This window comes from Sciurus carolinensis, chromosome 15 (assembly GCF_902686445.1).
Source record: "Sciurus carolinensis chromosome 15, mSciCar1.2, whole genome shotgun sequence".
NCBI lineage: Eukaryota > Metazoa > Chordata > Mammalia > Rodentia > Sciuridae > Sciurus > Sciurus carolinensis.
The window spans coordinates 82,553,760-82,694,758 of record NC_062227.1 but is presented as its reverse complement, the minus strand read 5'-3'; the positions used below and the strand labels follow the sequence as shown (position 1 = coordinate 82,694,758).

General features: G+C 55.2%; 3 protein-coding genes and 1 non-coding gene across 13 annotated transcripts in view; 1 reads left to right on the top strand and 3 right to left on the bottom strand.

The window, feature by feature from the left end:
- The window catches only part of Kcng2 (potassium voltage-gated channel modifier subfamily G member 2), a 46,249-nt gene extending 13,147 nt beyond the window's left edge, over positions 1–33,102 (bottom strand). The window contains exons 1-3 of one of the 7 annotated variants that reach the window (XM_047526293.1): positions 33,071–33,100; positions 9,933–10,021; positions 2,191–2,904 (exon numbers count right to left, since the gene is read on the bottom strand). In XM_047526293.1, the coding sequence (XP_047382249.1) occupies positions 2,191–2,829 (639 nt within the window). In that variant the 5' untranslated portion in view covers positions 2,830–2,904; positions 9,933–10,021; positions 33,071–33,100. Of the gene's footprint in view, positions 1–2,190; positions 2,905–3,403; positions 4,488–9,932; positions 10,022–32,646; positions 33,047–33,070 lie in introns of those variants that run through there. The other 6 variants (XM_047526288.1, XM_047526290.1, XM_047526295.1 and 3 more) reach the window with 6 other exon arrangements.
- Positions 6,394–6,466, top strand: Trnav-cac (transfer RNA valine (anticodon CAC)). Its single transcript has one exon. It is a non-coding gene; the product is annotated as a tRNA-Val (tRNA).
- On the bottom strand, positions 21,514–22,037 carry LOC124965427 (60S ribosomal protein L23a-like). Its single transcript, XM_047526299.1, has one exon. The coding sequence runs from the start codon at positions 22,027–22,029 to the stop codon at positions 21,559–21,561; it is 471 nt and encodes a 156-aa protein (XP_047382255.1). The 5' UTR covers positions 22,030–22,037; the 3' UTR covers positions 21,514–21,558.
- A 30,214-nt stretch (positions 33,103–63,316) lies between the features above and the next one.
- On the bottom strand, positions 63,317–115,569 carry Ctdp1 (CTD phosphatase subunit 1). 4 transcript variants are annotated; one of them, XM_047526117.1, is made up of 13 exons: positions 114,931–115,569; positions 102,946–103,029; positions 102,154–102,247; positions 99,783–99,911; positions 98,102–98,252; positions 93,185–93,275; positions 92,325–92,491; positions 90,529–91,560; positions 88,775–88,916; positions 87,745–87,954; positions 80,240–80,402; positions 73,658–73,836; positions 63,317–64,070 (listed from the first exon to the last, which is right to left on the bottom strand). In XM_047526117.1, the coding sequence occupies exons 1-13, from the start codon at positions 115,242–115,244 to the stop codon at positions 63,929–63,931; spliced, it is 2,898 nt and encodes a 965-aa protein (XP_047382073.1). In that variant the 5' UTR covers positions 115,245–115,569; the 3' UTR covers positions 63,317–63,928. The 4 variants fall into 4 exon arrangements, with proteins under 4 accessions (XP_047382073.1, XP_047382072.1, XP_047382074.1 ...); XM_047526116.1 differs by having other exon boundaries at positions 87,745–87,957; positions 114,931–115,565; XM_047526118.1 differs by having other exon boundaries at positions 87,745–87,957; positions 115,182–115,334.
- Between the last annotated feature and the right edge of the window lie 25,430 nt (positions 115,570–140,999).

The following is a 140,999-nucleotide window of genomic DNA, read 5'->3' as shown; positions in this document are numbered from 1 at the left end:
AGGCTGCTTAGTCCAGATGACAAGCACAGAGCATGAACGAGAGCAGCGCCCCAGGAATGCTGCACAGTTGCTGAGCTCAACAGCGGAGCTCGCAGGCAATGGTGCAATCCCAAATCCCAGGTCTTCCTCCAGTCCCCCCCCAGGCCCCGTCACAGGGCAGTGGCACACGTCCCTCCTGCTCCGGGTGCCTGGACCAGGTGCCAGGTGGCAGACGCATTCCAAGCTTCTCTGGAGCAGGCAGGCAAGTGGCTCCCGACAGCCCCCAGAAGCCTCTGCATCCTCACTATGGAACCCAGGGGGATGCCACCTCACAAGGCAGAAGGGACTTGTGGGTATAACCAAGTTAAGGGATCCAGGATGGAAGACTGCCCTGATCACCAGGGGGCTCAGTGTGGCAGCTGGGACCCGTGAGCGCAGGAGACGGTGGAAGAGGAGGCGGGGATGCATGCGTGCGATGGAGGCTGGGAGGACGTGCCTCTCCCCGGCCTGCAGGAGGAACTGCCCTGCTGCACCATCTTCTAGCCCACGCAGACCCATTTCAAACTTTCGCCCACAAGGACTGTACCCAAACCAATCTGCCTTCTTTTAAGTCAAACAGGCTGTGGCATCTGCTCTGGGGTGACAGAAGGAAGGCAGTGATCCCGGATGGGCTCCTGTCAACAGTGCACATCTGTCACTGTCCCCACTCGCCAGGTCCGACTGACTAACATCACCCTCATTCTAGGAGGGTGTGGGACCTGCAGCGCCTCCCACAGCGCCTGCAGCTTCCCATGTCTTTAAGACAGACGTGTCGCAGCTCTTGACCACTGGCAAACAGCTTCCCAGAGAGCCCGCAGCATGGACACCCCTCCCCATGTCCTCCACACTGAAGGCTTCACTCTCGACTCTGATAACTGAGAAAGGAAGACTGTCTGGGGTGTGAAGAGTGTGACAGGGACCAGAGAAGCCCTGCAGAGGATCTGCAGAGGGGCTGCCCACATCCTTTGTTGGCCCGGGCAGCCCTGACTGCTCCCGCTCCCTGGTCTTATGTAAGTGATTTTCCCCTTCTGAATACTGTACTGAGTAATTGCTACTTAGAAATATGAACACATCAGTATCTTTTAGAAGCAGAATTAGCAACTCAGGCCTGGTTGAGATGACTGGAAATGACAGCTCAGTTGTGGGACCCTCATCAACCAAACAGGCCAACCAATGTCCAAAATTTAATGCAAACTTAGTCTGCAGTCAGGGTTGCCATGTTCCCACTCAGAAAGAGCTGAGGGCTCCAGGAGGGCTCCAGGCAGTCCCTCTGGATACCTGAAGGGCTCTGAGCAGCTGACCAGAGGGTGGAAGGTCAGGAGCCTCTGCAGGGTGCAGGCATGGAGCACCGTGTTGGGGGCTGGCCGTCCCCTCTCCACTAACCCTGACACCTCAGACAACACAAAGCCCTGCCCTGGTACACACCGTCCTTACACAATGTTTCCAGGACCTTCCATGACGCACAGTGTGTACAAATGCAGGTTAGCTGTCTGTCATCTCCCCTTGTCTTGCCATGGGAACTATGTTTAGCCCACAAACGACGCTTCTTTCTACCTCTCATGTGTTGGAATTCTCTCACTGGTAAGCAAGCCAGAGAGAAGCGGCAGGAAGCTACTGTGATGAGACGGAGTCCCAGCTCTAAAAGCTGACCTGGCCCTGGCCCTGGCCCTTCTGCCCTAGGAGAATGTAGGTCTCTTCCCTTTGCCCTGGGATGACCAAATCTGGGGCCAAACCACACAGTTCTGCAGACCCTTAAGATACTGAATATTTCTAGCTTTAGGTTGACCGCACTGACTGAGCTGTTGGAAAGATTCCTCAGAGAAGATGGAGCAGACCTGGGTACAGATGCTGGAATGGACTCTAACCTAGAGCCCAGGTTCGGCTCACTGGACCCTCACTCACAGTCACAACCCAGTGGGCCAGGAGGGTCTGATGCCTGTGGCTCCAACCGCTGCTGCGGGAGGGGTGTGCACAACCAAGACCAGGACTCTGTTCGGGCTCTCTGCCCCTCCGTGTCCTGTCCCATCCCTGACCCCAACGTGTGCCCCAGCCACGTTGTCCCGAGATTGCCAGGGCTGCCAGCGCCACCTCCCACTCCTAGGCTTGCCCCCAGCCAGCACTTCCGTCACCCAGCCCTGCCCTGTCAAGGGTTGGCCCACCGCCCGAGCTCACCCGCTCCTCTTCCGCACGGATGTCCGGCATGGTACTCAGGCAGAGGCCAACCGCCGTGACGGCCACGAATGCCACCGAGACAAAAGCGAAGAGCTTGCCTGCCATCCCCGAGTGCGGGTTGTCCACCACGTCGCGCAGCCGCCGCCTGCCGCGCTCCAGCCGCCCCTGCCCGAGGGCGCGCGCAGGGCTTCCCGGCGCCCCGCGCCCGACGGGCCCCGCGCGCGCCTCGGCGGCCTCCTCCTCGCGGCGGCGCAGGCGGCGCAGGCAGCAGCGCTCCAGGTGCGCCTCGTCGATGCCCCAGTAGGCCAGCTCGTCGCGGAAGGCCAGCGCGCACGGTCCGCGCAGCAGCCGCAGCTTGCCGGCGCGCAGCAGCGCCACGATGGCGCGGAAGGCGCACGGGCTGCGGTCGAAGAAGAACTCGTCACGGCTCACGTCGTAGTCGTCGCACACGCGCAGCAGCTCGTCGTGGCCCCGGCAGGCCCGCAGGCGCTCGAGGCGTGCCAGGGGACAGCGCGCCAGCGCAGCCCAGGCCAGGCGCACCCTGCAGCCACCCACGTTGATGATGACGTGCCGGGCGCGGGCTGCGCCACCACCAGGCTGCCAAGTGGGGGGCTCTGTGCGCCCCGGGAGTAGGGCCATGGCCCCATGCGCCTGCCGCACGCTCTGAGGTCTTGCCGGAAGAGGTCACAGAGCCCGCAGCTCAGGAGGCTGGGTCTGCAAGAACAAAGAGGCATGTCAGGAGCCAGCAGGTAACCAACAACACAAAATCCAAACAACAGAACCTTCGAGCTTTCCAGCAGAGCTGGTTAAGTGCAGACCTGACCTTAACTTGTGGCCTCCAGAACAGCACACATGCTAAGACTTGTGCTTTGGAACAGGTGGTGGACAGAGGCTTGCACAAATTCATATTTGGGTCCACCTTGGAGACACAGCCACAGATCTATGCTGGGCTGGGCATTGCCCAAAACAATGAAAAAAACAAAACAAAACTGGTAAAATACCTCCAGAGTCAACTTTATTTGAACTCTGGGAACTAACCAAAAGTCTGCAGCAACCACTGGAACACTCAGGACAGCACAGCCCAGTCTTGGGGACAGGAGCTTTGCAGTTTTGCCCTGGCCTTTTTCTGCCCTGCTACCAGTTCAGCAGCAGCCCTGAAGACACAGTCTGCACCCCTGGCGCTTGGACCTCCCGCACTAGGAACTGTCATTACCTGGACCTGTCTGGTGGCTTCCAGAAGGCCAGCTCGAAGGTCTTGGCTTTATCTCCCGGAACTGGCAACTCTCCCAGCACCCAGGCAGCCAGTGCAGAGTGAGAACATTCACTGGCGAATGCCTTCGTTGCTGCTGAGGCCGTGGTTTACAGCTGTGATGAACCACAGGCTAGGCAGAGTTCATAGGAGGATAGGCTGGCGAGTGAGGCAGTTTAGGGAATAAGGACTGTGAAAGTTCCGGCTAACTCCTGAGACTCCAGAATGCCATGCTCAAGCCTGGGCAATGCACAAGCTCAGGAAAGACCAAAGAAGTTCTTTGCATCTCTCCTTGGGCTGATCTCCAGAGTGCAAGCAAGTGAGGGAAGGGTGAGGTGAGGGCAAGACTGCTGTGTGAACTGCCTGGCAAGGGTTGGAGTGAGATGGACACACAGAGTCCCTGTGCCAAGCTGGGTTTGCTTGCCATTCTGGGCATGTAAGAATCTGTGTCCACCCACTCACTGGCCACAGAGCTGACAGAACAGAGATGTTAGCAGTCACATTTTGTAACAGAATACAGACTGTTCAAAATTATTCTAGTAAAGCTATCAAACAAACATTAGTAGCTACAACAAATCCAGAGGGTCTGGTTTCCAGACTTGCCTCTTAAAATGTTCAACCAAAAAATTACGAGGTGTACAAGAAATACAGAAGTATAGCCCCCACACAGGAAAACTGCGACAGACTGCCTGGGCCAACCCAGATGCAGCACCTGCCAGACAAGAGCCATGGGAGCAACTCTAGACATGCTCATGTGGGAGAAGAGACTGCAAGAAGGACCAGTGTACACAGACGTTACAGAAGGAAGTGACGGAAACTCGGGGGCTGAAACACGCAGTAAGGAAGTAAGTCCTCTAGAGGCCCCAGGCAGTTCCAGCAGGCTGCAGGAAGCATCCAGACTTGAAGACAGGCCACGGACTGCATCCTATCTGAGGAGCCCAGAGAAACTGAAGTCAGGCGCAGAGGCACACCTGTGGTCCCAGCAACTCAGGAGGCTGAGACAGGAGGGTGGCAGGGTCCAGGCCAGCCTGGGTAACTTGGTGAGGCCCTGTCTCAAAATAAAAATAAAAAGGGTTGGGTTCAATTCTCAGGGTGTCGGGAGTGGGGAGGAAGAAACTGAAGGAAATGCATGGACCCCGAGACATCGTGGGTACAATATCTCACGAGGAGAGAGAAAGGGGCAAAAGAACATTTGAAGAAACGATGGCTAAAAGTCCCCCAATTTGTTGGAAACATAAATCCACTTCTGCTGTGGAGGACTTTCTTCCTCCAGAACACACATTGTACAACATGCACATAGCTTGTGTTATCTTGGAAGCACTTCTAAGTCAACTTTCATTTGACTTAACACTGGGAGGTCACTTGTGGACACTCAAGCTCCTTCCTATCCTTGGTGTGGAGTGACACGGAGGCTCCAGATCATAAAGAAGATCTGGCGGTGCCACAGGGGAGATGAGCAGACTGACCCAACGATGATCGACAGTAGAGGAAAAGAAGCTCTTAAATATGCGAGAAGACACTCAATTCATAAAGCAAAAACAGACACCTTAGGTTACCAGGAGCCAAGAGTCAGACGCTGCCCCTGGGGGACTGTCCGGGAGACAGTGCCGGGACCAGGAAGTGAGCCACATCACACCTCGAAGAGCAGTAAGACCTGCCTGGCACAAGCTGAGTCCCTGAACCAGCAGAACCACAGAAGCTCCACGGGGCTGAGCCTGGAGGCCACACCACAGCTCCCGGCTGTGCAGCCCTGGGCCTGTCCCGACTTCCCTGTCGAAGGCTGAGCGCCCACTCTGGCTTTCTGTAGCACTGCCCTTGGCTCGGGGACACCAGAGGGTGAAATGCCACGCATGGATGTCGGCCTCTGGGAGGAGTGGGGCTACCATCAGCATGCAAGACCCCAGGTGGCAGCAGGGACAGTTGGGGACACCAAGGCCCAAAGGGATCCTGGTGCCCTGAAAAGCATGTGGGAGTTGGACCCAGGCCCCGGCCGAGTGCAGCCCAGTGTTGGTGATCTCCCTGCACGGTGCAGCTAGGCACCTCCCGACACGACGCTGGGTACTCACGGATTTGGTATCACAGACTGAGAGCAGACAGGAAGCTGGACACAAGATGTTCCTCGGGGTGCTGAGCTCTCCAGAGATGAAAGGCATGTTATTGGAAGTAACCATGCCAACATCATCCTCTCCCTGGGACCCCACACTTAGGAAAAGCATAGAGAGGTTTCTTGAAGGGAGGCCATGGTGGGGGGACACGGCTCGTTGGTGGTCCTTAAATGCTACTTGTGCACGCTGCAGTGGCTCGGGATCCCCACTCCAGCCCGGGCCTTCGGAGGACATCTGGGAGTGTTTGCCTTTGACTACAATGCTCCGCTTGCTTCTCTCCCCCCACACGACCTTGGAAATGAGAGCTAGCTCTGCGAGCCTGACACTGAGCCTGAGGCTGATCCTGACCAGCCTCCGCAGGCCTTGCCTAGGTGCACGTCAGCATGCTGGCCACGGACAGCGGCCTTCTCACCACTGTGATGCTGGCCAGCGAGAGCTGGGGGCCTGTGCGCCAGGGCAGAGGAGCAAGTGCTCAGAGGTCCTCAGACCGCTGCACACAGGTGTGCACACACACTCCGACGTGCCGGCCTGTGTCCGGCCTCCTGGCCAGGGCCAAGCGTGCCCCTGTTCTCAGCTCCCCTTGACACAGCCCTCATCTTGGGGCGACCCACTCTGGACGGTGCAGCAGGTGCTGGAGCAGGCGCTGCCTGCCCAGTCCATGGATGGAGCCGGCACGGCCCCCCTGGGCTGTACCACCCAAAGCCCCCCGAGTCCCTTCTGGGTCACTGTCTCTCCTCGCTTCATACACACATACAATTCAGAGGGAAAACAACAAAGGTTCATATTATGAAGTTTTAAAGTTTAACAACTTTAGAAAGAAAACTAATCAAAAAGTATCTCGGGTGGGCTGGGGATGTAGCTCAGTTGGTAGAGTGCCTGCCTCACATGCACAAGGCCCTGGGTTCAATCCCCAGCATTCCCCCCCCCCCAAAAAAAAAGTATCTTGGTATCCAGAACACAAACAATAATAAATGCTGGTGAGGATGTGGGGGAAAAAGGTAGACTCACATTCTTGTGGGACTGCAAATTAGCACAACCCCTCTGGGAAGCAGTGGGGGACTCCTCAGAAAACCAGGGATGGAGCCACCCTATGACCAGCTGTCCTACTCTTGGTATTTATCCCAAATATCCAAAATCAGCATGCTAGAGCAACACAGCACCTCAGTGTTTACAGCAGCAAAATGCACAGAAGCAAAGTTATGGAACCTGCCCAGGTGCCAGTCCACAGACACACACACACACACACAATGGAGTTCTACTCAGCCATAAAGAAGAAAGAAATTATGGCATTTGCTGGTAAATGGATGAAAATGAAGAACATCATGGTATTTTTTCAGTTTTTTTTCACTGCCGTGACTGAAAGAACCAATGAGAACAACTGTAGAGGAGGAAAGTTTATTTGGGGGCTCACAGTTTCAGAGGTCTCCATCCATAGGCAGCAGCCTCCATTCCTTGGGTCTCAAGGTGGGGCAGGACATAAAGGAAGAAGAGTGTCAGAGGGAAGCAGCTTGCATGATGATCAGGAAGCAGAGAGAGACTCCACTTGCCACAAACAAATATACATCCCGTAGCCACGTCCCCAGTACCCAGCTCCTCCAGCCACACCCCACCTGCCTCCAGTTACCACTCAATCTCATCAGGTGATTAATTCACTGATTGGGTAAAGGCTCTTGTAGCCCCATCGTATCCCCTCTGAACCGTCTTGCATTGTCTCACGTGAGCTTTTGGGGACACCTCACATTCAAACCATAACATCATGCTAAGTGGAAAAACCAGACTCAGAAAATCAAGAGCTGAATGTTTTCTCATGTGGAAGCTACAGCAAAACAAGGGAAAGAAGGCAGGGGAGGAGACAGCTATGAAGAGTCTCAGGCAAAAAGACCAAGTGAGCAGGGAAGAGGAAAGGCCCGTGGAGTAGACAGGATGGAAAGTGAAGCTGGCCCAGCAGGGCTGGCTGCAGCGGGAGACCAGGCACCCCAAGGTCCCAGGGGAGAGAGCAAGTGCTAGAAAATAAAAACACACCCCACTAAAATTCACGGAGGAAACAACCCCCAGCCCACAAGGGGTGAACCTGTGGTCCCAGCTACTCGGGGGGCGAGGTGGCAGGATGGGTTGAGCCCAGGAGCAACACGGCAAGACCCTGACTCAAAAAGAATGAAAAGAAGAAACCCCAAGTACATCTAGACTCATAAAGAAACTGACGCAGTAATAAAAATCTACATTCTTCCAGAACCATCAAATGATTTTGTGAGTTCTCCCAGATCCTCAGGGAATAAAATCATCCCAGTTTTGCACAACTGGATCTGCTCTGTGCGAGCCCTGTTCACCGGGGTGTGGGAGGCCAGGGGGCCAGGAACCTTGGCCAATTCTGCTGCGTGCTGCGCCTGGGGCTCGGCTCTGCCACTGCCTGCCTGGGAGGGAGGGTCTCTGTCCCCTTGTGCCATTCCCAGCTGAGGCTGCCCGACCAGCGAGGCTGCTGAAGGAAGGGCTGGGAGCGAGGCCAGTCAGAGGAGGCAGGTGAAGGACAGGGGAGTCGGGAGGACCTGGTCCTTGGAATTCCCGAGGGCGGGTGCTCACAGCCCATGCTGCCCGCTTTGCCCAGCCTGTGGCCACTGGGTCAGAGGGATCCAGAGCCGAGCCACCCAGTGCCTGGCACTGGCAGTGCTGGATGCTGCTGGCCTCCACGTGGGCTCCAGTGAGCTCTGGCTGGGCAGCTCTCCTCTTCGTCTGCCCACTCCGTCTGCCATGGAGCCCATCGCTGAGCGCTACACTCAGCTGACCACATTCCTCAGCTTCCCTATTTCCCTCTGGTTCTTTACAGCCACCATTTCTGTGCCGAGCTGCTCCTGCGGGGTCTGTGTGGCACCCTGGAGTGTTTCAGAGCGGCTGCTCTGATTTCTGCCCAGCAACTCTCGCTTCCCTGCCATCTTGCTTGGTGTCCCTGGGTCCTTCCTCAATCAGTTTGAGCTCTCCCTGGAGTGTGGCGTGAGTGCTTCCTCAGGAAACCCGGACCCCTGGGCCGGAGGCCGACGGCTCCCACAGACGCTCTGCCGGGCTGGTGTCTCCCATGCTGCTCTGCAGGGCACTTGCTGGGTGAGGTGGAAGCCGGTTCTGCATGTGGCCTCCTCTGACTCCAAGGGGATCCTCACTGCAGGAGGGGTCTTGTCACTGCTCCTGATGTGTGGCCTCAGCACCGCAGGATAGGGTGACATCCCAATGTCCCTGGCCTCCTGGGCTCCACCCTGGGGTGTAGGGGCAGGGTGTGTGGGCCCTGGATTGCCTGGTGCGTACCTGCTTGATGACCCCACGCACACCCTCCCCAGCTGGCTTAAGTCTGTCACTTCTAGACGACTATGGCCCGTGTAGCTCAGTTTCTGATTTCTCACTTCCCAAACACAGCACCAACAGTGTGGGTGTTCAAAGAAAAACAACAATTAGGACTGCAACAAAGAGTCTCCAGCAAATCACGCTGCAACAAGAGGGGCTCGGGTCAGACAGGAAGAAGGCCTGACAGCCAGGCTTGAGGGCACCAGCGTGCCGGGGCAGAGAAGCGATGGAACTTGCTGCCTGCACTGCGATCCAAGGGAACCAACCCTCCCCCTGGATGGGGCAGTCCTGCCCGGGCAGGGAGTCGGAAAAGTGGGAAGTCCCTGCTTGTTCCAGAGCACAGCACACGTGCCTGAAGGCGTCGGGCTGCCCAGCAGCAGGCCACAGGGTGCCGGTCGCCTGCCTTGGAAAACAGCTGTGTGAGCTGCTGAAGGCCCAGTTGTGCTGAAAGGATTGGAGTCACTGAGGAGCGACCTGGACGGAGCCAGAGGACGGGACCCATCAGTCACAGCACCTGTGCCTGGCCTGAGTGCGAATCTCTGGGGCCCATGCGGGTCAACCAAGGCACGTGGTTGTTAGGACCTTTCTGGAGGTGGGACCCTACAGATATCAGTGAGAGGCGAAGGGTGGGGTGAAGGGTTCTGGAAAGCAGCAAAGGAGAAAGGAAGAAAAATGGAGGAAAGGAAGAAGATCCAAGAGTGAGAGTCCTGGGCTGGGGCTCTGAGGCGCGTCCTCGGCATGATTCCACCAGCCCCCATGCAAGCTCTGCGTGTGCCAAGTCCTCGAAGTTTGAGTCCCTCGGAGTATGTCTCCCTCATTCTGGTCTCTCTGGCCGACAGAGGATCTGGGACTTGTTCTGGAGAGACTGGGTTGGAAGCCCATCCTTAGCTTCCTCCCCAGCAACCATGTCCGGGGTCTATTTTAACCTGACCTGTTAAGTACCCCACCTGGGAAGCAGACGCTTCTGCAGGTGCCTGTGACCTGCAGCACTCCAAGTGAGAAGGTCTGACGAAAGGCACCTCCCAGTTCCCTGGGGCAGGTGCCCTCCTCGGACTCCTTACCCTCCACGGGGCTTCCCGCTTGGGGCTCATCCCTGGTGGTCCTCTTCAGAAGCTGCCTTCTCAGATCTCTGTCAACACCTCTCAAAGCCCTGAAGTGACAGAGAAAGGTCTGTACTTAGGCCAGGGTTCCTTGACCCCTGGGGTATACCCCGGGGGTCTCCTCACAGCATGCACGTGGCCACTGGCCGCCTGGGCTCCACGGGCCTTGGGCCTCTGATAGCTCGTGGTCACCTGGCTCCACAGGCCCCAGGCTAAGGACTCCTAACTCACGGGGGCGTTCCACATTTGATCTAATCACAACTACCTGCACCACGTGGCGCGGGCTGCAGTAGACACTTGCCAGGAACCCTTCAGACGGTGTGGCCTGCCGAGCGAGTGCTGCAGCAGCTGCACCCTCCCAGCCTCACAGGTGAGGGGACCCCAGCCTCCCACTGCTGGAGGTAAGCAGGGCTGCGCCCTGAACCTTCAGCTGGCCCGAGTCAGGCTGGCCGGCTCCCTGCCTTGGGAAGGTGCTCTGCTCCCCACAGCGGTAGCAGGCAGGCCACCACACCAGGATCAAAAGGAAGCTGGCCTCGCTTCTTCTCTACAGTCTCCAAGACCCTTACTTTCACGGGAGAACCTTTTCTTTCTCAATACAATCTCGTTTTCTTGCAAGCTCAAAATCACGAGTGTTGACTGCAGTGACTCTCTGCTGTGAGTCTGGGGCTGTGGAGGCCATCGGGAGCACCACACGCTCTCCTCACCTCCCAGGAGGCAGCCACCACGACCCAGCGCCTGGGCAGAGGCGGTGGGCAGGCCACAGGTTAGGGGGTCACAAACGCAGGTCCAAGGCTCAGGTCTCTGGGTTCATGGTTCCAGCTCAGAAATATAAAGTTCTGTCACCATCACATATAGGAACAAGGACCACAGAGAAAGCATGAACCTCAGGGGTGCTCCACAGAGACACACTGGTCTTCAGGTCGCTGCCAGTCCACTGCAGGTAGCCAATCGCTTGAGAAATGCGGCTGCGTGTGATACAGGTGAAGCAATGGGTATCACACTTGACAGCAGGAGTGACATGTGCAGACACACACAGCACACAGACACATGCACACACAGACATACATGCATGCACAGGGACAGAGGGACATGGACACACATGCATGTACACGGACAGACAAGTATGCATGCACAGACACATGCATGCACAGACATACATGCATGCACAGGGACAGAGGGACACGAACACACATATGCATGCAGTGGACAGACAAGTATGCATGCACAGACACATGCATGCACAGACATACATGCATGCACAGGGACAGAGGGACACGGACACACATATGCATGCAGTGGACAGACAAGTATGCATGCACAGACACATGCATGCACAGACATACATGCATGCACAGGGACAGAGGGACACGGACACACATATGCATGCAATGGACAGACAAGTATGCATGCACAGACACATGCATGCACAGACATACATGCATGCACAGGGACAGAGGGACACGGACACACATATGCATGCAGTGGACAGACAAGTATGCATGCACAGACACATGCATGCACAGACATACATGCATGCACAGGGACAGAGGGACACGGACACACATATGCATGCAATGGACAGACAAGTATGCATGCACAGACACATGCATGCACAGACATACATGCATGCACAGGGACAGAGGGACACGGACACACATATGCATGCAATGGACAGACAAGTATGCATGCACAGACACATGCATGCACAGACATACATGCATGCACAGGGACAGAGGGACACGGACACACATATGCATGCAATGGACAGATATGTATGCATGCGCAGGAATGGAGGGACATGGACACACGTATGCATGCACACACACACAGACACATGCACACAGACACGTGTATGAGTGCACACGGACACAGACATGTGCACATGCACATAAACATGTGCATAGACACATGTGCACATGGATACAGGCACGTGAATACAAGGAAACACATGCGTGCACATGGACACAGACACGCACAACGATGAGGGATGTGCACACATGCATCCCTTGTGTGTAAGTACCTCTGCAGGCCTGTATGCCTGAGGGTTTTAAGAGGACCATGTTCTAGTATGAGTTAGCTGCTAATTCTGTTCTGCTACATAAGAAGAGACTGTAATTAGCACATTTGTATGCAAATATACTGTCAAGACCATTTTTTCTCTGAAGTAGTCATTTACACCAGCATTTCACTCCAGAGCTCGGAGGAGGGAGGCTCAGGTCCAGCCCACAGCCCGCTATTTGAAGAACTGATGGTAGTGGGGGCGGCAAGGCCCTGCAGTCCAGGAACACAGCCCAGGAGGGGGTGGACCAGCCCCTCTTCTCCCCACGGGTCCCAGACCCCCAAGCTTCCCTCCTCTCTGGACTGGGGGGCCACCCTGTTGATAGAAGCTCCCGAGAGGTTCTGAACAGCCCTCAGACCTGGCACCTGAAAGTTGCAGTGCCAAGCTACCATCCAGGTCCTGCCAACTGGGGGAAAGAGCCCCTGTTGGGCTGGACACTGTTCACCCTAGATGCTGGCGAGTGAGCAGATGGCTTAGAGGCAGAGATGCTGACAGAGGCTGGGAAAGCAAAGGAGATTTGGTTTGAAATTCTCATGGCTCTCTTAGGGGTCCAGTCTACCTGTGCCCATCAGCAGTAGTAGGGAGTGTGTCCCTCAGGAACCAGTGGCCCTGTGCCAGAAGGGCACGCAGGGGAAGAGAAGGGCAGAGGCAACACCTTGTGCCCAGGGGACACCCAGGGGTGCCCAGTGTCACCGGGCTTGCCAACAGCACCATGCCCTCCCTGTGGGTCCTGACCAGCAGCTCTGCTCCCGGTCAGGCTGGGGCAGCAAGGCCCAGCCAGGACAAGTAACTGGCAACGTGGGGGCTGCCTCGGGGCTGCGCCTGGTTGCCTGGCAGCTTCCATGTATTCCAACCAGGAGGGGTGACCTCACACGGCATTTGGAAGAGTGGCCGGCCCAGGGTAGTGCTGACGGCCAGGCCATGTCTCTCCACCAGCAGGTGCACAAAGAGACATTCCCAGAGGTGCGCACCAGAGTGGGTGGGGAAGTTCTGGTGATTTCTACTTTCTTCGTGTTTTTCTGTCCTGCACTTTTCCTTTTTTCCCCCCTTTACAAAAGATACAGGTAATTTTAGTACCTATTCTAATTTTAGGGGAGGGCCCTCCTTGAGGTGCACGTCCTCCAGGAGGTGGGCTGCTTTCCAGGGGGAATCCGACCCACAGGACGGCACAGAGGGGGCTCCAGCCAAGGAGCACGTCTCGCAGGCATGGAAGATTTTCACTAGAACATTGACAAGGCTCTGGAGTGCGGGTGTGGACTTGAACAGGTGGACGGACGCAGTCCTGTTCTTGGACAGGACAGCGTTAGGGAGATGTTTCCCCTCAGTTGATGTGTAAATTTAATTCAGTTCCCGTTCAATGGAATCGAGAACTACCTATTTTGTGGAGTCAGACACGTTTTTGTAAAATTCAAATGTGGAAGGGCAGCAGGGGCACAGAGACGCCACGTGGAGAAAAGCTAACGTGGACGGGGTTCCCAAACACCAAGCCGAGAGTCTCAGGGAAATGTAAATGGGCACGTGACAGGGAAGCGGCTCTCACAGGGGCAGAGCCCAGACACCACCCATCAGAGGTGGACGCCTGTCCGTGCCTTGGGACCCAGAACTCGAGAGAGCCACACCCCTCGTGCGGCTGGGAGGAGGCCACTTGCTGTGCTGGGAGGGCAGCCCTCGCAGGGGTCCAGCAGCACCGGCCGGTTACCTTCAGGTACTGCTGCTCTGGATGTGGACGCGCCTATGCAGGGCATCTGCCTGCAGACGGATGGAACCACACAGCGTGGAAACACACAGATATGGGCGTCCACAGGTATGCTGCCGTGTGAAGAGGGTCAGGGCCTGCAGCTGGCGTGGTGACCTCCAGGACACAGCGCAGCAGGAGAGCCTACGTGCTCCAGAGTGCACAGCCTGCGGCACTGAGTGTAAGACAGGTGTTCCAACGGCAGCCGGGCACTCCTCCCCTGGACAGAGGGGCAGAGGGGCAGCTGGGCACTGCAGGACAGCCTCTCAGAGGCAGGTGGGAGGGGACTCAGACTGCAGGGTGTGTCACACCCTCTCCATCCCAGGACTGAACCCAAACCCAGGAGGGGCTCATTGACCAAATGTCCCCAGGCAAGTCCCAAGACCACCCTGGGGCACAGAGCAGGCGGTCAAGGCTGAAGAACTGTGCACAAGAGTCTGCCCAGGCCAGGAGGCCTCTGGGGGCAAGAGCAACCCCTCGGAGTGTCCCAACCGGGAGGCCCGCGAGGCAAGATCCTGGACTGGGCACTGTGCCCACCGTCAGAGGAGCCGTGGCTCCGAGGAGCAGAGGCACGGCTGGCCCTGCCACGTCGGGGCAGTTGGGCACACATGCTGCAACCCCGCAGCTTTTCTGAGAGTCTAAGTAGTTCAAACGGGAGCTTTAGAAATTCTGACTTTTCCAGGTTAAGCCCTGAGACACTGGAATGAGAAGTCTTGAGCCTGGATCTGAAAAGTTTTGCTGAAATCATCTCGCTCTGAGTATCGTTGGGCTGCTCACATTCTGGAATGGCCCATCGAAATCTCAACCATGCTTTGTGCATAAATGGGATTGCGGGGCCCCTGAGGAACCAATGCAGCTGAAATGGGAGCCATGAGCAGGCCTCCGGCTTCAAGGGTAACCCAGGAAGTGGCACCAGAAACATCAGGCAGAGGCTCCTCAGAGAGTCCAGAACTAACCCTGCCCTCTGTGGCCACCACTTCAGAAAAGGGTGCCACGGTGGTTCAGTGTGGAAGGACAGGAGACCCACATGCAGGACAGGGGAGGCTTCCTCGCACCAGAGGCCCAAGTTCAGGAAAAACAGATCGACTGGACTTCATTAAAGTTTTAAAAACTTTCATGTGTCAAAGGCCACTATGGACAGACTGGGAGAAAGTACCTGCAAACCCTCACTGAGAAAGGTCAGTGTCAAGGACACAAAGATGGAAGATGACCCAATTCAAACGCTGGGCAAAAGACCAGGTGCAGTGGCCACACCTCTAATCCCAGCTACCCAAGAGGCTGAGGCAGGTGGTTTGCAAGTTCCAGGCTGGTGTGGGCAACTTAAGGAGACCCTGTATCAAAACCAAAAATAAAATGGGGGCTGGGGATGTGACTACTGGCTTCAATGCACAGGACCAAAAAAAAAAAAAAACAAAAAAACAAAAAAAAACGCAGTTTCGAGTGTGATGCACTCCTGTGATCCCCAGAGGCTGAGGCAGGAGGATGGCAAGATCAAGGCCAGTCTCCATAACTTAGCAACGTAGCAACTTAGAAAGGCCTAACCAATAATTTTTAAAAAGGGCTGGGGTTGCCGAGTTCTACAAGACCTTCAAGAACTCATTCCAATACTTCTCAAAGTATTCCAGGAAATAGAAAAGGAGAGTACCCTACCGAACTCATTCTATGAAGCTAATATCACCCTCATACCCAAACCAGGCAAAGACACATCAAGGAAAGAAAATCTTAGACCAATATCCTTGATGAATATAGATGCAAAGATCCTTAACAAAATATTGGCAAACTGTATCCAAAAGCATATTAAGAAAATCGTGCACCACGATCAAGTGGGGTTCATCCCTGGAATGCAAGGATGGTTCAACATCCGTAAATCAATAAACGTAATCCATCATGTCAATAGACTTAAGGATAAGAATCATGTGGTTATTTCAATTGATGCAGAAAAAGTGTTCAACAAAATACAACACCTCTTCATGCTCAAAACACTAGAAAAAATAGGGATAGTAGGAACATACCTGAACATTGTAAAGGCTATTTATGCTAAGCCCATGGCCAACATCATTCTTAATGGAGAAAAACTGAAACCATTCCCTTTAAAACGGGAACAAGACAGGGATGTCTTCTTTCACCACTTCTATTCAACATCGTTCTCAAAATACTAGCCAGAGCAATTAGACAGACTAAAGAAATTAAAGGGATATGAATAGGAAAAGAGGAACTTAAGCTCTCACTATATGCTGATGACATGATTCTATATTTAGAGGATCCAAAAAACTCCTCCAGAAAACTTCTAGATCTCATCAATGAATTCAGCAAAACAGCAGGCTATAAAATCAACACACATAAATCTAAAGCATTTTTATACGCAAGCGATGAAACATCTGAAAGGGAAACGAGGAAAACAACTCCATTTGCAATAGTCTCAAAAAAAAAATACTTGGGCATAAATCTAACCAAAGAGGTAAAAGATCTCTATAATGAAAACTACAAAACATTGAAGAAAGAAATTGAGGAAGACCTTAGAAGATGGAAAGATCTCCCATGTTCTTGGATAGGCAGAATTAATATTGTCAAAATGGCCATACTACCAAAAGTGCTATACAGATTCAATGCAATTCCAATTAAAATCCCAATGATGTACCTTACAGAAATAGAGCAAGCAATCATGAAATTCATCTGGAAGAATAAGAAACCCAGAATAGCTAAAGCAATCCTTAGCAGGAAAAGTGAAGCAGGGGGTATTGCAATACCAGAACTTCAACTATACTACAAAGCAATAGTAACAAAAACAGCATGGTATTGGCACCAAAATAGACAGGTAGATCAATGGTACAGAATAGAGGACATGGACACAAACCCAAATAAATACAATTTTCTCATATTAGACAAAGGTGCCAAAAATATGCAATGGAGAAAAGACAGTCTCTTCAACAAATGGTGCTGGGAAAACTGGAAATACATATACAACAGAATGAAACTAAACCCCTATCTCTCACCCTGCACAAAAATCAACTCACAATGGATCAAGGACCTCGAAATCAGACCAGAGACCTTGCATCTTACAGAAGAAAAAGTAGGTCCAAATCTTCACCTTGTTGGCTTAGGATCAGATTTCCTTAACAGGACTCCCATAGCACAAGAAATAAAAGCAAGAATCAACAACTGGGATAGATTCAAACTAAATAGCTTTCTCTCAGCAAAGGAAACTAGCAGCAATGCGAAGAGAGAGCCTACAGAGTGGGAGAATATCTTTGCCACTCATACTTCAGATAGAGCACTAATTTCCAGAATATATAAAGAACTCAAAAAACTCTACACCAAGAATACAAATAACCCAATCAACAAATGGGCTAAGGATATGAACAGACGCTTCACAGAAGATCTACAAGCAATCAACAAACATATGAAAAAATGTTCACCATCTTTAGTAATAAGAGAAATGCAAATCAAAACTACACTAAGATTCCATCTCACCCCAATTAGAATGGCGATTATCAAGAATACAAGCAACAATAGGTGTTGGAGAGGATGTGGGGGAAAAGGTACACTCATACATTGCTGGTGGGGCTGCAAATTAGTGCAGCCACTCTGGAAAGCAGTGTGGAGATTCCTTAGAAAACTTGGAATGGACCCACCATTTGACCCAGCTATCCCACTCCTCGGCCTATACCCAAAGGACTTAAAATCAGCATACTACAGAGATACAGCCACATCAATGTTCATAGCTGCTCAATTCACAATAGCCAGACTGTGGAACCAACCTAGATGTCCTTCAATTGATGAATGGATAAAGAAACTGTGGCATATATATACAATGGAATATTACTCAGCTATAAAGAATAATAAAATTATGGCATTTGCAGGCAAATGGATGAAATTGGAGAATATCATGCTAAGTGAGATAAGCCAATCTCAAAAATCCAAAAGGCGAATGATCTCACTGATAAGTGGATGATGACACATGATGGGGGGTGGGAGGGGGGTAAGAATGGAGGAAGGAGGGACTGTATAGAGGGAAAAGAGGGGTGGGAGGGGTGGGGCGGGAAGGAAAAAATAACAGAATGAATCAAACATCATTACCCTGTGTGAATGTATGAATTTGCAAATGGTATGCTGTTACTCCATGTACAAACAGAAACAACGTATCCATTTGTTTACAATAAAAATAAATTAAAAAAAAAAAAAAGGGCTGGGGTTGTGATTCAGTGGTAGAGCACCCCCGGGTTCAATCCCTGGTACTAAAAAAAAAGGCAAAGGAGTTAAATAGGCATTTCTCCAAAGAGGCAGGATGCCAGAGAGACAGTGAACAGAGGCTCACCACTCACGTCACTGGGCCAGTGAGAGGGGCCCTAGCACAATGCGCTGCCCAGGCAAAAGGGTGCGGCCGCTAAGCCGAGCACAGATCCCAGCAATGCCAGTCTAGTGCACACCCAGCGCACCTGAATGGGGTGAGCTGATGAAAGGGACGTGCTCGGCGGCACATCGCCCTCGGCTCGCGGGCACCCACCTGCCCATGAACATACAAGCAATGGACAAGCAAGTGGACCAGCAACGTGGCCGGTGCACAAGGGGCGTGGGACCTAACCTTGAGCAGCCCACGTGCTTGGCCAGATGCAGGCAGACAGGCTGCAGGGCCCTGCCTGGGCAACACCTGGGGCAGGCGAGGTGCGGTGGAGGGGTTACTGCCAATGCTAGGTTCTTCTGGGGTAATGACTTTCCAGAAAGTGTGGCGGAGCTGTGTTATAAAGGCTGAAGTGTGAAGTGTTTTGAGTTCTTTAAGTCCTGGAGATCAGTGCTCTATCCGAGGTGCACGTGGTAAAGGTTTTCTCTCATCTGTAGGCTCTCTCTTCACGTAGGCAATTGTTTCCTTTGCTGAGAAGCTTTTGAGTTTGACTCCATCCCATTTACTGATTCTTGGTTTTACTTCTTGCCCTTTAGGAGTCTTGTTAAGGAGGTCAGGTCCTACGCCCCCATGGTGAAGATTTGGGCCTACTTTTTCTTCTATTAGGTGCAGGGTTTCTGGTCTAGTGCCTAAGTCTTTGATCCTCTTTGAGTTGAGTTTCATGCATGGTGAGAGATAGGGGTTTAATTTCACTTTGTTACATGTGAATTTCCAATTTTCCCAGCACCGTTTATTTAATAGGCTATCTTTTCTCCAGTGAATGTTTTTGGCGCCTTTGTCTAGCGGTAAATGGATGGAGCTGGAGAATATCATGCTAAGCAAAATAAGCCAATCCCAAAAAACCAAAGGCCAAATGTTTTCTGCGTAAATGTTTTATGCAGATGCTAATTCACAATGGTTGGCAGGGGGCAGGGAAGAATAGTTACTTTAGATCAGGTCGAGGGTGGGGAAGGGAGCTGGGTGTGAGGGAGTGGGAAGGAGAGTAGAATGAACCAGACATTATCACCCCACGTACGTGTCACTATGCAATCAGTGGTACTGCATACCATGTGTACAGAAAATGAGAAATCATACTCCACTGTACACGATGTATCAAAGTGCACGCTACTGTCATGTATAGCTAATCAAAACAAGTGAAAAATTCTTTTGAACAATGGCCAAAGTGGTATATCTTATGTGTATTTTGCCTCAATTAAAACAAGGATCAGAGGCAGCAGGCTCCAGTTCTGCTGCACTGGAACTTTGAGGACCTGCTCTGGCTGCTTTTAGGAGGGTCACCACAGCTGACGGGATACCTGGCCTGCTGGGCCCACAACCTCGCTGCCCCAGATCTCCACGTCCTGCTCCTCTAAAGGAGCAGCCAGGACGACTGGCATTTCTGAGAGCCCCGCAGTCAGTCTCTGTGAGCAAAGGCACATGGCCACTGTCTTCCCTCAAAGTCACCCCAGGAAGCTCCTTGGGGAGGGGTGTGTCCACAATGCTCACTAAACGCGTGTGACACTCTCAGCGAGTCAGCTTTCTGGGTCTGTGACAGAATACCTGAGGAAATCAACTTGAAGGAGGAAAGACTGACCTTGGCTCAAAGGGTCAGAGGTTCCTTGTCATGGTCACTTGGCCTCATCATTTTGGGTCTGAGGCCAAACAGTTTGGAGGGGATCAGGTGGCAGAGTGAAGCTGCTCACTGCAGAGTGGCCAAGAAGCAGGGCTGCGGACAGGTCCCGGGTCAAGAGATCTTCTTCAAGGGCATGCCCCAGCCACCCACCCGTCACTAGGCCCTCCTTCAACGTCTCTGCCATCTCCCAGCAGCGACATCGGCTGGGCACCCAGCCTTCGATGTAAAGGCTCATGCCAAGTGCAGACCACAACATGCATGCATGTCACTTTTAAGTTAACCTCTCTTTTGAGACAAGTGCAGATTCAGTCATCAGGAGCCACAAAGAGAGATCCCTGGTGTCCCTCACCCAGTGTCCTGCAAAACTGAAGAGCCAGGCCAGCAGGACACAGATGCAGACACAGTTCCCCCAAGCACCCCACCAGGACCTGCTGCTCCCCTGAAGAGCACACCTCTGGACGCTGCCCCTGGCACCCCGGCTTCCTCCAGCCCCGTGGTTCAGCACCTCTGGACGCTGCCCCTGGCACCCCGGCTTCCTCCAGATCCTTTTTGAGCATGTGGTGTGCAAATATTTCCCTCCACTTCATGGCTTTTCCATTCATGCTCTTGAGGGGGTCTTTACAGAGTAGTTCTTAATTTCCATGAAGTTGAATTGATCATTGTTTTTATGGATCCTGCCCTTGGGATATCAGGTCTAAGAATTCTTTGCCTCAGGCTGGATCCCAATGATTTCCACTAAATTTTTTCTAAAAGTCATATTTTTACACTTACTTTTAAGTTCATTCCATTTGAGTAATTTTTCTTCAAGGGCTGAGATTTAGGATGTGGTTCCCCACCTGGACCCTTTGTGTGACTCTTGGTAGGTTCCATGCTCTGTCCTACTGGTCCATGTGTCTGACCTCTGTCAATACCACACTGTCTTGATTACTACAGCTTGAAGTAAGCATTAATATTGGCTAGAGTGATTTCTCCCACTGTGCTCTCCTTTTTCAAAATTGTTTTGACTGTTTTAGAGCCTGTGCTTTTCCATATGAATTTTAGAATAAGTTTTTCTATATTCTACAGAAAAAGTTGTTGGGATTTTGATACAAGCTGCATTAAACATACAGATCAGTTTGAGAACAAACACTTGTACTACAGTCTTCTAATCCATGACTATGGTATGTCCTTCAATTTATTTAGGTTTTCTTTGTTATCTTTTATCAACATTTTATAATTTGTAGCATATGAACTCCCAAAATTTTGTGTATTTATACCTGAGTATTTTATTTTTGGGGGGGTGATTGTAAATGGTCTTGTTTTTGTTTCTTTGTGGTGCTGGAGATTGAACCCAGGGCCTTGAGCATGCTAAGCAAGTGTTCTAGCATTAAGCCACATCCTCAGTGTGGCCTTGTGGTTTTCCTTTGGGTTCTACATGCTAATTGTTGGCACACAGAACTGTGACTCATTTGGTTTTGATCATTCACACTGCCATACTGCCAAACTCACTTATTTGTTCTAGGAGCTTTTGGGGGATACATTTCTTGGAATTTTTTACATAGATCATTGTATCATTTGCAAATAGAGTTATATTTGCTCTTTTACAGTTTGTATGTCCTTTATTTCATTTTCTTCACTTTTAAAACTTTCAGTATTATGCTGAACAGCAGTGGTGAGAGTGAGCAGCCCTTTCTTGTTCCTGATCCTAGAAGAAAAACTTTCAGTCTTTTCGCATGTAGGTTTTTTTTTTTTTAGGTTGAAAAAAAAAGGGGGTATATTTAGAATTAGACAGCTGGACTCTGTTTAGATGATCCCAATTTTGTTGGCAACATCCAAAGCATCATAATCAGGAGCCAGTCGAACGTACGCCTTCTTCTCTCCATCAGGCCTAATCAGGGTGTTAACCTTGGCCACATCAATGTCATAGAGCTTCTTTACAGCTTGTTTGATCTGGTGTTTGTTGGCCTTGACATCCACAATGAACACAAGTGTGTTGTTGTCTTCAATCTTCTTCATGGCTGACTCAGTGGTCAGGGGGAACTTAATGATGGCATAGTGGTCAAGCTTGTTTCTCCTGGGGGCACTCTTCCGAGGATATTTGGGCTGCCTCCAGAGCCACAACGTCTTGGGTTGCTGGGAGGTAGGTGATGTGCGGATCTTCTTCTTTTTATGGCTGTGGACACCCTTCAGCACTGCCTTCTTGGCCTTCAAAGCTTTTGCTTTTGCTTCAGCTTTGGGAGGGGCAGGAGCTTCCTTCTTAGCTTTCGGCGCCATCTTGGTGAAAAAGCGCCTGTAGGTTTTTGTAGATGCTCTTTATCAAGTTGAAGATTTATTTCTAGATTTCTGGGAGTTTTTATCATGTGCAGGGGTTGGATCTTGTTAAATGATTTTCTGCATCAGTTGATGTGATCATGTATCTTATGGTGATATGGTGGAACATACTTGTTGATTTTTGAACATTGAACTAGGTTTTCATGCCTGGATTAAATTTTACTTGGTTCAGTAGCTTATATATTGCTGAATTCAATTTTCTGATATCTTGTAGAAGATTCAGAATCTGCCTGTATGAAAGATCTGACCTCTTGTTTTCTTTTTGGTACTGTCTTTGTCTACTATGATCATCAGGTAATGCTGACCCCTCTCTTCTTTGAATGTTGGATAGACTTTTCCAGTGAAATTTTCCTTGGGAGTTCTTTTTCAGGAGTTTTTAAAGAATTCAATGTTGTTACTTACTTTACTCATGTTAGACCTTTCCTCTTTCTAATGTAAGCATTGGGTGCTAGCAACTTCCCACTCAGAACCAATCGGGCATATTTTGATCAATTGTATTTTCATTTTTATTAGGTCCTAGGCCTTTAAAATTTTCTTTTGAGGCTTCCATTTTGGCCCGTAGATTAACTAAAAGTGTATTACTTAACTCCCTAGATTTGGAAGCTTTCCTGTTGTCTTTCTGCTGTGATTCTTTACTCTGTTTGTTTGTGTCTTTTGCCTTTTGGGGAGGTTTTCAGGTATTCTGTCTTCAAACACTTTTCCAGCCCCACTCCTTTCTCCTGTTTCTAGGACCAGAGGATATAAATGTTGATAGGTTTGTTACTGTCACACAGATCCCTGTGACTCTGTGCATTTTTTCCAGTCTTTTTTTTTTCTCTGTTGTTGATATTGTGTAATTTCTATTGATCCGTCCTCCAGTTCATGGATTCTATCTTCTGTCATCTTCTACTATTTGCCCTCATGCAGCAAGGCTTTTTAAAATTGTCATTGTATTTTCGAGTTCTATAATTTCATGTTTTCCCTTTTTATATCTTCTATTTCTTTGCCAAGATTTTCTATTCTTTTATTTGTTCAGGAAAACTTGTAACTGATTGGTGAAGCCTACTTTAAAATACTGGGCATAAAATCCCTACATCAGATTCATCTCAGTGTTGGGGTCTGTTGTCTTTTTTTTCATTCATATTTTGTTTTTTCTGGTTCTTGGTATGAGGAGTGAATTTTTATTGAATCATGGATATTTTGGGTGCTAATTCTTTTGCATGTGAATATCCAGTTGTTCCAGCACCATTAGTGAAGAGACAATTGATACCGTGGTCAAAACTCAGCCTACCTTGGTTCAGTCCACAACACCACACAACAACCTAACAGTGAAAATCAGCTGGTCACTGATATATGTGTTAATTTTGGACTTGCAATTCAGCTGGTCACTGATATATGTGTTAATTTTGGACTTGCAGTTCTATACCATTGCTCATGATGTCTCTCCTTGTGTCAATACCACACAATTTTGATTACTGTAACTTTGTAATAAGTTTTAGCAAGTAGAGTGATTATTGCAACTTTCCTCTTTTTCAGGATACTTTTTGATGTATATTGTTGATGTATGTTGGTCCTTTGTGATTATACATGAATTTTAGAATTGGCCTATCCATTTCTGCAATAAGGCAGCCGGGATTCTCACAGTGACTGTGTTGAACCTGTACATCAGTTTGGGGAGTATTCCCACCTTAAAAATGTTAAGCGCTCCAATCCATGAACACAAGATATGTTCTCATTTATTTAGATCTCCTTTAGTTTCTTTCAACAATGTCTTATAGTTTTTGAATGCACAAGTCTTGCATCTCTTTGGCCAAATTTCTTCCTACATCTTTCATTATTATTATTGATTCTATTATTTTTGATATTAGTATAAGTAGAATTCCTTACTCAATGTCCTTCCCAGATTGTTCACTAGTAGTATATAGAAATGCAAGTGATGTCTGAGTACTGATTCTAAGTTCTGGTTTGTTCTGTTATAGAGCCACGGTTGAGTGGAACCGGACTGAACTGTGTCTATGGTTCGAGAGTCTTTTTCATTCAGGGACTGGGAAGTGTGTACTTGCAGAGTTTTAAGTTTGCTTATTGATTTTGCTTTCTACCTTTGCTGCTTCTCCTTGCTAGGTTTGCTCTGGTATCTGACAGCAGTGGGTCAAAACTATCCCTCAGCTGTGATCTGCCAGGCCACAGCACTGCCCTGTGTGATGACACATTCCCCACACTCCCTCCTGAGCAGGACTCCGCTGGCCTCCACTCTCTTTTCCAAGTCTTCCTTTTATTTTATTTTATTTTTGGTACCAGGGATTGAACCCAGGGGTGCTCAATCACTGGGCCACATCCCCAAGTCTTTTTATTTAATTATTTTTTAAGTTTTGAGACAGGGTCTTGTTACGTTGCTGAGGCTGGCCTCAAACTTGTGATTCTCCTGCTTCAGCCTCCCCAGGTGCTGGTATTACAGGCATGAGCCATCTACCCACTCAAGTGTTCCTTTCAAAGTTTCTCTTTCTATAACTTTCCCCTCAGTCTTTTTCTCTCAGACTATTTCTAAGTTCCTCCTGTTTTTAAAACTCATCCTGCATAAGAGAGAGCAGGCTTTCCACATGAGAAGCACCATGCAGGGAGCTCACAAAGGCTGCTAGGACTCTCCTCCCCAAACTCTGACGCAGACAGTGGCGGCTCCTGTCATCTGTCTGGCTCTCCAGACCCCTGGAGAGACTAAAGGTCTGGGCTCAGCAAGAGCCATGTGCACAACAAGAGCCACTGCAGGGCCAGGAGCCCACTGACCCCATTAGCCAGAGGCTAGGGCCTCTGGGGACAGGAGGAGTCACTGAGGGGCTTCTGTAAACCTGTGGCCACTGCTCTGTTGGACTGGGTGAGCCACTTCCTCTCCCCAGAGGGACACTGTCCAAAGAGGATGTCAAGACAGACCTGAGTGGGCTGGGATCAAAAGTGTGGGGTGTCATGATTGCCAAGAGGGACACTAAGTGCTGCCAGGGGCGGGAGGACGCAGGGCACACAGGACAGGGCTGGCCATTCAGGAAAGTGAACTTAGTGAGTCTTTGCCACTCACTCCCACTTGGTAACAGGGAGTGAACACTTGGAGGACAGAGGACGTGCAGAGACCACTGACCAAAATCCTGAGCCTGCAAAGGGCCCCACGCAGCGTAAGGGCAGCGAGCAGCCCTGCCTGGGTCCGCCCTGCACCCCAGGTTCCTAGCTCCAAGGCCTGTGCCATCCAGGGAGCCAGGGTCTGGCTCAGTTCTTACCTCCACACATCAAAGAAGAGGAAGTGTTCCCAAAGCTTGCACAAATCGAAGTCTGGTTCCAAGAGGAGGGTGAGGGACGTGGCCAGAGTCTGGTGCCAAGAGGAGGGTGAGGGACGTGGCCAGAGTCTGGTGCCAAGAGGAGGGTGAGGGACGTGGCCAGAGTCTGGTGCCAAGAGGAGGGTGAGGGACGTGGCCAGAGTCTGGTTCCAAGAGGAGGGTGAGGGACGTGGCCAGAGTCTGGTGCCAAGAGGAGGGTGAGGGACGTGGCCAGAGTCTGGTTCCAAGAGGAGGGTGAGGGGCAGTGGCCAGAGTCTGGTTCCAAGAGGAGGGTGAGGGACGTGGCCAGAGTCTGGTGCCAAGAGGAGGGTGAGGGACGTGGCCAGAGTCTGGTGCCAAGAGGAGGGTGAGGGGCAGTGGCCAGAGTCTGGTTCCAAGAGGAGGGTGAGGGACGTGGCCAGAGTCTGGTGCCAAGAGGAGGGTGAGGGACGTGGCCAGAGTCTGGTTCCAAGAGGAGGGTGAGGGGCAGTGGCCAGAGTCTGGTTCCAAGAGGAGGGTGAGGGACGTGGCCAGAGTCTGGTGCCAAGAGGAGGGTGAGGGGCAGTGGCCAGAGTCTGGTTCCAAGAGGAGGGTGAGGGACGTGGCCAGAGTCTGGTTCCAAGAGGAGGGTGAGGGACGTGGCCAGAGTCTGGTTCCAAGAGGAGGGTGAGGGGCAGTGGCCAGAGTCTGGTTCCAAGAGGAGGGGAGGGGCAGTGGCCAGAGTCTGGTTCCAAGAGGAGGGTGAGGGACGTGGCCAGAGTCTGGTTCCAAGAGGAGGGTGAGGGACGTGGCCAGAGTCTGGTGCCAAGAGGAGGGTGAGGGACGTGGCCAGAGTCTGGTGCCAAGAGGAGGGTGAGGGACGTGGCCAGAGTCTGGTTCCAAGAGGAGGGTGAGGGACGTGGCCAGAGTCTGGTGCCAAGAGGAGGGTGAGGGGCAGTGGCCAGAGTCTGGTTCCAAGAGGAGGGTGAGGGACGTGGCCAGAGTCTGGTTCCAAGAGGAGGGTGAGGGACGTGGCCAGAGTCTGGTTCCAAGAGGAGGGTGAGGGGCAGTGGCCAGAGTCTGGTTCCAAGAGGAGGGGAGGGGCAGTGGCCAGAGTCTGGTTCCAAGAGGAGGGTGAGGGACGTGGCCAGAGTCTGGTTCCAAGAGGAGGGTGAGGGACGTGGCCAGAGTCTGGTTCCAAGAGGAGGGTGAGGGGCAGTGGCCAGAGTCTGGTTCCAAGAGGAGGGGAGGGGCAGTGGCCAGAGTCTGGTTCCAAGAGGAGGGTGAGGGACGTGGCCAGAGTCTGGTTCCAAGAGGAGGGTGAGGGACGTGGCCAGAGTCTGGTGCCAAGAGGAGGGTGAGGGACGTGGCCAGAGTCTGGTGCCAAGAGGAGGGTGAGGGACGTGGCCAGAGTCTGGTTCCAAGAGGAGGGTGAGGGACGTGGCCAGAGTCTGGTTCCAAGAGGAGGGTGAGGGGCAGTGGCCAGAGTCTGGTTCCAAGAGGAGGGTGAGGGATGTGGCCAGAGTCTGGTTCCAAGAGGAGGGTGAGGGACGTGGCCAGAGTCTGGTGCCAAGAGGAGGGTGAGGGACGTGGCCAGAGTCTGGTGCCAAGAGGAGGGTGAGGGACGTGGCCAGAGTCTGGTTCCAAGAGGAGGATGAGGGGCAGTGGCCAGAGTCTGGTTCCAAGAGGAGGGTGAGGGGCAGTGGCCAGAGTCTGGTGCCAAGAGGAGGGTGAGGGACGTGGCCAGAGTCTGGTTCCAAGAGGAGGGTGAGGGACGTGGCCAGAGTCTGGTTCCAAGAGGAGGGTGAGGGACGTGGCCAGAGTCTGGTTCCAAGAGGAGGGTGAGGGACGTGGCCCTTCTTCCCGCCACGACTTCCGATTCCAGCTTTGGACGACGTGGGGCTTTGGGGACAGCCCCGGGACTGCCTAGAAAGGCCCAGTGCCCCCTTATTGATTCTTCCAGGGGAGGCATTCACGCGGCTCCTGGCTTTGGGCTGCGAGGGGCTGATGCATGTCTGTGAGCGATGCTCAAAGACAACAGAGAGCCAGATGCACTTCCCACACAGCCGGCTGTGCTGTGCCAGGACACGGAGGACCAAGCTGCCTCCAGTCAAGTGCCGGCTCCACCCACCTTGCTCTAAAAGTCGCCATGCGCGGCAGGATCTCGAGTCCCATCCAGAGTGCGCTCCTGCCGAGGCCTGACAGGAATGGGAAGGGCCCAGAACATCCCTTGCTTGGAAGCCCAGCCAGGAACCAGGTGGCCATGCCCAGGGAACATCCTGCTCAGGTGCTGTTCAGTGAGCACTGCTGATCTACCCACCCTGCGAACTGCGACAGGCCCAGAGCTGCAGAAGCCTCCTGGGACCACACAGCGGTCCCCGAGAGCCTCCTGGCCAACACAAGCAGCCAGCAGCCACTTGACGTGAGATGAGGCCCAAGATGGCAGAAACTGCCCAGGGACGCAGCTCTCCACCCAGGTGGCTCACTCCAGGGGCCTCTGCCAAGGTCTGTGCAGCTGCAGCAGATCAATCCCCAAGGTCGTGTGTGCCTGTGACTCTGGTGCTTGGGTGGGTCCCCAGGAAGTGACAAGATCAGACGAAGTCCCCTTTAACTCACTCAGAGGTGAACACCGGTGCTTAGGGCTGGGGCCCCTGGGAGTGATCAGGAGGCCGTGACTGTGGTGGGCACCTGACTGACAGGGACACACACGGGCTCCTGCCAGGGATGTAGCCCAGGAGGCCCTCGCCCTGCAACCTGCTGCTTGGACTCCCAGACTCCAACCATGAGCCCAAATAACTTTCTCTTTAAAAATCACCCTGTCCCAGGTATTTTCTTGACATATATATTTAGATGGACACAATACCTTTATTTTTTTATTTTTATGTGGTGCTCAGGATCAAACCTAGGGCCTCATGCGTGGTGAGCACTCTACCACCCAGCCACACCCCAGGCCCGGTACTTTCTTATAGTAAGGAGAGGCTGCTACACCTACGTTCCACTGTCACACTGAGACTGGGGTCATGAAGAAACCCCAACACCACCTGCCCAGCTCAGACGCAGCTGACCTCCTGGGTCTCCACTCTGGTCTCTCCACCACCTGCTGGCTGATGGAAAGGTGCCTGCCTGGCACACGGAGTGTGTGTGCTTGCTTGTATTTTCCACAATCCCACAGTGCTGGGGACTTGAACCTGGGCCCCCAGCATGAGAGGCAGGCACTCTATATGGCCAGCCCTGTGTGTGCTTGCATTAGCCCTCAAAGACTCTGGATTTTAGAAGTTGAGGTATTTTTCTGATTCTTTTTTTTTGTGTGTAGGGGGTGCCAGGGATTGAACTCAGGGACACTCAATCCTATTTTGTATTTTATTTAGAGACAGGGTCTCACTGAGTTCCTTAGTGCCTCCCCGTTGCTGAGGCTGGCTTTGAACTCTCAATCCTCCTGCCTCAGCCTCCCCAGCCACTGGAATTACAGGTCTGCGCCACTTTGCTTGGCTGAGTTTTTCTAATTCTAATGAATCACTCCCAGAAGAGAATCCCGCCCATGTTAAATAACTGGGAATGTCTGCAAACTTGACTTCCTCTTGCCGGGCTGCCACATACATGTGGCCCGATGACATCAGCGGCTGACATCAGGCTTGCAGCAGGCTGCATGGCAGAAGGCAAGCACACAGTCACCGTGACACCCACGCAAGCCATGTGACAAACACAGGCAACAGCCCCAGCCCCAAGGTCACCACAGGAAGACAGGCCTGTGACAGGCATGCTGAGGGACCAGGCAGTAACACTGAAGTGGGCACGGGAAGTGGGCACGGGAAGTGGGCACGGGCCTGGCCCAGGGCAGAGCAAGGGTCCTGGAGGAGCCTGCTGGGCCCGCACACACGCACACCTCCTGGCCAGGACAGGCCTGGAAGGCTGGGGCAGCAACGCGGGGTGCACAAGGTGGTGAGGAGCTCAGGGCACTAGCATCCTACTAGGGAGCCGGCATCCCCAAGTTCCTCATCAAACCGAGCACCTCAGGTTTGTCTGTAAAGATGTCCACGTTAGTGGTGCTCAAGGTCTGACCGGCCTCAGCGCGGCTGTGTCCAGAGCTGCCTGCAGGCCCCGTGCTCAGCCTCACAGGTGGAGCCAGGGCAGGACCTGCGTTCACTGGCTCAGTTCCCACCACGCACGGTCACGGGACCCTGAGGGCTGTCTGGAGCCTGCGCTCAGCGCTGCTCGTGGGTTTGCCACACCTGGCGGCCCTGATTGGCTCAGAGCCCCTTGAGGTCCACAGGCGGGGGGCAGTGCCAGCCTGGAGCCCACGCGGTGCCTGGAGCTGAGGGTCAGGCACACAAGAGAGTACCTGCCACCACACTAATCCTCTACAGAACCATATTTGTCTGCCAGGCTGGAATTCAGTAAAAATTCTGCCATATTCAGATCGGAGCAGTTTCTGATGCTCCACCTGGCCCCTGAATTCTAGCCTTTGCGCTCACATGCCCAGCACCGCCAAGACTAACTCACATTTAAACTCCGTCATCTAAATATCTGAGAAGGTTAAAAATAACCAGGAGGGTCATTAAGTTCTGGAAAGTGCCGCCCAGGCTCCTGGTCCCAGCAGTGTCCTGGTCCCTCCTCACTGGAGCAGCAGTTCCCAGCAGGTGCAGCTCACAGGGGCCGTGGAGGAAGAGGGCACTAAATTAAGAGCTGGATCCCAACAGGCAGGAGGGGAGAGCCTGCTGTGTCTGTGCCTCGCCCAGGGCCTCGGCCTGCACAGCAGGTGGGCTCTCCCTGGTGGAATGAAGCAACATGGGGCCTTCCGTTACTATCTTACATTTCCATTGGCCTTTTTCTAAACTCACCATCAAATTTAAATACTGGATGCTTTCTTTTTAGTAAATGTATTACTGATTTTACTTGTTCTGATAAAAAGTCTCTCCTCTGGAACTGAGAGCACCAAGACATCTCGCAGTACGCATTTCTCATCTGACACGGGTCAGAATGCACACACAGCTGACGATCTGCTCACGTGGGGGCCACCAAGGCCCACGACCTATGCTGCCCCCAGGCAGTTTACACTGCTTCTCAAGTGGCATCCCGGGAGTGCTCAGACCCATCTGGTAGACAGACCACAGGTGCCTGCAGTGAGATGCCCAGCAGGAAAAGGGCCAGCTTACCTCCCGGGTCTATCTTAGCTTCACTGTGAAAGGGAACTGCTGGATTCTTCCATGGAGATAACCAGACTGTGAGAGAGATTGGAGTTTCTTGGCTGCCAGAAGGGACCCTGAGTACTCCCACGCATGAGGCACGTGTACAGGGTCCAGCCCCAGGGGTGGACTCTGGCCCTTGGTACTTTGGGTGCCGGTCTGAGCACTCCTCACAGTGGACTAGCAGGACCCCTGAGGACAGACACTTGACCTCCAGCAAATGGGAGCCCCTCCATTACCAAAGAACACTCCTAGACAGATCAGACCCCTAAATGTCTCCACTTCCCATGAAATCACCATCAGATACTCAGATATTCAGACCTGTGTGGCCCTCTGGAGCCCCTGGGCCATCCTTGTTCATCCTGTCCTGCACCACACACATCCCTGTGCCGCCCATCTGCTCCCCCTCAAGCTGCCCCCACACATCCGCACAGGGCTGCCAGAGTCACCAGCACCTCCCACTCCAAACAGTCCTCTGGCTCTCCTGCCCTCCTGGTGCCTGGGAGACACCCTTCTCCTGGAACCCCAGTCGGGACCAGGAGACAGGAAGACTGACTGCCAGATATGCTCATCCTCTACAGAGGCTGAGGACCCCAGGATGGTACTCTCCAGGGCAAACCCCACATTTTATCATTTCCCACCAACCTGTGCTCCACAAGACCTATTAACCATGCACATATACCTGTAATCATGATAATGCGCTCCCAGCCATTTCCTGGGCAGAAATTCTTAATTATAATTCAAACAATCAGCCCGCACACACTTTCTGAGCATCTGCAGGACTCTATCAGGCACTGAAAAGGGAAAACCACAGAGCCCACTCTGGCAGCCAGGAGCAGGGACCCTTCTTCCTTCCTGTGTCTCCACAAATATACACAAATTATTTCTTAAATCATGGAAATCTCAAGGTATCAAAAGTTTGCAAAGTGGAATGTATATATTGGCACCAGCCTTAGAAAGACCTGAAAGCTGTTTCCCCTCCCCAGCAAGACAGCAACAACGTCACCTCTGGGCAGCACAACACACCCACATCTCTGAGGCTGGCACCCAACCAGGACCGACAGTCAAGTGGATTTTGACCCGTCACGTGATACAAATTCATAGTTCAAGGGAATGAGCAATTCCACCCCACCCAGAAGGAGGCCCCGAGCTCAGCCCTGCAGCCTGAGGGGAGGTAGGGGCAGGGAGGAGAGTCCTCTCTGCCTTCATACACAGGAGCTGGTGGACTCTGCCAGATTTCTCAGTAGAGAAGAAAACTGCTCAAGGTGATTCCCAGCGCCCCCACCAGCACTGATCCGGGGTTTGCCCTCTGACCCAAGGGTTGGGCTGAGGAGTGACCCGCTTGGAACTGCTGCAAGACTTCCCAACTGCATCCAGATCCATTATTTACAACCTGACAAGGGCAGCCAAAGGTAAATGCAGAGGACTGAGGAGGCTCAGGCCAGGGCAGAAGGACTTCCTGGAAGGCTGGGGGCCCAGAAGAGCCAGGGAAAGCCAAGTTGGACAAAGGGTCAAGGGGGTCCCGAGGACAAGCCGCCACCGCCACGCTGCCTATGGGGGCAAAGTTGCGAGGGTCGGAAACCTGCATGGCAGGAGCCAGGTGGGCTGGGAAGGGACCACACTGGAGCACAAACACGCGCAGGTGCGAGGACGCCTCCTACCCCGCGACCCCGGGCACTTGAGGGCCTTGGGGGAGCGGTAGAGACCCAGAGGAGACCAATTCAACTCCCGCACTGCCCGCCGAGGTCTGGACCTCCTCAACGCCCAACACTCCTGGCCCCCTGGGGCCACTGTAGGAACCGCAGGCGCTGCCAGCGCCCCAGCTGCAGCGCCCCATCTGGTCCCGGCTCAACCGGGAAGGCGCAGCGCACGCTTAGGCTGCGAGTTTGCAGAAGTCACTGCTGCTGAAGCGGGGACCCTCCCCAAACCCAGACCGCGCGGCCGGTCGGAGAAGGCAGGGTGGGAGGGCGTCCGCGTGCGCGCGTGAGACGCGTGCACGCGCCTGTGCGGGCAAGCTGGCCGTGGGGGCGATCGCCTCACCACCTTTCTGGCCAGGAAGGCGCGTGAGCGTCACACACTCGCCCACGTCCCCAATCTTCGCGGGAGCCAGGTGCGCTCACCTTCCAAGACTGGCAGGGCAGGGAAGAGCCCTGGTCTCACCCAGGGGACCCCTGTCCCAGTCGCCGGCCCTCTGTCAGTCCCCTCTTTCTCTCACCCAGGATCCGGCAGGACGGTTGCTGGCAGACCGGGCAGGTGCAGGATCCAGGCTCCTGCGGTTGCCCGGACCTCCATGAAAGCGCACGACGCGGCCGGGCCCGCGCGTCTCCGGGGCTGGGGCGCGTGGGGCGGGGGCGGCGCCCGTGCAGCCCGCCCCGCCCCCTCAAGCGTCTTCCCCGGCTCCGCGCCCCTCGGCGTCGCGCCACCCAAGCCGAAGTGCTCACACCCGGCAGCGGCAGCCCGCGGACAGGCGCCGGCGCCCCCGTCCCCGCCCTGGCTCCCGGACCCGCGGGGTAGACCGCGGCTCCACGGAGCGCGCAACTTTACCTCGGGGCTGGCTGCCGGCTGCGCGCGCCGGCCCGCGATTCCTCTGGGCGGAGCGCGGCGTCGGCGAGCCGGCAGCCCGAGTCTGGCACCGCCCTGCCCCTCGGCCCGCGGGTCCCGCCCGCGGTGGCGCGGCGCCCTCTCGCGCCCAGCGGGGTCCTGGGGAGACCCAGAGGCGCCCAGAGCCACCCAGAGCCACCCAGAGCCACCCGGAGCAGCGCGGAGCCCCGGGGCTCTGGGAGCTTGAGGCCAGCCGCTGGGCACAGCGCTTGCAGGACCATTCCGGGACGTGGGCATGTGCACGTACACGAACACAGGCTCTTGTGCACCCAGAGCGTCGCGCATGGGCACACACACATTCACACCAGCTCTCACACCCACACATGTAGGCTCACACTCAGTGCTCACGCTCACACTCATAACCACAATATCACACACGTGCTCAGACACACCCAGGCATATACACACCCCAGGCTCTCACACTCACTTGCATAGGCGTAAGCCCGGGCACACAGGTAGTCACACACACGCACGCGCGCATATAACCCAGCACATGCACATGCATACTCAGCCCAGGCACACTCACACTCAGGCATGCACACGGACGTGCTGCTCACAAGGACACACATCCAGGCACAGTCGTACACTCAGGCACTCACACACCCAGGTGCTCACACTTGCAACTCACCCAGGGGCCTTTCCAGAGGCACTAGCAGTGCCCCTGAAGTACGCCAGGGCAGTGGACAGTGCCAGAGGCCCAGGGGAGGACGTGGCTGTGAGTGGGGTCTGGAGAGGCTGGCTGTGTAGGACATGCCTGCTGTCCAGCCCCAGGCGACCTGTGGAGGGACCCTGGGCACACAGAAGCCCTGGTGGCACCTGCGTCACTGTTGCATCCAGAGATGGAGACTTTCTGCCCAGCCCCAGGCTGGGGAAGGAGACTTCATCTCTGGAATCATTCACTGAACGTAGCAATCGAGAGGCCAGGCCACTGTCCCTGAAAGGTCACTGTCTCCCAGGGGACGTGACCGTTTCTGGGCAGGGGATGTGCTGTTGGGTCAGCAGGTCTGCCTCACAGGGCTGTGCTCCTGGACCCTGTGGACAGCCTGGCTGCAGAGGTAGAGTGGGCTGGGACACTCTGACCAGAAAGTACGCAGAGGAACAAGGGCACCCGTGGGGAGCTCTGAGCGTGCCAGGTATCAGGGACTGTGTGTGGTCCCCGAGCTCTGAGACCACAGGTCCCCAGGCCTGTCTTCTTCCTGTTCAGACCGCACCTGTGCCAGGCACCCGGTCCCGTGGCCCTGCGCCATTCGCCCCACCCCCTGCAGGCTCCTCGACCTGTTTATCCAGCCCAAGGTTTGGTTGTCCTTCTCTGTTCTCGGGCACATTTGTGAGTGACCTGGCTTTGGTAGATTGATCTCCAGATCTGTCTGTGTTTGTGCAGCTCTTAGGATTTTTTTTTTTCTCTGACCCACAAATTTTGTTATTTGTTTCTTTAAAATCTACATGCAGGGCTGTGGTTGTGGCTCAGTGGTAGAGGGCTTGCCTAACATGTGTGAAGCACTGGGTTCAATCCTCAGCACCACAAAAAAATAAATAAATAAAGGTATTATGTCTATTCACCACCAAAAAAAAAAAAATTCAAGAAAATCTACATGCGGTATGTTACAGTTAGTTCCTGTTAACTTCATTTTGTCAGTTTTTACTAACCACTTTAGTGATCCCTTCTGGTGTTCCAGAATCCCAACTATGCTCCTCTTTCACTTCTCCACCGCTGGAACATGGGGCGCTGGGCTGACCATCCAGCACCAACGTGGGCTGCATTTTGCAAGAAGTGCCCGCACTCCAGTCAGGCACCACAAGGCTGCTGTGGTCTCAGAACCAACAGTTGTGGGCCCGGGTGTGACGCCAGGCTCGGCTCTGCCTCCCATCTGTGTGTTCTGCTCACTTGACATTTCCCATCGTGTTTGGGAGGCTGTCAGTGTTAAGTATTTCTGAAATTGAATAAAATCGATGTGAACTGGTAGGTCTAGCAATATTGCACACCCACACAAGGACAGCAACTGCGATCTAACGTGCTCCAATCAACTGGCTTCTTCAGCCTGGTCTAATGTCCACCGCTTTCTTCTTGGGATCAGTGCAGGGCGAGTTCTTGGCAGAGATGGGCAGAGTCTGTGACCAAGTTCCTCACTCCCTGCTTCGGGGTCCCTGTGTGTAGGCTGGGAACAGTGGCAAGGCCAGCCTGCTGTTGGATTGATCGCTGAATGAGTTAGTTCAAGGGCTTGGCTGACCCGTGGTAAATGACCCAGTTACTGTCACCATGTTAGGGACTTAGGGAGCACAGAGCCATCAGGATGTTTCAGGGATGTTGAAGCTGCCTGCCACGGATCTTGGAGCACAGGGTCTAGGACATGTCTGGGGAGGTCATCTGTCCCGCCCGAGGACACCTGGGTGGCATTGGAGGGCACTGTGACACTCCGATGGCACTCTTGGAACCGTGTCCTCTCCCCTGACCCGGCCGTCTGTGCCTGATTCTCCATGGCGGCCAGCGTGAGCCCCAGCTGTGCTCCTTCACTCTCTGTATCTCTCCTTTCCAAGCCCCTTCTCTTCCTCATGGATCTTGTTCCCTGTTGTTTTTGCTCCTTTGTTTCTGGACTTGAGATGTCTTGCACTTCGTATTTCCGATGCCACAGGAATTGAAGTCCGGCAGCAGGTACAGGAGGAGGCCAGAGAGCAGGGGCTGTCAGACTCGGGAACCAGGCCCAGGTGGGGCCGAAGGGGCGCCTCACGACTTTCCTGGGTATCAGTCCTTGTCTGGGCCATGCCTTCCCTTTTGTGCTGGTTCTGTCTCAGGAGGCTGCGCTGCTCAAAAGGCTTTTGCGGGTACACAAGCCCTTGGCAGAAAGTTTGTGAACTCGTGGAACAGAGGGGAGGTAACAGGCCGTCTGCGTCCGCATGTCCCACAGGAGCTGTCTGGGTGCACTCTGTTTGCATGCAAGGCAGCATCAGGAGACCATTGATCTCTGCCCTTCACCAAAAGTTTTCAGTCTTTCCTGGGCTCCAGGGTCCCTGGGAGAGGTGTTTAGACAGAATCCCGCCCAGCACCTAGTGCCCTGCTTTAGAGACACTGCCGTTGAAGGGATGGATGTTTGCTCCAACTCTTGGGTCGTGAACGCCTTTGCAGCCGTTGGACCTCTCTTCACTGTAAGTAGGTAGCGTATTGCTGAAACAGGTCTGGCATGCTACCCGTGGAAAGCCCTGAAGGAGATGTAGCCTGTGACGCTCACCACGTGGAAAGCCCTGAAGGAGATGTAGCCTGTGACGCTCACCACGTGGAAAGCCCTGAAGGAGATGTAGCCTGTGACGCTCACCACGTGATGATGTGCCTCAGAAGGGGCACTGGTGCTTCCTGGACCAACACTTCAGACTGACAGGAGCCACGACAGAGGTCACCTGACCCATCCACTAGGACACTTTCAAAGTTTGCAGACTGGACTGAAACCACACAGGGATGCTTGCCCACCCGGGTGACCGCAGAACACGTCTCCTCTCCCCATGCCCCTGGGCAGGAAAACCACTGCCAACAGCTGAGTGCACAGCTGGCCTGTCAGCCTGGGTCTGCAGAGCACCTTCACCAGAAAGCCCAGCAGGAGGTTGCACGCTGCCTGGATCCCTCCTCAGAACCAGCCTGCGGGAGTTTCAGCAGCATACCTGCTGCATGCACGGAGTGCTGGCCGCATCTCCGCTCCACGTGTCGGTGTAAGGAGGTCGGCCCAGCCTCCACCGTGCCAAGACTGTGTTCAGCCGGGCAAGACGCTGGGCATGCAGGTGTCCCTGTGTTGATGAACTGCTTCCCTTAGGGCTCAGCTTGGCGGAGACGCAACGAGGTAGACAAGCAGTTGGGGGCTTCAGAAAGAGGATTGAGAGTGGTGAGCCAAGGCGGAGGCTTGAGAAGTCTCAGAGAGCCCACTCCCTGCGATGGGAGTGCCGCAGAGTGCAGAGCAGATCAGGAGGCAGGGTGGCCCAAGCGCAGTAGCCCGAAGGCAAATGATGGAAAATGCCTCAAACTGGAGAAAGAAACCCGGAAGGAGCCTGAAGGAGCCAGGCGAGGCTGGCTGTGGGGAGGCGGAGACCTGTGAGAGCGGCGCCTTTGCCTCAGCATCAGGCAGAGGTGGGCCTCTACCTTCCACAAACCACACCAGAAAAGAAGCCAGCAAGGGGGCCACAGCCAGGTGGACATGCTGAAGAGTGCAGTGACCAAGCAGACCAGGCCCAGCCCACACCCTCAGAGGGGATGCGCGGCCTCCCACTAGGCAGAAAGCCAGGTCTGAGCTACTGGGAGCGGCTTCCTGCAGGTGGCAGACTTCCTGAGTGGCAGTGACCCTGCAAACTGGCAAGAGCCACTGAACTGTCCACTGTAGATGGCAATGCACACAGCGTCCAGCTGTGTCACAAGAGAGCTGATGCCAACAACAAGGTGGGACATATTCTCTTGTTCTGAGAAGTGGCCCAGAAATGGCAATCATGGTTTAAGATCTGGAAGAGGATTGCGAATTGAAAGGAAACCAGAGAGGAAGCACCTGGACGTCTGTGAATAGGCACTAAACAGAGACTGGCCTTCAGCTGCCTGCAGCCCACCAGCCAGGCCTCCCAGGTGGCCACCTGGCTCCGTGTGCAGACTTGAGCACACCTCACTGCAAGCACAGCCCCGGAAGCAGCTGCAGGCTCAGGCGCTGTGTCCAGTGCTCTGCACAGGACCCGTCAATGGAGCCGCCATACAGCTGGCCAGGTGAATGCTGGCTTTCCTTTGCCTGTGTGTGTCCTGTGACAGCCTCGCCCATGTCCCTCAGGGCTCTGGAGCCCCTCCTGGCTGGGAGCTTCCTGACCCATCAATCCCTGTTTGCTTAAATGAACTCTTCACAATTCAATTGCACCTGGTTCACCTTTCAACACATTTAAGTCTACGACAGTGATGACCGAGGGGGGCCAGTAGAACAGTGCGTAGACTGGGCCGGAGGGGGAAGGATGGGTAGGGCATGGGGAAGGAACTGTGAACACGGCATCTGGAATTCCACCACCCCGTGTGCTTACGACGCACCAAAGGAGAGGGCAGAACACGTGGGTCCAGCCTAAGGACAGGGTCTTGAGCTTGCTGCAGGCAGCTCCTTTTAAGAATCTGTTACTTTTCTGCATTTCCACATTTTCTACCAAGAATTGTGGGACATTGATAACCACAAAAGGCTGAATGTACCACACACAAAGGGTGCTGTGTGGCTTCTCTGTACCACACAAGAGCAGCTCAGGAGGAAAGTCCACTTGGGGGTCAGGGTCTCAATCCACAGACCTCTGATCCCATAGTTCTGGGCCCAGGGTGAGGCAGCACGTAATGGTGGAAGGGCCCAGTCAGGAAGAGCTCTCTGCTCATGGTGGAGTCAGAATGGAGGTGGGGCGGACAGAGAGAAAGGAACTCAGGAAAGAGGCAGCCCCCAGTGACCCACCTCCTCCAGCCACAGCCCATCTGCCCACAGTCACCACCCAGCTTGTCCAATCAGACTAGGATGGACTGATCAGGTTACAGCTCTCACAGTCCAATCACTTCCCCTCTGAACATTCCTGCATCAACACAAGAGACTTGTGAGGGACACCTTGTATCCAAACCATAGCATTCCACCCCTGGTCCCCAAAAGATCATGTCCATCTCGCAGTGCACAATGCATTTAGTTCATCTCCAAGAGTCTACACAGTCTTAACAGTTTCAGCTTTTCCCCAAATGTTCAAGTTCAAAGTCTCTCTGAGACTAAGGCAAACTCTTAGCTGTGAATCCCTATAAAAATAAAAAGTAAATTACATATATCCAATACACAGTGGCAGAGAGTAAACATTCCCATTCCAAAAGGGAGGAATAGGGGCATATAAAGAGGAATGGGGCCAAAGCAAGACTGAAACCCTACTGGCAAACAGCTCCCTTAACTCCCTTAACTCTACCTGTGACTCTGCATACAGCATGGACACTGGCTGCAAGGCGTTAGTCTCAAAGGGCTTGGGCAGCCTCACCCCATCGGTATTGCCAGTTGCAGTGCACATGGACTCTTTTAACCTGGCTGTCTTCACAGCCAGCAGCTTTTCTCAGAAGACAGCGTCACTATCGTCTCTTAATTCCTGGAGTCTCTATTCCAGTCTCATTTCACCTTCACAGTTTCATGCATTGCTCTCTCCGGGGAAACCTGCAGGACTCCAACCCTGGTACACGTTGCCTGATCTTCCAGGCCTTCCTTTGAAATCTTGGTGGAAGCCTCCATGACCCCTGAACTCGAGCAATCCTGCATTCCTGTAGAACCATGTGGATGATGCCAAGGTCTGCTGCCCCTGGAATCAAAGCTGCAGTGGCCTCTGGTGCCCATATGACTCTATGATGAATCGACTTCCTGGGCACCCCTGAGTAGCAGGGCACCCCTATGATCTCTTGTCAATTAAATTTTATTTTCTGTATCCGGGAGCCAGTAGTAGATGTGGTCTTCCAAATTCCTGAGATCCCTCAAGCCAACTTTCCTATTGTCTCTGTGCAAAGTAGTTAGCATCTTTTTAGAGGCTATAATCTCTTCAACAAGCTCACTTTCCTTGGCCTCAACTTTACGTGCATTTTTCTGACCAAACTGCAATTTAAAAAAAGTCCTTTAGCTCTGCTCTCTATCCCAATTCTCACAGTAAACCTGTCTAAAAGGTGTCAGCAATATCCATGCCATTAACTGAGTGCTTTGCTGCCTTGACATTTCCTTGACTAGAGTAATTAGTTCATCACCTTTAAATTCAGCCTCACACAACTTCTCAGAGCATAGGAGAAATGGAGTCAAGTTCTTTGCCAGAAGAAAACATGAGTGATCACTAGTTCAGTTCCCAATAGAGTCCATTCCAAACAAAGTACTCATTTCTCTCTGAAACCTCATGAGCCTCCCCCACCCTTTTTGGTTTTCTGAACCAAGGATTGAACCCAAGGACCCTTTACCACTGAGCCACATTCCTAGCCTGTTTTTTACTTTTTGTTTTGAGACAGGGTCTCACTAAGTTGCTTAGGGTTGCTGAGGCTGGCTTGGGATTTGCAATCCTCCTGCCTTAGCCTCCTGAGCCACTAGGATTATAGGCATGTGTACTGCACCTGGCATGAGTATTTAGTGTCCACAATCCTATTGGCATTCTGGTCTCAGTTCCCACCAGAATTACCCATTAAACTCTGCTTACAAATTCTAAAACTTTTCCTGCTTGCATCTCTAAACTTTTCAAAATGCCTCCCTCCAATCAGCTCCAAATGTTTCTGAAGTACATGGTCAGGTTGGTTACAACAAGGACTCCACATCTCAGTACCAATTTCTGTTTTAGTTAGCTTTTCCACTGCTGTGACCAAAATACTCAGCAAGAACAACTTGGAAGAGGGAAAGTTTATTGATTCATGGTTTCAGAGGTCTCTGTCCAAGATGGCTGGCTCCATTGCTTTGGGTCCAAGCTGAGGCAGCACATCATGCGGGAAGGATCAGCCGAGGAAAGCTGTTCACTGAAGGACGGCAGGAAGCAGAGAGGAGAGAAAGGAAGGACCCCAGGGGTCTTCCAGACTGGACAGCAGAGGCTCTGTCGTGGTTCCATGTGCCGCGGGTCCTGGGAGGGACCAGGGGCTCGGGCTGTCCTGGAGTCCACGTCCTTGGTCCAGGACTGCATGGCACATGTGACGGTTCAGTGTCCTGTGCCGCTCTCAGCCTCACTCCGGACAGTAGGGATGGGTCATTCTCCAACCTGCCGTGTGCTGTGGGGTTGGGGCCACACTGGTGCCCTGGGAGCGAGGGCACTACAGTGTGCAGGGTCCGTACCCCGAGGTCTCTACTAGAGAAATGGAAATTGGTTCTGGAGCTGAAATGAAACTCGCACTGGGTCCCTCTGGTCCTGCCCTCCTTCACCGGTGAGAAAGCGTGGCAGCGTCCCTCAGAGCTCTGAGAGAAGGCGGCGTCCTGGAGCGGGCTTGGGGTTTGAGGTCTGTTTGCTGTGATGAAGGACACGTGGTCCCGACAGGGGCAGGAGGCCGGAGTACACCTGCCCAGGAGCTGCATGGCCCCACCAGGCTGCTCTGATCGTCCGCCAAATCCTGAGCCTCGGGAGCCGATCAGCGCCAAGAAGGGAGACGTGAAGCGCCCGGCAGCCCGAGTCTCCTTCCCGCCTAGCAGTTCAGCAGTTCTTCTGACCTGTCTGCCAACACTGATCACCGCGTGACTGGGGATCGAATCCACATGAGTTCTTCCTCACGCCCGTGAGCTGTGAGGCCCGGAGCTAGACTCAGCGCTGTGTGAGCCCCCATCTGGAAGGACGTGGCCAGTAGGTTGCCAGCCTCACTCCTTGGAGAACCTGCCATCGGGTCAGGGAGGCTGGGTGCAGCCCCAGCAGCCTGGCCTGCTGGCTTCTCTTCCTGCTGCCCTTCGCCTGGTCACAGCTCCACAGAGCATCGGCCAGCTCGCCTGGGACGCCTACACCTCACACCAAGTGGACACGGCAAGTCGTAGCAGTGGAAGCACGGTCTGTATGCCGGGCCCCTGGGCGCCATTGGCCAATCTCCTCCTGGTAAGATAACTTCTCCCACAGTGCTGCTGCTGTCATGGAGACACATTCCGGGCAGGGGTGTGACCATGCAGGTGGACATGTCTGTCGCGATGGACCCCTTAGGCCATGCTCAGGGGTCCAGTGTCCCCCTCCTCCAGGGTGGGGCTGCGTCTGTTGCACGCAGGGAGCCAGAAAAGGAGGCCCCAGCAGTCTGTGGACATGGGGCAGGCGCTGATCCAGGAGCAGCAGCTTCTCTGGACTGTCCTTTGGGTGGAGCAGTGGAAGGGAGGGAGGACGTGGGGCTGTCTGCCCACCATCATCACAGAGCCCTGCCCACTCCTCTCCTGCTGCTGGGCTCCCCAGGTCTCTCCACGGGCCTTCCCCTGCTCCTGCTGGGTTTATGGAGCTTCTGGCCTGTGTCTGAGGACTGCCAATGTGCCCAACTTTGCAGGGACTCCGTGACCCCTTTGCTTGCTATCTCAGTGAGTGCTGGGGACACCGCTTGTAGCCAGTGCTCTTCTCCTGCCGGTGCCCATCTATGAAGCAACCACGCATGAGGAATCTGAACTCAAGCTCCTTCTCCAGCTTCCTGCCCACTGAGACAGGAGGCCAGGGCCAGCAGTGTCCACACCTGGTCCAGCCTGACTGCTCTCTGGCCGACTGTGGAGCTGGGTGACCCACTGTTGGGTCAGTCTACATCCAAGCCTTGATGAACCTGAACACTGACAGGGAGGTGGGGGTCTGAGATCCTGAGCACCAGCTACTGAATAAAGGTGCTGATTCAGCCATGTGCTGACCTGGGAGTAGGGATGGGTGCTCCTGGGGCAAAGTGCACGACCTGCCCTTCCCGTGGAGGTCAGTGGTCAGCCCTGGTGCAGCCATTTCTGCTTCGCAGAGCAGACCCCAGGGGCGTCCTCCCTGCTCCGACTCCCTGCTGGCCCACACTGCAAACTTGGCTCCTGAAGATCCCCAGCCCAGCACATCTCAGAGGCAGCAGGCAGGCCTGGCTCAGGCCTTGTGTGCGCACACACACATGAATGTGCACGCGTGCACAGCATGTGACCCGAGAGCGCAGTCTGTATTACAATAGGCTCTTATATTTGGGGAGAAACCATGGCAACAACATCTGCTTCCAACACGCCAGCCCGGCCCAGCCCAAGAGCTGCACGTGCTCCTCGCCGGCAGACAGCTGACTCCACCTGGTCCCCTTCCACCTGTGGCTGCAAACCAGACCTGCTGGACCCCAGGCAGGCAGGTCTCTGAGCTCGGCATCCTGTGTGGGGCATCCCTCCCCGAGAGCTCTGGCCACCAGGAAGCTCTTGCCTGTGGCATGTGCCTGTTCTCGGCTCCTGGGGACATTCTGTCTAGTCTGTTTGCCTTCACAAGCCAGGAAGCCTCAGTGTGGTTTAAGGAGGCCTAGAGGCCAAGGCCAGCACCAAGGCAGTCTGCCAAGCAGCACACATCCATGGCTGAGCCCAGTAAGGTGACAGGCATGGCCACAGGCCTCCTGGGGCACTGTCACCATGGAGGTCCTCACTGGGGTGATGCCTTCTGTCCCTGTGAGGAGTTACAGCTGGCGGGTGGGTCTTGGGCCCCAGGACTCGCAGTGCTGTGGGAGAGTGGTGGTCTTGCTCCGACACTGCCCGAGGGGCCTAGCTCTCCGTGAGCAAGAGGCCCACCCCCTGCCTGTGGACACGTGGGCACGGGATGCAGAACAAAGCCTTTGGCCTGCACCAGGCATGTGACTCGCTCACACTGTCCCAGGAGTGAGGTGCCGTGGGGCAGGACCGGGCAGGCCTGGCGGTCCTCTGCTGTGTGGGTGGTCTTGTGGCACACCTCCCCTGTGGCCCGTCTGGACCGCCCCTCCACGCCCCTCCGTGTGCCTCACTGCAGTTGCAGCAGGACAAGGCTCTGCCAAGCTCCCCTGCTGGCCAGGGCCCAGCACTTTCCGTCTTGTTTCTCTCTGTCCCTTCCCAGGGTACCTGAGAGCAAACCCAGGTGTGGTCTCTACACTTAGGTCACCGTAGGAGGTAACAGGGCAGCGTGGACGGCCCCTGGTGCACCTGCTGTGTGGGCAACTGGGAGCCACTCCCAGGACTGAACAGCCAGCATCTGGCTGGCCAAGGTTCCTCTGGGAGCCTCCTGGGCAGGGTGGACAGAGGATGGCTCTCAGGTGCCCGAGTCGCGTCTCTCCTGGCACTTCTCTGACAGATTGCGGGACCTGCGAGTAGAGCAGCCGGCAACGGATTTGGGTTCCTGCCATGTTGTCGGATGCCATCTTGTGACCACACCATGAGTGACAGTGTCCTGGGTGACCTCACTCAGCGTGGGTCACCTGAGTGATGTCAATGTGGGGCGATGGCGGGGCGCTTCCCTTGCCAGGGGGTTCTCGGGGACATGCTGGGACCATGCCTCTCCAGCAGGCAGCGCCTTGCCCAGGGGGCTCCGTCTTGCTGGCCTGGGTTCTCCTAAACCAGTGTGGCCAGGCAGGACCACTCAGCCGGCGTGTCATGAAGGGGCAGCGGTGGTCATCGCTGCCTGTGGAGCCGCTGCAGGGACCTGATGCCAAGGGGGCACCCTCCATGGTGACCTCTGGGGCAGGAACCCAGGCTCTGGGGAGCAAAAGGGCTGCCCGGGCTGGCAAGGCGGGAGGGGACGAGCCCACCTCCCTGAGGAGGCGTGTGCGTCCAACTGTGCTTGTCTGCTGCCCATTGAGTCCCTCGGCAAGTAGTCACGAAGGGCCCAACGCAGGCAGCTCTGTGCTGCTGTGGGACAGACTGGGGCCAAAGGGCAGGCCGTGGGCCCTTAGGGTGTCCTGCACCTAGGATGGCGCACAAGCCTCGGTCAGCACGGGCAGCACAGGTCCTGGAGCAGCACCCAGGAGCAGCCTGAGGGAAGAGTGCGCAGTGGGAAGGCAGAGGCTGGAGACGAACTGTTCCCTGGTCCTGCCTCTGGCGTGGAGTGACTGGAAGATCCCTCTCCCCTCTACACCTACGAGTCAGAAATGATCAGGACCAAAAATAAGAGAGGCCCTGCAGCTTTGCACACAGGCACAGCGCTGACTGAAGGCCCCCGAGACTCCTCCCAGTGCGCAGGAACACCAAGGCAGCAAAGCAATTAGAGAAACATTTGATAGTGAGAGAAAAAATATCAAATCTGCTAGCTTTGAAATGTTTTTGTCAAACTGAACTCTGGCCACTTTATAAAAGTGTAAAAAAATTTTATTCCCACAATGTCTGGAGGGCAAAAGCTTGAGATGAGGGTCTGTGAGGGCTTTCTTCCAGGCTTGCACATGGCTGCTGTACTCGTTGCTCTCACACAGGGAAGAAAGACACATGAGACACACACAGCAAGAGAGAAAGAGAATGTCTTCCTTTTCTTGTAAAGAAACTAGTAACCTGACCATAAGTGTTTATAGCAGCACAACTCACAACAGCCAAACAATGGAATCAACCTATGTGTTCTTAAACAGATGAATGGATAAAGAAAATGTGGAATATTATGATGGAATATTACTCAGCTTTAAAGAAGAATGAAATTATGGCATTTGCTGGTAAGTAGATATAGTAGAATATCATGCTAAATAAAATAATCCAATCCCCTAAAAACAAAGGCCAAATGTTGTCTCTGATATGCACATGCTGATTCACAATAAGGGGGGTTGCTAGGGAAGAATAGAGGTACTTTTGGTAGAGGGGAGTGACGGGAGAGGAAGGGGTAAGGGGGTAGGAAGGATAGTAGAGTGAAACAGACATTATTACCTCATGTACACACATGACTGCATGACCGAAGTGATCTTACAACATGTACTATCAGAAGAATGAGAAATTATATTCTACATGAGTTATCAAAATGCGTAAATGCACTCTACTGTCATTTATAACTAATTAGAACAAATAAAAAAATTAAGACACTGTAGGAGCAAATGAGACTCAACCCTTTTACCTCGTAAAAATCTGACCTTCCCCTTACAGCTTTCCTTACAGTCACAGGGTGACTTCAACACAGGAGTTTGGTGGGGATGAGGAATGCAATGTAGTCTCCAGCAGTAAACTTTTAGTGCCTCCTTAAATTTTGTCCTTCCCCTTTATTGCTCTGCCCTTGAACACCTGCTGCTGACTATCAATGGCTAATGTTCCATTTACACATTCTTTTCTATTTGTTCTAATATGTATTATTTGAATAAATGACAATTATATCAAATTAGTGGATATTTTATTCAAATTTTCTATAAGCTTGCTGACTTTTATGTATTTTACTGATTAGAAACAAATATTTGTCAATAATATATTCATGTCTCCTGGTATAATTGTGAATTTATCTAATTTTTTTGAATTCTAATGGTTTCGACACATATTTTGGTGCACTACTTTTAGTTGTGTACAGGTTTAGGATTGTATTTTCTTAGTGAATTTACCCTTTATTACTATATAATATTCCTATTTATCCCTATTAATTTTCCTTGTTCTGAACAACAGTTTTGACATGAATATTGTCACTCTCTTTCTTTGATTTGTATCACATGGTATAACTTTCTGCACCTCTTTATTCATAATTAACCTTTATAATGCTTAAAATGGGTTTTTATAGTCAGAATAGAGATGGTTCTAATTGTTGATCCAATCCGATACCATCTGAGTTCAAAGAGGAATGCTGAGACAACTTATATTCGATGTAATAATTTTATAAATATAATTCATTTAGTAACTTTAAAAAAAAAGTGTGAATTTTGATTTTAGAAGGAAGAGCAACACCCATGGGTGCAAGGGTAACACAGGTCTCGCAGGAGGAAGCTGCTGCCGAAGCAGAGGGGAGAAGTCCTCGTTAGGAGCTGGCACTCGGCGTTCTTGCCGTACGTAGCAGGCTCAGAACTTTACCACGCCATGCACACTGCCACGGAAGGTGCGCCCGGGAGCCCGTCCCCAGGAGGCAGGCCTGCTGGCACCCACACTGCTGCTTCCCCGAGGATGGACCCAGAGGCAGAGGTGCAGGTGGCCCACCAGCCAGCCCGCAGCCTTGCTCCTCCCACTGGAGCGCAGCCGGGGCAGCTGCCCGACAGGGACCTTTGGCAGAATGAAGAACTTGGAGATGAGGTCTGAGTGCTCAGGAAGCCACCCACCGGAATGTCAGCAGCGGAGCCACCGCATGTGCCAGGCGTGGCCTGGAAGCAGGGCAAGCTGAGCTCGTGGGCAGTTTGTCCTGCTCTTCACCCCAGGCTGCTGGCCCATTGGCAGGGTGGTGAGAGGGGTGTGGGAAGGTGGAGAGCCCCAGTGGCTCCCCAGGCACACCTGTGGCGTGCCTCAGTGCCTGACGGGCAGGTGGGCCGCCACGTGGCGCGGGCCCTGAGGAACCTGGAGTCTTGGCGGTGTGAAGGATTGCTGTCTTGGCTGCTTTGCCACTTCCTATTAGGTCATTAGCAACGTTCTGGGGATTCTTTTCGCATAATGATCTCCTTGGAATTTTTTGGTTTGATGAGGTGTGTGCATGCAAGAGTGTCCAGGAAGCACCCCCAGTATTTATTTTAATATTCCCACAAGAAGAAAGGCAGAGGGCAGCTTGGTGCAGGGATGAGAACCGTAGGGCAGCGAGGTGAGTGCCCCACAGACCAGTGTGGGCTGGGAAGCCGGGAGCTGCCCGAGACTCACCTGGGGTCCTTCTTTTCTGTTGAGGGTACTCTGTTGCCTGCAGAGAGTCTGAGGACCACAGCGCTGGCTCCTGAGGACCACTGGGAACACAGAACTGGAGCCCACAGTGACCACAGACTGGACTCTCCATTTTAACAAGACTTGGAGGACCTGGGATTGAGGACCTGCAGTGCCCCCAGCTGCACCTTTGTTTGATTCTGAAAGGAGGACACGGCTCTGTGGTCATAAAGGGACCCGAGCAGTGAGCCAGGCTCCTGTAGCAAGGCCGAGCACGGCACAGGTCAGGAGTCACTGGCCTGCCTGGGCAGGAGGGCATGTGGGCTGGCCCTGCTGGCTGCGAGAGCTATCGTTAAAATGTCGGGGCTTCTGCCAATGAGAGCAATCGTTATTAGAATCAACATTCACCACAGTCAACGGAAGACATCGTACTTAAAAACAAAACTCATCAGCTCCTAATTACTTCTCTGCACTCTCTTGTCACCGTGGTGTGGAGGGGTCCACCAGGGATCAGCAGGGCCACCAATCAGCCGCCAGCAATATTTAACAAAGAGGGGCTGGGGAGATAGCTCAGTTGGTAGAGTGCTTGCCTTGCAAGCACAAGGCCCTGGGTTCGACCCCCAACAACGCAAAAAAAAAAAAAAAAAAAAAAAGAAATTTAACAAAGATTTCTCACGCAAGTCTCACCTGCAAATACCCAGCCCACCCTTCCAGCATGAGGAGGCACGGCAGGCTGTGCTGGGGAGAGGGTGCACAGGCCAGGCTGGCTGGCACCCAGGCCCCTTCCTCTTCCAGCTCGGGTGTCCACAGCGAGCCGCCCAGGCAGCAGCAGGCAGGGTTCTGGGAAGATGTGTGGTTCACAGGTGTGGACGCAGTAGGCAAGACGCAGCCATGGCAAGACCACCCAGTTCAAGAGGCTGAGAGGAGCAGCAGCAGGCGCAGCTGAGCTCAGACCAGGGAGGCAGCACCAGACCACTGCCTGGAGACCAGAGCCTCGTCCCCACCTCTGCACGTCAGGCCACAGCCTGGCCTTGGCGGACAGTGTCACAGGGCCTGCCTCTGGTGACCCATGCCGGACGAGCCTGCTCCCCATGAATGACACCAGTGACTCCCCAGATCTGGAACGTGAACCAGCCCCCCAGATGGTGCAGGATGTGCTGGTCCTGAAATGCTGGCAGAGGGAGCCATACCTCATGCGGGACAGGAGCGGACCCCAGCAGAAGGCGGGCCTCTGCACCGAGGAGTCTGAGCTCAGCAGGTCTCCTCTGCATGAGCACTGCCCTGAGGCCTCCTCCTGTGCCCCTCGAGCTGCGCACCGGGTGCCTCTGGGCCTCTGGATGCCTGGTGGAGGCCTGCCCTCTCTGGGCTGTGGGCCCTCTGAGCTGCTCCTGGGGGATGTCTGGGTGCCCTGCACTTCCACCAGCCTCCAGGTCACCTGTGCCGGTGCCCATGCGCATCCCCTCGATCCTGAGCAGGAAGTGCCCTGGTCCAGCAGGTGGCCAGAGGTGCTTACCAGAATGTCACACCCAGAGCTCTGCTGTGTGCCTGGGCAGGATGAGGGCAACGAACTGCCACCAGAACCAAAAGAGGATCAGCCTGTCCCGCACCAGGCAGGACGGAGGCCAGACTGGCCCGAAGGCACCCCGCTGCTGTGGTCACTGCTGGGAGAGGGTCAAGTTCGTTTGTCCCAGTGGGGTGACCAAGGACTGGTCTTCCTTGCCCTGCACCAAGTTCATGACCAGCTCCGCCTGGTGGTCAGTAAAATGAGTGCAGAGCCTGGGACCATGTGAAGACAGGGTCCTGGCACAGGAAGCCACTGCTGGTCTTCAACAGTGCTGCCCGTCGGGCAGGCTGCACTGCTCTGGGGCGTGATGTTCCAAATCAGGGGAAGGGCAGGGAGCGTGGCGGGACTGCAGGGAGCCCGCCAGGTGTGGTGTTGCTGGGCAGTGGGTAGGAGCTCCAGGTGGGGGGGGGCTCGGTAGCATATGGCCGCGCCACTCGGGGCCCTGGTACAACGGCTGCGCAGGGGGAAGCAGGGCCCGTGCTGTGCGCCGGGCCGCGCTGCCTTCCTGGCCAGCACCCTGGTGGGAGGCCGTGCCATGTTTGACGGCCTGCCGTCGTGGGAACGTGGACATGCCAGGGCCCGTGGCAGAGTGGGCTCTCTGCAGCACGGGGAGATGGGAGCCTGGGTCACGGCCTCGCTGCTGGCTCCTGCGGCCAGCAGCTTCCCGTTGCACGTGGCCCCACTGCATCTCCCCGTCCCCTCCCCATGGGCCTGCAGCTTCGCTTCCGTGCTGGCCATTCCCAGGGCCTCTTGCTGCAGACTACGCCTGGTCAGGACCCAGGCTTCTGCCCCAGCAGGCCCTCTGGGGCAGACCCCCTTGGTCACCTCTCCCTTGGACTCCTCGGACCTTGGCTGCTCCTTGTGCCTTAGGTCAGCTTCCTGTAGAACCGGCATCCCTGAGGGAATGGCTTCTGCAGCAGACCACATGTTTTCAGAGGCAGAAGGGCTCTGCTTACAGGTAGATGGGCCGAGCCCACGGGCTCTGAAAACCTCGGAGGCCGAGGCAGGAGCGTGCGTGTTCAAGGCGAGCTTCAGCAACTTGAGACTCTATCTCAACATAAAAAATAAAAAGGACTGGGGCTGTAACAAAGTGGTAAAGCACCTGTGGGTTCAAAGCCCCGTACCAAAACCCAAACCAAACAAAAAGTTCCACAGCTGAGAAAGCAAATTGGTTTCCCCAGTGGGTGGGGATGTGGCATGTGGGTGTGGAGAGCTGCACAATCTTGAAGAAAAGGGATGGAGAAGAGTGACAGAGACAGAACACACAGCGCTTCGGCTCCTGGATGCAGCCACTCCTGACCTCACCCTGACAGCTGCACCCATTCCACTTCTGTAGTGTGGTTTTTCAGCCCTAAGTGGATACTAAGAGCTACAAACCCTTCTTCCACACTATGGTTGGTGTCCCTCCTCTGGGTCTGCCGGCACCCACTCTTGCAGCGTAGCACGTGGTGTGTTGGAACAAACCACCTCTGTATCGAGCTGCACTGGCAGACGTGCTTTAGAGCTACTGGCTCATCTGTCCTTGGTTCCTAGTGTAGCTTGATGAGGCTGAATTCAACAAGAGTGTGTGGGGGGAGCTCCTGCTGGGGTGCCTCCCCTGGGGTGCAGACACAGCTCCCTCTGTAACTCGAGGATCCTGTGGGGGTTGGCTCACAGTGGGACAGGGCATGCCAGGGGACAGCACCAGCTGTCCATCAGCAAGTCTGTCACCATGGGCGAAAGGTGGTGGGAGCCAGACCCTGAGGCATCAGAAGCACATGTGGGTGCTGAAGAGCAGTGGAGGGGCCTGTGACGACGGCCACACGGAGGTTGGTGGGCCACGGGTGTGGGAGTCACGTGTGGCAACGGAGGACCCCCTTCCAGCACCATTGTGCCCTGTGGATACTCAGATCCACACAGGAGCGGGGCCAGAGGCAGCTTTGCTTACGGGGTTTCAATCAGGACTTACAGAAAGATGCTGGGAAGAGAAAAGTGCTACTCGGCACAAACACAGCGCTAACCGTTGCAGGCGAGAGCTGTCAGTGCTGGCCAGAGTGCGACTACTGGCCAGAGTGCGACAGGGCCGGGATCACACCCCAAACAGCCCCGGAGCCATTAGTGACACGCGGAGACAGCCACCACGCCGGGACACTGCTTCCTCTAGGTGCGACCTCAGAAGCACCTGCAGGCAGGCAGGACAGGGGCCCGCTGGGGACGAGCTCGAGGAGGGACACTAGTGGGGTCCCTCCAGCCCTGACTCCCTCCTGGCCTCCTGCAGCCCCAGGGTCCCTGCAGAGGGCTCTTCCTGAGCACTCGGGCAGCAGAGAGGCGCCGTCAGGGTCTGCTCAGTCCCAAGGCCTGGCAGAAGTCAGGAGGGCTGGGGAGGAATGGAGAGGTGAGCCGGGGAGCCGCGGGAGGGACAGTCAGATCGCTTCAGGGTGATTTTGCTTCTGTAAGCCTGATGGACTTGGAGCAGGGGTGGGAGCCAGGACCCTCGCCTGGACAGCTGGGGCCACACCTGCTGTCAGCCCCACCAGAGAGGCAGCCCCCTGGGGTCACAGAGGCCTCCTGGGGGTGCCCAGGTCCTGGGGCCACTCCGGGACAGCGACCCAGCAGGTCTCCTTGCCCCCGTGCTGCTGGGCACCATCAGGAATGCTGGCCTGCGCTGCTGACTGGCAGGGCATCCCCTGGTGGGGCTGGGTCTGCCCCCTCCCCAGGTTCAGAAACAGCCCACACCACAGGCTGGGGAACGAGCCCAGCCCCAGAAATTCACACTGCCACAGCTTTGGGTTCTCCCAGCATTTGAGGCCACCAGGCAGTGGGAGGCCAACTTCAGGACAGGCAGCCTGGCCACTCTTCACTGTCAAGTGAGGCTCTGCACCGGGTTTTGGGAGCTGAGGCAGAGCAGCCAGTGCCCAGCTGGGGTCCAGGGAGGGTCTGTCTGCACGGCTGGCATCATGGAGATGGGTAGGGTGGAAATGACAGCTTGGGGCTGGAGACTTCGGCTGGCATCCATAACTGCTTGTAGTTGGAGCAGGGCAGCTCCTAGCTGTCCACCTCCTTGGAGCCTGGACAGGGCCCCTTCAAAGTTGCCCGACACACATGAGCACGTCTCCACAAGGGCCTGCACGCGAAAGCCACATGCAGCTGCCTTTTTCCCGAGGTCCCACTCGATCCTCAGACTTGAGTTTTGCCACGTGTGAACAGCACCTCTGTTGTTAAGGATGGATGGTCAACAAAGACGGCTTGCACTTGGGCTCTCCCTTGGTTTTGCATCTGTGGAGGGGGAGCAAATTCACATCATGTCCTCAGACAAAAACTGGCACATGGTAGAATCTGGCAGTCGCTGAGGCCAGCGCCAGGCAAAACGATCCTCCTGCGCTCACTCACGGGGCCCAGCCCGCGCCAGACTGCCTCCAAGGCCGCCCCTCTTCCTGCCCCTGGGGGCGGAGTGACCTGCACCCCTCTGCAGGTCAGTGGTGTCTGGGCTGCGGGGTTGGCTTGGTTTTCCTTTGCGCTGTGCAGGCAGAGTCCAGTATTGCTCCAGGGCTGCCGCGTCGGGCCGTAGTTCCTTTTGCACTCTGAGGTCTAGATGGCCTCCTCCTGGCAAAAGTTGCATAGGAACATTCCTGACAACCCAGTGACCTTGCCACAGAGATGGGGCTCAGGGACAGCAGGTCATTTCTGTCCCCAGCCAGTGACCACAGCAGGGTCACTACTGCAGGGCCTGAGGCTCCCCTGGGGCTGTTCTCCATGCGTGTGAGGCGCTAGGCCGGGGCTCACTCGCCGACTGTCTGCCCAGGAGGCTGCGTGGCCGAGGAGCTGCTGGCTCCTCCAGGTGTGAGCGGGAGTGGGGAGGCCTGCTGAGCACGGCTGGCTCCTCAGCCTCGGCACCTCAGGGTGGAGGGACAGGGTTCAGGCGGCTCCCTTCTCAGAGGAAACCCAACCGGATGTGTAGGTGGCAGAGACTCCAGGGTGACGAGGGCCCCTGCAGGTCACCATGCTGCACAGGCACCCTCAGGTCTGTGGCTTCTGACTGGCTGCCCGAAGGGTGTGGACTGCCCCCGGTCTGGTGTCACCTCTTCCTCCTGGTCACTGTTAACGCTCCTTCAAGATCTTTCCAAGCTACAAACCTTCTCGGGTCACAGACTCGGAGTGAGGATGACCTTCATGGGGACAGACAATGAAGCACAGCTGGTACGTGAGCCTGTGCCCCTGCAAGGTGTCTGTGCCGTGGACATGGGAGGGACATGGCTGCCCAGCACTCCTGGAAGAGGGTTGCTGGCTGGAAGGTCAACTCAGGGGAAATGAGCACCAACGCAGAGGGGTCTCCTGCCCACCACACAATCCCATGGAGACCCCAGAACCAAAGCGAATGTGCAACTCCAATGGAGTGAGGGGAGAGGGCGGGCGCTCCTGCTGGAGAGACCGGCGTGCAGAGGTGCAGGCTGGCCGGGCAGACCCTCCCTGCAGGACGACTTTCCAGGTGGGCAGGGCCTTGGCTGGTGGGTGCCAGCTGGGCACGGGCAGGAGAGCTCTGTGGAGAGCCGATCCTGGGTTCTCTGGGTCAGGGTGCTTTCTCTTGGTGGGCTGGCAGCTGCTGCAGGCCCCTGAGCTACTTCCCAGATGAGCCACCAGCCAGAACTTGAGTCCTGAGCGACCCGGGTGTGCCTGAGCAGATATGCACCTCGCTCCCCAGTTCCCAGCCCCTGCAGGTGGGGGTGTCTCCAGAGGGAGGCTTGGCCTCCCTGAATCTGAGCCCACTGATGAAGGCAGAGACCAGGTCGGGCCTGGGAAGGCGAGGCTCCCCCTGCCTACTGGCCCGAGCAGAGACCCCCGAGCAGGCCGTGAGCCTCACCCCTCCAGCAGCCTCTGGAAGCAGCCACCTGCTCAAAGTCTCCTGTTCTGAGCAGATCTGAGTTAGGGGCTGCCACAGGCTTCAGGCTGATCCCCGAGAATACAGGTGGGCAGATGCCACAACCAGCACTACTAAACTCTCAGGTCCAGCGAGGGGCAAGGGGGTTGGAAAATAAAGACTCCTGACACAGATCTTGGAGATTAAGCTGGGATCAGGTGGAGCTCTGCTCTCTGATGGAGAAGCAGATCTAAAAAGTTACGCCAGCAATCTTTATTTCTCTAGGTCTCATTATCAGGTTAAAGACTGCAAGCTTTATTTTTTGTATTCAGAAGGTTACAGAAACTAGGACATCTGTGTAGCTTTCCACAGTTGCAAAGTGCAATGTTAGCTAGGAGCTCTGGGTAGCTCTCAAGAAAGTCCGGTGTTTAAAGTTACCCTCAAGCGGGCAGGAACCTGGGAAGTGGAGCTGGTGAAACATTGTGGTTGTCCAGCTTGAGTTCCTTCCTTCCCAGGAGCTGTGTGCCTGAGATCAAGGTCAGAGCTGCAGGACTCTTGCACAGAGCCTCTCATGCAGGGCATTGCCACAGCAGCTGAGCATCCTGTGCCCTTGCATAGGAACATTCCAAGGCACCAGGCATGCCGCAGCCATGAGGGCATCAGAGACCCCCCCATCCTGTGTCACTGCTCTCCACAGGCAGGGGCTTCCCTAAGGCCCCTTGTCTGGCCAGCAAAAGGCAGTGCCTGGGCCCTTGGTCAGCCTTGACCTTGAGCCCCAGGCAGCCTGAGAGGCAAGAAGCAAGAAACCTCATGTTTCCTCATGCCCCAGTCTCAAATCTGAACTGACTTTTCTGGAGCATGTCCTTGTCTCCTGGGGACGGGAGAGTCAGGAAGCTGCTGTCCTGGGAAGTGTCTGGCACGCGCTCCAGTCCTCTGCAGTGACACTCCTGATGGGGGACGTCCCTGGTCAGCTCACACTGCAGGTACTCACAGCCCAGGACTGCCCTGGGAGAGTGTGCACCGCCCACAAATATCCCACTCTGTGTGGGGCCAGAGCAGCTCCCAGCTCCGCGCAGGTGTTGGAGGCTACTGACTGCAGGGCCTGTGTGTGCCTCGGAGGGTTGTCCAGTATTGGCTGTAGAGCTAAAAGGCAGTAGAGTTCGTAGCCTCCGACCTCAGGATCCCAGGGCAAGTTGTTGACATTGGCCAAGGTGCTGTGCTTTAGACCATCTGCTCCTGGGAAGGGTGGACGGGCAGAGAGCTCCCTGGAAAGCTCTGCTCAGGTGCAGAGGAGCAGGGCCGCCCAGGAGCAGGGTAAGTCCGGGGTGCTGCTGTCCCCAGATCGCCCCTGCTGGAGCCTCTCCACAGCGAGGAGCTGACCCCTCCCTCCTGCAGTCAGCAGCAGCCAGCTGGGGACGGTCTGCAGGTGGGAGTGACCAGCAGGCACCGTGGACTGTTCCTGGGGCCGGGAACTTCCTAGGCACCTCCTGTGTCAAGTCTTGGTCTGGCGGAAGCCTGGAGGGTGCGCGCCTGTGCCCAGCAGCCCTGACTGCCTGGCATCCTCTACAGAAGCCCCAGGGAGCACCAGCACCAGCTGGGTGAGCACCAGGTGGCAGCAGAGCCACGCTCCCCTGGGCATCGGGGCTCCTCCAGGGCGTGTTCCAGGGTGAGTCCAGGACGGGGCTCGTCCCTGTCCGCTGGCCCTGGGAGCAGAGCAGTGGGACTCAGCATCGCCCAGTCTTGAGCTGCGACCGTGGACTGGGTGCTGAACCTGACTCGGTTTGGACAAAGGAGTCCAGGCCTCTCCTTAAGGATGCTCTGCTGCTCTTTGTGCCCCCCGAGCATTTGGAGCAGGTCTCACCCACTGCCTGACCGTGACCCCGAGACTGACTTGCACACAGGTCTGAGGAGCAGCACTCCAGAGTTTAGCCCACATGTGGCCGAGACTGTGGAGTCTAAGGGAACATCTGTGGGGTCTGGTGCCCATTCAGAGGCTCCTGGTCACAGACACCAAGCTCCCATGGGCTGGCCAGTGGTGATCCTGAGACGCAGCCAGCCCTGCAGCCCATCCCAGCCTCTGGTGAAGGCTCTGGGCTCTGCATCCTGGTTTCTCAGCAGTGCACACTGCTGCGAGTTGATCGTGCTGTGTGGTGGCCGCTGCTCCCCCTGGCCTGGGCTTCAGGTTGCTGAACATGACAAGCTGCCAGGACAGCCTGCAGCAACTCCTGCTGGCCTCCCCAGGGTCACTGTCCATGTCAATTGCTTCAGGCCTCCTCCAGCTACCAGACGGTCAGCATTGATTCCGTATGTCCACTGTGCTCTCTGAATCAAAGTGCTGCCCAGTTGGTGGAGAGCAGGGACTGTCCAAGGTGCACACCAGTCAGGGGACGCATGCTGAGATTGGTCCCAGCCGGTCTGTGGTCTGCCTGCCAGCAGGAAGTGCTCCTGCAGAGGTGAGAGTCAGCCATGGGCCCCGGAAGGCGCCACACTGACTGCCCAGGGACTCCTATGTTTACAGGCCGGGGGTCAGGGAGGGCCTCTGCTGTCACCGAGGAATTGTGCAGCGTGGAGTGGAGACCAGGCTGGGGCCAACACAGGGCACTGTCCTGGGCAGGGGCAGCTGCTCCACTGGTGCTTTGCCCACCATGCTCAGAAGAGCTCAGTTCCCAGCAGGTGCCGGTCGCCCTTCGGTCCTGGCGAGTGAGGGAACCATGGAGGCCTCAGCCATTTGCCCGGCCCCTGGGAATCCGAGGCCTGTGCTAACCACCATGATCCAGGAAGAAGGCGCATGCTTCAAAGAGTGGAGCCCAGGCCCAAGGTGTGAGGCCCCAGAGAGAAGCTGGAAGTCCAGGCCCAAGAGGAGCCCAGGCCCAAGGTGTGAGGCCCCAGAGAGAAGCTGGAAGTCCAGGCCAAGAGGAGCCCAGGCCCAAGGTGTGAGGCCCCAGAGAGAAGCTGGAAGTCCAGGCCCAAGAGGAGCCCCGGGCTTTCCAGCCAGAGGAGGGCAGAGCACTCCAGACCAGGGGCAGTGCCGTGTCCAGGGAACAGGAGGCCCGCTGACTGCGCTGGACTTCTGATGCAGCCTGTGCCTTGGGCATGAGGAGAGGCTGGGGGCTGACGTGATGTCAGCGGTTCTGGACCCGCACGGGGAGCCACTTGCACGCCAAGCACTGCCTCTGGGTCCGACTCCAGGCCTGCAGATCCGGCTGCTGTGACTCCTGAGCTCACCCTTGTCTCTTCCAGACTTGGCCTCACGTCGACTTCAGTTAATCGTCCAGGCGGCCATCCGAGCTCCCATCCCTCCCAGGCTGAGCGTGGGCAAGTGGCCCTGCACTGTGCTCCCGAGTGGCCCTGGCTCAGCCACACCTGGAGCGCCTCTGGCCGCGGCAAGGCAGTCGACTGATGAGTCCACCCCACAGCATTTGTCAAAGAGAGAAATGACAGGACAGTCCAGAGTGCTGCCCACTGCCCTTGGCAGGAACACGGTATGGCTTGTGACCACACACCAGGTGGTTCCCTGGGACAGAGATCTGTCATCACCTGGCTGCTGACCTGGGCCCAACTTCCTGAAGACAAGGAGAAAACAAAGCAAACTGAACGGTTGTGAGAAGCAAAGTCGCTCCAAGCAGAAACAAGCAGGGACGGGTTAGCTCTGGACAGTGTGAACTGAGCTCTAGGCAGAACCCAGTCTGCGACGGGCTAGCCTCTGCACAGTGTGGACTCATCTCCAGGGAAAACCCAGTCTGCAACGGGCTAGCCTCTACACGGTGTGGACTCACCTCCAGGGAGAACCCAGTCTGCGACGGGCTAGCCTCTACACAGTGTGGACTCACCTCCAGGCAGAACCCAGTCTGCGATGGGCTAGCCTCTGCACAATGTGGACTCACCTCCAGGGATAACCCAGTCTGCAACGGGCTAGCCTCTGCTCAGTGTGGACTCAGCTCCAGGCAGAAATGAGCCTGGATGGGCTAGCCTCTGCATGGCGGGGACTCAGCATGTGGCCCCAGGCCCACACCTGTGCATGTTCCCTGTTACTGGGAGTGGGATTTTAACCCAACAGGACATCGTTGTTGCTGTTGTTCTTTTTAGTTACACAAGACAGCAGGCCGTGTTTTGACACAGCATACACACGTGGAGTGTAACTCCCGTTCTTGTGGTTGAATATGACGTGCAGTCACACTGGTCATGTACTCAGTTATGTCTGATTCATTCCACAGTCTTTCCTCTTCCTACCCCTCTTCCCTTCATTCCCTTTGTGTAATCCAGTGAATTTGCATCCCTTCGGCACTTACTGTGAGTTAGCATCTGCCCATCAGGGAGAACATTAGGCCTTTGGTTTTTTGGGATGGGCTTATTTCACTTAGCATGACAGTCTCCATTCCTCAAAGCATCTTAAAATGATAGAGCTGCTCTGACCCAAAGACCACCTCTGGTTGTCTTCCTGTGCTACTTAAGAAGGGGCCAGGGCAAGGTGACCGAGCAGGGCTGGGTGCTGTGAGGCGTCCCGACGGCCACTCACCAGGTCCTGCGAATGAAAAGCGAGTGGAAGCCAGCACAGGTGTCAGGTACTGAACAGCCCCAAGCATGCAGAAAGGGGCTGGACGCCCACAGCAGGGGAATGTCCACCACTCTACCCAAGTCCTTAGGAAGGAAAGGACTGCTGATGCCTCTGTCGGAAGAGCCAGCGTCCTGAGCATGGCTTTGGAGCCACCGAGGGGAAGACTCCCTACTTCGAAAGGCACCACTATGATTCTCTGCCTGCTCCAACCACACACACACCCACACACCCACCACTGTGTGATTCTCTGCCTGTCTCTGTGCTCCCTGGGTATGGAATTCTCAGGAGGATCTCTGTGCTCCCTGGGTATGGAGTTCCCAGGAGGGTCTCTGTGGCTCCCTGGGTATGTTGTTCTCAGGAAGGTCTCTGTGCTCTCTGGGTATGGAGTTCTCAGGAGGGTCTCTGTGCTCCCTGGGTATGGAGTTCTCAGGAGGGTCTCTGTGCTCCCTGGGTATGGAGTTCTCAGGAGGGTCTCTGTGCTCCCTGGGTATGGAGTTCTCAGGAGGGTCTCTGTGCTCCCTGGGTATGGAGTTCTCAGGAGGGTCTCTGTGCTCTCTGGGTATGGAGTTCTCAGGAAGGTCTCTGTGCTCCCTGGGTATGGAGTTCTCAGGAAGGTCTCTGTGCTCTCTGGGTATGGAGTTCTCAGGAAGGTCTCTGTGCTCCCTGGGTATGGAGTTCTCAGGAGGGTCTCTGTGCTCCCTGGGTATGGAGTTCTCAGGAAGGTCTCTGTGCTCTCTGGGTATGGAGTTCTCAGGAAGGTCTCTGTGCTCCCTGGGTATGGAGTTCTCAGGAGGGTCTCTGTGCTCCCTGGGTATGGAGTTCTCAGGAAGGTCTCTTTGTGCTCTCTGGGTATGGAGCTCTCAGGAAGGTCTCTGTGGCTCCCTGGGTATGGAGTTCTCAGGAGGGTCTCTGTGGCTCTCTGGGTATGGAGCTCTCAGGAGGGTCTCTGTGGCTCCCTGGGTATGGAGTTCTCAGGAGGGTCTCTGTGCTCCCTGGGTATGGAGTTCTCAGGAGGGTCTCTGTGCTCTCTGGGTATGGAGCTCTCAGGAGGGTCTCTGTGGCTCCCTGGGTATGGAGTTCTCAGGAGGGTCTCTGTGCTCTCTGGGTATGGAGTTCTCAGGAGGGTCTCTGTGCTCTCTGGGTATGGAGTTCTCAGGAAGGTCTCTGTGCTCTCTGGGTATGTTGTTCTCAGGAGGGTCTCTGTGGTCCCCTGGGTACGGAGCTCTCAGGAAGGTCTCTGTGGCTCCCTGGGTATGGAGTTCTCAGGAGGGACTGTGGCTCCCTGGGTATGGAGTCTCAGGAGGGCCTATTTTTCATTCTCCAGGTTAGAGTTCCTAGGAGCGCCTCTCCTTTGTTCACCTGAGTGCATACCTAGGATTATGAACATTGGTATTTTTTGACTTTCTGAGAAAGTGCCATCCTCTCTTCACAGGGGTTGTGCTAACATTTTCACCAGTGATGTGTCCTCATCCACATTCATTATCATCTCTTTTTTTTTTTTTTGCGGTGCTGGGGATCGAACTCAGGGCCTTGTGCTTGTGAGGTAAGCACTCTACCAGCTGAACTATCTCCCCAACCCCTCATTATTATCTTAATCATATTAATAATTATACCATTTATTAAAAATATAACTAAATGCTTTAAATACTGCATGATACACAGAAAATAATAAAATGATTACATTACAAATAGTATTTTGTAACTGTAATACTGAATATAAAGTGGTGACATCACCTATTTTGTCAGTGATTTTGTCTGCATTTCCGTGACTAAGGAAGTGTGACGTTTCATGTGCTCCTCAGCACTTGTCCAGTCCCCTGATATGTCTGCTTCAGACACTCTTGTTCTTGAGTGTGGGAAACCTTTCTATATTGAAGCCACTGGGCTCTCACCAGAGGTACCACTTGCAGATGATTCTGCCTTCTGCAGTTGTATTCCCGGGTCCTTGCTGGCACCCTGTGGAGCAGAGTTCATGGTCCTGATGATCCACTCGACCACTGCTGCTTTGGCCTTAGTTGTCACACCTAAGAAGTCTGACTGATCAGGGCACAGACTTGCGTTCCCACAAGGCTCTATTGATTAGTCCGACATTTTGAGAGATGGTGTGAGGAAGAGTCTGGCTAGTTTTGCATGTGGAATCCAGTAGTTCCAGCACCATTTGTTGAAGACAGTTCGATTTCATTTGGGTCGGCACCCTTCACAACACTGTTTTCTACGATGCAGGTTTATTCCTGGGCTCTCGGTTCTCCTGTGTGGCTATCCTTATGCCAGCACCCTCTGTCATGATGGCAGTAGTAAATTCTGAACTCAGAACTGTGAGTCCAAGCTTGTTCCTACTTTTCAAGGCAGTTTTGGATAAACTGGGCCCTTCCCATTTCCATATGTATTTTAGAATTAATCTGTCAATTTCTGCAGGCGTGATTGACAGGGTGTGCCGAGTCTGTAGGCCAGCTGGGAATACCTGAACTGCAGACCCACACTGAGTGTCCCTCCATGCTGCCCCGCCTCCCAGGTTTCTTGACTCCTCCAGTGATGCGGTTTCACGGCACACCTTTTGCACTCATTTTCCTAGATTCCTTCCTTCCCATTTTACTTTTCTGATGCAAATTTTTTTATTAATTTCATTTTTGGGTTTATTGCTAGTAGATAGAAATGCAATTGCTTTTTGTAGAATGATTCCACACCCTGCACCCTTGCTGAACTTAGCACATCTAATTAGAAGTTTTTTGGTGCATTCCTTAGGACTTTCTGTATATAAGACACTGTCATCTATGGAGAGTTTCATTTCTTCCCTTGCAATCTGCTTGCCTTTTGTTTTTACTCTTTAAAGAGCATATTTCATAAATCAGTTCTTTTATGAAGACTCAGGAAGGAAGTGGGGGCAACACTGGGAGCCGTGTCTTCCCATGCAGGGTAGGAATGACGTTAGCTTCTCATCAGAAATGCGGGAGATGGAAGGAAGTGGAATAAAATGTGGTGTTGAGGAACCCAACCCACCTGGAGCTCCGTGTCCAAGAAACACTCTTCAGAAGTGAGTCTGAAGCTGATCTCCCCAGGCAAACAGTTGTTGAGGAAACGTGTGGTCAGTAGACTGCCTTGCAAGAAATGTCAAACAAAGTCTTCAGAGAGAAAGACAATGACATAGTTCAGAAACTCGGATCTGCAAGAAGAAAGGAGGCGTGCTGGAGAGGAACCCTGTCAAGTCAGGTCAACACCCCGCTTCCCGTGTCCTCACCACCAATCACCTGCTAATGAGGAAGGTGTCGCTCAATCTTCAACGTGCCTGGAGACAGCATCACACCAGGAGGCAAAGTCAAGAACTGCAAGGATGGAGAGATGGCTCCGGGCACAGCTGGAGACCACCACGCCCTCAGAGCTGCAGACAGGCACGGCGCTGGCGGCACACAGCTAACCACTGCGGCAGGACAGCCACAGACGCCTCAGTCCACAGGGAGCACGCCGAAATCGGCAACAGAAAGATAACAGAAGTTCCGGAGCACACGGGCTCGACGACACATTTCCAAATAACACGGCTCTCAGGAGAACTCTCAAAAAACTAAAGAATATTTGAACTAAATGAAAAAGAAAGACAACGTATTAAAACTTGTAACGTGTCAAAAACAGTGTGGAGCGGGCGATTTAAAGCATTAAATGCACATGTTAGAGAATAAAAATAAAAATCCAATGATCTGACCCTCCACCTTAGGAAATCAGAACAAATTAATTTCAAAGTAAACAGAAAAAATAATAAATATCAGAGCAGAAGTCAATGAAGTTAAAATAGGAAATGAGAAGAGAGAAATCAATGAAACCAAAAGCTGATTCTCTCAAAAGGCAAATGAAATTGAGATGCCTCCAACTGGGCAAGCCACCACAAACGAAGGGCATCACTAGAGCCTGTGGCCATCAAAGGACCAGGAGGGACACTGAGTGGCCATGAGCCCAGATGCAAAGGTCTCAATGGCATGCACGGATTCTCCAAGAGACAGCAGGTCATCTGAGCACGTCCATCAGAGAAATCCTTGCAAAGCAGAAGGCACCTGATCCAGACATGGAGAGGAAAGGAGACCAAGGCCGTACAGTCTGCAGAGGCCAGCGCTGATGACCACCTCCTGACACGCTCCACGAGGCCAGCACCGTCCCAGCACCAAAACCACAGACCAACATCCCTCACGAGCACAGGTGCAAAACCTCAACAACATGTGATGGGATCACATCCAGCAGTGTATAAAAAGAATCGTAAACCATGACTACAACTGGGAACACTCAGATCTCGCTATACCTGAAGTGCTCGTCTCTCAGAAACGCGAGTCAGTACGTGAAGATCAGCCCACGGCATTTACCCACAGCTAAGGGCGACAGCTTAGCCTGACACTTCACTTTTAATTTGGCAATTAGCTCAGAAAGGGGGCGCCTGGATCAGGGGTGCTGCTGACCTGAAGCTGGCTGACGAGCACTACAATGACCGCCCTCAGGGAAGGCCCAAAGCCCGCGTCCAGGCCCAGACGCCGGCTGAGGCACCGTGCTACCCACGTGCACTCTGGATTTCTTCCTGCTCTGTCAAAAGCTGAGCAGGACTGGGCTCCTAAGGGTGGAGGCACCATGGTGGAGGCCGCACTGTCCCAAGCTCTCAGGACGCCAGCTGAGGAGAGCCAGAACCTGTCTGACTCCACGTCCACCATGCTGCCCGGGGCCCAGAAGACAAGCACGGGCCTGGAGCACCAGGTTGGGGCCAGTCTCCTCGGGCCGCCCAGAACTCATTTCTGTCAATCTACTAATCACACCACAAGGATCCTTTGGTTGTTAATGTGGTGAAATTGTTTCAAAAATTTCCACACATAATGGAAAGAACAAGAGCCACAGAATGGCCTGAGAAACATCCATCGACCGGGTTAAATTTAAAGGGCCCTGGTACCCCCTGGAACCAACCTCCAGGGGTGTTTCCTGCTGTGCAAGTTCCCACAAGAAGCCGGTTCAGAGGTGCCACCCACCCTAGCAGAGTGCCCAGCTTGAGTCGGACCCTGGTCAAGAAGGGAGCCAGAGAAGGGGGCTGCTCTCTGCCAAAATGTATCAGAGAAGAGAACGTACAAAAAGGATTTTTATTAAATGACAGAATCTGGTGGGTCAAATATGAAATCGATATACAAAAACTTGACATCAGATCTCTCAAGAAGCACAGGCCACCCAAGAAAAGGGAGGTCCTCTCGTCACGATGCCTGAGGTTGGAGCCTGGCAGCCCAGGCTCCGGGCCTCCATGGCTGGCTGGGGCTCGGGCCTGTGACCTCGGTGTTCTGCACGCAGCTCGCCGCTCCGACCCCTTGAGAACCTTCGGCGACCTGACAGCTGGGCTGCAAAGCAGCAGACGCCAGGCTCTTGTCGTGATCGCCTGGTCTCCTCGGGGCCCCAGGCTTCGCCCCAAGTAACTTGCCGGAGCACACAGAGGGACCCCCAAACCCACCCTAGAGTGTGACGAGAAGCCACCGACTCCAGTCTCAGGAAGGCGGCTCTGCCGAGCCTTTGGCATAGCTCACCAGCTCCCCGCAGCACTCCCTCACGTACAAAAGTAGACTTTCCTATAGTAAAACTTCTTAAAAACACCTATTTCTGCAAAATAATGTGTTTCTGTATGCAGAGCTCTGCAAGACAAGCGTCTGGGGCACGGGCCGCGCCGCGGCTGAGGGCCTGCTGCGCCTCACATCAGGCCGTCCAGCTCCGCCTCCAGTGCTGCCGCCATCTCGTCCGCCTCCGAGCTGCTGCCCTCCTCGTCCTCGTTGCTGGACTCCTTGCTGGACTCGCTGGCAGCGTCCTCCTCGCTCAGCTTTCTCTTGTGGCCTCTGAGGAGGAGACAGAAGCAAAGCCATGGTCAAACAGGGCGACGGGCAGGGGCAGCCACTGCTGCCACCGTGCAGTCTGCACCAGCACACACAAGGGACGGTGACACACTGCCGCGGTCAGGGACGTGCGGGGCCACCCCTGCAGGTCCAGGCGCCTGTGCTGGGAGGTGTGGCGTGAGCAGAGGACTTGAGCCTCGGACACCCGTCAGGACAGCACGAGTCCTGGGCAGGAGCCCCGTGAGCCGCTGAGCGTGGCTGTGCAGCTGCAAGTCCCCGACGGGGCTGGGGACAGCTCCCGGGCTGCAGGGGAGGACGTGTCTGAGCAGGGCACTGGTCCACGGCGCCGTGCCAGCCTGGGGCAGCGTGAGCACTGAGGCGCCACCAGTGGACAGGCCCCACCAACAGGGCGGCATGGCTGCGGCTGCTGGGCCGTGCAGGTGTCGCCTCCTGGGCGGCAGACGCAACACGCCGACAAGCGCCCGAGCCAACAGCAGCACCCGCGGGACAGCAGGGCCACGCTGCAGATCAACCTCGCTCCAGTGGACCTGCAGCCGAGGGCCAGAAGACTTCCGGACATTGCCCACGTGCAGCCCTGCAGACGCGGGGTCCCCACTGGCTGCACATGCCCCACGACAAGGGGGTGTGTCCCCCAGGGCCTCCTGCAGCACTGCGCTGACGTTCCCTGAAGGCGCCTGCAGCTGAGGAACACACCACACAGCACAAACTGCAGCACAGGGACGCAAACCACCAACGCAGAGGACATGACGGCCTTGCTGAGTGGGCTCCAGGGAGAGGCCGTGCCTGCCCAGGCCACAGGGAAAGCAGCCTGGACCAACACCGCAGCTGCCGGGGCCATGGCCCTTGGAGGCTGCGGGGGCCGGTTTTCTTCTAGTCAGCCTCCCTGTGCCCCACATCTCCCTTGGAGGCTGCGGGGGCCGGTTTTCTTCTAGTCAGCCTCCCTGTGCCTCACATCTCCCTTGGAGGCTGCGGGGCCGGTTTTCTTCTAGCCAGCCTCCCTGTGCCCCACATCTCCCTTGGAGGCTGCGGGTGCTGGTTTTCTTCTAGCCAGCCTCCCTGTGCCCCACATCTGGGGGAGGTCTGGCCTCTGCCTGCATGCTGGGACTTGGAACCCATGAGAGCACCCCGTAAGAAGTCCAGTTTCCCACCTGCCCAAATTCTAGATGAACACATCATTTTCATGTTGACTGCAATGACCGATCTTTCTTCCTAAGGAAAAGGCCTAGTTTTATATAGAAATGGGGGGTTGAATTCCTTGCTTCAAGAGTCTGAAAATCTGGACCACAAGGAACACGAGCAGAGACGGTGACACGAAACCTCATCTCCCCAGGGCTCCTGAGTAGGAGTTCTCGATGATCCACCACCACCACAGCCCCAGCCCAGGGCTCCTGTGGACCAGTCCCTGGCCCCGTGCAGGGTGGGTCCTCCGGGGGCGCCCATCCTGGAGAGAGCACAGCACCTCGCTGCGGCTCCCCTGCTCGCTCCTGCTCGCTGTGCATGTCCCCCTTGGGGGCTGTCTTTTCATTTTTTTTCTAGTTTCTTTCGCAAAGCAAAAGTGATCTTTGTTTATGGCCAGCACTTTCAGTACCACAGGTGAACTCACTGCGGGACCCGTGATCACGGAGGCCTGTGTTTTCCCTCAAGCTTCGGCTGTGTATTCAGGTCCACCGTCTACTCTGAGTCACTTCCCATGTCTGGTTATGAAAGGTATGGGTTGAGATTCATTTTTTACATCTGGACATCTCCCTGTTATATCACCATGTACAGGAAAGGAAATTTAAAAACTGTAGGTAGGAATATACATAAAATAACTATGATTCAGAAAAACCTTTTGAATTCTGAAGCAAGAGAAAAAAATCTCAAAAGACCTATTCGGCTGCACTAAGACAAGTCTGTATGTATGATTTGCCAAAATACGTTCTACTGTCATGTATGGCTGAAAATAATAATGATAATAAAAAAGACCACGAAAGCCACGAATCTGCAAGATCTGCGTGACATAAGACACACACGATGTGGCCTATTAATGTAAGAAACCTACGGTGAGGCCCAGATAATCTACCTGGGGAAAAGCCCCAGACAGAACACAGCAGCTGATTCCAAAATGCAGAAGGAACACAAGACCAGCACTGCTCACACCCAGCTGGCACTGGTGGCAGAGCCCCAGGTTCTGGAGCTGTGTTGGGGCGCCCCTGGGGAACAGGTCAAGCAGTGCCCCCACACCACAGACACTCGCCTGCGTGAGCCCCGCCCACCTGCAGGGTCCACGTGCGGTGCTCATCACGCTCCAGGAAGCTGGACAGAGGGGCAGGAGTGTGGAGGTCCAGGGGTGAGGTGGGCAGGACTGGCAGAGGGGGAGACGGCCTGGCACGCGGCAGCGGTCCCAAAACACATTTTCCCCAAGGGTTTGGTGCCTACACCTCTAGAGCTACTGAAGAAACCTCGTCCATCTTCCAAACTCCCTCCACGCACGCGCACTTCCCCAAGAGCACCCTCCAGCCACACTGGGGAGAAGAGCGCAGACGTGGAGAGGCTGCAGAGCGCGGAGCCTCGGAGGTGCCCTGCGTCCGTCTGGAGGACCGCGAGCGTCCTTGCTCTTGCTGGGGAGTCTGTGTGTGGGGCTGTAGTTCACTTTGTTTCTGTTGGTGGTGGGGTGGGACGAGGGTACTTGGGGTGGCTGGGTGGGCAGGGGACAGGCCAGGCGAGCCGAGGCTTGCATCTTTGTTTGAGGAGACCCCGCATCTTATCATGATACTGATGCCCAAAGCCACAAGTTCCACAGAGGAGACGGGTGCAGACGCCCACCCTGGTCTGCCTGGGAGGAGTGTGCAGGACACCACTTCTCATTCTAAAGTCAGGCTCCATCCAAAGAGCAGAAGACACTGGCTGGACCCCACAAAGTCGCAGGGCACTGGCTTGTGGTGCCAGTCCACTCCGGGAGGACAGACGGGGGACGCTCAGGTCATTCCCCTGACGGAGCTGTAGGGTTTGTGCACGTGGGGCGGGGTGAGTGAACCTGGGAGCCCTGACCTGGGTCGTCTGCTTTCTCGCCTCTGCCCAGTGCCTCATACAAGCCCTGCAGGATCAGGCCAGGGCACTGCCGCCTACCATGCTGGGGACAGTAGCCATCTGAGAAGGTCTCAGCAGGGAGTGAGTGGAGAGAGGGGCAACTGGTGGGAGTTCAGAGGAGGCCGGGAAGCTTGCCCCATGGCTGCACAGGCAGTCGCACATGAGAAACGTGCTGAGTGCCAACCACCAAGCAAACCATGGCCGGCGCTGGGTCAGAGACCGGGAGCCCAGGTGCCCTCCGCCACACCTCTTTCTACACCGTAAGTGGGAGTCCTGTTCAGGGCAGACCAGGCCAGGCACATGGCCTGAGGACCCAGCTAGTAACGTGCACTGCACAATCCAAACAAAACAGTAGAAGAGACACTGCTGGGCAAAACTGATGGGAAGTGACTTACATGGTTCCCCTTGCTTGGGGACAAAACTGCAGATGTATTCAGAAGCGATGCACACGAGCACTTAGGAAAGCTAACCCAACAAAGTGCTCTGTGGAAACGTCAGATGCCTGTCCAACTTCTGGAAAGGGTTCTTGAGTTGTTCACACTACTGAAAATAACCAAGACAAAAACCACACTCCACTGAGCACTGTGCAGGAAGAGCTGGCCCCGAGCTGGCCCCAGGTGGGCAGTCCTGGAGAATCCCCCTCTTTCTCCTTTCTCTCTCTCACACACATGCAGGAAGGGGCAGCCCTGGAGAATCTCTCTCTCTCTCTCTCTCACACACACACACACACACACCAGGAAGTCGGCCCCAGGCCTGAGTTGCTCATCCTTGGCCACCTCCTGGGCTGCCCGCAGGAACACGCTCACTGACCAGCATCACACCCTTCACCTCGCCAGTCTGCTCACAGCAAGATTGAAGGTGACCCCCACTTTCCTCTGGAGCTTGGGAGCCTCCTGTGTGCTTGCGGGACTCAGGCTCAGCAGCCACCCCTGCTGACCATGCTTTGCTGGGCCACAGCATCCACGTGACTCCCTGGAGGCTGCGCACCCGGCCTCCTCCAGAGCCCACCGGCGTCTCCCCTGGAGGACACTGTCTGCAGCTGGATGGATGTCCCGGGAAGAACGGCAGAACTGCTTTCTCACGCAACTCAGAAGATCACTGCCCTGAGGATTTCTCATCTGTTTCCTCTGGAAACCACCCAGCTGCACGTGGGGACGCCGGGAAGGCACCAGCCCCACGGCACTCGAGAGTCGCCTGGCGCCCTCTGCCACCTGTCCCACGAGAAGCCTGGGGGTGGGTGGTGTCCAGGACCAGCACAGCAGAGGTGTGCAGGCCGTGGTGTCCACGCTCTTCAGAGGCCAGAGCCTTCTGCTGAACCTGCGCTCAAGGCTCTGCGGGAGGATGGGCACTGGGTGAGTTCAGTGGCACCAGCTCAGGGACACAGGCAGATCTGAGCCTCTCCAGGGATGGCAGGTCCACAGACAGAGGGAAGAGGACCATGAGGGGATGGAAGGGGACGGCAGGACCAAGAGAAGGGACGGGAGGGGACAGTAGGGGGTACAGGTGGGGACGGTAGGATCATGGAGAAGGAACAGGAGGGGATAGTAGAGGGGACAGGTGGGGATGGTAGGATCATGGAGAAGGAACAGGAGGGGATAGTAGAGGGGACAGGTGGGGATGGTAGGATCATAGAGAAGGGACAGGAGGGGACAGTGGGACCCAAGAAAGGACAGGTGGGGAAGCAGGACCATGAAGGGACGGGAGGGGACAGCAGGACACGGAGAAGGGACAGGGGACAGCAGGTCCAGTCCCTGGTGCGCATCCTGGTGTGGAGAGCTGCCTGCCTGCTCCTGGGGGTGAGCTGGACCGAGGACACAGGTCCTTCCTGGCTAAATGACGTTGGGGTGTACCAAATCAGAGCGACTGTGTCTCAGCAAAGTCGCCTCCACCATCAGCAGCAGCTGTGGCCAGGGCCCTGCCTCTGATGGACATGGCCTCGCCTCCTCCAGCACCGCGCTGCAGCCTAGCCCGGGTCCCCACAGAAGGCACGGCACTGCTCCCAGGGGCACAGAGCCCTGGCTCCAGGCTGCCCACCTCAGCCTCTGGCTTCAACCAGCAGATGGGGACAGAGCCCGTCACGGACGGGCCGGCCCAGCCTCCCTCTGACGACTCCCGCCATGCGCCCATGTGGGGCCCGTGTGAACCCAGCAGGGCACAGGGAGGGCAGCGCCACCAGCACGCTGGGGGCACCAGGCCCGGGGTTGCTCTCCAGGTGGCTCTGGGGGTCCGGCAGCTCCGCCGGGGCATTCCACACCCTGGAGGGGCCCGAGGACCTGGGACGACACAGCTGGCTGCACACGCCACCCCAGACGCCTCCACAGCAGCGGCCTCCGTGGGGCCGGTTCGCAGGCTTCTACCACCGAGGGCAACCACAGCTGCTCGGGTGAGGAGAGAGCTGTCACAGGAACTGGCAACTAAAACCCCTCACGTGGCCGGCTTTGGGGCAGGTCACGGCACACGCAGCCACTCGGTGCGGAGGTCCCAACCTGCCCAGGGTGGAGGGCAAAACGCACCCTGGTGTTCTGGACGTTCACGCTCACGGCCGTGGAGACAGGAAGAGCTGGAAAGGGATGGTACACACGCACAAGGTGGACTGCTGAGGGAGGGACGGACCACCCTGCTCTCTGGATTCGCCCTCGGGCAAGACCCCAAAGGCCAGTGTGCACCCTGGGGCACACCACTCCTCACATCAGCCACGCACATTCTCAGGATGCCCTGAGAGCTTGGCTGCCTGCACGCTAGCCCCTGCGCAGTCCCGCCTCTGGTCCAGCGGCACCTGCCCACACACGCTGGCTCACTCCCCAGGGCCAGCCCAGGTCACGGTGAAGCTCAGGACCAGCCTGCTTGTTGCCCAGGATGCACGCGGGTCGCGGGCTGGTGGGCACAGGGAGCTGCTCCGTCCCCCGGGTCCTGCTTGGTGTTCCTGGAGGCAGCGCTGCAGCTCCAGCTGGCACGTCTGCTGCCCGCCTCTCCTGCGTCCCCTGGCTCTGGGGCTCCTGCTTCCGTGCCCTTCCTGATGGCCACTGTGTTGCTGTGAAGGTCCTTCACCTCTGGGCAGCTGCACTGTGCCCCTGGTGCCCTGCTCCCTCGCCCAGGCGCGCTCCCTGCAGGTGGCACGCTGGTCCTGCCAGCGTCTGCCTGGAGCACTGACGCCTGGGCCCACCCGTCAGCTCAGGGGCCTCCTTTGTTCCCGACCCCTTTCCTGCTTTTCTGGGTACCAAGTGAGTATGTCCGAAGGTGCCGCGCAGTGCGGTTCCGAGCAGCTTCCTCAGGGGTGCCTGAGGCCCGAGGTACACGTCTCCCTCAGCTCTGCACTAGCCCGAGCCCAGCACGGCTCCCCTCCCACCCGCTGCAGCGGCAAACCTGCTCTTCTGCAGTCTGTGTTCTCAAGTGGAGGAGGGAGGGAGGACCTGCTAGGCCCTGTGCCCGTGAGGCTGACTGCTCACTGCTGCTTCTGGGGTCCCGCCACCGCCTGCTCTTCCTGCCTTCTTCCCACAAGGCGGGTTCCCACAGTTGGCTTCCACATGCTGCAGGCCCAGCAACGACCACGTGTGGATGTGTCTGTGACATGGTCAGGAGAGGCGCGTGGCCCCACGGCCTCTGCACACCTGCTCAGGGTCACCAGGCTCTGCCCTGCCTGTGGCGGCATGGTGCTGGGGTGCAGGTTTCAGGTGGCTGCTGAGCCCGGGGCCTGTGCCCTGCCTCTCTTGCTCCCCACTCTGTCTCTGCCACTGTCTGGGCGTGGAGTTCCTGCTCACCCTGCCTGGCACGTGCAACTTCTGGGACACAAAAGTCAATGCTTCCCAACAAATTTGCGAAGTTTTCAGCTACCATTTCTTGGAATATTTTTTTTTCTGCTTTAGCTCCCAAAAAATATCTTGCCTAAGTTAATTATTCATGGTTACAGACTACATTTTGGTGAATATCTTGGGCATTACTAGCGGGGTCCGTCTACACATGAGAGGGACTCTTAACTTCGACTGGCAGGCTGGCACAGAACTGGGTAGAGCTAGCTGTCCCAGCGGCTGGCCCTCACCGTCCTATGAGGATGACAATACCAGGTGAAACTGAGCTCCAGAAGCTGCACCAGGATGTTACGCCTTAAGCCAGCAGCAGCGTGCTGGGCAGTGGCACAGCTACATTCCCAGCAACCTGGGAGACTGACGCAGGAGGATGACAAGTTTGAGGTCAGTCTCAACATAGTGAGGCCCTGTCTCAAAAAAAAAAGGGCTGGGGTGGGGTGGGGAGGAACTGTGTTGTCTCCTTGCTGGGCATTGCTGCACCAATGGGCAGAGAGCACTGCCCGGCCCAGCAACAGGCTCTGGGACAGTGCATCACCCAGGAAGGCTGCTTGTCCCAAGCCAGTGACCACACTCCTTCCCAGTCTGAGGACCTCTGCGACTGGAATTTCTCGTCTGCACTTTCCTGTTGGGAGGCCACACAGCACGTCCACCCTGCTGTCCTCAGCCTAGAAGTAGAGAAGCTGGCCACCTGGCTACTCAACCCCAGATCAAGCCCACCAGGCCAGCTTCAGCAGCCAGGACGGATGCTGACCTGCACTCACCATTAGGTTCATATCCTGTCACTGCACTGCAGTTCCCTGGTGAGGACCCGCTCTCTCACACCAGGACAGCTGGCCATCCAGTGACAAGGGCCCGGAAGACCATAAAGGAGCAGAAAGAGGTGGCACCTGCGGGCCTGTAAAACCTGTGCCCACTCCTGGGAGCGGTGACACTCCTCTCCGCCCTCGCCTGTCCCCGCCCCTCACCTTGCTCAGCTGCGCCAACCCCGCTCTGCGTCTCCACAGGCCCAGGGCTGACTGTGAGCTTCGTCTCCCGTCTCCTATTCTTTGGCCAAGAGTAAACTTCCCTCACTGCTTGACCAGAGCTTGGTTTCTATTACTGGCCCTGCGATTCTGAGGGAGAAAGGACCCGTCTGGGTGGAAGCAGGTAAGGGTGCCATCCAACCTTCCTCCCCTGTCGTCACCAGGGACAGGGACACCAGGCTGTGTTAACGCTGCCACTCCCACCTCTGCACTAAGGCTCGGGCCTGCCACCGGGCTGCCTGTCCCGCTGGCTCTGCTGGAGCACTCCCGCGTGGCACAGCTGTTCAACGCGCACCTGAACTTCTCTCTCAAGGACTCACCTCCAGAACAGGAGGGCCAGTGGCAGTTGCATACAGGCCCCTGCCGTCCCCAGGAGAGCCGCCAGCTGCTCCTCGCGGCACCACCTTCCTCCCTCTGTCCTGTCCCTGTCAAGGTCATGGTGCCAGGCTCCCGTGGTACAGCTTGGCGCCAACCCAGGCACCACGTGACACGGCACAACTGCCTCTGGGACGCACCGCTGCCCTCCAGGACCCGCGAAGCAGAACTTGGAGCATGGTTTACTTCATTCCAGGCAGAAATGCTGTTTGAAGAATCTCATGCCATCTGCTCTTGGTTCCGTTTCCCACAGAAGAAACAGTGGAACCAGAAAGCGCTCCTCTCCAACTGCTGGCCAACGAGAGTGAGATGCCACGTGGAGGCACGGGGCCCGCCCCTGCAGGGGGACCATGGCCCGCACGGCGAGCTTCTTCCGGCACACAGAGGGCTGCCAGCGGCCCCAGCTTGGTTCTGGAGAGAAGGGCCAGGCGCTGTGGGTCTGGGCACACCAGGCGCTCGGTGCCTCTGGTCTCAAGTTCCAAAACGATCTTGGATCCGTAGTGCAAAGTAAAGCAGCAACTGCAACACTGACCCCTCCTGTCTGAGGAGCCAGCGAGGGGACAGGCGAGGTCCCCACGCTGCTGGCCTGAGCAGTCTGAGCCACACCTGGCTCCACAGCCCAGCTCAGAGTGAGCGCAGTGACAGCAGGACCCGGGCAGCTGCGGGCTGCAGAGGCAGAGCGGCCGGGCCATCCACGCCCCTGCAGAGCTCTCGCTGCCGCAGAGCCCAGGCCCTATCCTGACGTCCCACTGCCAGGGCCACAGTGGGCACGCGAGTCCTCCCTGGACTCCGCTCTGGGGGCCTCGGTCTCCCCAGCTGAACCTGTGTCCACTGCCTCCAACAGCAGAAGTGCTGGCCGCCTCCTGTGCGTCTGTGACGATGAGGGTCTCAGTGGAAGACACGTGGAGGCTCTTTTTAACCGCGAGCCAAGAAGCCCACAGCCAGAGCCGCCACACACCCACACAGCAGGCGCGATACGCTGGCGTCTGGTGGGCCTCGCCCGCTCCCCTTCCCACTCAGAAGAGGACACGGTGGCTTCTGCGGGCACTCCACACCCTCTGCACACAGGACGTCCTGAAGGGGACACTACAGCTGCTGGCTGACACCAACACCAGGAAGTGCAGACGACTCCCGTCCCCACAGAGGTCGCGGCTGCGCACCAGGGTGAAGGAGCAGCCTCCCAGGGCACCAGGTCTCCTCCCACCGCAGCCGTGAGGACGCTCCGGACACTCCTGTCCATGGTGGATGCAGCTCCTGAACCTTCTCCTGCCCCCGGCCTCAGCCACCCTCCCACACTCACCTGGGACCACGGGCGCCTGTGGTGCTCCGGTCGCTGGACGAGGCTGGTCCGAGCGGCTGCCCCCGGGGGGCCCGGGGGGCCCGGGGCTGTGCGGCGCCCTCCCGCTCCTGCTCCTGCTCCTCCGGCCTCCTCTTCTCGCTGTCGCTGTCGTCGCTGCCTTCTCCCAGGATGTCGTCAACCTGCAACGGGCGCCAGTCAGGGCCAGCAGGAGCCCCAGGGCCTGTGACCCTGCCTGTGCCAGGACCGAGCGGCTCCCCTACCTCCACCCTGCCGCGGCACCTGAGCAGCAGGCCTGCCAGGGCTCCCTGGTCAGAGCCGCGGCCAGGGGTGCAGCTCCCTTGCTTCCTCTCGTCTGCCTCAGGTCTGGGACGAGTGCGAGTGGTGTGGAGGAGAGGCAGAGGCAGAGGCTGCCGGCGCGGAGAAGCGGGTGCCGTGATTCAGGGACCCTTGCTCAGCCCAACGAGTGGAGCAGCCGTAGGGTGGCCCTGCTGGCAAGCGGGCCGTGGCGTGCCGGCCCCAGGGTTCAGGCTCACACGCTTGGAGGGGAAAGAGGCCCAGAAGGGCAGTGCACGCGGCAGAGGGCTGGCATGCAGCTCCCGCCAGGGAAGTTCCCTCCGGCCGGGCCCCGTGAACAGGGTCCTGTGTAGCAGCACCCGCCCCGAGGGGTGCCCTGCGTGCACAGGACCTCTCCCCACGCTCCACTTCCCACCCTGGACGCAGTGACACAAAACGCGGGGCCGTATTAGCTGGTGAATTTGTGGTCCCTGGTCATGCAGCAGGAAACCTGACACAGGGTTAAGATGCAGTTCTAGGTGGAACGATGCCGACTGAGAGGACGCTGTTGTCAACAGAAAACACTTCAAAGGCCAAAAAAAGAAGGTCAGTTACGTGAAAAAACCCCTAACCTGGAAAACAAACTGGAGGCAGGAGAAACTGCCTTCGGCAGGATTTAAAACCTTCACACAGATATTAGCTATGGGCAGCACGCACATGCCAAAAATGGCACGCAAAATCACTCTCAGACAGGAAAGCTCTCTACTTAGGAGTGTGACCAAATCTTTTATAAAACAAAAGATAACCGTGATTTCTTTATTGAACACAGATTTTCAGATTTAAGAGAACTTAAAACCTTCAAAAAATAAACATTCGGAACAGCATTCTTGACATGTTAACAGCACTCTTGATGTAATAACAGCATTCTTGTAAAACATTTATCAACTTAGTAAGAGAAAAATCAGGACCAAGTCTAAACACCTGATTTAAGAAGGAAACCTTGAGAGCCCAGGGAAGCACTCATCTTGGGGCTGTTTCCAGTGGCTCAAGAGCCTCTAGCCTGGGTTAGGGTTGACAGAAGAGTTTGTTCTTGGGGACTGTGCTTAACAAATGAGACTTTTCATAATCAATCACAACTGGACATACAGGAGACCACACTGCATCAGTGAGAGGAGGTTCCCAAGCATCGCCTGCAACCCCGTCCTGTGGTTCTGAACCTCATTCTCAGAACTGTACACCACAGGGCCACTGGTGGGCTGGCTCCAGTCACGGGACAGATTCTGACCTACTGCCCACATGGCAGCAGTGCCCAAGGCATGGGGAGAAACTGAGCTCAGGGAAAGGCTACACCCAGGCCCTCCTGCTCCCGTGGGGCTCCAGGGCACGAGGCCTCGCTGGAGCCCGTCTTTGCTGCTCCAGGTTGGATGGTCCAGTCTGTCCAGGGAGGCCGACTGCTGACCCTCAGGACTGCTCTCTATGCCTGGTGTTTCCACCTCTGTGGCTCTTCTGTGACTTCTGTTTGGGTTGAGACCCTCTGTCTGTCCTTCCACCTGAGGACGGCTCGTGCTTCAGTGGTGTGGACCTGTGAGCTGGCTGACAGTTCTGGTCAGGGTCATCTCAGCTGGCACCGGCAGCACACTCTCCAGGACTCCTTGCACAGCACTGATGCCCCACAGGGTGCATGCTGTGCACAGGCTGGGCACAAGCTCCATGGCCTCTGAATGCCAGTCTCATCCCAAGAGCCTGGGTCAGTCTCAGGGCTGCTGGTCCTCTGCCATGCTCTTGAGATGGGCAGGGACTATGCCTCACAGCCAGCACGAGGGGACCCTGCCCAGGTCCTCCAAGGTGACTCTGAGCACTACAGCTGCTGTTCTAGAGGGCCACTCCTCTCTGGACCACAGGGTGCCTCTTGGGCTCAGCAGACCAGAAGGAAGCCTCTGGAGTTTTAGGTTCCTGCACTGTGTGTAGCTAGCTGTACAGCTGTGACAGGGGCTGGCCTCAGGACAGAGCCAGGAAGAAAGAAAACCAATCCCCAAACAGAAAACAGGGACCCCCAACACACCTGCAGCCCATTTCCCAGGCGTGGTCCTGTAGTTTTGAGCATTTGCTGTGCAGAGTAGGGCTGGAAATGCAGGAGGAAAAGCCAGGAGACCTGTACCCCATTGCTGCTCCTGAGCAGACCGGTCCACTCACTTGCCCTGGGACTCCTCAAGACCTCGCTGCTGTGCCCAGAGTTCTGTGGCCCTCAGGGGTTTGCTTCACCTTGGCCAGCTGGGAAGCTACCCTCCTCTGTGGTGTTTTACTCACCAAGTGCCTGCTTTAGGGATGGCATTATTGGTCTTTGGTCATTTAGGGTGAACACTTAGTTACCTGGTGCCACTAGAGAACTTTACATGATGCTGAACGGTCAGCTGTACATTGTGTGCAATGTGGATTGCAGTCAGCTCTGGAGCTGCTGCCCATTCCTCCACACGGGGACGTCATAGCAGCCTGAGACCTGACGAATGTGGAATCACAGAGCGCACTGGCCGGAGCAGAGGCGCATGGCTTCCAGAGCAGCCGGGGAAGAGGTGGAAGGAGGCAGAGGGGGGCGGCAGGCTGGAGCAGCCCAGCGAGCACAGGCCAGCAGCCATGTGGGAGGGGGCAGCGGTGCGCATGCGGCTCAGGGTCCAGAGCTGTGGGAATGCGCTCTGTAGCCATGGTGATGGGGACAAAGGGCGGGGGCCCTGCTCTCTACCCTGCCCGTGGTTGGAGCTGGGAGCTGACAGCGGCACACCTCGGTGGCCCAGCACTCCCCACACGGGGAGACCGCGGCCTCCTCCCCGGCTGCAGAGCAGCCCCACGGAATGGGAGCAGGCCCTGCAGGAGGGCACCTCTCAGCACCACCTGGGCTCTGCGGTGCTCCGACCCCTCACTGAGGCCCTAGGAGCTCTAGGAAAGGGTGGTGCTAGAAGCAGTGGCAGGGAACGCGGCATCAGTCGCCAGAGTAACTGCTGCAGTCAGGAGTGTGCTCTTGGCAATCCCGACGCCTGAATACCCACAGGGACCGGGCTGCTGCTGCTGAGAACGGGCTCTTCACATGGCCGGCAGGGAAGGGACCAGGGTCCACCGTGGCATCTCTGCTGTTTTTTGTGTCCCTTCTTTTAGACTTGGCTTATGGGTCAGAACCCTGCTCCACGCTGCTCAAGGTGGTGTCTAAACACCGGTAACACAGGTTGATTAGCCCGAGTCCACTGGAGATTACTCGGGCTGCTGGTGATCTACTCACGCAGATCACCCCAATAGGGCAGAGGCTGCTCCCCAGGCAGGAACGGTATCTCCTGCTGGGAACTGGACCACCACAGGTAGTAACAATTTCCCAGGACCTGCAGGACCAGCCCCTAGATGGGCAGACCCACCAGAACACAGTTGCAAAGGCTGCTTGAGCCGGCTCTGGGGCTCCCCATTAACCCTGGAGCATGGGTCAGTGCCCTGGGAGACACTGGGCCCAACTTCCAGGATGGCTGTGCTGAGTATTTAGTTCCTTTTCTGCTTCACCATAATTTCTGCTGTTCGGCAGTTTGGGGTGAGTGACAGGGCCTGGTACACTGAGCCTCGCCAGTCAGTCCCCACTGGCTGAGGATTTGGGAATAAACACAGACATCCAGATGCCATCAGGATGGCAGTGTCCTCTGCCTCTCCAGAGCCTGGACACACTGGCCCGTCTCAGCACTGCGACGGGCATGCCTGAGTAATCACCAGACCACCTGCCTGCAGCCACGGGCATGCGCCACGCAGTGTGTGTGGGAACACCATGCCCATGGGCTGGGAAAGCACCCCAGCACTGACTGCGCACAGTGAGGCCACGGCAAGAGGGAGACGCGCAGTCCAGACTCCCCACAGCTCCAGGAGGACGGGGCTGGGCTGAGTCACGCCAGAGTGGACGCCTGCGCTGCTCTCTGAGACTTGGCACGTGAATTCCAATGGGGATGATGCTGTTTTTCATCTGGCCTTCGGTTTCCGAGCTCTGAACTGTGACCTAGGTGACGGTGCCAACCACAAGGCCAGCTCGAGTGTGAGCAGCCTGCCCTTCCAGATCCCAGGAGAGAGCGAGGCTCTGTGGTGTGCCCGACTGGTCCTCCTGACTCCACCTTCGAGTTCCTCTCCACGAGTCTCCCAGGAAAAACAGGCCCAGGTGGTCCGGGCACCAGGCCTTTCCACGTGTGACCCAATCTGGCTGCAGAGGGGCCTCAGCAGTCCACAGCAAGCAGTTGTAGCTTCCTCTCTGCTCGCCTCACACTGGGCCCCGGTGCCAGGACTGGTCCGACTTTGCTTCTCCAGGGCTCCAGGCTTTGGGGAGTTACCCCAAGGCTCAAGACTGAAGCACACTGGGAGTCAGGGTGCCCCAGAGACCCCCGACCTGGGCTCTAGGGACGGGCCCAAGGTTTGATTAGGTCCTCAGGTGGCTGTCATCCACCCTGCAATCTGCCAGGCAGACACCCAAGACCTTCTGGAGGTGGAGGGTGGGATGGGCCCCTGGAGCTAGCTGGTCAGGGGTGGGTGCAGTGCACCTGGCCCAACTGTACCCAGCACTGACCAAAGTGCTCTGCTCCTGCTCCTGACTGCGCTCTGCCTCAGCACAGTGCCTGCTGTTCCTCCCAAGAGCACAACAGCCGGGCTCTACAGTTGTGGCTGGACTGCCTTTTCCCCTCCCACCGTCCTGTGGGCAGCCTGATGGCTTCCAGTGCCGCAAATGGCCTGAGGTAAAGTGGTGCAGGACGGTCACTCTGACCGCAGCTGGACAGAGCAAGGCGCGCCTCTGTGAGGAAGCTGGTGTGCCATACCTGGCGGTGAGTGCAGAGCCCGCGGCTCGGATGGATGCTGCCTGTGGAACTGGCCTTCCAGAGCCACCCTGAGGCGGGGGACCTGCCCGTGGCAGTGCCTGGAGGGTCCAAGTAACCTGGCACCCACACGCGTCCCTAGTGGCAAGGCGGCTCCCCTCTGGGGCCCTTCAAGCCCCATGGTCCCTCACAGAGCTCAGTCTGGAGACCTCTGGTCCTTCACTGTGCCGGCCATTGGTCCTGGGCTCTTCAGCTGGACTGAGGAATGCTCTGGCTTCTGTGGATGCCCAGGGGCCACGGGCACAGCCTCTCACCTGGAGCCTGTGTCCCACTTGCAGAGCCCCTTTCTGTGAAGGTGACCTGGCTATAGCTGGGGCATTTCTCTTCTCAATGCCACTTTTTCCCGAGGAGCCAAAACTGAGGTCGAAGGTTAGTTTTATTTCTGAAAGCAAATGGGAAGCCCTCTGTGACCCCACAGAGGCTGGAAGGGAAACTGCAGCATGTGGTCAGGCAGAGGAGGATGGCTGTCCACCCACCCCTCTGCCTGGCCCAAAGGGAGGTGGGCGCTGTTCCCCTAGAAGCTGCCTGGGTGCAGGTGAAGGAGGTGGTGGGCTCTCTCTAACCTTCAGGAAGCCAGAGCACTGGTACGTGGAGAGATTCAGCACACCAGGGAAGGTTCGAGCCTCGTAGGACAACGTACCATCTGATGGTGACAGAAACCATCATGGACAGTCCACCCTGGATTTAACCACCTGCGCTTTCTGCTACAGTTGAAAGTAAGCGCAGTGTTCCCTCCTTCAGTCCCCATCGCGGCTCCTGGCAGCAGCGTGGGGAGCAGGTGGATGCTTCAGCCAGGCCACGTGGCCGGACGGCGAGGCCACAGCAGGGGCTACTCCCCAGCACATACCTAGCATGCTGTGACCCAGAACACCAGTGTGCAGACCCCCCAAAACCCCTGGCAGGCTGGAAGCTTCCACCGGGGGCCACAGGAGTGTGTGGGCATGATGCTGGGTGTTTTGTAAGAGAAGCCAGAAGAAAGTGAGCGCGGACCACAAATTCTCCCAGTTCAGCTCTATTTCCATCCTAAGTGGTGGGGCTGGAATCCACCGACTCCGTGGATGCTGCTGAGGCCTGCTCCAATGGCCATCGGGGGCTCAGGGGGACCCTCGGCTTCCATCGGGCTCACCCCCTCTCGCCCGGGCAGGCGTCCTGTGCGCCATGCTAGAGGGGCTGAGCAGCACCCCGGGCTCTTCCCACAAGTGCCAGAGGCACCTGCCCCTCACCACGACAATGGGGAGTCTGTCCAGACACGGCCACGTCCTGGGGTGGGGGCGAAGCAGGCCGAGACCACGGCCATCGCTCGAACCCGGCTGAGTGCTCTTAATGGCAAACACTGGGGGTGTAGCTGCAGAAAGCTGTCCTGCAGAAAGCTCAGGAACCACAGGCACAGCTGTGCGCGCTGTCTCGGCCACGGCCCCCGCTGGCTCACCTCCTTGTCCATGCTCTCCAGGTCCTCCTTGCACAGCGTGTACAGGGGCATGGTCTCCGACAGGCTGGGCTGCCGCTTCCTCCTAGCAGGGCCAGGCCGCTCTCCAGTGCGCACGTCGGGCAGCTCCTCACCAAACATCTGTGGCTGCTGTGGCTGGACGGCTCTGAAAGGAACCCCACAGTGCGGGGTGAGCAAGGCGGCTCGAGCCCAGGCAGCCCCAGGCAGCACACTGGGTGCTGCTCCTGGGCCAGGCACCCGCGGTTCACGTTCCCCACGCACTAGCAAACTGCCCTGCTACCGGGCTTGCCCTGGCTACACTCGAAGGATGAGTGCACAGTGTGCAGGAGACGGACAGTTGCCAGGAGGCACCACTGAGCTCGGGTGAAGCCACAGGGCCCAAAGGCACAGCAGAAAGCAAATGGAGAAAGCAGCATTTGTGACCCTCTCAAGCTATGGAAGACCACCATGCAAAAGTGAATCACCAGTGGGCCACGGTGTGGAACCACCTGGTCAGAGCAGACACCAGGATCACCATGCAGGTGCCCATGCCCAGATCAGCCAGCGAGAACCGTGCCCATTTCGAGGGTGCATCTGACCGAGCCCCACTAGTACTAGGCTCTCCTGCTGAGATCTGCCTGTGGGAAGCTGCTGCTCTCCTCTCTGACGTATTTCTGTCATTTCTAGGGATGTTAATGACTGTCAGCACTTAAGGTAGACCCCAGGGACACTGGTAGCATGGCCTCTCCTCCTAGTTGCTTACTTCTCCCAGGGGTCACCCTGCCACGAACCCCAGGCTGGGTCAGGATGGACAGCAAGGCCTAGGCGGCAAGGTCGCGGGGCTGTGAAGAGTGATGGGCACCCAGTCCAAGCCATGAGGCAAGGAGAAGCACCTGTGCAAGCCCAACCAAACGCTGTCAGGAGAAGCAGGCCCTCTGCCCGGAAGTCTGGGAAACACAACCCCTGTCTCACTGGGAGCCAGACTCCCGCTGCTGTCCTTTTCAGAGTTTGCTCCTCACAGCACTGCCAGGTTTGTGTTGGGGGCCCTGCCTGTCCTCACACCCACATCCCCAGAGAAGGACTGCACAGAGCTCAAAAGCAGAAGCTTTCTTTTTACTACGAATGAATGTATCATGATCCCCCTTTAAAAAAGTTGGTTTAACCAAAAATGAAATGTAAGAACAGGAATGTCTACTGAGCCAATCAGGAGAGTGCCATTCCTAAGGTCACAGGGGACTCATGGTCACCCCGTAAACTGCCCTGGTGCAGCTGCAGATGCACAAGATGGGCAAAACCACACCTCCCCTTGACCCAGGACACCACAGACCAGCTACCAAGCCAAGGACTCCCGGGCCCCTGGGGGCACTTGGCAGGCTCTCCTCTCCCAGCAGCACCTCTCAGACAGGAGAGGTTGGTGTATTTCTGCTGAAATGCTAAGCCAAAGTGATTCCCCAAAAAGTAAAACAAGCCACTAATTACATTCCTTTTTGACTTGGAACATACTTGGTATTTTTGTTATTTGTGTTAACATATAATGGTTTAGTGTTAAAGTAGATATTTAAAGATCTTTTAGAAAATAACAGCTCCAACCCTGCCAAACACTACAAGGGTACCAACACCCTGGGGTGGGCCAGAGAAGATAGAGCAGGGCAGGGAGAGCCCAAGTCCACTCTACCCGTGGGAGGCAGCAAGGCCCTTCTCAGGCCAGGCTGCAGTGCCAGCGGCAGCCTGGGGGAGTCAGGCTTGCAAACCCCGTGGTAACGTGAATCCCTACAGTTGTCTCCCAGGGACAGTGGCACCACACCCACCTCGGGTGTCGGCAGGGGGAACCCGATGTCCACTCCTCCTGTAGGAACAGGTGCTGCCCCACTTCTACTGCCACCGTGTAGCTGGAATCAGTAAGATGGAGGACTCCATAAGACCCACATCCCCTGGTGTGACAGGGAACCTCAGGTCCCCATCAGAGTCACCTGTCACTGAAGAACCAGCACAATGTGGAACTCATGAAAAGTATGATCAATAAAGGCCAACCCCAAGATGAGAGTTGTCTGACAAAGATTCTAAAGCATCCATGGCAAACATGCTTCTACAAGTAATTGCAAATACACCTGAACCAAATGGAAAAAGAGCCTCAGCAAACAAATAGGAGATAAAAGAACTAAACATCTGACAAATTCTAAAGCATCCATGATGAACATGCATCTACAATCACAAATACACCTGAACCAAATGGAAAAATGGAGCCTCAGCAAAAAACTGGGAGACAAAAAGAACCAAGTGGAGATCCAAGAACTGGAAAATGTGATGAAGATGAAAACAAAGAGCAGAGAAAGGGCACGACAGCAAAATGGGACTGATGGAGGGAAAAAGGCAGCGAACTTCACTTCTAACAGAACCACCCACTTGAGAATAGAAAGAAAACAGACCGAAAAGGAAAAACAAATGCAGTTTTGAGACCACATGAGGTAACAACTGATTCAGAGTCCTGGTGAAGGCAGAGTTGAATCCAAAGAACAGCGGGAAACAGATCAAATGTGGCAAAAGACAAGAAGCTGAGAGCACCCCAAACACAACAGCAACACACACCATGACTGAACTTCCAATTAATAAAGAATCCTGGAAGCAGCGGATGATTCCAAGGGCAGTGGCTCCCCCTCCAACCCACAGAGGCGAGGAGGGATCAGATGCTCCATGGGCACTGAAAAGAACCAGCTATGAATTTGACTCTCACTTCAGAAAATGTCTGTCAGGAGAGGAGGAGCTTGAGAAGCTTTCAGACAAAGAGGAATGGGGAGAGTGGCCATGGTGGGCCTTGCCCGTGGTAATGCGAGGGAGCCCTGTGGTGCACAGGAAGGGTGAGGGACCCTCAAGGGACTCTGTGTGGCGGGATGCAAGGGCACAGGAAGACTGCCTTGCTAAAGTTTTCTGAATCACTTCTGATTGATGAAGCAAAATTATAAGAAAACAAGCCCAAAGCAAGCACAAGGAAGCTGACAGCAGAAGACAAGGAAGCTGAAAAGAAGAAAGCCACAGAGAAGGCAGAGCCGACACTGGGTTTTTAAAAGGTCCATGAAATTGACAAAACTCCAGGAAAACTGGCAAAGAGTGGAGACGACATGTGTGGTATCAGGAAGAAGGAGGGAACTCCAGCCCATACTGCAGGTAACAAGTGCTGTCGCAAAGCAAAAAGGACAAAGGGGCAGAGGTACGGCTTGGTGGCTGAGCACACCTGGGTTCAATCCCTGGTACCAAAACAAGGAAAGAAGAGAAAGGCAACCTGTAAAACTTTCAGAATGACTACAAGAAGACATCACTGGGACCTTGGGCTTGGCTGACAGCCAAGAGACAAGATGAAAGCACACTCTTGAAAGAAAAAACTCAAGGAGAACCTCATCAAAATCAAAATCTTTTCTGCCAAAGACCCTGCTGAGAGGACAAGACGGTGCAGGACAGACGGGGAGGGTGACTCGGACACACGCAGAGTCTGTGGGTCAGTGAGAGTCACCAGGAAAAGGGCAGGCCTTGAAGCCCCTGCAGCCTGCGGGAAGGAGGAAGTGCCCAGCCTCTCCAAGGCTCAATGTCTGAGCCGCTGCCGCAAGCCCATCCCCATGTGGCAGGCAGCAGCACTGGACCTTGGCCCCATGGGAAAGGACAGACATTCTGGGAATAGCCCAGGGGTCCCCCAGAGGGCTGGCAGTGACTTCACACTGACCAAGAGGCACTGCCCAGGCAGCCACACGCCACTGACCTCCAGGGGACCTGGCAAGTGAAAGCCCAGGCCCCAGGGCATGTGGTCCAGGGCCCCATATTTATAGCCTTCTCCAAGTGGCTGAACTGCAGGGCCAGTGCCAGGGGCAGCTCGGGAGCCTGGGCCAGCAGGGCAGCAGGAAGGTGCAGGTGCTCTGCCGTGGACTGTGTCTCCATCACATCCTGCGGGCACCCCTGCTCTCGGGTTTTGTAAGATGCTATCACTGGAGTGGCCAAGGGTGGCAGGAATCTCTCAATATTTCTCTTATCACATATAAAGCGAGAACTCTTCGGAATGTAAAGTGCAACCGAACAACTCAAATGTGCTCAGTCCTGCAGGCGGGCCTCCCGCAGCCTGAGTGTGTCTGGTAGGGAAGCATCGCTGCTGTGCCGAGTTCGCAGTCCAGAGCTCCTTGCAGCACGGCTTCCATGGGTGAGACCTCGGTCCCCTCAGCAAACCCAGGGTGAGGCTGAGTGAGCCTCCTCAGTGCTTGGCCAACAGGGACCTGCGCCTCCCAGGGCCCAGGTAGCCCGGGAGCTGGCGTGGGTCAAGCCGACCTGCATCCACCACAGGATGTGGCTGCAGGAGTCCCTAAGGACAGTGTCCTGAAGCTGGCTGGCTGATAAGCCCAGGAGCTGCCACCCCACACCCACCCACCCGAGTCCCCAAGAAAGCCAGTTACCCAGCCCAGAGCCACTAACATCAAGGAAGAATCAGGAAAAACTTACAGTTCCCCAGTCTTGGGTGAGAACCTGCTCAGAGGACAGCCCACCATGGACCCCAAACACCCTGTCACAATGGGTCCACACAGGATTCCAGGCACAGAACAGCAGTGGCCGCCATTCTCAGGTGGGGAGGGGTGGGGGAAGGTGCCCCTCTGCGAACCAGGTGCCTCTGAAGAGGCTGGGCAGGTACAGGCTGCTGCAGGAAGGCTGCTGGGCCTCCACAGTGGGTCTGACCACACCAGGGAGCAGGGAGTGCAGCAGGTGCCAGGACCCACAGTGCAGAGCTGTGCGAGACTCGGGCAGGTCCGAGGTCAAAATAACAGGGGAAGGCTCCACAGTGACTCAGGGGACTCTGCCAGGCGCTGTCTGGAGGTAACAAGCTGATCCCCTCACCCACAGAGAGAAGGCCCCAGCCTGTCCACTCAGGTCACTGCAGCTCCTGGGATCCCCAGAGCCATGAGGCACCGGGACGGGGAGAAGGGAACAACTCCTGAGGTGACCGAGTCACCTGGTCGTGTTTGGAAACAACTCTCGACAAGCAGTAACTGACTTGCTAACTGTTCACAATGCTGCGTCCCGTAGGTCTCGGTGCTGAGACGTGACTGACTTAGCAACAGGTTATCTGAGCCTCCTGGTGAGTTAGACTCCGTCACACTCTGTCTCTTGTGGCTGGTGATAATTAAGAGCACAGACACCTTGGTGTCAACTCTGCTCTCCAGGGAGAACTCGGGGACAGGCACGAGGACACTGCTCCTGCAGCCAGGCACCGTCTGAGTTCTGCACATTTCCAGCACTCTAGGGAAAAAGGAGTGCTCTGCTGCATTCGGCTTACACACGCAAATTATTTTTAGTCAACAGTGACTTCTTCCCACCTACCTCAGAATCCCCGGCCTACTGACACAGTGAAAAGCCATCTGTACCTAGTCTTTAAACGTAACACGGGGTTAAGACAATTGCTTTTACGCTTAAAACAATGTAAGTGCAAAGCTGTGATTCTGATTTCCACAGCAGGAAGAGCAGATTCTGAGCAGGTACAGCTCATGTACAGTACATCAGCCTGTGAGTTTTGTGGCTGCTTTAAATTCTGTGAGCATCACTTATCAGTGGAGTGGACACCTGAACTGCACAGGCGCCCCCTCGGGGCACAGCTCGCCCTGCCCAGACACTTCCCTTGGAAGAGCAGCCCACCCTCCACTGAGACATCAGCACCTGCCAGGGCCCCAGGTGTCACGGGCACGAGCCAGCCTCGGCTGCCGACACGAGAACCAACGACCTGCAGTAGGCAGAGGGTGAGAGGCAGCTCCAGTCAGGGCTGGCCACCGTGAAGACCAGGTCTGCTCGTCTAACCTGACCTCTGGCCTCCAGCAGGGTGGCTGGGGATGGAGTTAATCACTAGTGCTGCCATCAGCCACACCTACACGCCCTCCATAAAAGCCCATGTCCACAGCACATCAGGGTGGCTGCACCCCAGTCCCCTGGGGATGGAAACCCTGTTGCTCAGGACCTCTGTGACTGTCAGCACCCCTCTCCCCAGGCTTTCCTGAGTTGTGTTTTGGATTTTTCCACCTTTGGCTAATTTCACATACCCTCCGCCTGACTCAACCTTGGTCCTGGTCACTCTGAAGGAGCTCACTGCTACTGAGGCTACTTTCAGCTGAGGCTCTTCCGGTCCCACCAGGCAAGAGGTCCTTGGTTCACTGGGCCTCCTCCACTGCTTTCATGGCCTCAACTACCACCAGGAATCTCCTGAGCCCAGAGAGGTACCGCCACCCTGTCAGTGAGACCATGCTGGGGCAAGGCCAGGGTGGAGGCGCACAGCCCTGCGGGCTGGGGCTGTTCTCCACTCCCTTGGACAGTCATCTCTGGGTCGTGGGCACAGCTCGTACAGTGATCTCCAGCAGAAAAGTAAAAGCTGCTCCTTTGAAGGGGCCAGAGCCCAAATACTCCACCAACAGAAAGCCTTGGACTAGTGCTCTTGTTTTTAGGGCACAGCTCCCCGAGGTCGGACCACGGCCCAGAGGGCACAGAGCTTCCCCAACGCCGAACCCACTTTAACGCAGCAAGTCTGTGTCTGCAGCCACTTACAGGAAGGAGTGTGTGGTCAGGACTCAACCACAGATAACATTCCGTCACCAGAAGAGACCGGCAGGCAAGCGAGTGCCGATACCTTCAGGCACGAAGTACAAAGCAGATGTGTCCCCAGGTGGTGCTGGGCCTGTCCACATCCAGAAGTGGGAAGAGCCGCTTTGCAGCCGTCCTGAACCAAGACCCAGGCTTTCTGGCTGTCGGTCCCAGCACGTGTTAGCACTCAAGTGTCCTTGAGGCCAGAGGGCATGGCCCAGCTCTGAGAGCCACTCTGGGAAACGTGACGCCTGTTCCTGACTGCCCAGGCCCGTGTGCAGTGGAGGGCAGAACTAGGCCACATCAACTACGGGTCGCTCATGGTGCACAGGAACTCCCAGGAAGGCCTGGGTGACCTCGGGAAGGACAGGCGGGGGACAGGTGACCCTGGGCTGACCACAGGAATGCCACAGTCACACCCACTGCACAGCACCTCAAGCTCCCCGTAAGCTGCAGGTGAACTCTGGCTGTGCCCGGGGGTACGTGGCCCCAGCAGTGTGGTCTCAGTGGGAGGGCAGTTGTGGCTGCTCAGGAAGGGACCTCACCCACAGTGGCACTACCTGTCATCCAGGACCCCAACCTGCCAGGTCTGCCCCGCACCCACGCCTCCCCACACTGCTCCGAACGTGTGGAAACAGGGCAGGGGGGCCTGGGACGACGGTCTCTCTCCAGCAGCCTGGACTCCTGCGGAGGACCCTGCGGAGGGGGCAGGGTTTAAGAGGGAGCTCCAGAGGCTCAGTCTTGAGTTTCTCTGCTTTTGGTTTTGGAACCCAGGAAGAGGCAGAGAAATGAACAGAGTTCCCCAGTTTCTACCGACTGAGACGCAGCCCTCAGCCTGTCTGCCTGCGTGGCAGTGGGGCACCGTGGTCTGGCGGAGCAGACACCATGCAACCAGATCCTCGCGAGCCGCTTACCTGAAGGATGGGGGCTCCCCGAGGACAGGCAGGGGGCCGGGGGGCACTGGCGCTGGGCCCTGGGTGCCCGTCCTGATGAGCTTCCCTGTGTTGGAGTCATAGATCCTGACCTCAGGGCCAGGCTGGGCCTTGGGGTGGACGGGCGTCGGGTGGAACAGGGCTGCTGGAAGCACACTATGCCTGTCGGGAAAGGCTGCGGGGCTGTTCTCCCTGCTGAGGGAAGGAGCGGGCGTCAGAGCGGCCACACCCATGAGGGGCCCGGGGCGTGGCGGGCACGATGCAAAGACAAGAGACGGGGAGAGGCGCACAGGCAGGGACCACCAGCGCCCACTGCCCAGGCACACGTGTTGAAAGGCCTCTGGCTCCTGGCTGGGCTCCTCCTCAAAGACACACGAGAGCAGCACCCTGGTGCGCTGCAGACCCAGGCTTCCGAGTCTCAGCGCCCACCTCACCTGCCGCGCAGAGTGGGGCCGCGGGGGACGGCCTCTCACTGGGGCCAAGGGCACTGCGCCTTTGTGGTTCAGCAGCAGAGGGCACACTCGCTGCACGCCACGGTCACCTACACGCCGAGGGGCTCCCCGGGAGACCTGAGGACGGCCTTTGCACCAGCTCCTCACGCCCCGCCCCGCCCACCCTTTCTCTGGTCCTCCTCTGGGAAGCCTTTTATGTAACTCGATGCTCCCAGCCTCAAGACACTGAGCCGGGCCCCACCACCACCAGCCACGCGTGCTTGACGGAAACGGGCTGCACAGGGCTCCTATGATTTTCGGCATCCACAGGGGGTCACTTTGTTGAGGCAGAGGACAAAGGTTGGGCAGAACACACCAGTCCTCAAGAGCGCAACTTTGGGGGCCAGAGGACATGGACTGGGGACACTGACCAGCAGCAAGCTCCCCTCAACCTGGACCTCAGTTTGCCACCTGTGAAACACGCCTGCTGGGAGAGGAAGCAGAGCCGTGTCCACGGGCTGGTGGTGCTCGGGCCAGCTCAGGGAGCACTGTGGCCACGGGCCCGCGGCTGGCGCACCCACCTGTGCACCCGGGCGTCGTCCTCTGAGAGCGGGAAGAGCTGCTCCTCCACCTTGTCCCAGCGCTCCAGGCAGCTCCACAGCCAGTCGGGGCTGACCACATGCAGGTGCCTGCACTCCTGTGCCTGCCGCACCTTCTCTGTGCCTGTGGAGACCACGGTCAGGCTGTCCCTGCAGCAAGGGGCAAGGACACCCTGGGGAGGGGGCTGGGAGGAGCCGAGGGGAGGGAGCCTGAGAGGCCAGGCTCCCAGCAGCATCACCCACCTCTGCCAGAGACCAGGTCTCGGCCAGCAGCACCTCTGTATCCCACCACCTGCCAGGACCTCGAGCTCCCCCTTCACACAGCCCCAGGGCCACCTCCCGACTGGACCCAGCGCCTGCTGAAGAGCCGCCAGCAGGTCCTGTCAAGTCCCTGACACACACCGGTCCCTTCTGTCCAGTCCTGCTGTCACCACCTAGGGGTCAGCATCGCCAGATGCCACCATCTCCCAGGGGACCTGACGGACTCTCACCTGCACTCCTGCCCTCAGCCCCATGAGGACCTGTCCTCCACTTCCACCACAGCTCACCTCAGCCCTTCTGGGCACCCCAAGTGGTCTCTGGTCTGCTGCCTTCCCTTAGCTCCTGCCCACCCCCATCCAGGTAACTCTTGTCCAGGCTCCAGTGGACCCTATCGCACCTGGGGTCTCACTGTGACCCCTGAGAGCTGAGGAGGCTGCTGCAGCTCTGATTAGCTGTGTCTTTGGGACAGTCATTTCCCTCCAGGCAGAAGCCCTGCTACCTCCCTCACACGGATCCTGTACACAAGAGCAAAGACAGGAGGTGTCCGCAGGGAACAAGCCTCAGAGCACGCAGAAGGTGCCGGTCAGGTGCTGGTGGCCACAAGGCAGCAGGCACACGGGGGAGCACTCGGGTACAAAGCAAGGGACCTGAGCCAGGCCTACTTCATGGCAGGTGGAGGCTCAGCCCAGGGAGGTTTCTCCTGGAGCTGGGGGTCTGGCTGAGCAGGGCACGCCGTGGAGGGGCCCTCCACTGCCACTGGAGCCACAGGACTGTGCTGGCCTCTGTGTAGACTGGCAGGAGCTATGCTGGTCTCGGGTGAAGAGTTTGGAAATCCTGACTCACTGACGGCAGGTGTGGGAGAGAGCAGCCGGACAGGCAAGGCCGGGGTTGCCAGCAATCTACTTGGGAGAAGTCAGGTGCTTGTGAGAAGTTGCTTTAAGCACCTAGGATGAGCACTCCTGCAGGTGCAGGAGTTCAAGGGGGTTTTACTGTGAGAAGCAAGGCGGCCTTCTACTTTTCCACCTACAGCAAACTGTTCTGTGTGCTCCAAATGAAACCCTGCCTCTGGCTTTCTCAGAGAACTGGTCATCTTTCACTCGCTACACTGAGGCACCCAGTCTGTGGCTTCCTACCTCTGGCAGCCCAGCCTTGCCCATTGCTCAGGGAGAGAGCGCCAACATCCCACAGCATGCAAAGTGACTGTTCAAATGACTGCTGACAGTAGAGGCCAGCTGTGCACCACCAGGCACACACAGGCCCACAGGATGTGCAGAGGCAAAGAACACCTCTGCAAAGGCAACTGTCTACCTACTCCCAACAGGTCACAGCTCTGGACAATGTTCCTGAGAGCTCGCTGCACGTGCACAGCAAAGCCAGCCTCCAGGAGAGGGACCACCATCAGGCCGAGGCAGGCACAACCACCCAGGAGCACGCTGGTCTCTGCCGCACCCGCAGAAGACGGGAGGGGCACTTACCAGCCCGTGCTGCGATCAGGTGTGTGGCCCTGTCGGGGGCGTCGGGGCTCAGCACCAGCTGGGTGAGGACCCTGGCCCCCAAGGCTGTGGCGTGGTAGTGCTCCCGGGTCTTCTCCACGGGGAAGTTTGTCGGGTGCAGCCCACTGAATATCACGGCCACGTCCGCCAGCACCTTGCTCTTGAGCTCTGGCACGATCTTGCGGATGTCCGGGGCTTCCTCGAGCTCCTGGCTGAGGTACCTGTCGTACCGCGTGTAGTAGTCCGTGTGCACGCGCACCAGGATCTCCTCCAGGTGGATCAGGTGGTCGTCGTCGTCCGTGTCCTCCTCCTCCTCCTCCATGCTCTGGTCCAGGGACTCGCCCGCGGTGATGCCCGACTGCTCGCTGTTCTGGGACTCTGTCTCCGCCTCCTTCCTGTCCACACAGCCATTGCCCAGGCCACAGAGGCCGTCTCGCTCGCCCTCCTCCTGCACATCCAGGTCTGGCCCTTTGTCCTGCGTGTGGACTCTGGAGCCCGGCTCTCCTGGGGGGCCCGCTCCTGCAGGTCTCCCCCCGCCCACGTCAGGTGGGCCTCCCTGCTGTGGGGCTCTTGCTGCATCCTGGGCAGCCAGAGGTCTTTTTCGGCTTCTCTTCTCACTTTCCCCCTCAGAAGTGGAGGAGGAGGACTTGGGACCCTCCGACTCGCTGCTCTCGCTGTCACTGGACAAATCAAAATCTAACTCTGTACCAGACGCACCCTGTGTGGGCTGTGCCCCTGGGGAGGTCCGACCAACTGGTTCACAAGATGCTTGGGCTTGGGGCTCTGGAGCTTCTGCCGGCTCACGGCCACAAGGGGCCCGGGGAGAGGGCCAGGCGTCCCGCTCGTCTGCCTTGCCAGGAGCCGTTCCCAGCACAGCCTCACTGCCATTCAGCTCTCGGGTAGGCTTTCCAAGGCCATTGCTCCGCTCTGCCCCAGGAACGGGTCTGCCTTCCTCAGGGTCTTTCACAGATGGAGCTTGTTCCAAGACGTCAGCACCTTTAGAAGAATGGTTCACTGAAATGTGCACACAGAAAGGTTTCTGTCACTCGCTGTTGGGCGATTCTCAAACTACAGCAGCATACCTCCCCACTCCAGAGTTACCGCCCTCTCTCCCAGGCCGGCCCACGCCTGCTGCCAGGGGACTGGCTGCAGTGCCCAGGTGGTGGCCACACAGATCTTGTGCCTTTCCAGCCCTATGGGCCCTGGCGTTAAGCCTGCCCCAGAGGAGGTCCCCACCATGCACCCTACAAGAGGCCTTCTCACCCTCTTCTCCCAGCCTTGACCTCTAAGTTTCACTTTATGACTACAGCAGTAAGCACGAGCTTCATGGTCTCTGCTTTACAACTACAGCCAACAGAGACTCTTAAACCAAATCCAATCTCCTTCAGAGATGTTGGCTCAAGCTTTCATGACAAGAACACGGTGCCCTGCGGGCTCCGGCAGGCTCAGCCCAGGCCTGCGCTGAGGGCAGCTCTGCACCCCACTGCTCACTCCCTCTAAGGAGAACTGGAGGAGACGCAGTGCTCAGGGCACTCCGCTGCGTAGCTCTCCAGAGGCTCGCTTGACCCAGAAGAGGACCGTGTCAGTGAGGTCTTAAATACCCTGCTTTTCAGTATTGCATAAACCCAAAACCTATTAAATTGAAACTAAAAAAAAAAAAAAAAAAAAAAAAGTAAATCTTGACTTTACAGCAGCCAAAATAGAGACTATAAATGAGAAAACACAGACGCTGAAGCAAACACTCGTTTCTTTGCAGTGCATCAGGAGGTCACGCCCACCTTTCTTCCGCGCCTGAGACTCCCGGTACCCAGGGGGCGCGTTCACGTCACCTGTGCCTGGGAAATACACATACTTCTTCACAGTTATCAGGTTGGGGGCGAACTTCCAGACATCTTCCCGGTCATCAATGATGCAGACCATGGAGTCTCCACAGGGAAAGAGATTGCTGTAAGTAAAAGCAGGTGATTTGAATGAAGAACTTAGCACTGGGTGTAAAGCTCTGTTCTGTGAAGGAGAAGCCTCGAGCAGAGCACATTTACCAGAGGAGGGGCCTTTATTCAGTTCCCACTCTTGCTGTTTCCAGAGAAGGTAAAAATCAAAAGAATACACCTTCTCCTTCTGATTCTCCTTAAAAACAGTCAGCAAACTTTTTCTTGAAGGTCCAGATAAATATTTCAGGCTTTGCCAGTCACAGGGCCACATTTAACCCCGTGGGGTCGAGTGCCCAAGTTCCCCAGGAGCCCCAGCTACTCTAGAGACATTCAGCAGAAAAGAGGCGGTGACTTCAGAGTGCAGCTGTCAGGCCACCCCTGCCACCTGAAGCCAGTGCCTAGGAGGCCCCTGCACAGGTGTGGAGTCCAGGGCGCCATGGCCCAGGCCTGGCTGTGAAGTGAGGAGAGCAGACGCAGCAGCAGGCTGCACTGTCCGCAGGGCGCAGGGTGGGAGGACACTGCGCCTCTGGGGCAGAGGAGGAGCCTCCAGACAGTCGCGCTCCCCGTGCTCCAGTCGCTGCTGGAAACCAAGGCTGTGGACTCCGAGAAGACGCCGCCCCAGCACGGCCACTTTAGTTCTCTAAATGCAACCTTCAAAGCAGAGGCCGCACGGGCAGCTGCTCTGTGTGGGCCCGCCTGGCACATACCGCAGGTTTCCTGTTTTAGAAAACGGATCGATGCACTCATCCCGGGACAGGATCCGGTGGGAGAAAAGCTTCTTCTCAGGGTCTAAAAAGCCTGTGGGAAGAAATGCGACAGCTGCACGTCTGGGGTGCACCTTGTGGCAGTGTCGCACCCTCTCCAGGTGAGACCTGCTCCCTTGGTCTCTGTTGCTTGAACCCTGGGCTCCATGAAATTTCTCAAAAGTGAACCATGTTTGTGTCGACAGTGCAGTTAATTTGAAACCACTGGTAATACGCTCTTGAACCGCCTCACCAAGCTAAATGGCCTTGATACTGCTACAGTTTACTTGCTGGGTGAAGTGAGGGAACATCCCATCTCAGGCACGGGGGGTCTGAGTGCTTAGCTGTGTGACTGCCTGACAGGAGCCCCTCCATCTTCCCCAACCTCAACAGGTGTGCTCTTGCAGGTGCACAGGAGAAGGCATCGTCACTGGGCTTCCTTCTCAAACCACATCAGCAGACTGTAGGGGGGCTGGGTCCAGGGGCCCCTGGTGCCTGAAACCTGGATAGCACTGAGCCCTACACACGCTGTTTTTCCTATATACACATGACTGTGGTAAAGCTTAGCTTGTAAACTGGGCACAGTAGGAGTTTCACAGCAATGATAAAGGGAAGCCATTGTAGCAGCATGCTGCCATAGCAACCGTTGGCTATGGCCTCCCTCAAGCACCTCAGGGCACTGCACGGCCCTCCTGCCTGTGAGGACAGGCAATGCATACAGGATGCACCTCTGGTTTCTCTGGCACCCCTGAACTGCCAGCATCACTACTCTTGGGCTCTGAGGCGTTACCAAGGAAAGTGTTACCTGAACACAGCACTTTGAAACCGCAACAGTCAAGCTGATGACTGAGATGGCTACGCTAGACAGGGGCTGAGTCGCATCCCCAATGGCACGAATTAAGACATATATTGTGGCTTGCTCTCAGACAGGGGTAACTGAGATCACAAGCATGCACAGCAGTCGCCCCTTTACTGAGAAAGCAGAAGTGCAGAGAAGGGGGACTGCTGTGCTGACTCACGCCAAGGGCAGTGCAGGTACTTCACTGTGGGCACCACTTCCCAGGGCTGCAGATTGAAGCAGCATTACAGAGACGGACTGAGAGGGTACTAAGCTTCAGGTGACACACTGACCAGCTGGCAAGGGATGCAGTTTCCAATCAAGTCCCTGCTCGTACTGTATCGGACATTACATTTAGTAAGGATGAGAAGTTCACATTTACATCATTTACTAATTAGAAGTGCCATTTTAATACAAAGAATATAGAAAAATAAGACAGTAAAACGACTCCAGTCTGTGGAAGCAAAGGAACGAGCTAGAAACCAAGCAGGCTGCTCAGGTCATTTACTTGGGTGGAAAAGACACTTGTGGCCCAGGTTCCATGCCACTGAACTTAGCAACGTAACTTCACCTGCCATTTAAAGCACCTGAGGAAACTCACGGCACTCATACAGTCTTGGAAAAAACGGCTGCCACCACGTCATAGCTGATGGCGCAAACGCAGCATGTGCAGAAGGCAGGAAACCAACACTCGGTAAGGCAGCCTGCCCAGGGCCACTTGCTAGCCTGCCCCGCCTGGAGTCTGACCAAGCAGAAGACATGGAGTGAACTTCAGAGGATAATGACTCTCTTGAAAAGCTTAGGGCAACGGGATAAGCATGTGGACAAGCCATCTCTATCCATCACGACATGCCAAGGTGCCAAGGAACCCCTGGACAGAGAGGGTGCTGTGGCTCTCGGCACCTTGCTGCAGCTGCGGGTGAAAGCACGCCGAGCCAGCGATCCCGGAGGCACTTTGAAACCCATTCTGCAGTATGACCTGCTCTCTGAAGACTGACCTTTTGGGTCGTACCTCATCCCACTGTCTCCATTGGGTGCCCAGATGGAACTGGATGCCCACCTCTGTAGTGTGAGCAGTACACTGTGCAGTGACCGCAGTGTGCCCAGCCCTGCCACCGTGGCAGCAGCACACTTGGGATCTCTGACCACCATGGAAGGGATCTGTGCCCTGAGCACCCTCCACCCCGATGTTAGCATCCAGCCCTGACAGGCCTCAGTTCTCCCAGACCACCCACCCTTAGCATTTCACTAGCACCAAACGATTGCTCTTGTGGAAGAAATAAGTTCTACCATGCAAGTGAAATGAAGTGCTGTGAACACTGAGGCTACCCAGTGAATAAACTAAAATGTGATGACAGAATTAAGAGAGTCTCTATAATGAGAGAAAAACATTCAAACTGTTAGCATTTCTATCCTAATTATAACCCAAGGGCACACTCTGTGAGCAGTTAACTTAAAAAACTAAAGGCATGATAAAGAGGAAGTTTAGTAACCATTTTCTTAAAAACCTAGCTTCTCTGCGAGTTTCTCACTTGCAGAAATAAGACCTCGATAATGTCTGCTTCCTGCTGTGCACTGCTGCCATCCGATGGACACTGCGTGGAAGGAAAGCTCACACTTCTCAAGTCTGCCTGCAACAGGGTCAAGTCTGGTGGCCCAGCCACTTTGGCCAGACCCGCTGGGCATGCGATGCCGTCATCTCGATGCCACAGCACTTGGGAGGGGGGCAACTGCACTGCAGTCCTCAGGAGCAGCTAGGCTCAGTGCTGCTGTGCAGGGAGGGTCTCTGCGCCTTGCGGCTTTCTCCAGACCGCCCTGGGTATGTTTGCACACTGGGATGTTAACATGGAGAGCCCAGCCTGACACGGCAGGCACTGGACAAGCCCACCTGGGGCACAGCAGGACTCGCTGCAGGAGGGCTCTCCCGGCAAGCGGAGGGGTCCTAGACACCTCAACACAGATGTTCCGCTGATCCGCGGGTGGCAGCCAAGTGCCTCCGGCCTCCAGGCTGAAGTAGCAGCATGCCGTTCTTCCCGGCTGCTTCACCTTCACCACACTCAGGCCCTGCTGATGTGGATCAGATGCCCTGTGTCAAAGGGGCCAAGGAGGAGGGTGTGCCTGGAAGAAGCCAGGAATGGCTTTGCCGACACTGACCCTCTCCAGCCCGGTCCTAAGGTCGCCTGAGCCTGCCACGTGCTCACCTCGCCATGCACCACAAGCTCAGAGCAGCCAAACATCACGACGTCCCGAGGGAAGGAAGACTCCTGGATGCGAGCAGTTACTGTTGAAAGTAACTAGCTTACGAACTTGTGGGAGAGCTAGAAGAACCCGGTGAGAAACGTGGGCATCACCGCTCATGAGGCAGGAAGCCAGGAGAGCAGCAAGTCACCGCTGGTCAGGTACCGCTCAACCTCCCCAGGAGCCTGATGTGCGTCTTCCTGGGCCAATGCCGCCCTGCGGATATGAGGAGGAGGCTGCCCATCACACGCAAGCCAAACCAGCCCTTTCAAGGGAGGAAGGAAGTGCCACAGCACACAACACGACACAAGACCCTGGCTCAAGACTCCCCCACAGGCCCAAACCAAAGAAGGGATCCTACTTACTTGTGTGCTCTTAGTGTGATAAAAGAAAACAAAGGGGACTGTTCAAGAAAGTTGTTATGTGATATAGCTACCTGAGGAGAGAGGAGTTTGTAACAACCCGTGAGAACTGTGTGTGCACCAGGACAAACTGGGCAACATCATGCCGAAAGAAAAGGAAGCTGAACAGGTGGCACATGTGCACAAGAAACGACGTCCTCACCTGTAACCTGTCCAAGGGCCAGGCCCCCTCTGCTGTGTCTTGCTCACTGCAGAGGGTGTCCTAGACTGGCCTGGGCTGCTACACCAAAACACCCGAGGCACAGCAGCCCCAGTGACCGCGGGGTCTGCTCCTTGTTGACGATGCCTTCTCACCATGTCCTCGCAGGGTGGGTGGGACCAGCCAACTTCCCGAGGTCCCCTGCCCCAGAACGCTCATTCCACTCACCAGGGCTCCGCCAAGCCCAAGCCTGTCTCTGGGCACCCGCGCCTTGCCAACCGGCTTTTAACACATGCCTTCGGACCCGTCTAGAGCAGGAGAGCAGCCCAGCCCAGTCCCATCGTCTTCAGATCCGCCTCTCAGCAGCTACAGCCACAGTACCAAGGGCAAAACACGAGCCTCGACCAACCACTCTAACAGGCTGCTCCCATCCTGTTAAGAAAGCCTCCCCGCCAGCCACCAATTACAGCAGATGTACCACTCTGGCAGTGGACACTGACCCCAGGGAGCTGAGGCAGGTGTATGTGGGGGTACATGGGAAATCTCTGTACATCTGCTCAATTCTTCTGTGAACCTAAAGCTGCTCTTAAAAAAAAAAAGTATTTTTTAAAAATTTCCTACAAAGATAGTAAATACTAAAAGGAGATTAGAAATTTAGTTCTTTATCAACAATCAAAACCCAAAACAAACCCGTGAAGATTTGTGAATCTCCAAGTACTCGACTGAAGAGATTCTGCAGCTGTTGCCAATGGTCAACAGGCTACAGTTCATAAGCTCAACGGGGCAGTGAGGACCTCCTGCCTGTTGTCCCCCAGACCCCCAACAGTGCTGCCACATGGTAGGCACCAGCTAGTGCAGGACCCAGGACAGGAAGCCATCGCACTGCACCTCAAGTGCAGCCAAGGCAGCTGGTGCGCCAGAGGCCGCCCCTCAGCTTCTCCCCACGCAGACAGGCACTGGCCTGCAGAGCTGCATAAGCCTTCAGCAGAACAGCTTCAGAAAGCACTTCACATGGTTTGTTCCCACACATCTGTGGTCCTGCACGCTGGCCTACATGGTGGCACCTGGCCAGAGCACTCGGCAGCCATGAAGAATTTCTCACCTACAGATTCCTTGCCAACTGCCAACCCAGGGACTGAGCCTCTGCTCTCCTTTCCTCATCGTTAAGCAAACGTCCCATTCCTGAAGACGTCCACAGACAGGCAACCCTGATCCCACTGCTGGTCCCACAGTAACCAACTGACCTGCGATGGTGTGTGCATACAGCCGGCTGCCAAAAGTGAAGACGTGCAGCTCGTAGAGCTTGGCGATCTTCTCCAAGAAGTCCTTGCAGTGGGGGCGCAGCCGGGTGTGCAGCATGGGCTCGCCCCGGCCCAGCTGGAAATGGAAGATGCCCTGCAAGGACCACAGGGCGGTAAGAGAGGGTGAGAGCTAGCAGGGGTGCCTGAGACTGCGGGCTCAGCAGGAGGCTGTGGCTGAACCCCAGGGCCGCGAGGGCCTCATGACCAGCACTGCTGAAGCAGGCCCCTGTGGTGACCACACCAGCCACCGAGGCGAGGCGACTGCCCTCAGGACTTAACACTGCCCACGACAACTACAGAGCTCCTGCGTGACTGTCCCTCACAACCGTACAATCACCCACAACTAAAACAACTGGTTCTGCTAACCTCCACGGTACGTACAAACTACCCACTGTGATGGTTAACTGCCACTGGTAACCATGCGAACCACCCACGGTGACAGTGATTATCCCTTAGGACTAACAACTACCCACCACTATCACAGCTCCCTGTGGTAACTACCCCTCATGACCATTAGTTACCACAATTACCTACGACAACTATACATACCATCTACTTCTGGTAACTACTCATGGGAACTACAAACTACCCATCACAATGATGGTTAACTACCACTGGTAAGTTACCAACTACTCGTGGGATAACGACCTCTGATGACTATAACTACTACCCGTAACTAGCTACTATACCTATCTATAACTACCCCATTTACTATGCTAACTACCCATGGCAATGATGGTAACTACCTCTTATTACTAAAATCTCTACCCATGATAATAGCTACCTATTCTGTTGTGGTTTTGACGAGTGTCCCAGAGGCTCCTGTTAGTGCAGGAATGTCCAGAGGTGAAATGGCTGCGCTGAGAGCTGTAGCCCAACCAGCCCATCCTGGTTTGAGTGGTCTGACTGGGTGGCGACTAGAGGCAGGTGGGGTGTGCCTGGGAGGCTTCATCGCCACCTTCCGGGATGGCGCGAATGGAGCAGCGCTCCTCTGCCACACCCTTCCGCCGAGGGCCCCGAGTCGTGGGTCACCCACCATGGACCGAACCTCTGGAACTGTGAGCCGAAATAAACACCCCCTCCTCGAAGCTGTTTTTGTTCAGTATTTTGGCCTCAGTGATACAAAGCTGACTGTAAATTGTACCAGGAGACAACCACCTGCTACTGAGTAAAGAGCTGAACTATGGAAGTCTGGGTGCGCCTGCAGGCTCCCGTCCTGGCTTCCCTCTCGCCACCTCTCTCTGGAATGCTTCCACTTCCTCTCCCACCCAGGTTCTCTAGGCATGACATGGGCTTAGTCCCACCCAGGCACCCAGAGACGTGGCACCCCAAGGCCACACATCTTCCCAGGACGGTTCCACGTTCTCACCAGTGCCCAAGTCCTGACACCTCTAACAGCCACACGAGAGGTTCAAATGCAGACAGGATGCCACTCACGGTGCCATGTGGGACAGCTCAGACACAGGGAACCACTGCCCAAGGTCACGTCCACACTAACTAATCTGCTCCCCAAATGCAAGCTGAGCTATGGAAGTACTGAAAGAGACGATGACTCTTAAACTGAACCCTGGGAGCCGAGGCTCCTAGGAGAATCACCTGGGAACAGATGATAACTAACACTCACCTTGTTTGACATCTGTGGACAATGTTGCTCTGTTGTGTGTATTAGGGTCTGGTCCAAATCAACCATGAGGACTAGTTTTCTGTTTCGATGTAGTCTTTGCTGATCTTCCCTTCCAAGTTGTTCAGCTTGCTAAAATTAAAAGAAAGAGAAAATGACACGGTACATACACTGGATCCAAAGTAAAACCCAGTTTTATTAAAAAAAAATAACAGGACACCAACAGGTTCCTCCTCAAAGCCATCACATGTTCACACCTCAAAGTCCACATCTGCCTGCACACTCAGGCTCTCCCCACTGGCCAATGCTCCACACTGACCAAGAGCTACTTCTGTCTGGCCCAAACCTGCTTATGCGAGTCTGGTTTAGGTGGCAGTTTTGTAATTCAGCTAAATATGCAAAAGGAGATGGGGAAAGGAAGTGGGCCTCTCTATAACAATTCAGTTGAATGCTAGGGTGCACCTCAGTACAGGCAAGCTGCAAAAATAATGGAGGAGGAAGACACTGGCCAAGTCCAGGGGCCAGGGAGGAAGCTCGGTCCTCTGGGCTCAGCACTGCCCCTCACCACTGAGAGGTAGGTCAGTCAGCCATGAACAGGCCAAGAGGCAGATGTTGACGTGCGCACTAAGAAAATTCATACGTCATTAACCTGAGAACACAGGGAGCCTTCCTGGAGAGGAGGGCATCTGGAGAATGGGAGCCCAAACGCCCAACCTCCTCTTCTGGTTGTAGGTGATTACACCCCTTAAGTAACTATTACCTGAAACCATGGGGACCTGGTGGAAGCTGATGAGCTTTAGGAAAATGGGGCCTGTTGTGTCAGAACCTCCTGCGTGCCAGTTAACTCTGACCCCTTACGGAAACCACTATCTCTTGTGACCAGGTCACCAGGACACTCCCTCATCACCAGGCATGACCACCTCTGTGACACGGTCATCCCGAGGAAATCCACGGAGGCTGCACCAAGGGAAACTAACCGTTACCGGGGAACAAGAGAGCAGAACAAGGGCAGCGACACTCAAGTCCCTTAGAAGCCCTGACTCTCCAAGGGCGTTCTCCTTAGAGACTGTCCGGGACCCTCGGTGCTTGCACTGCCTGCGCTCTCTCGTTCTCACCGGGAATTTACTGTTACCAGGTACAACTCACCTGAAATCTTCCCTGCAAGACTGCAAGAAAGCAGTGGCAGAGAACCCCACAGCAGCTTCAGCTGAGGGGCGTGCTTCTCACTCTCAACGGTTCCCGGAGAGCCCAGGGCTCTCCTCTGAAAAGGGCCCTGCCCGACCTGCTGGAGGGCAAACGTGTGCACTAGGTCAACACGTCGGGTACGTTCGCGGCAGATTCCTTGCTGTGACTGCATTCAGCAAGTCACTGACCTCCCACCGCATCTGTTCCTGAGAGGGATCCCACACACAAGGGCCAACAGTTCTGCTGTGGTAGAAAAATGGCAGATACCTCTTCTTCTCCATCTCAAAAGTTCCGGGTTTTGTTTTACATACACATACGAATTTATAATTGTTTAAAGTTCAGTAATTCAGAAAAACCACAGTGGTGCATCTGGCATTCTGTCTTCCCCACAAAAGTAGACTCAAGTTGTTGTATGTCATTTGAGAGCACAAGTCTAACGAAGTCCTCACACTGAAAAATGTATCTCTACTTAGAAATGGATGACCCTGAAATGTTCTCACAGCTCAGACAAAACACTCATTTGTTGTGGAACTCTGTCTACAGGTGGTGGGGATGGGGGTTTGGAGGCTGCCGGCTCCCACCCATCCCAGAACACTTGCCTGCAAACCAGACAGCAGCCTATGGAATCATGAGCTTCGGGTGACCCGTGGGTAACTGAGCAGCACAGGTGCTCAAGAGGACCTCGAGGGCCTCCCTCCCAGCCCTGCGCAGGACCTGCTCCCCTGCTCTCTCAGCCACCTGACTCCCACCCTGGCCACCTCCCGCTTCCACCACTCTCTGTGGCAGCTGATCCCTGGGTCCCCGAGCACCAAGGATGCTGGCAGCTCCTGGACAGCAGAGCGCTCCAGCAGGTCACCCCTCACAGCCCCTCAGCACCTGGTCCTGCCGGCCTCCCTGTGCACATCCTTTGGAACACCCCCACCTCTGGAGCTGTGTCCAGGCACCTACCACATCTCTTCCCCCCAGAATCTGGCTCAAGGGGAACCCAGACAGAGCTGGTGGCTACGCTGGCAGCACCAGGGAGGTTCGTGCCGTGGAGCTGTGGGGGCAGACTTGCTTGTTAAAGAACAGGAGGACAGAAGCCATGGCAGTCTGAAACATTTTAGTAAGACCACACTGCACAGCTGCCCTTCAGAAATGGCAGCCAGAGGGTGCCTCGTGTCTTCCACAGGACCCTATGCACACTCACCTCAGAGCTCACCATCAGCTCCGGCACGCTGTGTACCATGGACACAGTTGCTGTGGACAGGGGCACCTGCTGCTCGCCATTCTTGCTCTGCAGCCTTTGAATGCAAGAAGACACCCAGAGAAGGTGCTGTGCTGGGCTCAGCTGTGAGGGGATCCACGCTGTCCGTGGTGCCATGCCCGCTGACCCTGCACAGAACCCTGTCCTTTGGCAGCGGGGATGCCTCCACTGTCTGAGCAGTCAGGAGAGCACCAGGCGTCAAGCTCTCGGCCAGCCACACTCTGGCCACAGAGCACAGCCGTCCCAGTCATGCTCACGCCTGCAGTGGGTCAGTCGCATCCAGGGTCAAAAGCGTTTAATTAACTACAAATTCACGAGACCCGTGAACAGACCTTAACATGAAACGGGGAAAAAAAAATTCCAGCCAGTGTCAGTCACACTGTAGACTGACAAGAACCACTTTGTTATCAGCAGTTGCTGGACCGCAGTGCGGGAAAAGAGGGCTCAGGTGGGAACACAGCCACCTGCAGAGGAGGCATGAGTGAGCCTGTGGTCCCCACCAGGAGGGGAACAGACCCAAATCCTCCAGTACACTCTCACCACGCCTGAATAGAACAGATGGCATGATCTGGGGCTTCCACAAACCACAGAAGGAAAACCAGAACCAGCCTGGCTTGGGTGTGGCCAAGGGAAGGGTGTCTGTCCTGAGCCAAGCCCCCATGCTGCTCCCCTCCCTTCCCACAGGCCTAGCCTCACACCCCAAGGGTGCTATTCCTCCCTCCTAAGGCTACTCACTGGGTTAAGTCCTGGCCACACTCAGCGCACAAGCCCTTCATGACAACCGGGTGGCTGCATCCTTCCAACGTCACCAAGAGGGCTCTGAAAAATACAAGATGAAACAACTACTAATCCTAAGGGGAAGACCACTTTCAAACCTGTGGTGTATCACAGTGCAAGAAAGGGAACCAGGATAGGCACAGAGCCTTTATGCCACCTCCCCTCTGGCCCTCACTTGCTCCAGAGGCCCACCCCCCGCATCAGGGTTGGTTTCTTTGGCTATAAAATGAAGGGGCTTTTCCCCTGTGGTTCTCCCTCATGGAAAACAAAACAGGACGACCCCCTGCTACACACAGAAGAGCTAAAAATAAGGATGTCTAGTTAGAAGAGACCACAGAGAAAAGGCCTCCAAATACATCAAATACACTGAATATGTGCTTATGACCTGCATTTCTGATGAGTTTGTGGAACCCAAGCTTTACTCACTATCACAGTGGGGAGCACAGGCATGATTCTAAGGATAACAAGCTGTGGCTCATCCCACGGGTGGGTCCCCTTCTAGACAGCCTCAAGTTCACCTCAACATTTTTTCAGGTAAAACTTTTATAACATTCCTAGTTTTATATAGATACAGAGATGATTTTTCTCCCTATGTCCTCTGCTGGTCTAGCCCTTACCTAATGCTTACAAAATGTACAGAATTTGTATGCTGAATGTCAAAAACACTGATGCGAGAAACCAAAAGTCAAAATAAGACTCATGGATTGGAAGACAACACAGCAAAGATGTCAGTTCTGTCAAATGACCTACAAGTCCTGATGCCTATCAAAATACCAGCACAGCTTCTGTAGGCACAGATAAGCTTATTCTAAAAATTATGTGGAAGGCACTGGTCCTCGAATACGTGAAACAATATTGAAAAAGACAGTAAGATGAGGGAACTGCCACCTAGTCTCGAGTTGCCCTGCAAAGCTGCAGGAACCAGAGTGAGGTGCGGCAGACAGGGACACCTACAACAGTGCAGCACGCAAATGGCTCTGGCCAGCAACACAGCTGAGGTGAGGTGCTGCAAATAGGGACACCCGCGAACAGTGCAGCACGCAAATGGCTCTGGCCAGCAACACAGCCGAGGAAAGACAGCTTTCCACAGGTGTGCAGGTGCTGCTGGGCTTCACAGGCAGGAAGAGAACACAGAGAACCTTGACCTGAGCCTCTGACCTCACACAAAACCAACTCAAAATGAACTTACACCTAAAAAAAAGGAAGAAGTCTTCAGGATCATGGTCTACGTAGAATTGTTAGACTTGACGCTAAAAGCTTGAGCCGTAAACAGTAAGACTGATCACTGCATCGAAATTAAAAACTCCTGCTCTGGAAACACCCTGTGAGGGTATAAAGACAAGCTATGCCGTGGGAAGTGTTTGCAGATCACAGCCCAAAAGGACGGGTATACAGAACTCTTCCAATTCCACAATCCTGCTAGAAAACAGGCAGCCAAGACACCAGGAGACACTTCACCAAAGGTGTGCAAATGGCAAGGCACACAGAGGACACTCCTTGCCACGGCCACCATGGCAAGACCAAAGAATCAGCTTCTCAGTGTCTCAAATCAGAGTGCATGGGCCAGAGGCTGACAGCAAGCCGACAGGTAGAGACCAAGGACAGCAGGACTGCTCTTGTCCACCCTGCACACCCCACAGACACTGGCCTCTTTTTCTACTGTCCACAAGCAGGGCCACTAGAGGCCTCTTCCATGGGACTGTAAGCCCTGGGCTGGAGCCACATGCAGAACCCAATAACTCCTGTTGGTTCAGAGAGCATGGCTTAGGCAGAGGGTGTCTCCTCCAGTCCTGAGAGTTCCTCCAGAAACACGACCCACCAATATTTCCCCTCTCCCGAAGGAATCCTCTATCTGTAACATCATTTTAACCTCCATCTAAAACTCTTTGCCTCTGCTTACCCAAGCTTAAAATGAAAGGACAAGGCCCATTGCACCAAACCGGCTTTCCTAACAAACTGTCTTGCCTCTGGAATGCTTCCAGGTTCTACAACATTCATGTTCACACCTACTGATGGCTAGGATCCACTCACACACAAAGGCCCCACAGAGCCCTTGCAACCAGCCATGGTACTCCTGACTCTCAGCCCTGCACCCCGTGTTCAAGATCCTCCTGGGCTTCATGCCATATCTTGCACTGCTCTATCCCAACCATAACACTCAAACCCTGTCCTCCGAATGGAGCCTGGTGTCCCTCACCTGAGCACCAATGAAGTTCCAGGTCTCCAGCCCCTCCTATGGGCACATGGTCTCCCCTCTCCATGGCCCAAGCCTGCACACCACTGACCAGTCATCTGGAGAGATTCACACAGCTCCTGCCCTATTCAGAACTGATCCTCCATGCTAAGGCGTGCACAGGGTGGCCCCTGGGTTTAGGCAGAGCCAACATCAGCACCCAAGGCTCCTGAAAGCCACAGGTCCAGAGCATCCCTGGGCCACTGTGCCTCTGAGGGTGTTTTGGGGGTGATCAAACCCTGGGTGTGCTGGCAAGGGACTGCCTTCTGCCACGTGGAGTGCTAGGGTGGATTTTACAAGAAACAGAGTAAACTGGCTTATGCAAAGGGCTTGCGGGTTTGTGCTCAAAGATCTCAAAAGAATGGAGGACCAGGGTGGCCGGAGTAAGCTGCCTCCTCTGGGGCACAGCTAAGAGGAGAAACATTCATTTACCTTACTGACAAATGCCTGAGGAGCATCCTTCTCTGCAAAGATTTTTTTCTTCAGTCTACAGTTTACTTTTCATTTTTTATTAGTATTTTTTGAAGAGCAAGTTTTCAATTTTGATGAAGTCCCATTAATTGCACTTTGGAGGTCATGCTTATTAGGAAATCTTCGCCTTATACGAGATTGCTTGGATTTCCTTCCACAAGTTTTACAGTTTTACATTGTGCCATTAGGTCTGTGATCATTTCCAAGTCACTTCTCAATATGACGTAAAGTAAAGGCCGGGATATTTTAACTTGCCTGTGGATTTGGCGCTCTAACCAAACACCCACCCAGTGCCAAAACACACACAAGACCTCAGTTCTGGAGGACGAAGACTGATTTGAGTTTCACTGGGCCACGGCCCAGGGCGGGGCAGAGCTGGCTCCTCTATGGGCCCAGAAGCACCCCTTGTCTTCTCCTCCTCAGAGGCACCTGCAGCTATAGTCATCCTTGCTGGGGGTTCTCATGCTGTCTCTCTGGCTCTTTCCCAGGGTCACATCTCCCTCTGACCATGGGAGTGAGTGGACCATTCTGTCCACTAAAGGAACACACAACTGTTGGCCTGTGTGACCAAGGCACCACAGTCCCGGCTCTTGCTCCTCATGGAACTTCCCAGGTACTTTGTGGACAACCTGCTGGTCAGTATCTGTGAGCCTCTGGACTCTAGTGCCACGTTTGTGGTGTTCATGTCTACTTTTACATCAGCATCCCACTGCCTTGATCACTGTAGCTTTACGGTATTTTTTTTTTTTTTTTTTAACTTTTGTAGTTGTAGATGGACAGCATGCCTTTGTTTATTTTTATGTGGTGCTAAGCATGGAACCTAGTGCTTCATAAGTGCTAGGTAAGCGCTCTGCCACTGAGCCACAGTCCCAACCCCTACAGTGTGCTCTGAAACCACGTAAGATAGTTCTTAACTTTGTCCTGTATTGAAATTGCTCTCCCAGATTCCTGCATTTCCATATAAACTTCAGAACTGGGTCATTGGTTTCTACAATTTTACTTTTACTGACTGCACAAGTTATGTAGTTTTCTGCACTAGGGTCTTATTCTACAGCACAGATTCTACACCCCTATACACCTGGCTGGGTCTGGAGGGGGGTTCTTGGTCACTGTTCAACATCCCACAGGGCACAGGATGCTGCTGAACACTCATCCAGCCCAGAATGTCCACATACGTGCATGATGGAGTCTATGGTACACAGAGGAGGCGGACTGCCTGCTAGCATGTCCACCAGAGCTCTCAGTTTCCAGAAACCCATCCCAGTGAGTGCAGCAGTCAGCCAGCACACTCACCCACCTGGAGCGCTCCAGGATCGTGTGATGGCTTACATCACCAAAGAAGTCCAAGGACCTTGCAAGTGAGTGCCAGTGACGCCTGTAGAAGCCTCCCCTCTGCAGACAACCCTGCATGGTTGTCTAAGGACTACACACAGAGGAGGTCACAGACTGACCGCATTCCCCATGAACGCCTTGATTTCAAAATCTTGACATCTATTCTTGACATGTAACCTTACGTATACCTAAAGGAATTAAGAAACATGAAACTCTATAGTCATAAAAATTTTAAATATTTACTAAACTAAACTTAAATATTTACTCCAAGTACTATATTACTTGGAGTCTCTCCAACTCCAAGTGACTCCAAGAGTCCCTGTCCCCTGTCAACTAGCATCTTGAAGGATGCTCCACAAGGCCAGCACCAAAGGTTCCCAAATGCTTCCAACACCACACTTAGCAGAGAGCACACATCTCCTCTGAATGAACAGGATTTCAGTGCAGGGCAGGATCAGCTCACTCAGAAAGAAACAAAATAAGAAGCCACACAATTTTCTTAATGTAGAAAGCAGCTCACAGGATCTCAAGTTCAAGCAACATTCAACTTAGAAACCTCACTGTGATGAATGAACATGGACTGCCAAGGCAGCAGCCTGACCAGTCTGAGAAGAGAGAGTCAACTGGACACAGAACCACTGCCATCACAGAGCGGGAGGAGCCCTGAGCCTCCAGAGGCATGGGACAGCATCTGCCAAAGACACAGCAGAGCCCAAAAGCTGTTGCCGTGAGGACACAGCCTGAGTCCACTCGCTAAGCCTCTGTAAGTGGCAGCTTCCGGAAGTAGAGATGCAGGAGAGTTCTGGGCTGGGTCTCTGCCCCAGAAAGCAGACGGGTGCTACCCAACGACAGTCCAGGAGAGCCCTGGGTGCTTTGGGCAGTCTATGACCTGCAGAAGCTTCAAAAACCTCAAACGTGTAGCCACGCCAATGAGTTGTTTGCCTTTGGGTCAAAGTTCAGTGAGAATTTAAGGTATTTACAGATTAATAAAGTATCTCCGTCAAGATACTTAATTACAGTGGGAAAATTAGTGACTCTACAACAGGAACTTGGCAGACGCCAATACCCCAGCGATCAACATCTAACCTTACCATACAGGATGCATGGGGTTCACAGGCTTTCTGACATGACACTGCTGCTCTGCCAGTCCTACTTGCATGCGGAGCCACAGTCTATCCAGTGCATGTTCTACATACAGCCTACAATAATGCCAGGAGGAAGACAGACGGAACTGACTCAGGACAGGCATGAAGGCGACAGAGCAAAAGGCTCTTGCTACAGGCATCCTCGGGAAAGAAGGGCTCTGCAGCACAGAGGCTGGCACTGCACGGATGCCAACTCCTGGCCCTGGTGACTGCAGAGCAGCTGTGTGAGAGGCTTTCGTTTTGGGAACTGAAGTACTCATGGGACGGTGGCGTGATACCTGGGTGAAACTCATATGAGAATTCCTTGTAGTATTACGGCAACTTTTCTTGAAGACTTAAACTATGGCCAAAAAAACAAAAAACAAAAAACAAAAAACCTGAAAGGAAACAGAGTTCTTGCTTTGCCTGGCTACAGGCTGGCATCTGAGGGCAGCCCCATCCAGCACTTCAACCACCTACAGCTAGAATCAAGCTGCCACTGCACACGCACTGCTCAGAAGGCACCAGGGCCAGGACAAAGCCTGGAGCACCTGAGAGGGCGGGCTCTGGCGATGGTCACCAAAACTGTAGCTCTGAGGAACCAGGCCTAAGGCATTTGGAAAAGAAACTAGAGTAAGAATGGGCTGGTTCCCTTCTCAGCACCGCCAGAACTCTGAAGGGGCCACCGTGGAGACCCAGAAGAGGGTTCTCTACAGACTTCCGAGTCAGCACAGCTATGTCTCGGCACAGGCACTGAGGTGTGCCACATGCTCTACTGCCCTCTGCTGGGGACAGGCCTCAGACGCAGCCAGCAGCATCTGCCTCAGAATTTCAACAGCCGGGGCTCCAGCCTGGCAGAGCCTGACCACCCCTGAGGCACACCCAGATAAAGGCCAAAGCTGTAGGGCGTGCCCATCAGCTAACAGCACAAGACCAACGGCTCATCAAGGTTCATCACCCAACTAGTTCATGGTCAATGCAAAAACACATCAAAACAGCATGAAATTACAGTCTTCACAATTTAAAGCACCATATGAAAACTACAGAAAATCTTTTAAAAGCTACTTTGAGCTGGATGCAGTGGCGCATGCCTGTAATCCCATCTACTTGGGAAGCTGAGGCAGGAGGATCACAAGTTCCAGGCCAGCCTCAGCAATTTAGTGAAACCCTGTCTCAAAATTTTAAAAAGGGCAGAGATGTAACTCAGTGGTAGAGTGCCCCTGGGTTCAATTCTCAGTGCTGTTGAAAAAAACAAAAGAAAAAGCTATTCTGAAACACGAATATTAAATAAACATTTGCTCAAGTTCTTGAAATTACAAAGACCTGTACACACACTATGCTAAAAAAGTAATATGTAAAAATCACCCAGGTATCTGGTCATAATCTTTAGGAAGTATATGTATCTTTTAGAATATTTTGTAAACACATTGATTTGTTCCATTTTGTCTAGAATTTTCCCCCCTAAATAAAAAAATTTTCTTGAGATAATAAATCTGCATCATTTCTTATATTCAACTCTGATATCAGTATTGTGCATTATTTAAAAACGTGTTTAAAAAGGACTGATCCATCCCACCATACCCAAATATTTCACTTCACTTAATACATTTAAAAACTAACTTTAGAGAACACATGGGAATGGAGATAAGTTTGGCAATGCACATGATTCTTAAAACCTGCACACCTTCCAGGCAGACAGGCTTCAGTCACTGGCTCACAGGCCTCTCCACAGCACAGCCCAGTCAGGTGTGCTCACACGGCTAAGGAACAAGAAAGGATGCTGGTTTTCTGTTAGGCAAACAGAAAACTGTGGTTCCACCTGAAGCACAGCCTAACTATGTGTAATAGGTCTGATTAAACAAAGGGCCATTTCCCTGGTTTTAGGGAAAATGTCTTTTTAAATGCATGATCTTTTAAATAGTGTAGCTGCCAACAAGAAAGTATACGGTTATTTAACTGAAAAAAATCTACTTACTAATTCACCAAAATCCTCAGTATCAAGATGAAAAAGAAATGTCCTTATTTCCAAAGCAAGACTTCTTTCTGTAGGTGATTATTTAAGTGCACTGGCTGAAATGTGTTTGGAATTTCAAACACCTCTGAAGGTTTAGAGCACTGAAATGGGGAACTAATCTTAGAACAGAATGGGTTACAGTCTAAGTTGTTTTATTAGTTTCTCTAAAATTTTTAATCCCAAAATCTACAAAGTAACAGAGATAGTAATACTGATACTGCTGAAAGTATTCTCTTCTTACTCAAGGTTCTCCCTGCTTTTCACCAGCACTCAGCAGACCTGGCTGAGAGTCTGGCACCTGTCACACACAGCGCAGGCGCCACCTCTGCTGGTTCTCACCAGTCACCTTCAAGCATTTGCCCTCTCTTTGGGGATGTCATTGTCTTTCCATGAATGGTTGACAGCAATAACGAAACAGAAAAAAAGAAAGAAAAAGGAAAAACGCAGGGAGATCTGTAGAATATTCCAATAAGCCAGTGACTCACTTAGTTTCTGATGGTGACTTATTAGTGTATTTTTAATTCACATAAATATCACACAAGCAGATGTACACCACAGTCCACTGACTTCCCCATCTGGGGATGTCTATGGACATGCTCTGGCCAGCGACACACACACACACACACACACACACACACACACACACACAGGGAAGGGCATTCGCCGCGCAGCTCTCAATTCCGAACCTTGGTTTCCTTCCTGTGTACACTGACCACAGCTCTTACTCCTGCCCGATGGACCCAGTGCTATGGAAACATAACCTCACTGCAGATCGAGGTGACAACCCAGCAGTTATTTCAACTTCACCCAAGTGCAGTATTAAGTTCTTTGTCTAAGAATAACCTCGGATTTTCCCAGGGAGGAAGGCAACAGAGACAACAGCCACGTGTGCCTGCTGCCCACGTGGGGCCCAGTGCTCCACCTCAGTGACCAGCAGCTCACTACCCAAGGCTCACTCACACAGACCGCCACGGGACCCTTCCTTGCCTTAACCTTTCGTGTTGTTGAGAATTTACTAGACCTCCACTCTGAACTCCACAGGGACGGGACCAGAGTGGCTTCTGTGTCCCAGGGCACCACAGAGTGCTGGCCACAGGTTACACAAGCCAGCCACACCTCTCAGTCTCACACATAGTCTCAGTAAAAACCACGCTACTGTCAAGTAGCGGAGGCTGACATGTCAAACGCCACCTCGCCAAGGCAACTGTCGCAAAGCCTGTGTTCAGCTGTATCAGACTTCACTCGGGCAGCGCAGGCTCAGCTCAGGAAGTGCGACTTCTTCAAAACCCATGAAGGGGCTGGGATTGTGGCTCAGTGGTAGAACACTTACCGAGCAAGTGTGGGGCACTGGGTTCCACTCAGCACCACATAAAAATCAATGAATAAAATAAAGGTCTATTAACATCTCAAAAAATTTTTAAATTCTTAAAAAAAAAAACAAACCAATGTGATCCTACATGTACAATCAGAAAAATAAGAATGCGCTCCATTTATATATGATCTATCAAAATGTATAAATGCAAGCAACTTCACGTATAACAAATTAGAACAAATTAAAAATTTTTTGAAAAAACTACCTCACTTCACTTTTCAAAAATAAGCTTTTTGTAAGTCTAATGAAAACCAAGAGGAAGGAAGGTGGTGGCAAGAAACTCCAGGCAAATCTGCTGTGTGGAATTGTTCACACTGCCTGTAGGGCCCAGGTCCTCAGACCTCAGGAGGCCCCAGCGCTCTTACCAGGAGTCTGCAGGAGGGACCTTCCCAACACCACTCACAGTAAGTCAGCAGTCAGGACAGGCAGTGGCTCAACAACTCCACGAGGGACCACATCAGTCCAGCGCACAGACCATGGGCTTGGGGCCAGGCTTCCCCCATGAGTGGGGCTTACATGTGGTCTTGGCCAGCTGGACACCTACATGTTCCTCAGGCAGTCCTCCAAGAATGCCATGTTGACACCCAAGCTTCGGATTACTCAGCAGGGCTGGGAGCACCCGCTCCAGGAGTCACAGGTTCCGCTGGTGTGCAGAGGCCCGTGCAGAGAGAAGACAAGCTCAAGGACAGACCTGTCTCTGCATATGAGGTGAGCAGGGCAGGCCCCTCAATCCCCTCAGCACTGTCTGAACAAATGCACGTGATTTGAGCCATCAGAGGGGTTCTTTAGATGGACACCCAAAATCTAGGTACAGATGTTTAATGCAAACCAAATCAGATGCTTTCTGTTCCGCATGATCTTAAGAACTCGAGACTTCGAGAACACCTCCAGAGAGCTGTCAATTTACACTAGTCATGAAACAGTTGTCCATGTGATCTGGGGACATGCTCAGTAAAAGTTAAACATTTGGGGCTACCAGAGAGAAAGACCAATGGGTTTGGTCCAGCTCCTCTTCCCTGATGACCTTACTGTTCTGTCTACACCTGGTGTGAAGCCACCAGGTAGGGTTGTGGAGTTGTTCCTGGTCATACAACCAGAGACAGACAGAAAAACAGGAAACCCTTCAAAAATGAAGTGCTGAGCTCAGGCTCCTGAGAGGGAGCAAGACAGCTCTTCACTGACCAAGGAAGGTGACTACCACCCAACATGAGGATGGAATTCTACCACATTCTCTACTTAAGACAGGAAAACACACATCTACCTGGCATCTCTCATTTGAAATGTCTGCCCCCAAAGTGTTTTGGAGATTGGAACATGAGCATAAATTTCACAGTGAAGAGCCCTAACATGATTATTAAAAATCTGAAAATTTGAGAGCATTTTGCTAGCACTCAAAAAGTTTTGTTATCTTGGAGCTTTTTGAACTTTAGATTTGTCAACAAGTGACTTAATTTAGTGAATTTCAAACCGTGTCACACAGAAGTACAGCAGGCATTTTCTGAGAAGCCATACAGTCCCAGTGGTACTGCACTTGAGTCAGATGCTCAAACACACCTGTGGAATTCAAGTAGGGAGGCAACCCAAAGCTGTGGAGCCCATTCCAGAGAAGCAGTTACAACTGCCAGAGGAAACACAACAGGGCTTTAAACTAATGCTTTTGTCAACTGCTCCTTCCTGAACCCACACTTCAGGCGCACACACACAGGCACGCAGAAATGCCACCGAGGATGTGAATGTCACATCACCATGATGCTCCCTGGTCTGCTCACAAAACTCCACCTAAAAATACATATAAAATCCCAACAGGAAAGGAGGCATTTTAAATTCAAAGTGACACTGCTTGATTTTCTAAAGCAGGGGTCTACCTGCTGCTCCTGGATTGGTGGGGAAAGGGCCAGTGGACTTCTCAGGAGTCCTGGAGCACCTCTGGAGTCACCTGGAAGCATCATCTGAGAAGGGTTGCCAGTCATGAGCTTCTGAAAGCCCCGTAACAAACCACTACTATAAAGTACCCCAAGGTCTCGAACATCAACAAGAAGATAACAACCGGTTGCTGGAGCATGTCATCAGACCAACTGCTTGGCTGATTGGTTAGGCCAACCACCTGGGTGGCCTGATTCACTATCTGGGCCTCAGTGGCCCCTTCTGTACAACCATAGGAGCGGAATGAAACGAGCTGAGCTCTCCAATTCTGGATCTTCTACTAGTGAATTCAGAAGCAGTGAACTTTACCCCCACAGTAGGTGGACTGAGATTAAATGCTAATTAGGGGCCAAGTGAATATTAGGCAACTCTCCTGATGTACCAACATGGTGCCCACCAAACTCATAGCCTGACCTCTGAAAGGAAGTCACGCAGACAGCACTCTCAGGGGCACAGCCCTGAAGCAGCACATTTTCTGCCTAGGGGCCTCCTGTCCCTGTCTGAGAGTATGCAACAGGCAGGAGTGAGTGTGTGACCCAAAGCCCAGTTACCCAGGTTCCGTCTCCAAAGATGCACCGGGCTGCCTTTACGTGGGAAGCGAAGTTGGGGAAGACAGTGAAGCAGAATGCTCTGGATCTGTGACCAAAAGATGGTGCTGTCCTAATCCTTGTTTGTGCAGAGTGGCAAATAGCAAAATTCAACACAGACAGGGTGGTGCCAGCTTAAGGGAGAGGAGGGTGGTGGGCAGCCACAGAAAGGGTGGTGTCCTTCCAGAGAGAAGCTCTCACACACAGGGAGGCCAGCGAGCCTCAGCACTCCCGCAGTTTCTGTTCCTTGGACCAGAACCACAACAGCTGTACCTACACACGTGCCTGTGTGTTAACTCACTCAGAGAACACTGGTAAATTCACACAAAAACCGGACACTCGGTGCTCAAGCACCTTAGAAAAGGACACGTCCCTCTGCGAAGCCTGAGAGCTGTGGACTCCATGCATGACGATCCTGTCAACTGGACGCAGCCCGGGCTGTCCCTTCCTCAGCTATGACGCAGAACCACCAGGTTTCACAACCGCGTTTCACAGAGTTTACAAGTGTTTAAAGACACGCCACACGCCCCACAGCTTCTATCTCAATAACAAGTCTGGAACCTGCCTGAGTAGTCCCGTACTCACGGCCACCCCAAGTTGTCTTCATTACAAAGGTGGAGTCCATCTATTCAGGTGAAGAGAAGTACGAGCAGTTTCCCCAAAGGGAGCAACTTTGGGTCGCTAAAAATTCCATTTCCAAATTAAAATGCCTCCGAGGTAGTCCGATCACAAGGGGTGGTGCCCCGGCTTTACCAGGGCGCGCAGCTGCCGGGGGTGCCCTTTCCAGGTTCCACCCAGCGCAGACTTCCAGGTGCCCTTGCCCGCCCCGGCCGCTCCTCCCGCGGTGCCCCGCCCCGGGACCCCTCTCCCCGACCAGGGCCACTCACCCAGGGGCCACCACCTGGCCCGGCTGCGCGCACAGCTCCCGCACCACGCCCGCGCGCTCCGACCTGAGCCTGCGCTCAGCCCGCGCGGCGCGCACGCAGCCCCCAGAGGCTGCACGGGCCGGGGCGGGCCCGGCGGGCTGCGCGGAGGAGGCGGCCTCGCACACGGCCAGCACCGAGCCGATGCGCACAGTCGCGCCCGCCGCCACCCTCCACTCGAGCAGGCGCAGCGGCGCGGTGCCAGGGCAGCGCACCTCGGCCACGGCCGCCGTCGGAGCGCCCGCGGCGGGAAGGCGGGCCGCAGGCGGCACCTCCATCGCGGCCGGGGCGGACGGGCGGCGAAGCCGGGGCGCTCAAGGCGCGGCGCCCACCGCGGGCAGCGGCGACGCTGCGGTTCCCGCTCAGGCACCGGCTTCACCCGCCGCTCCGTGCGCGCCCACTTCCGGGAGGCGGGCTGACGTCACGGCGGGGCGGGGCGGGAGACGTGCCGTCGCGTGCGTGCGCCCAGGCCCTGGGTAAACACCGGGGCCCGGGCGGGGCCACACCCAAGGGCGGGACACGGGACAGCGTAACTGAGAGTCCGGGCGTGCGACGCGGGCCGCTGCCAAAGGACTACCGGTGCGCACTGAGTCCCGACGTCGTGGGACTACGGGTCCCGACATGCAACGCGAGTCACCGTCCCTTGATTCCTGTCGCGCACTGAGTCACGCCGTCGCGAGACTACGGGTCCCGACGTGCAACGCGGGTCGCCGTCTCCTGACTCCCGTCGCGCACTAAGCGACCAGGCGTGGCGAGACTGCTATTCCCGGCATGCAGCGCGAGCCCTGCCGAGGCTTGGGCGGCGCGCTGTGCGTGCGGGCGTCGCTAAGCCACTGTTCCCGACATGCAGCGCGGGCACAGGCCGAGCCTTGGGAGGCGCACTGCTTGCGAGCGTCGCCAAGCCACTGTACCCGACATGCAGCGCGGGCCTAGGCCGAGCCTTGGGAGGCGCGCTGCGCGTGCCGGCGTCGCCAGGCCACTGTTCCCGGCATGCAGCGCGGGCCTAGGCCGAGCCTTGGGAGGCGCGCTGCGCGTGCCGGCGTCGCCAGGCCACTGTTCCCGGCATGCAGCGCGGGCCTAGGCCGAGCCTTGGGAGGCGCGCTGCGCGTGCCGGCGTCGCCAGGCTTGGTCTGTGGCCGACTGGGGGCGGCCGCCGAGCCCCTGCGCGCCGGCCGGGTGGCGGTCCCCGCTCTCCCCGCGGTTTATTTAGGGTCCCACACGTGTCGTGAGCAGGACAAATGGGTATGGGGTGGAGACAGAACGCGCTGATCAGGAAGGACGGTAACTGTCTGCGGGAGGCTAAGCCCCCGCCAGGGAAGGCGCCATCGCCGCAGCTTTCACTCTGGTCTCCGGAACACGTGGGTCCTCAGTTCGGAGCCGCTCAGGTTTCAGGAGAGTGGTAACGTGGACATGGACTAGGGCAGCACCTGTGTGACATGTGTCCATATTTCTGCAGGAAGATGCACGTGGAACGAAAAGACCGCAAGCGTCCGATAGGTCCGGTCAGGGTTGGAGAGCAGCTGGACAAGACCGTCCACCTTCGTAGCTCTGGATCTGGCTGTGGAGAAGGCAGGGGCACTGCGCGTGCTCCGAGGGGAAGGATCCGGGTCTCCTGGACAGCAGTTCACCTGCTCCCCGGCTGCACTTCAAACATCCGTCCCTTCTTTTCCTTACCTTCCAGGAAGAGTTTCAGTTCCTCATTTGTCATTCCATTGTCCTCTGATTGGGGTCAGTGCTAGTGAGGCCAGAACGGAGAGGAGTGAAGGGAGAGGCATAGCAGTTTCCAGGTAGCAACACTGCCCCAGGGAGGCCCGACTCCTGAACTGTGGCCTTCGTCTGCATGTTAGCGTGGCAGTGCCAAAGGCCCTTCGCCTGCCTCATAAACCAGCGTGTGGCCTCAAGAAAAGCCACAAGGACACTTTATCTTACACCGTTTATGAAAATTAACTCAAAGTAGATTGAAGACTAAACAGACCTAAAACCACAAAATTTCTAGAACGGGGAAAGCTTCGTGACTTTGGACTTGGCGATGATTTCTTTATTATGACGTCAAGAGCAATGATTTGTTTTGATGTCAAGCAAAAGTAAAAGTAGCCCGATTGGACCACATCAAGTTTAAGACTTATGCACATCAAAGAACACAACCAACAGTGAAAATGGGATCTGTGGAAGGAGAGGAAATATTTAAGAATTTTCTGTTATTGGGGTTAACATCTGGAATATATAAACTCCTACAACTCAAGGGCAATAAAACAAATACTCGGATTTAAAAGTGGGCAAAGGACTTGAGTAGACATTTTCCCCAAGATGGCATATGTAAGAAATGACCAACTGAGCACATGAAAATATAATCACTGATCATTAGAGAAATGCAAATCAACAGCACAATAAAACATCACCTCATACCTGTTAGGGTGGATACTACCAAAATAAGTATTGGCAAAGATGTGAGAAATCATGGGCACTGTTGTTGGCAATATAAAATGTTGCTGCCAGTGTGGGAAATGATGTTCAGGTGCATAAGAATTAGCACGTGATCCAGCAGTCCAAGTTCTGGACTTCTAGAAGAATTGAGAGCAGGATCTAGAAGAGATGAGTGCATGCCCACATCGACAGCAGTGTTACATAGTTACATAGCAGAAGATGGAGAAACTCAAGCCCGGTAGATGGGTGTATTATGAGCAAAATATATGTGCATACCATGGAATATTATTTAGCCTCAAAAAGCAATGAATTTGACACATGATGCAATATTGGAGACATGCTGAGTGAAATAAGCCCATCACAAAAGGATGATATGTATGATTCCACCTGTGAGGTGCCCAGAATTTAGAAACAAAAGGTGGAGTGGTTACCAGGGCTGGGGGCAAGGGAAAAGAGGTGTGCTTTTTCAGTGGGACAGTGTGCACATGGTGTGAACAGACACAGAACCACAGAGCTGAGCACCATGGTTAATGTGGCAACTTTTATGTATTTAGCCACATTAAAAATTTTAAAGGAATACTGAAAGTGGATAAGATGATTATTTTTCTGATGTATTTTTTGAGAAACACTGTAGTGTCCTTCATTTTTGGCATAAAAGAATAAATATTAGTTTTTCTGAATCAAATACTCAGAGGGTGTGTTCATTCTTGTACTGTAAGCCGTAATCAGTTGAAAAGCATGCAGACTGAAAGGTGAATGAGTTATATGGAAAAAGCAAAGCCCAGGTAAAGATTGTTGCCTGTGGGCTGAGGTTGTGGCTCAGTGGTAGAGCGCTTACCTAGTATGTGTGAGGCACTGGGTTTGATTCTCAGCACCGCATATAAATAAATGAATAAAATAAAGGTCTCTCAACATCTAAAAAAATTTTTTTTAAAAGATTGTTGTCTGTGACAGCTATTTCTAGGCAGCAAATTAAGAAAATGAAGTGTTCACCCGTTCTCACTCCTCGATTTCTTTTTTATGTTCCGTTGTGACTTCTTCCTAACTTCACTCCCAGATCACAACAGCTTTAGATCTTTGTTATGCGGCGAAGCTCAGTGTGGAAACAGTGTTTACCCTGCCAGGCATCTGCAGGTGTGCAATGGGCATCTTGCCAGTGTGCTGCAGAGCCCGGCGAACTGCTGCTGTGGCAGTGCCTGACTTGAGGGAGGAGGATGGCCGAGACCCCACGTTTGGCTGCATCAGCACTGGAGCAGGACTGGCTGCAGACCTGCTCTGCTCGCCTCTGCTGTTCAGCTTTGTTCTCAGCTATTAAGGGACCATAGTCAAGGGCCATGGAAACGGCAGAACAGCTTTTCAATAAGTCCTCTGAGTAATGTAGAAACTAATGGTAGATGTGACACTAGATATATTTGAAGTTTTATTGGGCTCTTTAGTTTGTCTTTCTCCAAGGTGTCTGGGTAGGGCAGGGATCAGCAGACGGGCAGCCTTCCAGGAAAGGCAGGGATGGTGACCTACCCTGGGTCTGAGGCAGCAGGTACCTGACTTCCCCCTGAAGCACCAGAGGAGTAGGGCACAGCTGGAGAGAGGTGAGAGTTGAGCTGGGTACATGGTCGCCCTGCTTCCCTGCAGGCTGATGCCCTGCCTTCGGTCTTGTCTGGAGGAGGGTGTCAGTTGTGTCCCTCCCCCATGCACTGTCACATCAGAAGTGACAGTGACTTCTGCCACTCAAGGAACTGTCTGAGGTCCGTGTTCAGGGTTCTTCCAGACAGACCCCCGCCAACAGGATGACCACCTAGTTTGGAGCTATGCTAACCTGCCTCCCTTCCCTGGACCCCGCATGCTGAGGATGCCGTGTCATTTGACTCAGGATCAGGTAGACTTAAAGCAGTCCTGAGTTAGAAGCCAAGGGCTCATCTGGTCGTCTCTGGGTTTCAAAGGCCTCCTGGACTCCAGGCCCTTCAGAGAGGGAGGGGAGTTGAGTCCTGTTGCTACCCACTGTCTCCTGGGTCTCTAGCTCCTACCCTCCTTCTTCAGCTTCTTCCCCAGAGGCATCTTCTAGGTCTCTGGTCCTTAGGCTTGGCCATGTTGAACAAGACCACTGTCCAGATTGCCATCTCCCAGTGCCCCCATTTGAAAACCCCAACGTATGTACATACCGAAGACTCTGATCCTGAAAAGCACTCTCCAGAACATTACCAGTGCCCGTCCCTCCAATCCCACCTGTATGTGTCACTGTCCTGTGTAGTGTCTTGCTGCACACAGACACAAGCTTCTACAAAGGTATTGTTTAGTTTGTCTTGCTCTCGAGGTTCATGGAGATAGCATTGTATTTGTGTACATATTGTGTACTGTTGATGGCTTTTTCACTAGTCACGTGCAGACTGGGTGCATGTGAGTGTTCTGAGGATGTATATCTACGTGTGGAAATGTTCAGGCTCATGAGACAAGGCCATGTGTTTCTCAAAGTGGTTGTCCCCACTGACCCTCCCTGCATAGGGCACCTTGTCTCTGTGCACTTTAAGGAACTGGTCTCATCAGACTCTACCTCTGCCACACTGGACAAAAGTCAGGTAAAATGAAAACCTGCCATCTTAACATGTGTCTTTGATGTCATTTGGGAAAGCACGTCTTCTTGCATTTTGTCTGTTGGTGTTTTCTGTGAAGTGCCAGCGCATGTTTGCCATTTGTTTTCCTGTTGGGTTCCTGATTTGTAGCAGTTCTCCATGGTTTCTAAACATTACCTGTTTGCCTGCCAGTTCTTGGTTTGTCTTTTTCATTTTCTTCATGAGATATGTATATATATACATATATATATATATATTTTTTTCTTCGGTAGTACTGGGGATTGAACCCAGTACTAAGTTTATCGATAAGGTGCAAGGCAAGCACTCTACCAACTGAGCTATATTCCCAGCCCCTTTGTGAGAAATCTTGATGACCAGAAGCTGTTAATTTTAAGAATGCCTCCCCTACCATGAGGTCACAGAGATATCTTTTTTGAAAAGCTTTGCCTGCCACAACCCAGTCTTTCACAAGAAGTGGACGGTCTGATGGTGTGAGGCAGGGGCCCTGCTTCTCCCTGTGTGGATGACCCATGGCCCCAACCCTGGGGGTTGAGTCGCTGCTGCTCCATGTGCGGTGCCTCTGGTGCACATGTCCCTGAGCAGAGGAGCCCACACAGGTTTTCTGCTCTGGGCCATGACCACTCTCCTTGTTCCTAGCCTCGTAGAGTCCTGGTCTCTGGAGGACACGAGCATCTCCTTTTATGGAAGTTTCCCTAGGAGTCTAGTGGCTGTCCGTGGTCTTTTGTTGTGGCTGAATCTTAGAATCAATGTGTCAGGTTTATTGATAAGGTCTGCTAGGACTTTGATCAGAACTGTGGCATCTGTAAGTCATTCTGGGGGCCTGACCCTGTGGTTTGTATCCTGTCATCTGCACGAGGCTCTGCTGCAACCTCCCGATTCCTCCAGCAAGAGGGACAGTTTTCTCCACACCGAGCTTGTGCATGTTTATTTCCTCTGTTTCTAGTTACCTTGTATTTATGATGCTATTGTGTATGATGTCCCTTTTAAAGGAACATTTTTGACTGGTCGTTGGTGGTGGGTACAATTGCCCATCAAGTTCTGGGCACAGACACCTTGCGTGACGGGGGTGTCTTGCAGCTCCAGCAGATGTTTGAGCTCCCCAGTGCACTCGGATTGTGTGCAGGTGGCTTTTGCTCCTCCTTCCCAGGGTTGTGGCTTCTCCTCCTGTCCTGACATGCCAGTTTCTCTCATGTGAAGATGAGCAGGACTGGTGTGAGAATCCTCACCTTATTCCGGATTTTAAAGGGAGGCTTCTAACAAACCCCCATTAGGAAAGAAGTCTGTGGACAGTGTTGGCATGTCCTTTGTCAAGTTAGACTTCTATCCATTTCTTGTCTCCTTGAAGATTTTTATGACTGTTTCAGAATATCATCACGTTTGGTTTGTGTCTGTTGAGATAGTCACGTGACTTTCCCCTTTCATTTTGCTGAAATAGTAACAAGAATATGTGAATGTGTACTCACATGCACATGCAAACACACACACAAACTTGCACATGATTCTACCTATACTCCTAAATCAAATTCTGCGTTTCTGGGATGACGCCACCAAGCTGCCAAATGTTAGCTGGTAGATACTTCAGCTGATATTCTCACACCCATGTTTGTGGGGGAGAACAGGCTTCTTCTTTGGCATCATCAGAGCTGTCTGGGCTCAGGGAATGAGCTGGGAGCTTTTCTGTTTCTGAAAGCGGTTTGTAAATGTGGAATGACCCATTCTTTAGAAGTTTGGTGTAGTTAGCCTGTGAAATCATCGGGTCTTGATATTTCCCTGTGGGAAAGTTTTAACCTGATAGATTTGTCTCATAGTTACAGGTTCAGTCAGAGTGCTTATCTTGGATCGCTTTTGGAAATCATATTTTCTAGGCCCACCAAATGGCTGACCTGTGTCCCTGGCTGTCTTGAACTTTGTGTCCCTGGAATAAAGTGAGGAGAAGCCCTCACTGTGTTCCAGGCCATGGAACTCAACTATAAGAAGGCATGGACAATAATTTCCCTTTCTGTTCATTTCTGGGTTCACTATTATTTTTTTCTGTCATCTTAAAAGGGTGCTGGGCTCACTAATTTTAGTCCGTTTTTATGTGTGTGTGTTAGTCAGCCTTCCATTGCTGTGGACAGAATTCCTGACAAGAACAATTAGGAGGAAAAGTTTACTTGGGGTTCACAGTATTGTCAGTTCATTCCATGGGAGGATTTGTGTTTTATTTTCTTTAATATTTGATAGAATTTGCCATTGAAGTCATCTGGGACTGGCTTGTCTTTGTGGGAAGATTTTAAGTCAGAAAATTTCTTTACGTGTAGGTTTATTCAAACTTCGTTTCTGCTTGAGTCAGATCTGGTCCTATGTGCCGCCAGGACTTCTCCCTGCACTTGACTTGCATGCCGCTGTTTGGGGTGTCCCCTTGCCACCCTCTGGCTTCCAGCTCAGTGGCAGTGGTGGCTCCTTCCTGTCTACCTGCCTTGTTCCTTTCTTCTCAGCTGATCGGTTTCAGGCAGGGTCTTTGGCCACAGCACTGTTGGCGTTTGGGCCTGGATAACTCCTTGTCCTTAGGGCTGCCCTGTGTTTGTGGGATGTGGCTGACTTGCACATGGATCTGGTGTGGAATGTGTTTGGGGTTCACAGCTGTGAGAGGAAAGTTGAGAAGTGGGGCCGGGCAGAGTGGGGAGCAGATGCTGTGTAGGCAGCAGCAGCCCAGAGCCGCCCGGGGCGTGGCTGCGCCTCTGTGCTGCCCGGGCTGCTCACTGGCTGCTCTTGGCTTGACTGGAGCTGCAGCAGAGGAGCTCCAGCTGCCTCCATCCTCAGGCCACAGAGGCACTTTCTGTCTGGATCCGATGGGCAAGGAGGACCCATGCAGGGCGGGGAAGCACACAGTGATGGCACAGCACTTCCTCCACGCTTGCTCCTGGAGAGCTGGCGCCTGGACAGAGGAATGGGGAGCTGGTCTCGAAGGCTTCCTGGAGACACACCATGCCAGACGACTGTTTTCCTCGTCACCCACACCTGTGGCTGTGTGACGCTGAGGCTGCTTCTCAGCTGGAAAATAGCACTTGAATCCTAAATAATAATAATTACTGTTTCTGGTTATTTTGAATCCACTGACAAAGACCTTTACAAAATAATTGCACTGATCAATCCCACACGAGGTGGGGGAAGGTTCTGGGGTTGACATGCAACGAGAGTGTTGGTGGGAGCCCTGCACGGGTTTGGTGTGCTGGCGTCACATCGGGGACGCAGCGAGCGGGGTGCCTGGCTCCCACCGCGGCACAGGTGTCCTCATTCCCAGGACCAAGTGTCATCTGTAGCGGCCCCAGCCCCACACCGGGCAGGGGCGGTGGCTCCTGTGACACACTTGGGGTGTAATTGCAGCCAGGAGCATGTGGTAGAGAAGTGGCCCTAAAAAGAAAGGGCTTCCTGGAGCCTCAGGCGGAGGGTCCTGGAGGAGTCGTTCCCGAGCCTGCAGCTGTGTTTCTAATGCCACCAAACGATGGACCAGGCACAAAGTGAGGGGAAGGCTCTCGCTGGGCTCCAGGCCCAGCTCGACCATAAGAAGACACAGACCATGATTTCTTCTGTTCACATGACACCTTTCATAGTGTTCTTTTTTAAAACAGAAATATAACTAATTCCATGCAGTTCACTCCCTTAAAATGTCCAGTTGAGTGGCTTTCGGCCAGTCCTGAGGTTGTACACCTGCTGCCCTTGTCTCATTCCAGAACCACCTCAGGAGCTTGGGGCCCCTGGATCCAGCAGCTTGCTACTTGCAGTGAGAGCAGCGGCCACAAGGTGGGGACAGGTCCCCACAGCCCCGGCAGGCCCGGGGCAGGCCGCACTCCCTTCCCCGGGAGGGAGCCTCCTCCTGTGGCCGCAGACCTCCTGCCGCTGTGAGGGCAGGCACACTCCTGTGTGAGTTGCCCAGCCCTGAGGCTGAGGGCTGGAGGCCCTGCTGCATGATGGTGGCACCCACACCCCCACTTGTGCAGCTGGTGCTTGAGTTAGGGTCTTCTGGTTCCAGAGTGTCTTCCAACTTGTTACCTTTTCTCAGGACCGTCCTCACCCCAGGAATCGATGCACTTGCTCCAGCACCGTACACTACCTTCTGCAGGTGCCAAAGATGCTCCCCTGCACATGGGCTGGCAGGTCCTGAGGTGGGAATCCACCTTCCCGTGAGCCATCCATGTGGCCCAGTTGTGAACTGCCTGCACGGTCACAGGAAGTGCCAGCCACGTCCACCGGTAAGTGTCTAAAATGCTGGGGCAAATATCGGGGCGTTGGAGATGTTTGACAAGGAACCAGTGAGGGACAGGCAAGCACTCGGCAGCTGGCCTTGGGCTGTCAGGACCAGCACCTCCAGCGGGGCCCTCACCCCGGAACCCATGGGTGTGGCTGAGGCCCTCCCGTCCCTCGCTTGCTCCCCGCGTGTGGGGTGCTCTGCAGACCCCGAGCCAGGAGCTCCTTGGTCTGCAGTCCTCACTGTCACCACATGGGGGCACAATTGGACCTTCAGAATTACTTGTGTGAGAGGAAGTTCATTCTCCCATATGTATGTAGCATTCTCCAAACCAAACCTGCAAAGCTCTGTTAGTGGACAGGGAGAGAGGGACACGGGAGGGGACGTCACTGCACCCAGGAAGCAAAAGGTGGTGTCAGAGAAGCGGGGACACCTGGCATGTTGCGGGTGTGCAGGCCAGCGTCTCTGGCTGAGGGGAGCAGCTGCGAGCAGAGTCAGGCCCACAGGAGTGGGGCCGAGGGCCACCGCCCGACCCTCCGTGGGCTGCCTGTCCTGGCTGCAGTCTGACCCTGGTATTTACTGTTGGTGGTCCTTGGTCTAGGCGGTGACTCGCTGCCACGCTGGTCACAAGACAGAGGAAGCTGGAAGAAGAGTGCAGTGAGGGAAACCCTGTGGCAAGTCACTCGGAGGACCGGGAGGTGACAGGGAGGACAGGCACCCCAGCCCCAGCTGTGTGGGGGGCACAGGAGGCTCAGGAGGTGTCTGCCATCACTGGCCACATGATAGGTTCCTGGGAGTGGACAGGGGCTTGGAGGCTCTGGACTGTGCTCTGACGAGAAGTTGGTGCTGGACGTTGGAAAAACTAGGACAGAGGATGGTGGGATGGAAGGTGGCCATGGCAGGAGGGAGGAGAGGCCCTGCCGCCTGGTACTCTGCTTGGGAGGCCAGCCATGCCTGGGCTTGAGCCCAGGTCGGGCCTCCCTCCCTTCCCTCCCCTCGTGTCCTGTCTCCCTCCCGAAGGAGAGAAGTTACTGAGAGGCGACCCTGGCTGGGATGTGAAGAGTATTTATCACAGACACATCTCACTAAGAAATGAGTAAATTTTTACATACTTGTGTAACAAGTGGCTTAACGATAGATAAAAATCACACGTTAAAATACGACTGAGGCTGAGAATAGGCCCCAAAGGATGGAATCAGGATCCTGAAGAAAACCTGCATACCCACGTGCACACCAGCAGTGTCCAGACGCAGCCGGTGGGAACCACTCCGTGTCTGGGACCACGAAGGCGAAATCAGTGCATCCGCAGGGCAGCACACTCTTCCGTAAAACGGAATGAAGTGCTGACGCAGGCCACAGGACCTTGTGCCCCCTGAAGCGCCACCGAAGTGTGGCTGTGGCTGCTTTACCTGAGGCCCCTGGGGCGGTGCACCCTGGAGCGCAGTGGAGTGGTGGCTGTGGGCTGGGAGCTGGGATGGAGTTCTGGGGGCACGTGGGCTCAGCAGCGGGGGATGGTGCATTCCGTGCTCCAAGATTCCACCTCGTCCAAAGACGCAGTGATGGAGCTGTCCTTCCAGGAGGGCTCTCCCCTGCCGTCCTTTGTGTGGGGCTCTGGTGGTCTCGCCCTGGCTGTTTTGAAGAAAGCCTAGCGCTGTGGTGCACACCTGTGATCCCAGGGACTCAGGAGGCTGCAGAGGGAGGGTTGCAAGTTCAAACCCAGCATGCGCAAGTCTGTGAAGCCCTGTCTCAAGATAAAAAATAAAATAAAAAGGGCTGGGGCTGTAGCTGAGTGGTAGAGCACCTCTGGGTTCAATCACCAGTGCCAAAAAAAACCAAGAAGCGAGGTGAGCCTGTGTGGGAGAAAGGGCAGGTGATGTCCTTACACCAGGTGTGGAGGTCAGAGTGGTGGGGGCCAGGGTCCTGGGTGTGCACTTCCTTAAAGTGGGGAGACTTGCTTTTCCCTTGAACTTCTCAAGAAGCACGACTACCAAGGGTTTTCACTGACTTTTTTGACTACTGAGGGTTTTCACTGACTTTTTTTCAGACATTCTAGATGTTGATATGCCTTTGCTTTTTATTCATCTGAGGTGCTGAGAGTCGAGCCCGTGCCTCCTCACATGCCCGGCAAGTGCTCCACCGCTGAGCCACGACCCCAGCCCTTCACTGGAACTTGACAGTCCATCAGGCTCACTCACAGCCCTGCTCTGTGTGGAAGCCAGGCAGGTAAGATCAGAACAGACCAGCAGAGACTGACCCTGGAACTTCTGGGCACGATCCTGGTCAGAGGTCTGCCCACCCCTCCCAGCACGTGCTTATGACTGACGCAGGAACCCCACCGGAAACCTGGTCTGACCTGATCCTGGATCCTGCAAGTCAGGGGTGGCCTACCGTTGCGGGAGCCAGGCTGGGCGGGAGATCCCGGTTCCCTTTGACTTGGCAGCTGGATCCCTCCCCACGGAGTCCTCACGACGAGGGCGATGTGAGCCCAGGGACCCTCTGGCCCTCTTTTCTAGGGGAGGTGGTGCCCTTGGCCCAGCCAACCCGCAGGGCTCCGCAGTTGGGGATGATGGCGGTCCCAGGGCAGCACAGCAACTGGTCCTGGCTGCTCAGAGCAGACGGCTGGATCCCAGCAGTCCCTGCTCCGCTGCACCTTTTCCAGGGAATAAGCCCCTCTTCTAGCAGTGGAAATCCCCTTGGGCTCCTTCTCTGCCTTGGCCCACAGGACGGCAGCCTGCGTGCTGGAGGAGAGCAAGTGTGTTGGTTAATTTCACAGAAAATTAGAGCTGGTAATGCTGTTTCCGATCTGAAAACAGGAGCTGGAGGTGGTCTCTGGAGGCACCTTGTCTGCACAGGCCGTCTGCCGCTGGAAAGAGAGCGCAGCTGAGGAGCAGGGGCCAGGCCTGGCCGCTGGGAGCACCTCACGGAAGGCGCCTCGCGGGCTGCGCCTCTGCTTCTTGGGGCTTTGCTTGGGAGCCTGTCTCAGGTCTGCCTGGTGCATGCGGGAGTGGGCGCTGCGGCAGGAACTCCCGGGCTGCGTGGTGCTCGCCTCCCAGCCCAGCTCCCCCGTGCGGGGGTCTCGCCTCCCCCAGCGTCCTTTGGCTGCGTGGCGTCCTCAGTGCGGACTCAGGGGCTGTCCCCTGAGGGCGATGGCCTCAGCCTCCCGCACAGCAGCACTCTGGTGGTTTATTCCCAGCTGGGTGTTTCCTTTGCAGAATCCACGCTCCTTTTGTGTTTTGTGAGTAACATCCACATCCCCTAGCCAAGCACCACCCATGGACAGCACTTCCTGAGCCTCCAATGGAGCTGGGGGCAGAGGATGGGGCCCCAGTGATGGGGAGGTCCAGGTACCACTGCACTGGAGCTGGAGTGGCCTGGCGGCTGGCCCAGAGCTGGGGCTGGACCCTCGGCGCCAACCGGGCCCGGCAGGCCTGCAGGGGGACTTGTGGCCGCAGGGTGCCGTGGGGTGCGTGTCCACACCTCTAAGTGCCACTGCTGTGCGACTCACTCGGCTCCTGGGGCTCCCAACCACTGCTGGCCCCTTGGAGCTCACAGGGCCCAGGTCCATCCAATCCAGGACCCCCTGCCGCCAGCCCGGGGGACTGGGTGCCTAACGCGGCGGGACAGCTCGGCCTTAAGGGAAAACAAGAGGCAGAGCTTCCCTCCTGCTGGCTTCCGCCCCCCAGCCTGCACCGGGGTGAGGGGTGAGGAGGGACAGCTGCTGGCAGAAGGAACGCCCCTCTCTACGGGGCAGTGAGCAGGGCCCTGGTCTCACCCTCACCAGGAGAGGAAGTAGTCACACAGGCCCGGGCGTGGGGTCCAGTGGCTCCCTCACTGAGCACCTTCTCTGGGGCCAGCCTTCTCTCCCCACGGAGGGGGAGGCAGTGTGGAGGGAAGACCAGCAAGGCCCCACCAGACCCCTTCCAGGGCCCAGCCCTCAGGTAGGATTTAGGTTGGCAGGGGCGAGAAGCCCTGTCCACAGAAGGTGGCGAAGGGCCCGTGCCACCTGGGGCAGTGCGGAGACCGGCCTTCCAAGCTGAAGGCGGGAGGGTGGGTGTGGGCTGTGGTGTGGGCCACCAGGGGTGGGTGCCTGGGGCTGCAGGACTCGTGGGGAGCGGAGGGCAGGAGCCCTCTGGGGCGCTGGGAAGGTGGTGGGTGAAGGGTGTGGGTGGGCAGCGCCTCGGATGGTGGCGCCAGGCTGGGCTTCAGTGGTCTCGGCGGGGAGGGGAAGCCTGGCCGTGGGGACCCGAACTCTCCCTCCTGCCCCTCTCTGAAGCCTCTGGCCTTCACTGGTGGGTGGTGTGCCCACAAAGAAGGCAGTGGCCGAGGAGGACCCAGGCCTGGCCTGGCACTGGCGAACTTCAGGCAGAGGCTGGCCAGGGCTACCAGGCCGAGGGCCCATGGGTGGCAGAGCCAGGCGTAATGCCAGCCTTGCTCCAGCGGTAGGAGAGGGCCACAGCAGACCTGGGGCCACCCCCGGAGGCGGCAGTCTCCACCGTGCCCGCGTGGTCTGCTGTGGTGTCTGCAGCCCCCGGGCTCTTGGCGGTACTGTCGTGAAGCTATCCTTGGTAACCTCGGTTGCTACAGGTGGGAGCGCACAGTGGTGAGGGCGCCTGGCGTGTCCCCATGTGGCTGCAAGGAGCTCGGCCGGCCCGAGAAGACCAGGGTCCCTGCAGCGGCTGGAGGTGCAGACCTGGGCTCCAGCCTCCGCTCACAGCTTCTGGGGTGCCTTCTGCTCGGCAGTACCATGATGAGCTGCTCTCAGAGTTCGGTGTGTTCCTGCGCAGGGCAGGCTGTCTCCAACCAAGTGTCCGCTCCACGGTCAGTTTAGCAGTCCTCTGTTCTGGGGGCCCAACTACACCTTTCTTGTTCCCATAGACCCAGTGCCTGCTCACCCCCAGCCCACCTGTCCACTCTGCCCATCCCAAACACGCATGTGCCGCAGGACAGGAGAACAGCCTTGCCCTCCCGACTTGCAGCTCTGCCCTGAGGGCCCTGCATCATTTCCTGCCGGAGCCTCGTCCTGCTGGTGCTGGGCTGGCCCCTCCACCTGGGCCCACCGTGGTGGCAGGCACAAGCCACCCTCCCCTGAGTGCTGTCCGAAGGCTGCCGCTTGACAGTCAGAGAAGCTCCACACTCCACTGCCTCTTCTATGGTGACCCTGATTTTTCTCTCAGGTCCAGAGCTGGCAGAATTCTGGGCTGCTTCCACCTTCACACGACACCTGAAGATTACCTTATGGCTGGGCTTGGTGGCCTGTAATCCCAGCAGCTTGGGAGGCTGAGGCAGGAGGATTGCAAGTTCAAAGCCAGCTTCAGCAATTTAGAGAGGCCCTAAGCAACTTAGAGAGACCCTGTCTCAAAATAAAAAATAAAAAGGTCTGGGGATGTGGCTCGGTGGTTGAGCACCCCTGGGTTCAATACCCCTGATATCAAACAGATGCCGAGCAGCTCAGGACAGCACCTAAGTCAAAGGCCTGACACTCAGCAGAGGTTTGTTGAATGACTAGTTGTTGGAATGAATGTCACCTGCCTGCAGTTAAACACTTACAGAAGGAAGTTGACCATGTGTCTGAGGTTGCTTCACATGCTACGGACACTGTGTTGCAAGGTGGTGGGAAAGCACCCTTCCTAGAGGGGTGCGTTGCTGGGCAGAGGATGGCCACGCAGCCCTGGAGGCTCTGCCTGGGTGGAACCTGCCCGCGCCTCCCAACCCTGGCGTCCCTGGAGGTCGGTGAGCCCTGGACAGGAAGCCCAGGCTCATCTGTGTCCCACATTAGGCCTCTTTGCCTAGATTCTTGATTCTTGGAGATGAATTCTCATTTAATTTGTTTGTGCATCTACTTTTTTTCAGATAGTTTACTTTCCTGATGTTTCCTAGAGACTCTCTGGACTCCATCGTGCTGTGTACTCATGAACTATTTTGAAATACTCGGGACGGCTGACCCTGAGCACGACCTGCGTGGTTTCCTCCCAGGCTCCAGGAGGGCAGCTGCTTACTACGAAAGTCCCTCTTCCCACTGAGCTGCGTGGCTGCGGTGGCTTCCAGCTCTGTCTCTCAGAGAGCTGGCAGGACAGTGTGGCTGGGTGGCCCTGCCTCTTGTCATTCCTACACCCAACACTTTAAAATTTGGTTCCAAGATTGATAGCTCCCCTGATCCCGGAGCAGGGCTGCTTCCCACACCACGCCCCATGTGTGAAAGGACACAGACTCGAGCTCGCGAGCCCACAGGTGAAATCAGCAGCGGGCGCGGGAGTGCCAAGGCAGGACTGGCAGTGAGTGGTGCACGTGGTGTGGGCCACTCTGCAGGAAACAAGGTGACGGTGAGACCTGGTGGTGTCCAGCAGCTGCCTCGTGCTGTGCCCCTGCCGGTGCTGCTGTGTGGCCCTGCACACGCGTCCCTGCTCCCGTGGGCACCGCGGTGTGCGGGGTGGTGGGAGGGAGCTGGTGCACTGCCGGGCTCCACCAGGCTCGGCGCGTCTTCACAGCAGTCTGGCCTCAGGGGTTCCACCCTGCACTGTCCTGTCCACAGTGACTTTCACACAGGCACACTCGGGCCACCAGCAGGTGCCGAGGAAGGTGGCCGTTGGCCGCCTCTGGTTTTATGGTGACTTCTGGTTTTCCTTTTCCTATACTTACTGAACTTTACATATGCTCTCGCCTCATTTTTCTGAGGAAACAGAAGGTGTTTGGCAGAGACCTGGGTGAGGTGCTCCCGGCTGGGTCTGCAGACAGACTTGGGCCTTTTCAGTGTCCTATGGCTCCCCGCCTGCTGAAGCCCTTGCTGGCGTATCCTCTGGCTGGCCTCCACTCTTCCTGGGTCAGCTCTTGGAAAACATTTGGTGGCCAGCTCAGGGTTTCCTGAGAGTGTCCCGGAAGGCCTGGTGGGGAAACCAGAGGCCTGGGCTCGCCCCGCCCAGTGCCCACCTCTCCACAGCCTGCCTTGCCACCGCCACCAGCAAGCCACATGCAATGCTACGAGGGACCTGCAAGCACCTGCCTCAGGCTCACCAGCCCTTTGGTTTGCAGCTGACCTGTTACTGAGCCTGGTCAGACTGTCACATGGTAAGGAAGGTCACTTCTGTTTTGTGTTCAGTTTTTAATGTCATGGACACTCAAGGAAATATTTTTCTCATTTTTCTAAAACGACTTTACCTCTATGTTCTCTCAGTGAAGTCATAACCAGAGGCTTTACCTGGGGAGCCAGAGGGAGCACTGGACTCCTTGTGCAGCATCTGGGTCAGGTTCCTCCAAGCAGGGCCACAGCCTGGCACCCAGAACAGCACCGTGGCACACACAGCACAGGTGTGCACCCACAGCAGTGACCTCTGACCTCTGATGCCTAGTGTCTGCAAGCTGGGCAGGTGCAAATCTCCCCAGTGTCTGGCTGGAGCTCCAGATTGCCCAGGTGCTGAAACTAGGTGGCTGTGGACCCTCATGCTGGCCACACTTAGTGGACCAAAACCACTCTTCCTCCTGTTTCTACAACACCTTTCCTGTGGGCTTAAAGCATTTGCTCTCACATCTAGCCAGGGGAAACTGAGGCACAGAATCAGAGAATGTTCTGGGGCCTACCAAGAGGCTTCTGAATGTGCAGGGGCCGTAGGTCACTAACCATGGACAGCCTCTGGGCATGCTGAGGCCCCAGTGCAGTTGGGTAGAGCCAGAGTGTGACACAGAATCTCAGGAAGGAGCCTTCTGCTCTTGTGCCCTCAGGCCTGAGGGTTCCTGGTTTCTTTGGTGGATCTCTAGGCCCCGTAGCGTCCCGACAGCCCTTGATGATGACAGGAGGGGCCCTGGGAAAGGAGAACTTGCCAACCCCACGGAGTCCCCAGTGCTGCTTTCCTGAACCAAGCCTCTGCGGACAAGTGAGCTTGAGGCCAGCAGACTCACCTCCACAAGTGAACCAGCTCCTGCCCTGCCGGGGGGCATGCGCGACGGTGACAGGAGGCATCCAGCTCAGTGGAGAAGCTGCAGCAAGCTTGAGTTCCTCCACCTGCCTCCCCCCAGAGCTTCCTGCTCCTCCTGCCCTGCCGCAGGTCCCTCCCCATCCGCTGTCCCTCCAAAGCAGCTGTGCTCAGATCTGTCTGCCTCACAGGGAGGAGAGCAGTGGTCCCAGGGTACATGTCCTTCCAGGTCTTGGTCAGCCTCAGTTTCCCTCCGAGGCAGAGGCTGAGGCTGCACACAGGCCTCCCCCGAGCCTTTACTGGCATCGTCCTCGAGGTCAGCAAGCCCAGGGGCTCCAGGCTCAGCCTCGTGCCAGCGCTCTCGTTTGACGTTGGTGACTGGGGATGCCTGATAGGAGGCCCCTGCCCACGCTGCTCGAGGCCTCAGCCCTGCTGCCTGTGAGGCCAGCACCTGCCTGTGCCCAGCTCAGACCTTTACCCAGCGCTCACCCCACCTGCCGTCACTGAGCCTCCTTCCTCTGGCCTCAGCATAACCGCGTCTGGACCCGCCTTCCCACCCCGGTGGCACCCTGGCAGAAGGCAGCTGCTGTGTCAGATTCGGTGCCAGCAGAGGACTGACACCTGCTTATTTGGACATGACAGACGCGCGCCTCACTGGACGCCCCCGCCTGGCCAGTCAAGCGTCCCACAGCTCGGCCTTTGCTCCTCACGGCCAGCTGGGCAGCAGACCCAGCCACTGCCAGGCTACATCCTGCAAGCACCAGGCAGCTGCGTGGACAGTTGCTGCCCCCTGCTCTCGGGCCTTTAAACACATGCGCCTCTGGAGTGCAGGCTCCGGAACTGGGCGGAAACTCCAGATTCCCTGACAGCTGTGGCCCGGGACGTGACGGGTTATACTTAGCTCTCAGATGGCATCGCGACCTCGGGACAGCGGCGTGGGCAGTAATGGGGCCACTGTGACAGCCTCCTCTGCTCCAGCTGAGTCCCTGTGGCTCCCTGCAGCATGCTGACCTCCCGTGGGTGGCACAGCGGACAAGGTGCTGTGACCCCTGCAGATGCAGCAGGCTCCCCGCAGACCTCTGCACAGAGGCCTGACCTCCCGCAGAGCCCTCACCCCGGTGGGAACCACTGGACTCCACAGCCGTCAATTTACTAATCAATGTAAATGTGCCCCAGCTCCAGAAGAGATGAGGGGTAGACGTGATGGGACAAAATACATAAATAAACAAGCAGCGGCTCAAGGCTGGCTCAAGGCCAGAAGGAGGCAGAGGCACCCACGCTGGTCTGCAGAGTGGGAGAGTGGCAGGACTGTCTGAGGGGAAGGGCAGCAGCTGCTCCTGCGCGGAGTCCACAGAGCACTGGTCCCGACTCCCCATCAGACGCCGTGGGAGGGAGCGAGGACACAAGCCGTCCCCTGGCTGTGTCCTGCCCTGGGTGCAGTTTTCCAGGGTCCCCGGAGCTCGTGGTGCTGGGAGCTGGGCCCTGGGGCAGGAAGCAGAGCGGGTGAGACCCCTTGCCGAGACCCAATCGCCAGGGCGGGACTTGGTGCCTGTGGCCTGGCCCTGTGCAGGAGTGTCACCCAGAGCTGCGACAGATGCACTGCGTCCCCACCTGGGCCAGCCGCACACTCGAGGTGAGAGCCAGGGGCCTGAGTGGAACCCTGGGCGCTTCTGGGGCACAGTCCAGGGAGGCACTCGGCTCTGCACGTCAGGAACCCGCTGTCTCGGGGAGGCCCCCATCCACACTTCAGCCGGGACGTTCTGCGGCCCCGGAGGCCCCAGGCTGACCTCAGGTCGGTCTGTGCACCCAAGGAACGCCACCTGCACCATGACCACGTGTTGGACTTGCCGGTCTTCCTTCCTCACCGGCTTTCTTTGGTCATTTTACTTTTCTTACTCATCCAAGAAAAAAATGTTAGCTTTTTCAAGTTCCAAAGTGGAGGAACCGACTCAGACCATTTGTCATTGTCCCCAGCGGTGCAGTCAGGGCCCTGTGCTGTACAGAACTGTGACTCCAGGGTTGCTCACCGAGGCCTGGCCACCCAGTCACATGGTAAGGCTGCCCTTCCGGCACCCTCCTGGCACCCTGCACCTGCCAAGGCCCCCACAAGAACACAGCAGGGAAGCTTCCCGATTTCCTTTGAAAGAGGAAGTGTGGATCAATCATGGGTATTTTGGGTGAGTTGATTATTTCTGCTTTCTCCAGAAATAGCCCTCTGCGGGCAAGACGTGTCAGTACTGCAGACGGACACTCACACCAGGAAAGTCCCGCTTCTGAGCCCTCTGCTTCACCCTGCACTTTAGTTAGAAGCTCCTTAACGAGTAAATACATTAACATTTTACAAGGCGAGTTGTTGCCAGCCCCTTGAATTGGAGCTGGAACACTGTTTGCTCTCAGGAGCATAATGCTGCTGTTATTTAATTATTCTCTTTAAAGAAAATTAAGCTTTAAAGAGGAATCAACCTCGTAGCACTGAATCTCCTGTGGAGGTCCACAGCCCTGGCACTCCTCATCTCCGTCCACTGAGAGCTCAGAGGTTCGGGAGGTCCTGTGAGCCTGCAGGACGTCGCCTGGTGGGATGGCGGAGGTCACCAGTGCCCTGGGCTTTGGAAGGGCCTTCTAGGCTACGTGAAGTTAACTGCAAGACCAGCTCAGGTCTCACGGCAGCAGCGAGGCTGTGGTCGATGCAGACCCCCTACAGTTTATCACAGAGGGGTACGCTGGGGGCCACTGACCAGTCCACCCAGCAGGGGCTCCAGAGAAGCCACCACTGGGTGCGCTTTCCTCTCCCCGTTCCAGGCCGTCCTGAGCCTGGTCCATCTGCCACTGTAAAGCCGTTCTGCAGCGATGGGGCCAGCAAAGTGAAGGTCCTGGTGCCAGAGCCCGGGACTGAAGGGCAGCCTGATGCGGCCAGTCGACCACCACCCGCGGACACCTGGAGGAGGGAGCCCTGGCTGCACACTGCCCTGAGCCAAGGCTGCGTGGGGAGGGGAGAGGCTGAAAAAATGGTTAATTGTGGGAGAAGAGAACAAGGGTGCTGAGCTGGGTGCCCGGAGCCCCTGCTACACTGTGCTATGAAATTGTGACACAAAGTTTATGAAAATGTCTGAAGCCACAGAGTCTGAAATACGGAGAAGTAGAAATGATCCGGCATAGAGGTCCTGAGGCCCCGGGCGACTGTGTGTCCTTTGCTACAGTGTTTCTGTGGGTGTGCGTGTTGCTATGTCTGCTTGCACAGTTCAGGTCCTGGGGTCAGTGGAGGAGGCTGCCTTCTGTGGGCAGGCAAGGTGGGACGGGGTGGACCTTGGCATCCTGAGTGCTCAGATCTCCAGTTGTGGCCACAGGGAGGAAAAGGGTTGGTGTCCCCAGTTGGTCGAGATCATGTGATCATGGCGCCCCAGACCCGAAATCACGGTGTGCCTTCGCAGCAGTTCTGGCCACGCCCTGGGCGCTCCTCTGCCTGACACTTTGGGCAGGTCAGGTGCACGGCCCCTCTCAGTCATCCACAGCCGTAGTTTCCAGGCCCCACCAGTTCCAAGGGCAGGAAGCAGAGCCCAGCCCTGCTGTCTGGTGGGAGCGTCCTCTGACCCAGTGAGGGCTTCCCGAGGAGCAGAATGTAGAGGTGGTGGCATCCGTGGTGATTGTGTTCAGGGAAAATGTAGCTGGGTTTACATTATAAAGAGTAAATCTACGGAGCAGTCTTCCCAAACTGGGTCAGTATTTGGTGGCAGTTGCAAAGCATTTGAGGAGGGAGTGGAGCTTGGGCCCTGCAGGATTGTCCCTCACCAGCATTGCCCCTGGAGGGGCAAAGGGGCTAGAATACAGGATTCTAACAGCCAGTTCCGTCTCACTTGTTTTTCACAAAACATCCTGCATTTGTCACTTACCTTCTAACCAGTGCTTGAAAGCCAGTGTTTCTCAGTGTAGTCATGAGGTCACCCTACCATCACCACTGTGAACTCTAGAACCTTTCCATCATCTTAAAGAGAAGACCCTGCCCTTTAGCTGCACCTACTAGCCCCTCCACCACTAGCTCCAGCTCCTGAAAACCGCAGATCTTTCCTGTCAATGCCATTGCCTGCTCTGGAATTCCCTGCCCATGGGGTCACTCAACATGTGGTCCTTTGTGGCCAGCTTCACCTGTGGAGCGCAATGGTTGCTTGTTTTCAACTGAGTGCCTTTCTTTTGGCATTATGAAACATATTGCTTCCTTCTATATCATTTACTACATCACAGACTGTGTTTAAAAATCATCCTTCAATATTCTTTTTTAATCAATGTTTTAGCTCTAAGGTTGTCTTAGTTCATATTTTGTTGCTACAACAAAATGCCTGAGGCTGGGTAAAGTATGGGGAAATGAGGTTTACACAGATCACCATTCTGGAGATTCAAGGGCATGGACCAGCATCAGTGTGGCTCTGGTGTCCGTCCCTTGGTTGCACCACATCATGGTGGATGGCACTGTGGTAGTGTCATGTGTGAGGAAGAGGTCAGAGTGTGAGGAGGCCAGCGAGCCTGGTTTACCCCTTGCCACAGGGTAGTGAGGGGCTCACATGGGAATGGAATGCACACCTGGAGGGCTCACAGTGGAACTGGAAGGTGTGGAGAGAAGCTGTGCTCAGCCAGAGGCCCAGCGGCTGGCTCTGGACAATCGGGATGCAAAGGTGTCAGGCTCGGAAGCCAGCTCATCCTTCACTGCACGCAAGAAGCAGCCCAGAGCCTGCTCTGGCCCTGCCCTGGGAGCCAGGGAGCCGGCAGGCCACTCACCAGGGAGCCCTGTCCACTGCCTTCCTGCCTTCCTGTCCACTCAGGGAGCCAGTCCTGAAGTCAGTTTAGAGACAGGGTGCCTTCCGCCCCTCCATGAACCTGGCTTTGACCTGCGGTCTTGCTCCTCACGGTCAGAGCGGAAGGAGTCGGGGCTGAGCTCTCTGGCTTAGAAGTGCAGCACGCAGGAAGTTCCTAAACCGGGCAGAGGCCACTACCAATTCACTCTCCAGTGCATGGTCTCTGTGGCGTGACCTCCGCCGGGTGACCCTGAGCAGCACAGACTGTGGATCTGGATCACGTGGAGCTCTCCAGAACAAAGCCCCCCAGTCAGTCTGGAAGCGTGGCCCCCAGCGAGGAGCAGCACAGCAGCAGCCAAGGGCCGAGGGTGAGCCGGGCCACCCAAGCAGCCCCCAGGGAGCACACAGGGTCGAGCCTATGGCCACCCTTTGAAAACCCCTCTCTTTGGAAAGGAGTTTTCTCTGGCTTTTAAAAACATTTTTATTTTATCAAAACCACACATTCTGGACAGATGCCTGTGTTGCTTTAGCCAAACTGAGAGCTGACATGGGGAGTGGAGTGGAAGGAGGTGCCCCAGGGATCGGGTGGGCTTTGGAGCACGTGGCGTGGCCGGCCCAGGGCAGTGTCCCTGCGAGGAGCGGGAGGGGCTGAATAAATGCCCCCCAGAGGCAAAGAGCCGGCCAGTGAGTGCTCCAGCTGATGCCTGTTCACTGACCACCTCTAATCGCTCTTAGTGAGGTTGATTTGGAAAGATACATGTTTCTCTTGACGTGCGTGGTTGAACGCGTTCCGGAGCTGAGCCTAATTAGGAGAGAGTGCCTCTTAGCGTGCCGTCCTTGCCGCCAGAGAAGGGAAATCTCATTAGATCACGTCTTCACCCCTCCACCCGCCCCACCACACAGCAGCTCCTGCACAGAGGGCCCCTTGACTCCACGGCCTGGTGCTGACCGTGGTGAACTCCTCACAGCTCCCCCTGGGGCAGGGAGAAGGGCTGGCCACACGGCTCAGGGCCAGGCTGCTGTCTGGCCATGGAGACCCCAGGGCCCGGGAAGGGCAGAGGCTCCAGCCAGTGAGGTCTTCCCGGTGGGGCAAGCCCCCGTGAGGTCTGAACGCACAGACAGAAGGCCGTGGAACATCCGAGTGTGGGCTTGCCTGTGGCCAACTTCAGCAGGTCAACTCGGGAGGGTCTCCAAGGCTCCACAGCCCTGCAGCCTTGGGTGAGCTGGCACGTCTGGGGATGCTGTGGGACCCCCTCGGTGCCACCCGCCTGGAGCAGCCGGGCACTGCCTCCCACCCACTGCCAAGCCCAGCGGTGACCCAGGCCCCTGGTGACGCAGGCCTGGGGGCAGGCACCAAGGAGGCCCCACAGCATCCCTACCCTGCAAGGCAGCCACGGGCCTCTGCCTCGGTCCACGGGCCTTGTGGCGGCTGAGGAAGGGGCAGCAGAGAACTCCAGTGGCGGAGGTCAGGGAGGGTGGACATGTCTGGGTGGTCCTTCCAAGATGGTGCAGAGGGCAGGGACAGTGTGCCCCCGTGCCTGTGTGGTGCTGCCCGAGCCAGCAACCAGGCAGGTGCACACAGGTCTTGGGATGAGCTGGAGGCTTGACTGCTACCGTGGTGAAGACCAAGGCTTCCTTTCTGAAGCGCAGACGACACATGCTCTGCCTCACCCATGAAACCCCAGGCCAGGAGAGGCTGTGGGCAGACACTCAGTGCCTGCTGGGGTGACCAGGGCTGCCGAGGGAGCAGATGGCCACCCTTGTGCAGAATGACCACCCTGTGCAGGCTGACCATCTCTGCTCAGACTGACCAACCCTGGACAGACTGACAACCCCTGCTCAGACTGACCATCCCTGTGCAGAATGACCACCCTGTGCAAACAGACCAAACCTGGACAGACTGACAACCCCTGCCCAGACAGACCATCCCTAGGCAGACACATCATCCTGTACAGACTGACCACCCTTGCTCAAACTAACCATCCCTAAGCAGGTGGACCACCCTGGATAGACTGATCACCCCTGGACAGACTGACAACCCCTGCCCAGACTGACCATCCCTAGATAGACACACCACATAGGACAGACTGAACACCCCTTCTCAGACTGGTCATCCCTGAGCAGACTGACAGAGTGACCAACCCTGTGAAGACTGTCCATTCCTGCTCAGATTGACCATCCCTGGGCACACTAACCATTCTGAACAGACTGACCACCCTTGAGCAGATTGCTCATCCGTGAGCAGACTGACCATCTCTGAACAGAGTGATCACCCTGTGCTGACTGTCCACCACTGTGCAAACGGAACTCCTAGACAGCAGGGTGGGCCAGGCTCTGCTTCCCCTGACTGGGACCGTTGGGTTCTGTGGCACTCAGCTCCCAGGGCTAGCTCTGCACCTGACCACACAGAGATGCCCAGCTCACGTGGCCAGGCAGGCACCGACGCACCACCCTGGCATCTGATTTTGTTTGCTTGGAGCTATGTCTCCGAGCCGACCTCGAGGCGAGCTGTCCGCGCAGGCTGCTGGTGTTCAGCGGAAGGCTGATGGATGGCTTGTTCCTGCTGCAATGAGAACATCGCGTGGACAGCAGAGGCTCTGCTGCTAATTTCCCGGCTGCTAATTGCTGCAGCGTTTGGGTTCTGCTGTGAAATGGAGTGCCATCCATAACCACAGCCACATCTATTAGAATATAATTGCTTTAATGGAATTCTTTCAGTAAGGCATTGTTCAAACTAAACATTGCCTCTGTGAGAGTTGGTTTTCCTGGCCAATTACAGAGGTGACTGTGGAGTCTCCAACCTTAAATCAGATTGTTTTCCTTAAAATTCACTGGCAGGGAGGTTCCATGAACTGCCCTTCTGCTCTGGTGCCCCCTGGGCTGCCACCCCCTCCACTTTGACCTTAGGAACTCTCAGGTTAAAAGAAGTAGAATAAATAAACCCTCCAGCTCTGTGGTCATCCCTGGGGCCACTCCACACCCCGCCCTCACCCACAATCCTGGTGGGGAAGGTCCCCCAGGCCCAGGCTCCACCATGGACACCTTGCAGGACTTCCCCCAGGAGGCCCTGCCGGGGAGCACCTAGCTACAGCCATGACCTGGGACATGGACAGGGGAGGATGGAGAGGATTTTCCTGGTCTCAACAGTGGTGTTTTAAGGCAAATTAGTGAAGAGACAGATCAGACAGCTGGACAGTGTTAAAAAAAAAAGACCTTTCCCACCAGGCAAGCCCTTCCTTCCTCCCCACCCAAGAGACTCTGGGACTCCATTCCCAGAAGAGAAGTTTCCACGGGTGGATACCTGAAGTGGCTTCCAGTGTAGCTGGGGTGTGAAGGCTGTCCACTCCAGCTGCCCTCTCCTCTCCTTCCTCTGCAGACACACTGGGTGCTGTCTAGCTCTGAGCTTTGAGCTCTGCTTGGAGCACTCTGGGGACTTGGTCACAGTTGCCATATGCAACCCCTGGGTGGGGGTGTGCTCCCCCAAATAGCCCAGACCCAGACTGCTAGGGCCAATGTCACGGTTCCCTGGGGACCTAGCACAGCACCCAGGCAGAGGCCCTGACTACAGCTCGGACACCTAGGTTCTGAATGACCTTGGGCAAGAACTGGCTGGTCTCTCTTTTTTTAAGAAGACTTTGATCTTTTAGAGCAGTTTTGGGTTCACAAAAAAATCAAGAAGGAGTACAGAGAGTTCCCAAGTGCCCGCTGCCTCCACGTGCACACCTCCCGCCATCTGGGTGGAGCCCACACCCACATGTCTCTTTTCCAGAGTTTATATGCACCCTCAGTCCTGCGCACACTGGGTTTGGACACGTATAGATGACACGTGTTCACCACTACAATGTCATGCAGAGCAGCTTTGCTGTCCCCAAGTCCTCAGTGCTGGGCTTGTCAGACTTCCCCTCTCCAAACCCTGGCACCTACAAGTGTCTTGAGATTGACTTTGCACACTCGAATGCATTGAAGTCTCGCATCTCGTCCTGGCCAGATCGTAGGTGCTCTCAGGGTTGGAGAGCATCCTGTCCTCTGATGGGCCAGTCAACTTGGCCACTCAGCTACTCATGGACAACTTGGTTGCTTCCATGTTTTGGCAATTATGAGTACA

Coding starts and splice junctions, on each gene's coding strand:
- LOC124965427 (XM_047526299.1), bottom strand. CDS start 22,029: ATGGCGCCGAAAGCTAAGAAGGAAGCTCCTGCCCCTCCCAAAGCTGAA.
- Ctdp1 (XM_047526116.1), bottom strand. CDS start 115,244: ATGGAGGTGCCGCCTGCGGCCCGCCTTCCCGCCGCGGGCGCTCCGACG. Junction 102,248..102,945: donor TGTGGCCAGGACTTAACCCA/GTGAGTAGCCTT, acceptor TTGCATTCAAAG/GCTGCAGAGCAAGAATGGCG. Junction 73,837..80,239: donor TGGAGAGCATGGACAAGGAG/GTGAGCCAGCGG, acceptor CGCCCGTTGCAG/GTTGACGACATCCTGGGAGA.